This window comes from Somniosus microcephalus, chromosome 14, assembly GCF_052327205.1.
Source record: "Somniosus microcephalus isolate GS21.2 chromosome 14, FLI_Smic_1.0, whole genome shotgun sequence".
Taxonomy (NCBI): Eukaryota; Metazoa; Chordata; class Chondrichthyes; order Squaliformes; family Somniosidae; genus Somniosus; species Somniosus microcephalus.
Window position 1 is genome coordinate 78956895 of NC_141000.1, and position 144179 is coordinate 79101073.

The window sequence follows — 144179 nt, forward strand, 5'->3', positions numbered from 1 at the left end:
AACTCATCACCCGCCCACGCAAGCCCCTGCCCACGCTTCCGGTAGCACTAGCCCAGAAAGGAGGGTGCCCAACCACCACCAAGGGACCCGGGAACGGTTTAGTATTGGTACCCACCGGTCAGGTGCTGTACCAAGGGGTACACTACGCGGTGGCCTCAGTGATTTTAAATCTCACTGAGGTAAGATTGCCGGAGTGGTGTCCCAAAGAAACGGAACAATTATACCAGGTCCTGTTAACCCGTATGTTTAGACAATTTTACGAATTTGACTTTGCCGACATCGACAGAGACAAATTATACACCACACCGCCAGAAGTTTCGGATCGAGTCGGGAGGCAAAGAAGGGGTACTGTAAATGACATATTCACTGCTTTTAATACCGGGACATCTGTTGTCAACGCTCTAGATAACGTGGAGCTGCAGACACAGATCAACGGTTTAAAAGCCCAGTTAAGGAACATATTGACAGACGAAAATAAGGTAGTGGGTTCTGAGCTACATGAGGACCAGGCCATGACACTACACTTTAAGGACATAATTGCTGAGCTGGAGAAACACGCGAGAACGGTAAATGCACTCATTAAGGAGGATCGGAATGCGTCCGATCAAGCTGCGCAAAACGAGGCCTGTGTGCTGTACGGGGCGTGGTTACTGGGCGAGGGCCGCAGTAATCTTGAGGATTTAAAACAGGGTTTGGTCCCGTCCTGGATCAGCAACAAGCACTTGCAAGCGCTCCACCCTTTTGAGAATGCATTAAGCCCGTGCCAGCTCAGACTAGCCGCAGAAGCATACCCAGTCCCAGTGGACTGCGGACATTCAAATCACACTATTATGGGAATAGTAGTAAGAATGCCGGTGTTGGGTCCCGCAGCAAAGCCCGCCCCGGTGTACAGAGTAGAGAACATTGGAGTCATTCGGGGGGGCGCACACATCCGTTACGCAGCGGTCCCGCCTTACGTCATCAGATGGGAGCGTACGATGACAGGCACCGACCTCTCGGGATGTCGGAGCCGGGGAGCACACATCATCCTGTGTCCCCAGCACTTGAACGCCTTTCTGAAACCGCAGTGCGGGTTCAGGACTGCTAGCGCAAAGCCGGTGAATTGCACCATGGAGGCAATGGCAGAGGACCATGTGCCCCCACAGGTAGCATATATCGGGGGTGGGACATACTGCGTCACCACTGCAGCGCCTCAGTACCGATATGGACAACACGAGTGGTGTTCGGTCGGTGATAGCAGTTTCTGTTTCAAACCCAGGGCCGAGGTTCAAGTGGCACAACAACGAATTGTCCCCATTCCTGCGCCCTCCACCGTTCACATCACTATCAAAGAGAATTTCACAGACTTACAACGATTTGTCGCGCATTTTGGGTATGTCATTCCCCCTCTTCCCGAACACCTCACCAAGATTTTAAAAGCCGTTATAATTTCACAGAAACATTTCTACACACTGGAGCAGAAGACTTTAGAGATAGGAAAAGACATATTGGACATAACCATCCCACCATGGTGGGACTTGTTCACCAACATAGAGGTCCCCACCTGGATCAGAATAGCATCCCATATCCTAGTAGTATGTCAGGTTTTGATTGTGATATTTCTGCTCTTCGTGCATTGCAAAAGAGGCAAACGCCTCCAGAGGCACGAGAACACAGGAGAATGGAGAGAACGCTATGTGCGAATGGGGGAAGCAGATACCCCACTCTAAGCTGCTAGTCTAAGATTAAGCGTCCCTCCATTTTAAATTTTTTTGTGATTGTTTTGGGTTATAAGGAAATAAGTATTGTTATGTTATTAGTCGTTCTTAAGTTTTTTGGATTAATAAAAGATGCATGCAGATGGTGCCAGGAGGTATCAACCCCCGCACATCTGACAAGTGAATGTGTTATAGTTTAAAATACGCTGTCTATGATTGTCCAAATGTACAAAAGGTAATTTTCGTTTTCTGCGGAAATGGGAACTGCATGTGTCGTGAGGGTCATAGATAGCTAAGTGCCAGGAATGTTTGGATGTGGGGAATCAGGGAAAATTTGCTCATCAAGGATTATTGATACTTTAAGCAAGCTATCAGTATCACAGGGGGGCCTGTAAGATTCGCAATTTTCAGCAAAAATCACGCAAGAAAAAAACTGGATAAAATAAGACTGTTTATTGACCAAAGTAAGCTTGCACAGAAAAACCTTTGATAAAAGGGCATACAAAATGGCCGCCAGGCCCCGTGATCAGTTTCTGAACCATTTTATTTTCTGTTACTGCAAGCCAGACAGGCTTGTGGATTGAAGACAGTGAGCCCGCGAAAGCCAGTATCTGGGAACCGAAACTCAGAGGAACAGCATACATATTCAATGGATTACAAGTACAGGATGGGGCCCATCAAGATATGGGCGGACAATGCAAAATCACTCATACCCATTTATTGTACAAAGGAAAAGCCGTTTAGCAGCCATCAAGGAAAATCTCCGGACCGATCAATATGCGAACCGAGCCGCGGTGACAATGCAAAAGACATTAAAAGACATTATCGGCCAGGAAGGCCAGTTTAAGTTATCACCGGCTCCGTTACAAGACAAAGCGCCCCTGCAGAGATTTCTGCCCGCCAAAATTAACACAAAGACAGGACTATGATTTGGCGGGAGATAAGACTGTTCCAAAAGAGTATAACTATGGATTGAAAGTCCATATACGTTACTTCTTCAACTTCTTCGGACGGGGCCAGGATCGGCGCCCCTTCCACTTCGGCAGATGCAGAATCGATGAAAACGTTTTCGTTTTTTTAAAGACGGACGGTTTCGGTAAAAGGACAACGTGGTCGGTGTTCAGCCAAACAAGGCTCGGCCACGACGAGAAGACGACGAGGGTGGCCCGGGTGCTGGGGTCGGGAGATCATCGACGACCCAGGGCGACGGAGAAGAAACCCTCTGGAGAACCGACCAGGCCGGAGATAAAAAGGACAGTCCGGGCCTGACACTTCCATGTCTCAACATCCCATTGGGTTGTTGTTCTACTCCATGAACAAAAATCCACGACAGGCTTAGTGGATCTCAACCTTGACGAGCGCTCATCGAGGCTGTGTCTACCCCATCGCTTCGAGAGAGAGAGAGAGAGAATATCGACTGCGCCAGAAGTTTCCAAATCCACGTGACGACGGAAAGCGGTGCCAAAAGGGCTGCGAACCCCCCCCCCTTTCTCACGATTTCGAGAGTGGTGAGCATGATCCCAGGTTCCCCAGGTCGAAACTTAGTTTAGGTATAGGGGAGGGAGTTAAGGGAAAATCGTAATGTGTTTCCCCTTTTACGATGTGCCGTGTGTTCCCCATTTCCATAGAGTCAAGTTCATAAATTCGTGCATGATTGTAGTTGCTTTAATCTGTGCCTATGACATGTATTTTGTAATGCTTCAAACTGTTTAAAAATAAAAGCATCCATTTCGTGCTATTCAGCCTGGTCTATTGAGTCCTTTTCTCTGCACTACTGTTCTCTGCATCTAAGTCCAAGGTCTAGAACCGTAGGGGGAGTGGGTCGAACCACTCAAGGGTAATTCTTGCACGAAGCCTGGCAGGAGGCCAGAACGGGCAAGAGAGCAGGAAAAAAAACCCTACACACTACACATTCAAAGTGGCCAGAGGTAATAAAAATTTCCTCAACCACCACAGAAAAAACTATCACAGTCTTACGAACCATATTCGCCAGAAATGGGCTGCCTGAACAGATTTGCTCCGACAATGGACCACAGTTTGTGTCTGAAGAGTTCCGGAGGTTCTTAAAGAACAATGGTGTTAAGCATTACACATCCGCCCCATATCATCCAGCCACCAATGGATTGGCTGAGAGGTTCATTCAAACATTCAAGAAGGCTATCAAGGCAATGTGTAATGAAGACATACCCCTACAACACAAGGTGGATAACTTCTTGTTTGCCTACCGGAATGCGACACATGCGGTTACCAACCAAACTCCAGCCATGATGTTCTTCAATCGAAGACTACGATGCCGCTTGGATTTGGTTAAGCCAAACATCAGAAGAGATGTGGAGAACAGGCAGTTTCAGAATATGAATGAAAGGCCGACCAGGAGTTTTAAGATAGGTCAACCAGTTTTGGCCCGGGACTACCGCACAGGGAAATGGCAGCCAGGAACGATCTGTACACGGCAAGGACCTCTAATGTATACCGTGGACGTTGGAGAGAGCATTGTAAGACGCCATGCTGACCAGATTCTAGAGTAACTGGAAAACGTCAATTCCACACCACGGTCCGATACACCTGGTGATGAAACCGAAGTACCAATTGCATCTACCTCAGAATCGGTGATATTGGAAGCAGGCGAACCAAACAACGACGTTGATCCCAAATCAACTTTGCCAGAAGAACCTGATACACCAAAGAGGCGTTATCCAGACAGAATCAGGAAGCCTCCTCAAAGACTGAACTTATAATTGCTTAACTTCAACTAATGTATCTAGCAACTGTAATTGTAAATATGTTATTTAATTATTAATCGAATGTTATGTACTGTTTAGCTAAAAGGGGAGGAATTGTAGTGTATGTACTTTGCAGAAGGAACTATATTCTGCAGCCCCTGTATACTGCAGTACCAGTAGTGACCACCCCTGTATATAAGCCTGTGTAGTAACTTTTGCATAGTAGTTCCAGTTTGTCTCCACTCAGTAAAGACCTGTTATAACCAACTCCTGCAGTCCGTGTCTCAATTACACACGGACATAATAACCACATTAACTGCATTGCCCTCATCAGCCCTCTCAAAAGGCAAGTAAATTGTAGTGTATGTGCCTTTAAGAGCCCCATGTGTACTGTAATGCCGGTAATGGCCACTCGGGCTATATAAGCCTGTATATTGTGTTGTATCCGTTAGTTCCGCTCCAGACTTTGTTTAGTAAACACCTATCAAACCAACTCCTGTCTTCAGTGTCTCTATCAACACACAGACACAACAGTGGTGACGAAGTGGAAACGGACTTACCTGCAATTCGGCAGCACCTCAAGGACATCGATTCCTCTGGTGTCCAGAAGAATCAAGAAAGTGAAAGAAGCTGTGGTTTCACCAGCTGGCCAAGCTGGTGGCAGGTACTGCGCTAATCCTTCCTGGGCGTCAGGCTGGGGCTCCAGCGGCTGGCTCTAAAGCTGGGCCAAGCAGCGAAAGCGGAGGCAAGCAGTAACAGATGGGGAGGGAGCACTCGGGAGACGGCCGGCGCTGCAAGCAGGTCGGCGTTCAGACCTAGAGAGAAAAAGTCCGGCGGGAACGAGTCTCCAACTGTAAATAAATAAATAAATAAAAAAAGAACGGAAACCGCGGGAAACAGCGTTGTCATCGGCAGCAGCGGCGGGAAAGCGCGGGAAGCGCCATATCTTTTCTGCAGAAAAGAAAGAAAAGCGCGGGAAGCGCCATATCTTTTCTAAGATGCCTAAGTCTGGCAATATTCATTCTTTTGATAACGAGATAGAGGATTGGACCGCATATGTGGAAAGGGTGGAGGTATATTGCACTGCAAATGGAATAGAAGATGAAAAAAAAGCTTCAGTACTGCTAAATCTAATGGGTGCAAAGACATACGGGCTGTCATGAAATTTAATCATTCCAGCCAAACCAAAGGACAAGAATTTTAAAGAAATTGTTGATACCCTACAGGAGCACTTAAACCCAACACCGCTGCTGATAGCGGAACGATTCAAATTCTTCAAGAGAAATCAACACAAGAATGAAAGTAACGCTGATTACCTCACCGAATTAAGGAAGCTATCAAAACACTGCCAATTCGGGGCAGGACTGGCAGATTATCTTCGAGACAAATTCGTCTGCGGCCTCTTAAGTGAAGGAACACAGAAAAGGCTGCTTTCTGAAAAGGATTTAACACTGGACAAGGCTTTCAGTATGGCTGTATCATACGAAGCAGCCGCAAGAGGAGCTGCAGAGATACAACAAAAGACACAGGACTTCGGCACCCATGAAATGACACTGGGTTTCGAGAGATGTTATCGCTGCGGCAGAGCCACCCATGACCAGAGGGACTGCTGGTTCAAGGGCAAAGCATGCAGGCAATGCGGAAAGATTGGACACATTGCCCGGGTATGCCGATCTGGACAAAATAAATCCACAGACAGGAAAAAAAAAATCAATAAAGAAAAGTACAGAAAGGTACAAATGATGACGGACAGTAGCTCCGAAGACCAGAAGAGCGATAGCGACTCCGAAAACAAGAGACTAAGCTGTCTCAAATTACATAATATACTTGCCAAAGATGATTACCAGACCATTTGGGTTACCCTCACGATAGCAGGGTCCCCAGTTAAAATGGAGCTAGATACAGGATCAGCTCTGACTGTCATAAATCGACGGGATTACGAGCGGCTATTTCCGCATATACCTTTAAAAGACACATCCATTATCTTGAAAACATATACGGGGCAGAAAGTATACCCCAAAGGAAAAATAAGGGTGCCTGTTGTATACAACGGCAAGGAAATACAAAAGTTGTATTTATACATTCTACAAGATGGTGGCCCACCGCTGTTGGGATGTGAATGGATCAGGAAAATACATTTAGACTGGCACTCCATTCAGGCACTGACGGTGACCAGTAAGAAAAAAAACGATAATGACGTCATACCTGAACGATTAAAAGACATCTTGGCCAACGCCAAAGAAGTGTTTCAAGAGAAACTAGGAACCTTGAAAGGCATCACCGCCTCAATAAAAGTGGAAGATGCAGCAATTCCCAAGTTTTTTAAAGCAAGACCAGTGCCATACGCAATTCGTCCAGCAGTCGAGGCAGAGCTGGAGAATTTGGAAAATGCAGGCGTATTATCCAAAATAGATTGGAGCGAGTGGGCAAAACCCATCGTTCCAGTCATGAAGAAAGCATTGAATAATGATAAATCTGAAGAACAGAGAAAAATTCGCATCTGTGGAGACTTCAAGGTGACGGTAAACCCGGTCCTTCACACGGTACAGTATCCTCTTCCGAGGATAGAAGATATTTTCGCCTCACTATCCGGAGGGAAACGTTTCACCAAAATTGACTTGGCACAGGCATATCTACAGATGGAGGTTGAAGAGGCCTCTAAAAAATATCTCACGATAAATACACACAAAGGTCTGTACCAGTACAATCAACTGGTTTTCGGAGTAGCATCCACTCCAGCTATCTGGCAAAGAGCTATGGAGCAAGTCCTCCAAGGGATTCCGGGGACTCAATGCTACCTAGACGACATCCTTGTAACAGGAGAAAACGATAACGAGCACCTTGCCAATTTGGAGCAGGTGCTCACTAGGCTGAGAGAACGGGGCCTACGAGCAAATCGCCCCAAATGCGAATTTTTCCAAAATCAAATATCATATTGTGGCCACATAATTAATAAGGAAGGGTTGCATAAGTCACCTGAAAAAATTGAAGCAGTCATAAAAGTCCCAGCACCTGAAAATGTTTCACAATTAAGGTCGTTCCTGGGATTAATAAATTACTATCATAAATTTTTACCAAACCTATCAACTCTTCTACACCCTCTTAATGAACTGCTACAAACAGGAGTAATTTGGAAATGGAGCGAAGACTGTAAACGTGCCTTCCATAAATGCAAAAACTTAATCACGTCCAAAGAAGTTTTGGCTCATTACAACCCATCACTGCCAATCAGATTAGCATGCGATGCATCCCCTTACGGCATAGGAGCAGTATTATCGCATAAATTCCCTGATGGCTCGGAACGGCCGATAGCTTTTGCGTCACGCTCATTGAACTCAGCTGAGCGTAACTATGCCCAAATCGACAGGGAAGCACTCAGCCTGGTATGGGGAGTGAAGAAATTCAACCATTACCTACACAGACAAAAATTTATCTTGTTGACTGACCATCAACCCCTCATCTCCATATTCAACCCTAAAAAGGGTGTTCCCATTATGACAGCGCAAAGGCTACAGAGGTGGTCCCTTTTTCTAGGGGCACACCAATACAACATAGAATACAAAGGATCAAAACAGCATGGGAATGCTGACAGTTTATCGCGCTTACCGTTGCCAACGGTAGAAGAGGCACCTACAGTAGACCCAGTGGAGATTTTCCACTCAACCATAGTGGAATGTCTACCAGTAACAAATTCTGCCATTGAAAAGGAAACGAGAAATGACCCGACTCTCTCACGAGTCTACGACTTAACGGTGAAGGGATGGCCAGCACATGGCGAACCACTGTTGCCAGCATTCTCGCAAAGAAGAGAACAGCTGTCAGTATGCTGAGGAGCCTTGATGTGTGGATCCAGAGTGGTGATTCCACCCAAACTCCAGGATAAAGTGCTAAAGGAGCTTCACGAGGGGCATCTGGGTGGAGTGAAAATGAAGAACCTAGCCAGAGCGTTTGTATGGTGGCCAGGTATCGATGGAGACATAGAAGAAATGACCAAGAGCTGCCTAGGATGCCAGAAGATCCAAAACGCTCCACCCCAAGCCCCTCTACATCCGTGGGAGTAGCCCTCATCTCCCTGGCAAAGGGTACACATTGACTTTGCTGGTCCATTTATGGACTCAATGTTCTTAATCGCGGTTGATGCACACTCCAAGTGGCCGGAGGTAATAAAGATGTCCTCCACCACCACAGAAAAAACCATCACAGTATTAAGGACCATATTTGCCAGGAATGGGCTGCCGGAACAGATCTGTTCTGATAATGGACCGCAATTTGTGTCCGAAGAATTCAGGAAGTTCTTAAAAAACAATGGGGTTAAGCACTACACGTCCGCCCCATACCATCCCGCCACCAATGGATTGGCTGAAAGGTTTGTCCAGACCTTCAAGAAGGCCATAAAGGCCATGGGTAATGAAGACATAAAACTTCAGCACAAGGTGGATAACTTCTTGTTCGCATACAGGAATGCAACACATATGGTTACAAACCAAACTCCCGCCATGATGTTCTTCAATAGAAGCCTAAGATGCCGGCTGGATTTGATCAAGCCCAACATCAGAAGGGACGTGGAGAACCGGCAATTTCAAGGCATGAATGAAAGGCCAACTAGAACCTTCCAGATAGGTCAACAAGTTTTGGCCCGGGACTACCGTACCGAGAAATGGCAGCCTGGAACTATCTGCACACGACTAGGACCGCTGATGTATACCGTGGACATCGGAGAAAGCATAATAAGGCGCCATGCTGACCAAATCATAGAGTCATCCGAAAAGGGACAACCTACACCACAACTTTATACGCCTAACGATGAAGTAGAGATACCCATATCTACCTCCGATCCGGTGATACTGGAACCTGATGAACCCGACACTGGCATTCAAGCCGAATCAGCCTTGCCAAAAGAACCTACTACACCACCAGAAACTACTACACCACCGAGGCGTTATCCGGACCGAGTCAGGAAGCCTCCAGAGAGACTGACTTATAATTAATTAACTGCAGCAATGTGTATATTATTTTTCTTATAACATGTAATTAATAATTACTTAAAATATTATGTACTGGTTAGCTAAAAGGGGAGGAATTGTAGTGTATGTGCCTTTAAGAGCCCCATGTGTACTGTAATGCCGGTAATGGCCACTCGGGCTATATAAGCCTGTATATTGTGTTGTATCCGTTAGTTCCCCTCCAGACTTTGTTTAGTAAACACCTATCAAACCAACTCCTGTCTTCAGTGTCTCTATCAACACACAGACACAACATAAATGGAGTTGAGATACAGATGAGCCATGATCTAACTGAATGATAGAATACGCTTGAGAGGTTGAATGGTCTACTCCTGTTCTTATGTTCCTATAAGGTCAGGTGTTTTGAGTAGGATCAACACCTCTTGAATTCCTCCTAACAAAACACATCATGATTATTCATTATGCATTGTATTTGTGTCTAATCCACATTTGAGGATCTGTCAATCAAAGGCTCCTACGATATCAATACATGTTGCAACTTAGCAAGAGCAGTATTATGAAATGACAACCATTCACCATATTCATAGTGCCAGCTGTGGCTCAGTGGTAGCGCTCTTGCCTGTGAGTCAGAGGTTTGGGGTTCAAGTCCCACTCCAGAGACTTGTGCACAAAATCTAGCCCGACACTCTAGTGCATAATAAGTGAATGCTGCATTGTCGAAGGTGCTGTCTTTTATGTTAAACTGAGGCCCTCTCAGGTAGACATACAAGATCCCATGGAACTATTTCCAAGAAGAGCAGGGGAGTTCTCCCCAGTGTCCTGGCCAACATTTATCCTTCAACCACCGGCACTAAAAAGCAGATTATCTGGTCATTATCTCATTGCAGTTTGTGGGACCTTACTGTCAGCAAATTGACTGCTGCATTTCCTACATTACAACAGTGACTTGATTTCAAAAGTACTTCATTGGCTGCAAAGTGTTTTAAGACGTCTTGAGGTCATGAAAGTCGCTGTATAAGTGCAAGTCTTTCTTTCTTTTTATGTTGACTCTTTACAGTAGTATCAGTCTAGTGCAGTGCTATGCAGTACAGTACTATACTATGTATCACTGTACAATATCTTGCTGTGTGATATTGTGAGAAGCTGAATGGATGACCAGGCTGTTTCTGTGGATGGGAGTTATATCCATTACTACCTGTGCTATTTGCTGCAGCATGTTCCCTTTTAAACCTTTTGGCCCACCTTGTCCTACAGTAATACAATAAAGGGTGTAGGCCCAAATATTTTGAGGCCTATCCACAGGAGATAGACTTGATCAAGATTGATAGAACTGGCATTGCCTTTGCTAATGTGAGCCACTGAAAGGAATGAAGGCACGCAGCTTAAGGCACCAAGACAGGGGCAGGGTAATTGAATTATATTATTGAGCTATTCCAATAGTGTTACCCACCCACTTCAGAGACTGCTCCACTGACAGAAAGGTAAATGTTAATAATCAAATCATGTTTTCACTGACGCCAAATAAATGACAAACTTTTATAAAAAAACAAAAACAAAGAAATGAACTGCACACCTTTATTCTGTGTTAAATTGGTCACAGGAGTTTTCTCTTCTCCTCCATTTTTAAATTATTTTGTTCTCTTCCTATTCACTCCATGCCACGTACCATACCTCCTAAAGAATGGCTGTTGCTGGCTCTAACTATGGTGCTTTTGAACTGGCTTCTGGGAGATGCACATGAGCAGCCGGGGTGACTTGTCACTGGTTTGTATTTTCCCTCTGATCCCCAAAGAGGCATAAAACATGTTTGTCACCTCAGCTGGTGGTATTGCCAAAGTCATAGGTCACGCCATGTGGAGAGCGGAGGGTAAATACATCAACGTATCATGCAGTATTGCAGTATTTTGAACTGCCTTCAATTCATTTTTCGAGAATGTTTAAAGTAATATTCCTGTTTTAAAAAATCAGATGGTTGCCGAAACTGTGCTATTGAAGCCGCTTCTATAAAGAGTGATTCCTTTGACATCCATGCTGTGGCGGTCACTGCACTTCACTGCAATAGCAGAGGAAGCTCTACATCTTAGTAGTGTTAGCCCCACGGGCCGCCATTGATTCTTCATTCATCTTAATTTTCTTCACGTCAGAGGGCCATAATAATAGCACAACTAAGGCAATAGGTTGCACAGCCTCTGCACTCATTTGTATATGAGTTTTAAAAAGATCTTTGGGGATATATTGACAAATTGAGCTGTTCTTTTCCTTTATTCAGCCATTAACAGTACTCATCTGAATAGCACTCTGCGGTTAAGGGTCGTGTGAAACAAGTGCTATTCCACAAACACTTTAATAACAATGTATTGCCCTATTCTTCTGCCTTGTAAGCTTTAAAATTTCACACACTTTCTGATCCCTTGCAGTCATTTTTGAAAACGTGTCTGGTCCAGTGATTAGGGGTCAGGTTTTCAACTGGAGTCACTGGTTTGAATCATCTCTTCATCAAAAAGTTCTACACAAGTAATCCCCTTGAGCAAAGGAATCACCATAAGTCTTGCTGGGAAATCAGCAGTTGTGTGTGAAAATACTGGTATCTACTCACAGGAACTGCATGTTTCTGGCAAGCAGCCAAATCAAGAGATGGGCGCTCCTCCTATGGCTGCCTTTGATTAAGGGATGGCTGTGGGCAACCTTGATTTTGATTTCTTCGAGTTACTGGTTGTTGTTCGCATCCATTTCAGGCTGACTCAGTTGCTGTGCTTTTCTTAAACACACTGGGGATGATGTCATAAAGACAATGTTATGATGGAAACAACCTTGGTTACTCGCCCTGCCTGTTTTAGAAAATTAGTTAGATACAGTAATGTATAAAATCAAGTTTTACAACATAACTCCACAGCAGGTGGCAAAGCAACGTTCACCTAGGTGTTCCTGTAAATATAATGCAGTGGCATCCAGTCAGATGCTTGGAGGGACAATATAATTATGAAACATCCAAAACTGTCACCTTAGCAACAAAGTCGGCTTAACTAAAAAATGCAAAAATACGAGTCTGCCACCATTTTTTGCAATGCTTGTTATTTATTGTTTCTTATAAAAACGCTCTTCAGCAGGATAGTGTTTGCTGTCCCTGGTAAGAGGAAGTCACTAATTTGCTCAGCACTGCACTGAAATGATAAGCAAACTGTACACGATGTTCTGCTTGACCCTGAGCTGAGCTTTAAACTTCACTTCAGCGCCATTGCCAAAGCAGCTAACTTCCCGTCTGAAAGATCATCCACCTTCACCTCTGACGCTGCTGAACCCTTCAACTTCATAACCTCAAGGCTCAAATGGGGGAATTTTAACCCCCAAGAACATAGAAACATAGAAGATAGGAGCAGGAGTAGGCCATTCGGCCCCTCGAGCCTGCTCCGCCATTCGATGAGATCATGGCTGATCATCCAAACTCAGTACCCCTTACCTGCCTTCTCCCCATATCCCTTGATACCTTTAGCTCTAAGAAATATATCTAACTCCTTCTTGAATATATTTAAAGACTTGGCCTCAACCGCCTTCTGTGGTAGAGAATTCCACAGGTTCACCACTCTCTGGGTGAAGAAATTCTTCCTCATCTCTGTCCTAAGTGGCTTACCCCTTATCCTTAGACTATAACCCCTGGTTCTGGACTCTCCGACCATCGGGAACATTCTACCTGCATCTAGTCTGTCCAGTCCTGTCAGAATTTTATAAGTTTCAATGAGATCCCCTCTCATTCTTCTAAACTCCAGCGAGTGTAAGCCCAATCGACCCAATCTCTCCTCATACATCATTCCTGCCATCCCAGGGATCAGCCTTGTGAATCTTCGCTGAACTCCTTCCATGGCAAGAATGTCCTTCCTCAGATAAGGCGACCAAAACTGCACACAGTACTCAAGGTGTGGCTTGGGGCGGGTGGGGGTAAAAATGATTGATTTTTCAATCAAGACTGCAACCCAGGTTTGACGGAAGCTTGTTTGGATGCCGACAAGAAACCTACTCGCCAAAGTGCGGAATTTAATTATTGCGGGCGGGCGATGGAATTAATGTCCTTAGGAGACGTTAATGAAACGTTTGTAAATCATTTTACTTAGCTCAAATTTAACGTCGCCAGCATGGGTTTCCAGGGCTCAGGAAAGTGGCCAAGGAAACAGGCGAGATTGCGCTGCAGTTCAGGTGGGTATTTAAACTTGTGATTGCCCCATCTGAATAAAATCTCACTGATTACAGCTGGTGCCTCAGTTCCTCTGGCAAACATTTAGTAGAGTTCTTGTGTGGATACAGCTTTTTCTCAACTTTAGAGGCTTTCAAACTGGCAAGATATAGAAAGTTCAGAGGGGAAGTGAAAAAGGAAATAAGATGGGCAAAGACAGAGTGTGAGAATAGATTGGCCGCTAACATAAAAGGGAATCCAAAAGTCTTCTATAGCCATATAAATAGTAAACGGTTAGTAAGAGGAGGGGTGGGGCTGATTAGGGACCAAAATGGAGACCTATGCATGGAGGCAGAGGGTATGACTGAGGTACTATATGAGTACTTTGCATCTGTCTTCACCAAGGAAGAGGATGCTGCCAAAGTCATGGTGAAAGAGAAGGTAGTTGAGATACTGGATGGGATAAAAATTGATAAAGAGGATGTACTAGAAAGGCTGGCTGTATTTAAAGTGGATAAGTCACCAGGACTCAATAGGATGCTTCCTAAGATGCTGAGGGAAGTAAAGGTGGAAATTGCAGAGATACTGGCCATAATCTTCCAATCCTCCTTAGATATGGGGGTGGTGCCAGAGGGTTGGAGAATTGCAAATATTACACCCTTGTTCAAAAAAGGGTGTAAGGATAAACCCAGCAACTACAGGCCAGTCAGTTTAACCTCGGTAGTGGGGAAGCTTTTAGAAACGATAATCCGGGACAAAATTAACAGTGCTTTTAGAAATGATAATTGGGGACAAAATAAACAGTCACTTGGACAAGTATGGATTGATTAAGGAAAGCCAGCATGGATTTGTTAAAGGCAAATCGTGTTTAATTAACTTGATTGAGTTTTTTGATGAGGTAACAAAGAGGGTTGATGTGGTGTCCCTGGACTTCCAAAAGGTGTTTGATAAAGTGCACAAAGTTGAAGCCCATGGAATAAAACGAACAGTGGTAGCGTGGACAGGAAACAGAGAGTAGTGGTGAACGGTTGTTTATTAGACTGGAGGAAGGTACACAATGGTGTTCCCCAGGGGTCGGTACTAGAACCACTGCTTTTCTTGACATATATTAATGACTGAGACTTGGGTGTACACGGCACAATTTCAAAATTTGCAGATGACACAAATCTTGGAAGTATAGTGAACAGTGAGGAGGATAGTGATAGACTTCAGGAGGACATAGACAAGCTGGTGGAATGGACGGACACCTGACAGATGAAATTTAACACAGAAAAGTGCGAAGTGATACGTTTTGGTAGGAAGAACGAGGAGAGGCAATATAAACTAAAGGGTACAATTCTAAAGGGGGTGTAGGAACAGAGAGACCTGGGGGTATATGTGCATAAATCGTTGAAGGTGGCAGGGCAGGTTGAGAAAGCGGTTAAAAAAGCATACGGGATCCTGGGCTTCATAAATGGAGCCATTGGGCTGGATTTTCATTGAGGAGGCGGGACTACAACTTTTGGGGTTGTAGCCCCGCCTCTGAGTTGTAGCCAACCCACTCGATTTTGACTTGATTGACCTTGTTGAGCCCGCCCAGCTGGCTCAGCAGGACAATTAAGGGCCACCCGGCAACAGGTGATGTCACAGATTGATATTTCATCTGTCAAGACATGTTGACAGATGAAATATCAGCGTTTGACAGCTGTTTGAAGCTGTCAAACACTGACAATCTGTACTCTAAGTTAATTCCTTCCTCTCAGGATGATTTAGAGATCTCTCTGGAACAGAAAGCTGAATGCTGCAATTTTTGACAGATCGCGGCCATTCTGCTTTCTGTGCCGTTGAGATGAGGGACTCCCGAGATCTGAAGGAAGGAAGGCTGGAAAGATAAGTAAAACTTCTTTAAACACTTTACACACACCAAACACACTTACCTCTGCACTCATGCACCCATCACTCACCTGAACACCGGACTTCTCGACCCCTCCAAGCCCTTCAGCCCGACGGCCTGTCTCGCTAACTTGGCGTGGTTTGGAGCCGTCAGGAATCCCACACTTCAAGAATGAAAATAGGGATTAGGCTAAAAACTGCCTGTTAACTACCTGTTAACAGGCAGTTAATTGGCACTAATCCCCTTCCCGCCTCGGGGAGGCGGGTCCCAGTGCGAGTCGGGTACCCGCCTCCTTTGAAACTGGCATGGAGGCGGGTTGGGGGCGCGATGGGTCCGTGCCCCCCGATTTTGGGATTTTAACCCCCCACACGCCTCCAATCCCGCCTCCATGGCCCAATGAAAATCCTTCCCATACACTACAAAGCAAGGAAGCTATGATGAACCTTTATAAAACACTGGCTTGGCCTCAACTGGAGTACTGTCTCCAATTCTGGGCACCGCACTTTAGGAAAGATGTGATGGCCTTAGAGAGGGTGCAAAAAAGATTTACAAGAATGGTTCCAGGGATGAGGGACTTCAGTTACTTGGATAGGCTGGAGAAGCTGTAGTTCTCCTTAGAGCAGAGAAGGTTGAAGGGATGTTTGATAGAGATATTCAAAATCATGAGGGGTCTAGACAGAGTAGATAGAGAGAAACTGTTCCCATTGGTGGAAGGATCAAGAAGCAGAAGATGCAGATTTAAGGTGATTGGCAGAAGAACCAAAGGCAACATGAGAAAAAAAAAAATTACGCAGCGAGTGGTTAGGATCTGGAATGCACTGTCTGAAAGGGTGGTGGAGGCAGACTCAATCATGGCTTTTAAAAGGGAATTGGATAAGTACCTGAAGGGAAAAAAATTGCAGGGCTACAGGGAAAGGGCGGGTGAGTGGGACTAGCTGAAGTGCTCTTGTAGAGAGCCGGCACAGGCTCAGCGGGCCGAATGGCCTCCTTCTGTGCTGTAACCATTCTATGATTCTAAGATCACGCATTGGATGTGTTTGATGCACATCAGAAGAGGAAGACCATTACCATCCACAGCAGTGATAATGTGCAGTGGTGGGATCAGCCTAGAGGTGCACAGGAGGGAGGTGCACCGGAGAGGGGCCGAGGTCACAGGAGGCACTACCTACGTCACAGGGTTTCCAGACAGAGGCTCAGCTTCCTTGAACTCTTGGAATAGCAGTGCTTATGCAGGCTGAGGTTGTCACATCAGGTGGTGCCAGACAGCTGCAGCCTCCTGCCTGCTGGACCTGGTGAACATGCATTATCAGTAGCTGTGAAGTTCACCACTGCCCTCAATTTTCTGCCTCTGGTTCCTTCCGGGGCGCTACTGGAGACATCTCGAGGGTCTCACAGTCCACTGCACATAAATGCATAAGGCAGGTGACGGATGGATTGTTGCCAAAGCTCTGAGTTATGTAAATTTCCCTTGTGATGACAGTAGTCAGAATGAGTGGCCATTTGCCTCTCTAGCTGGATTTCTACAGGTAGAGGATGCCATCAACTGCACACACATGGCAATCTGAGCACCACCACAGCAACCAGGAGTTTTTATAAACAGCAAGGGATATTCATTCATCAATGTACAGCTGGTGTGCAACTGCAAGAAGAGGTTCATGCAAGTCTGTACTAGATTCCCTGGGAGTTGTCATGATGCATTCATACTGTGGCAGTCCAACATTCCAGACCTTTTCATTCCAGGAAGCAGACTTAAGGATTGGCTCGGAGGAGACAAGGGATACCCCCTTCAAACTTGGCTCATGCCACCTGTAAGGAACCCCACCAATGAGGCGCATGAGCGCTACAATGAGCGCCACATGACTACCAGGTGTGTTATAGAGCAAGCCATCGGAATGCTGAAGATGTGCTTCAGGTGCCTAGATAGGTCTGGAGGCGGTCTGGAGGCTGCCTTCAGTACTCGCCAGCGAGGGTGTCCAGAATCATAGTGGCATGCTGTATCCTGCACAACATTGCGCTGTAGAGAGGATTGCAGGTGGAGGAGGATGAAGGGGCTCATTACTCATCTTCAGATGAGGAGAATATAGGAGGAGGAGGAGGAGAAGGAATATGAAGATGGGGCACCCATCGCCAGACCAGCCGCTTACATTGCTGCCTGGAAAGCCCTAATATCGCAAAGGTTCACCTAGTGTAAAACATAAGAAATGAAATCCTGCAGTCCACTCCCACCAGGACCACCCCGCCTCCCCTTGTACTAAACAGTCCTTCAACCACTCATCCACCCCTTGCACATCTGCCCAATGCGTCCCGTCATGTAGTGACATTCATCATGAAACAAGTGAAAGGGCAAGTTGGCAATTGGGACGCAACAATAGGCAAGACATGGAAGTGGTGCTAATCAATAAAGTTTATGTGGCATTATAAAAAAAGGAAACTTAACATCATAACACTTTGTCAAACACCCATGAGCACACCCTTGGTGAATTACAATTTCTTGAACTTATGCTTCCTACCGCTTCTACGTGGTGCAACCCATGTAGCTTCAGCAGAGGTTGAGGCAGGCTGCTCAGATTCCTGCCCTGACTATTGAGATGCTTTGGGCCTATGCCCTCTTGGTTTTGGAGCCCCTGAGAGCCCCACCAAAGACTGCTCCAGCTGCACCTGTGCAGGGACAGACTCGGCCAATGGGAGACAAGGTAGCATGTGGGGTACTGACTGGGGCAGCGGGGGTAGTACTAGCGGATGCAACGGATGAGAAGAGAGAGCGCTTTGAATGGAGTTCCCACTTCCATGTCCCCTTTTGCCATCATCCCTCTCCTCAGTCAGCACCACATCATTCCTACCACGCTGCTGCAGACCAGCTTGGTGGAGATTACTGATACGTTGTAAGACCATGAATACAGTATCTACCATCCTGTTTATGGTGGCAGTCATCTCCTGCACGGTCGTGGTCATGGCCTGCATGGACTCATTTGAGAGTCCACTCTCTCGATGGCAGACATTCTTGCAATTCACTGTGCCACCAATCCACGAGTGACTGAATTGGACTCCTCCATTCTCTCCGCTATTGTGGAGAGTGCATGGCACATCTGTCAGTAACTGGCTAAGTTCCTGACCTACCTCTAGCATTCTCCTTCTCAACAATGGTCCCCGGGAGGTCAGCATCTGTGTCCAGCTGAACAGAGCTTGGAAAGGATTGCACCCCTGATGCAGACTCTCCACAGCTGTCCCTTATCCAGTATCTGCTCGTGCTCACTTGTGATGTGTGACTCACCAGATAAAAACCCAACTAACTGTCTAAGTGGACCCACCGAAGTGCAATTATTTGCGCTGGTGCATGGCTGTACATCCTGTGACAGTGCACCCTCTGAAGGAAGGAGGTCCTCTGAGGAATCATCCTCATCGATGTCCTGCGACACTTGCTGTACGCGTGAAGGCCCTGGAAGACAAAAGAAAGGGATATGATTTAGTCATGACAAAGTCAAAATCTTGACAATCACCATAATCAGTCTTCTCATAGTTCAGTCATTGGTGAAATAAAGTCAGCATATGCATGTCAGAAATATTTGTAATTCTGTCACCAGCTATCTACGAGTTCCCTGTCTCTCCATCTCCTACTGAAAGGGACACAGATGTGCCACTTATCTCCAGGGCCTCCTCCTCTGCATCTTTTAGCTGGACTATTTGTGGCAGGCCACCTCCAGTCATCTCCCTCTCTCTTGCGGTTTGCGCTCTCTTCTACTACAAGGAGTGAGAAAACAGACCTGTGAGTGACTGAAGGTCAGGTATTCACCCGATGGCTGCAGTGCAATCGGTGAGGGTGACTATGAGACAGATAATCACGTTGAATAAGGATTGGGGAGAGTGGCAATTGTAATGTATATACCTTTAAGTGGGGAACTATCTTTTACAGCTCATGTATACTGCAGTACCGGCAGTGACCACACCTGTATATAGCCCTGAGTAGTAATCTGTACAGATCAGTTCCACTATGAGCCACGTTGAGTAAACACCTGTTGTACCGTTCTCCGCAGTCTGTGTCTTATTATACACGGACACAACATTGACGACGAGGCAAGTTCGAACCTACCTGCAACTCTGCATCACCTCCCGGGGATTCGTTCCTGGAGATCAGTGGATTGGAGGTCAAGGCCAGAGACTCGGGTGTCGACCATGGGCAACCGCCCAGTCATCCAGCAGAGACTCGAGAATTGCGGGGGAGGCTGTCGAGAGCCAGGCTTGGCTTTCCAATCGAGGTGGTCCAGCGAAATGGGCTGGCAACAGGTAGTGCGCAGACCATTCCCGGACAGCGGCGGGCTAGAGCCCGACTGAGCGGCACAGCAAAGGGCCGAGCAGCGTCGACGGGGGAGAGAGAGAGAGGGCAGAGCGCACAGGGCGCAGCCGGTGTTCAGGGGCCGAGCAGCGTCGAAGAGAGGGAGAGAGAGAGAGTGCAGAGCGCACAGGGCGCAGCCGGTGTTCAGGGGCCGAGCAGCGTCGGAGAGAGGGAGAGAGAGACGCGCAGAAACCCGCGAGGCGCCGCCATTGCCATGAGGACCGCCGAGGGCGGCGTTGGCAGCAGCGCAGGAGAAGCGCGCAAAACCTACAGGGCGCCGCCATTGCCACGAGAACCGCCGGGAGCGGCGTTGGCAGCAGCGGGGGAGGAAGGAAAGCGCGGGAGATGCCATTTTAAGCCATTGGGAGACGCCATTTTAAACCACACCCAAAATGCCGAAGAGTGGCAGTATCACCGCATTTGACAATGAAGTGGAAGATTGGACTACATATGTCGAACGAATGGAGGTGTACTGCAAGGCAAATGAGGTGTCAGATGACAAGAAAGCGTCGGTATTGTTAAATTTAATGGGTGCAAAGCCGTATGGTTTATTACGAAATCTAGTAACCCCAACGAAGCCAATGGAAAAGAGTTTTGAAGACATAGTAACGATACTAAAGGAACATTTAAACCCCACATCGCTGCTGATAGCAGAAAGATTCAAGTTTCACAAACGGAACCAGCATAAGGATGAAAGCAATGCTGATTATTTAACAGAACTGCGCAAACTATCGAAACACTGCCAGTTTGGAGCGGGACTGGCAGATACCTTAAGGGACAAGTTTGTGTGTGGGCTTCAAAGTGAAGGAACCCTGAAACGGTTTTTATCTGAAAAGGACCTTACGCTGGAAAAGGCTTTCAGCATTGCGGTATCATATGAAGCAGCAGCATGGGGCGCTGCAGAGATACAACAGAGACCGCAAGAATATGGCACAAACGAAGGCCTAGAAATTGGGTTTTGGCTTAGCCAGGGCTTTAGCACCGGAAATTAGTGCCGGCGCTAAGTCCCCTGCGCGCGCCAAAAATTCAGTGGCGCCGCGCCCAAACGGCTGCCGGCGCTACTGAAGGGTCTTAGCGCCTGGAAAAGGGCGCTAACTGCCGTTTCGCGCCGCAATTCCGGCGCTGCGGCACCCGATGCGGTGCGGCAGGCTGGGGAAGTGCAGGCCTCCTCCTTCCGTTAAGGAGGAGCTGCCTGCACCCGGCCGCGGCCTGCGCAAATCTGCTTAAAAATGAGCCCGGCACCTCGGACAAGTGCCGGGCTTGCATCTGTTCCGGGGGGGGGGGGAGAGAAGTCCGGGGAGGGAGCTGCAGGCAGGCGGCCGGCGGGAAAGCGGCCGGCCGCCGCGGGGCCTTTAATGCGCCGGCGCTAACTGCAGTAAGGCACCTCTGACAAAACGCTGGTTGCGGCTGCCACGGGCGAGGCGGCCGCAACTCAATTTCGGAGTTCGGGCGGGTTACCACGGCAACCGGGACGCTGCGCACACCGATGACGTCATCGGTGCCGGCGCAGCGCTACCGGAGCAACGCCGATTTAGGGCCCCAGGGAATTTCACTACTGGCCATAACTCTGGCGCAAGGCCCTCTAGTGCCTCAAATGAGGCGCTAAGGCTACTGAATTTTCAGCCGGAAATGTCATATGGAACAGAGAAGTGCTATCGCTGCGGCAGAACAACACACAGCCAGAATGATTGCTGGTTCAAAGACAAAGTGTGCAGACAGTGTGGAAAAGTAGGACAAATAGCACGAGTCTGCAGGTCGGGAAAGAAAACCAGCAATAAGGAACCCATCAAAGAAAAGTACAAGAAGGTACATAAGATGACGGAGAATAGTTCAGACGAACAAAAGAGTGATAACGACTCCGAAAGCAGGGAACTGAGTTGTCTGAAACTACATAATGTGATCACAATGGAGGATCACCGAACCATTTGGGTCACTCTCAAGATAGCAGGAGTCCAGGTAAAGATGGAATTGGACACAAGATCAGCCCTAACAGTCATAAACCGACGGGACTACGAGCGGCTATTCTCACACATACCCTTGAGAGACACAAAAATTATTTTGAAGACGTACACAGGGCAAAAAGTCTACCCCAAAGGAAAAATAAGGGTGACCGTTATATATAACGGTAAGGAAACACCAAACCTAGACCTGTATGTATTGCAAGATGGAGGACCACCGTTACTGGGACGTGAATGGATCCGGAAAATACAACTGGATTGGCATTCCATACAGGCACTGACTGTGGCTGACAAAAAGAATGACGACGTCACACCTGGGCGACTGTCAAAGATCCTAACTGACGCGAAAGAAGTGTTCCAGCAAGGACTCGGAACACTAAAAGGCATGACAGCGACGATTAAAATTGAAGAAAACGCAAGCCCAAAATGTTTTAAGGCCTTATGCGATCCGCCCAGCCGTCGAAGCAGAGCTGGAGAGTCTGGAACGTTCAGGTGTACTGTCCAAGGTAGCCTGGAGCGAATGGGCTACACCCATCGTCCCTGTGATGAAAAAGTCGTTGAGCAGCATGCCTGGGGAACCAAGGAAGGTTCACATCTGTGGGAACTTTAAGGTAACAGTGAACCCGATCCTTCACACCGTACAATATCCACTTCCGCGGATTGAAGAAATTTTCGCCTCGCTATCTGGAGGGAAACGCTTCACTAAGATTGATCTGGCCCAGGCGTATCTGCAAATGGAGACAGAAGAAGCATCAAAAAAATACCTCACAATCAACACCCATAAAGGTCTCTACCAATACAACCGGCTGGTATTCGGGGTAGCATCAGCTCCGGCTATTTGGCAGAGGGCAATGGAACAAGTCCTGCAAGGGATCCCAGGGACCCAGTGTTATTTGGACGACATCCTGGTCACGGGCGAAAATGACAGTGATCACCTTGCCAACCTGGAGCAGGTGCTCATTAGATTGCAGGAATATGGGCTCCGAGCTAACCACCCCAAATGCGAGTTTTTAGAAAACAGATCTCGTATTGTGGCCATGTTATCGATAAAGAGGGGTTACATAAGTCCCCAGAGAAGATTGAGGCAGTAGTCAAGGCTCCAGCACCGGAAAATGTGTCACAACTGAGGTCGTTCCTCGGGCTGGTAAACTACTACCATAAGTTCTTGCCAAATTTGTCTACAATACTACACCCACTGAACACCCTACTGCAAACTGGGGTGCCATGGAAGTGGAGTGACGAATGTAGACGAGCTTTCCAGAAGAGCAAAACACTAATCACATCGAAAGAGGTATTGGCCCATTACAACCCAGCATTACCAATTCGGTTGGCATGTGATGCGTCACCCTACGGCATTGGAGCGGTGCTGTCGCACAAATTCTCGGACGGCTCAGAGAGGCCAATAGCCTTTGCGTCACTATCACTAACCTCAGCCGAGCGTAACTACGCCCAGATTGACAGGGAGGCCCTCAGCCTAGTGTGGGGAGTGAAAAAGTTCAATCACTATGTGCACGGGCAGAAATTCACCTTGCTGACTGATCACCAGCCTCTTGTCTCCATTTTTAATCCGAAGAAGGGTGTTCCGGTGGTGACTGCGCAACGACTACAAAGATGGTCACTTTTTCTAGGGGCGCACCACTATGAGATTGAATATAAGGGCACGAAACAGCATGGAAATGCTGATGGGCTATCACGCCTGCCACTGCCTACTGCGGAGGAAGCACCAGCAGTGGATCCTGTCGAAATATTCCATTCGACTATAGTTGAATAGCTACCGCTAACTAACACTTGTATCGAAAAGGAAACCGAAATGACCCGACACTGTCTCGGGTATATGATTTGATGGTGAAGGGATGGCCAGCACATGGCGACTCACTGTTGCCAGCATTCTCGACAAGGAGAGAACAGCTGTCAGTGTGCCGGGGAACCTTGATGTGTGGATCCCGAGTGGTAATTCCACCCAAGTTAAGGGATAGAGTGCTCAATGAGCTTCATGAGGGTCATCTGGGAGGGGTAAAAATGAAAAGCCTAGCCAGGGCTTATGTGTGGTGGCCGGGAATCGATAAACAAATCGAGGACCTGACCAAGAGCTGCTCAGGATGCCAGAAAGTCCAAAATGCACCACCACAGGCCCCTCTACACCCATGGGAGTGGCCCTCGTCTCCATGACAACGGGTGCATATTGATTTTGCTGGTCCATTCATGGACTCAATGTTTTTAATAGCCGTGGATGCTGTTGTGTATGTCCCTTTAAGGGAATAACTGGTCTTAGACTGCAGTACCGGCAGTGACCACCCCTGTATAAAAGGCCCTAGCAGGCTTCTGTAGTTTCAGTTTCAAGCTGCCTCTTGTTCAGTAAAGTACCTGTTAAACTGTTCTTCCGAAGTCGGTGTATTATTGAGGCGCGGACTTTACAGTGGCGACGAGTAAGTTCGAACTCACCTGCAGTGTGGCATCATCTCACGGGGATCTCGCCTGAAAGGAAGGTCCTGGAAGGTCGTAGTCTGAGCAACGGGCGTCGACCGAGGGCAACCGCCCAAAGAATCCATCGGTGTTTGGAGAATTGCGGGAGAGACTGTGGTTCCAGCGAATCGTGCTGGTAGCAGGTAGCGCGCTAACCCTTCCGGACTGCGGCGGGCTCAAGCTCGATCGAGCGGCTCTACAAATCGGGCCGCGCAGCGTCGCCGGGAAAAGAAAACAAGAGAGAGAGGGTGGAGTGCACAGGGCGCGGTCGGTGCTCGAGAACAGGACAGCGGAGAGAAACTAAACGGGGGGGGAAGGAAAGCGAGACGCGCCGAAGCTGCGGATCGCCGCCATTACCCCGTAGAATGCTAGGAGCAGCGTGGCAGTAAGGGGAAGAAGCAAATGCGCGGGAGGCGCCATTTTATTCCATTGGGGAAGAAGCAAAAGCGCGGGAGGCGCCATTTTAAATCGGCCAAGATGCCGAAAAGTGGCAGTATCACTGCTTTCGACAACGAGGTAGAAGACTGGACCACGTATGTGGAAAGAATTGAAGTGTACTGCAAGGCAAATGAGGTGGCTGATGGAAAGAGGGCATCGGTATTATTAAATCTGATGGGTGCGAGTACGTATGGCCTATTGCGGAATTTAATTACCCCAGCTAAACCAATGGAGAAAAGTTTTGAGGAGATTGTTCATATCTTACAGGAACATCTAAGCCCTACACCACTGCTGATAGCAGAAAGATTCAAGTTCCATAAAAGAAACCAGCACAAAGATGAGAGCAATGCTGACTATCTTACGGAACTACGCAAGTTATCGAAGCACTGCCAGTTCGGAGCAGGACTGGCAGACACCTTACGGGATAAGTTTGTCTGCGGGCTCCAGAGTGAAGGAACCCAGAAACGACTACTTTCAAAAAAGGACCTGACGCTAGAACAGGCTTTCAGCGTGGCAGTATCCTACAAAGCAGCAGCATGGGGAGCTGCGGAAATACAACAGAAACCACAAGAATACAGTGCTAACGAAATGGCGTATGGAGCCGAAAAGTGCTACCGCTGCGGCAGAACAACCCATGAGCAGAAGGACTGCTGGTTTAAAGACAAAATATGCAGGCAATGCGGGAAAATGGGACATCTAGCAAGAGTCTGCAGGTCGGGAAAGAAGACCAACACGACAAGAACTACTAAGGAACAGTACAGGAAAGTAAAGAAACTGACAGATAGTAGTTCAGAAGATCAGGAGAGTGATAAGGACTCCGGGAGCAGGCGACTAAGTTGTTTAAAGTTACACAACGTGATCGCAAAAGAAGATCACCGAACCATTTGGGTCACCCTCATGATAGCAGGGTCCCCAGTGAAGATGGAATTGGACACAGGATCAGCCCTAACTGTCATGAATCGACGAGACTATGAGCGGCTATTCTCACACGTACCCTTAAAGGACACGTCCATTGTATTGAAGACATACACGGGGCAAAAGGTCTACCCCAGAGGAAAAATAAGGGTGCCAGTTGAATATAACGGAAAGGAAACACAGAAACTATACATGTATATACTACGAGATGGAGGACCACCATTATTGGGACGTGAATGGATCCGAAAACTACAATTGGATTGGCATTCCATTCTGGCACTAACTGTGACTGACAAAAAAGATGATGACGTCGCACCTGGACGTCTGTCACAAATTCTATCTGACGCGGAAGAGGTGTTCCAACAAGGACTTGGGACTCTAAAAGGAGTAAAGGCAACCATAAAGATTGAGGATAACGCAACCCCAAAATTTTTCAAGGCCAGACCGGTGCCATACGCGATACGCCCAGCTGTGGAAGCTGAACTGGAGAGTCTGGACCATTCGGGGGTGCTGTCTAAGGTGGACTGGAGCGAGTGGGCCACACCCATCATTCCTGTAATGAAGAAAGCATTGAGCAGCACGCCTGGGGAGCCAAGGAAGGTTCGCATCTGTGGGGACTTCAAGGTGACTGTGAACCCAGTCCTGCACACAGTACAGTATCCGCTTCCGCGGATAGAAGATATTTTCGCCTCACTATCTGGAGGGAAACGTTTTACAAAGATTGACCTGGCTCAAGCGTATCTACAAATGGAGGTGGAAGAAGCATCTAGGAAATACCTCACGATAAACACTCACAAAGGCCTTTACCAGTACAATCGACTGGTATTTGGGGTAGCATCGGCCCCGGCTATGTGGCAGAGGGCAATGGAACAAGTCCTGCAAGGGATCCCGGGGACCCAGTGTTATTTGGACGACATCCTGGTTACGGGCGAAAATGACAATGAACACCTTGCCAACCTGAAACAGGTGCTCACGAGATTGCAGGAATATGGGCTACGAGCCAACCGTCCCAAATGCGAGTTCTTCAGGAGACAAATCTCGTATTGTGGCCACATGATTGATAAGGAAGGGTTGCATAAGTCGCTGGACAAGATTGAGGCTGTAGTCAAGGCTCCAGCACCAGAAAATGTGTCGCAACTGAGGTCGTTCCTCGGGTTGGTGAACTACTACCATAAGTTCTTGCCGAATTTATCTGCAATTCTGCACCCACTGAACGCCCTCCTTCAAACTGGTGTAACATGGAAATGGAGTGATGAGTGTAAGCGTGCCTTTCAGGAATGTAAATGCCAAATCACTTCAAAAGAAGTATTGGCCCACTACAACCCAACACTACCGATTCGGTTGGCATGTGATGCGTCACCCTACGGCATTGGAGCGGTGCTGTCACACAAATTCCGTGACGGTTCAGAGAGGCCAATAGCCTTTGCATCACGCTCGCTAACCTCAGCCGAGCGTAACTACGCCCAGATTGACAGGGAGGCCCTCAGCCTGGTGTGGGGGGTGAAGAAGTTCAATCACTATCTGCACGGGCAGAAATTCACCCTACTGACTGATCATCAACCCCTGGTCTCAATTTTTAACCCAAAGAAGGGCGTTCCGGTGATGACGGCGCAACGGCTGCAAAGATGGTCACTTTTTCTAGGGGCACATCAGTATGACATAGAGTACAAAGGTATGAAACAACATGGAAACGCTGATGGGCTGTCGCGCCTACCGTTGCCTACGGCGGAAGAAGCACCTGCAGTGGACCCGGTGGAGATATTCCATGCGACCATAGTCGAATGTTTGCCTGTTACAAACGCAAGTATTGAGAAGGAAACCCAAAATGACCCGACACTGTCTCGGGTCTATGATTTGACGGTGAAGGGATGGCCAGCATATGGCGACTCACTGTTGCCAGCATTCTTGCCAAGGAGGGAACAGCTGTCAGTGTGCCGGGGAACCTTGATGTGTGGATCCCGAGTGGTAATTCCACCCAAGTTGAGAGATAGAGCACTCAATGAGCTTCACGAGGGTCATCTGGGAGGGGTAAAAATGAAGAGCCTAGCCAGGGCATTTGTGTGGTGGCCGGGAATCGATAAAGAAATCGAGGATATGACCAAGAGATGCACAGGATGCCAGAAGGTCCAAAACGCTCCACCACAGGCCCCGCTACATCCATGGGAGTGGCCCTCATCTCCATGGCAACGGGTACACATTGATTTCGCTGGTCCATTTATGGACTCAATGTTTCTAATCGCTGTGGATGCCCATTCGAAATGGCCAGAGGTCATTAAAATGTCCTCCACCACCACGGAGAAAACTATTGCAGTCCTAAGGACCATCTTCGCCAGGAATGGGTTGCCAGAACAGATCTGTTCCGACAATGGCCCACAGTTTGTGTCTGAGGATTTCCGGAGGTTCCTGAAGGATAATGGGGTGAAACATTACACATCTGCCCCATATCATCCAGCCACAAATGGATTGGCTGAGAGGTTTGTTCAGACCTTTAAAAAGGCCATAAAGGCAATGTATAATGACGACATACCACTGCAACACAAGGTGGATAACTTCCTGTTTGCTTACCGGAATGCGACACATGCAGTAACCAACCAAACTCCAGCCGTACTGTTCTTCAACCGGAGACTAGGATGTCGCTTGGATTTGCTCAAACCAAACATAAGACGAGATGTTGATGATAAGCAATTCCAGCACATAAATGAGAAGCCAACCAGGAGCTTCAAGATAGGGCAACCAGTCTTGGCCCGCGACTACCGAACAGAAAAATGGCAGCCAGGCACGATATGCACACAGCAGGGACCACTAATGTACACAGTGGACGTTGGAGAGAGCATCGTGAGACGCCATGCTGACCAGATTCTAGAGTCACAGGAACAAGCCAAACCTGTACCACAAGCATGTGCACCTGGTAATGAGCCCGAAGTACAGATTGCGTCTACCTCAGAAGCAGGGGTATTGGAAGCTGACGAACCAACCAATGACAATGAGCCAGAATTGACTCCACCGCCAGAACAGGATACTCGAGAAAGGCGCTATCCAGTCCGGATCAGGAAGCCTCCTCAAAGACTGAACTTATAAATGACTATTCCAGTTGATGTATATATTACTGAGAAAATTGTAATTGTAATTAGTTATTATTTAGTTGTTAAATGAATGTTATGTACTGTTTATCTAAAAGGGGAGGAATTGTTGTGTATGTCCCTTTAAGGGAATAACTGGTCTTAGACTGCAGTACCGGCAGTGATCACCCCTGTATAAAAGGCCCTAGCAGGCTTCTGTAGTTTCAGTTTCAAGCTGCCTCTTGTTCAGTAAAGTACCTGTTAAACTGTTCTCCCGAAGTCCGTGTATTATTGAGGCGCGGACTTTACAGATGCGCACTCGAAATGGCCTGAGGTCATCAAAATGTCCTCCACCACCACGGATAAAACTATTGCAGTCCTACGGACCATTTTTGCCAGGAATGGCTTGCCAGAACAGATTTGCTCCGACAACGGACCACAGTTTGTGTCCGAAGAGTTCCGGAGGTTCTTGAAAAAGAATGGGGTAAGGCATTACACATCCGCCCCGTATCATCCAGCCACAAATGGATTGCTGAGAGGTTCGTACAAACCTTTAAGAAGGCAATAAAGGCTATGTACAATGACAACATTCCGCTGCAGCACAAGGTGGACAATTTCCTGTTCCCCTACCGGAATGCGACACATGCAGTCACCAACCAGGCCCCAGCCATGATGTTCTTTAACCGAAGGTTAAGATCTCGCCTGGATTTGCTCAGACCAAACGCACGAAGAGATGTTGAGAGTAAGTAATTCCAGCACATCCATGAGAAGCCAACAAGGAGCTTCAATGTAGGGCAACCAGTCTTGGCCTGCGACTACCGAACAGAAAAATGGCAGCCAGGAATGATATGCACACGGCAGGGCCCACTAATGTACACAGTGGACGTTGGGGAGAGCATCGTGAGACGCCATGCTGACCAGATCCTAGAGTCACAGGAACAAGTCAACCCCATGCCTCGCCCATACGTACCTGGTGATGAACCCGACGTACAGGTCGCATCTACCCCAGAAACAGTAGCATCGGAAGCTGATGAACCAACCGACGACAGGGGGCCAGAATCGCCTCCGCACCAAGAGCAAGACACTTGGGAAAGGCGCTATCCAGAAAGGATCAGGATGCCTCCCCAAAGACTGAATTTATAAATAGACTATTTTCAGCTAATGTTGCATGTTAAAAGTGTTAATTGTAATTAGTTTGATATTTAATTGTTAAATGAGTGTTATGGTACTGTTAATCTAAAAGGGGAGGAATTGTAATGTATATGCCTTTAAGTGGGGAACTATCTTTTACAGCTCATGTATACTGCAGTACCGGCAGTGACCACACCTGTATATAGCCCTGAGTAGTAATCTGTACAGATCAGTTCCACTGTGAGCCATGTTGAGTAAACACCTGTTGTACCGTTCTCCGCAGTCTGTGTCTTATTATACACGGACACAACAGCAATGGTGGATGGATAAATGCGGAGGTGATGAAGTGCAAAGAAAGTGAAGACTGGGTGCTGCTGAAAGTTGAGCGAGAGTGCGGAGTGATGTGATGGAGAACCCTTTGCAAGACAGAGTGAAAGGAGGAGAGGGCTTAAACCACAGGGTGCAGTTGATTGAGTAAATGTACTCACTTTTCCTGATCTGGTTAGGTCATTAAACCACTTCCTACATTACATCCAAGACCTGGGCACAACACTCCTGTTGGTTAGCACCTCAGCTACCTCCAACCACGCCTTCTTGGTGAGAGCCGCAGGTTTCTTTCTCCCATTGCTGGGGAAAAGTATGTCCATCCTGCTCCTGACCGCACACAGCAGTAATTCTAGTGATGCCTCATTGAATCTGGGTGCTGCTTTTGCTCTATGTGCACCATCCATCATGAACACCTCCAATCTCCATTTGTGCAATCTCCCTTTAAATACAGCTGAGATCACGTCATGCAGGTGCACATCACCCGCTGTGCAGCTTGGAGACGTGAAATCCGGAAGTCAAAACTAATTGGTTCAATTGAGTTGCAATCACAGATTCCAACCCGTTCAGTTGACCTCCGGGTTTTGCCCCCGCAACCCCCACCACTCAGAAGCCGCCTTCAGATTAATATCGGGGCCAAAATCTGCAATGTTCTCTCACTGACTTTCCCAGCTCAACCACAGAGAAACTTCAACTGATCTAGAACTGTGGAGCCCCATAAACTTTTCCATATTTAGTCCGACACAACCCCCCCCACCCCTATCCTCACTTGGCTCCCAGTCCCCGAGCATATTAATTTAAAAATCCTTGTTCCCATCTTCACATCCCTCCGTGCCCTTGCTGCACTTTGTTCTGTAATCTTCTCCAGTTCTATAGCCCAGCATACACTCTTTGCTCCTTCAACTTTAGACTTCTGCACGTCCCTATCTCCTCCTGCTTCACTATCAAGAGGAGAGTGTTCAGCCAGTATGCTACATGTTCTGGAACTCTCTCCATAAACCTCTTTGCCTTGCTACCTCTTTTGCTTTTTTTTAATATTCTCCTCAAAACTTAGCTCTGTGACCATGCTTTCAGTCATCTTCCCTGACTTTTTTACTTGATGCTAGATGTTCACTGCTTGTAAAGCACTTTGGGACATTTCACATGAAAGGCATTATATAAAAATAAGTTGTTATTGTCTTTGATTTTCTTCACTCCTTGGTGTAGGTGGTTATTTTAGCTTACTGCTGGCTTGTGCTGTATGAGATGACCAACGTATAAGTCATGATGCCAATTTCCCTGTTACTGTCTGACTTTTAAAATAAATTCTGCATGTTAGACTAATGGTCTGACTAAGAACTGACCAAACTAATCTTAACTGAGGCTGGCAGATTTGAATGGCCTGAGTTCTGAACTTCTGAGAAACAAAGTTAACATTCCAGGTTGATGACCTATCATCAGAACTGTTGACGAAGGGTCATCAACCTGAAACGCTAACTCTGTTTCTCTCTCTACAGGTGCTGCCTGACCTGCTGAGTGTTTCCAGCATTTTCTGTTTTATTTTCAGATTTCCAGCATCCGCAGTAGTTTACTTTTGTTCTGAACTTCTGATATCTGTATTGTTAAATCGGGTCTCACAAGCAAACTGTCTTGCACTAGTGCACAATACACAAATTATTTTTACAATTACAGAGCTGCAGTCAAGCTATTTTGTCCAAAGGCAATTGGAATTGCCAGTGTCCAAATGAGATAACTCGTCCAGCAAGAATGATTCCTGGTCTGAAGCTTTTAAGACACATCCAAAATTGGCTTGGTCACTTCAAGAACAACATCTTTGGTCTTTGGGATTTTGATTGGATGAAAAAATAGCAACCTTTTTTGATGTAGGTTCCATCTCCAAAATACATGATGGAACCTCAGAGGCAGAGGTAAACAGATAAGTAAAGTGTTTTAGGCTATAAAAAACTATAATAGTTAGAATAGTGTTTAGAAATAAAGTTAAAAACAAAGTTAAAATAAAATAGAGCAGAGCGAATGGCAAAGAAGAGAAAATGAATGTCAAGGGAAGTTAGGGCAAGCAAAATTGTTTCAAATGTTTAGATTGTGTATTTAAAATTATATTTAAGTGTTTACTTTAGTTTGATAATCACCGCCCCATTCTGTGTTGCCCTGCAGAATGTTTATGGATGCCTCTACAGATATCCTGGCACTGACAGAAACCTAGCTTATGACCAACGACTCCTTCCCCTCACTGAAATCTCCCCACCTGCCCGGCTTAAACCACCCTAAAAATAGCGTCGCTCTGATTGCCAGTCCCACCTCACTCCTCTACTTTTTCTTCCTTCGAGTATCCCACCCTCCTCCATCGCTCCCACTTCTTATTCAAAATTCTTATCATCGACTGCCCCAATCCTTACCAAAATCTCCACCTTCCACTTTTTCATTAGCTTCTGCACCAAGTGACTCCTTATCTTCAGTGACTTCCACCTACACCAACACTCCCCTAGTGTCCTCTCCTCTGACTCTATTATTCTCACTCAATCTCATCCTTCATATAAACCCCACTACTCACATCCATGGCCACTCCTTGACCTTGCCATCTCTCTGCACCCGAGGTCTCAATCATTGACAAGGTCATCTCTGACCATTTCCTCATCTCCCTTACTACCCACAGTCCCACTACCCTCACCATTCAGCCGTGGAAAAGTCTCTAGTTCTCCCATGAATTCTGTCTCTAATTCCCAACTTCCTTTCACCCATCATGACATCTCTACTACTGTAGTTGTACTAAACCACCATCTCGCTTCTACCTTTGACACCCTTGTTTCCAGCAAATCAATCACTGTCTAGCACCCCTGACACTCTCACTAGTACAGACCCCCTTCACACCTTCAAGTCAGTGGGGCATAAGCTCAAGAATACCTGGCACACAAGTGACCTGTACATTAATCGCCAGATTGGCTCAACTATGTTAAACTTCACCATGCCTTGCTCTCTTCAGTCAGAACTCTCTATCACCAAGATCATCCTAGAGGGCAAGGACAACGCTAGGCTCCTCTTCTCTGTGGCTAACCACATCTTCCTATGCTTTTCTCCTTACACCCTCACTTCTAAGTCCAAATGCGAGGAGCTCATGGATCTCTTTGTCTCGAAGATTGATTTAATTTGTGGAGCTGTCTCTGCTATTCCCTCTCCTTCCTCTTCCCCTCTGCGGCCAACATCACCTCAGTTTTCGAACGACTTCAGCCCTGAACCCTCAACAGTTTGCAGTTTCTCCCCATCTCCCCATTATGCTTTCCAAACTCATTACTTCTGTGAGACCCACTTCCTACAGCTTCGATCCTCTCCCCATGCCATTTCTTGTCAGTGAATTGCCCATCCTGGTCCTCATGGGCCTTGACATTGCAACCTTTTTCCAAAAGTTACCTTTTCCTGGCACTATCCTTGTCCCCTTGAAAATGTTGTCATCAACCCTCTAATCAAAAACTCACCATCACCTCTCTAACTATCACCCTGTTATGAATCTTATGATCCATGAAGAAAGACTCATGAAATAACACTGGACGGCCAGCTGGTGGCGCCGTCCAAGGAGTATAAATACTCGGGTATGGGCCCAGCTTTCCCAGGACATTTTGTAAACAGGAACTAGTGAACAATAACTAGACCTCCATGTTTTGAAACAAGTTGATTAAAGCCTTGCTTTATTCTCAAACCAAGTGTGTAGTGAGTTTTATTATGTCAATTTAATCAACTTGATATCGACTCCACGTTCTGGGTGATTTCGGGAACAGCCAGCTACGACTCAAACCATAGAAGGGAACTCAGACAAGTAATCGATCCATCATGGAGAAACTACTCAGACCCGCCCATCTCGACCTGGACCTGAATTCACTTACAGCTGCTAAGGTATGGAAACACTGGTATCGTACCTTTAGCAACTTCCTTGAGGAGTGTGGTGAGAATGTTCCTAATAAGTTACGAATGCTTGCTAATTATGTATCCCCTCATGTGTTTGACTATATCGAAGACTGTGTAGGCTATGACGCCGCTATCCAAATACTACAGCAACTATATGTGAAGCCCCCAAATGAAATTTTTGCTCGGCATCTACTGGCCACAACTCAACAACAACCCGGGGAATCACTTGATGAATTCCTTCAGAAACTTCACAGGCTCAGCAAGGATTGTAATCTTAAAGCTGTTACAGCTGAGCAGTACCAGGAGCAGTTAATTAATGATTTCTTTATTAATGGGATTGTGTCTCCCTTCATACGTCAGTGTCTGTTGGAGAATAAAACCCTCAAGTTACAGGCTGCCTATGACCAGGTATGTTCTCTGGACTTAGCAAAGAGGAATGCAGATACCTATCTTTCACCACGTGCACGGGCTGCCGTTATCACTTTTAGTGACTCCTTCGATAGGCCTCGGGCGGAAGCCCTCACGGATGATGACTCCAACCTGGCTGATGACAACCCTACCCTAGAAGCCTTCACTGATGATGACCCTGCCCTAGAGGCATCTTGGCAATCTGGAAGGAAGTGTTTCTTCTGTGGATGTGCATTCCATTATAGGAAATTTTGTCCTGCTCGTAACGCAACCTGCAATCGTTGCAGCAAGAAAGGTCACTTTTCTAAGGTATGCCAGTCAAGAGCCTCTGTTAGTAAGAAAGGCTACCTTTCTAAGGTATACCGGTCGAGAGCTCCTGTTAGTTTTACAGCTGCTCTCTATGAAACTGTTCCTCCCCCAAGAGCCACTACTAAGGTTACAGCTGTCAAGGGTAAAATTGCCCCTCGTCCCATCACAGCTGTTTTTCCCCAAAGTCTGTCCCATGCAGCCACGAACGTTTCGGTAAGTGGACACATTCTGAGCGCACTAATCGACTCATGCAGCTCTGACAGCTTCATTAGTAAGCGGGCTGTCAGTAAGTTAAAACTGCGTATTTACCCCTCGGACAGGGAAATTGCAATGTCTCTGAAGACACTGACCACCAATTCTTCCGGCTTTTGTCTTGTTGACCTTATTCTCAATGGCCGCACTTATTTCTCCACCCGGCTCAGGGTGCTCAAAAACCTATGCAGTGATGTGCCCCTGGGACAGGATTTCCAGAAACAACACAAAAGACTCACTTTCGAGTTTGGAGGGTCAAAGCCGGAGCTTACTATTTCCAAAGTACTGTTTTGTGCGCTTTCGGTGGTTTCACTTGATGAGCCCTCCTTGTTTGCCAATCTTTCCCCCTGATGTAAGCCCATAGCCACTAAATCATGACATTTCAGCCAAGATGATCGATCCTTTATCGAGGCAGAAATCTCTCGCCTTCTAGCTGATGGTATCATTGAGCCATGTTCATCTCCCTGGCGGGCTCAAGTCGTCATTGTTAAAAATCCTCTGAAGCAACACAAGAAACGTCTTTGCATTGATTACTCGCAAACTGTTAACCAGTATACCGACCTGGATGCCTACCCACTACCACGCATCGATGACATGGTCAATAACCTTGCCAACTACAAGGTATTTTCAACTTTTGATTTAAAGAGTGCATACCATCAAGTACCGCTAAAGGACTCTGACAAAAACTATATGGCCTTTGAGGCCAATGGTCGGCTTTAGCAGTTTTGTCGCCTTCCATTTGGGGTCACCAATGGGGTGGCCGTCTTTCAACGGGCAATGGATAGCCTAGTCAAACAGGAGAACTTAACGGACACTTTTCCATATCTAGATAATATCACCATTGCTGGTCATGACCAAAAGGAGCATGATGCCAACCTCCAGAAATTTTTTGACGTTCTCCGTCGTCGCAACTTAACCTTAAATGAGTCCAAATCTGTGAAATCAGTACCATCAGTCAACATCCTTGGCTATTGGGCGGGCAACGGTGCCATCAAACCAGACCCGGAGCGACTTTGTCCGCTTCAGGAGCTCCCTCCCCCTACGAATCTCAGCTCTCTTCGTCGGGCACTCGGCGTGTTCGCCTATTATGCGAAGTGGATACCCCACTTTTCCGACAAGATCCAGCCCCTGCTTCATGCAAAGTCATTTCCGTTGGAGGCAACGGCTATTTCAGCTTTCAACCTCCTCAAGCTATAACTGGAAAAAGCCACGCTTCGCTTCATTGATGAAAATCTCCCTTTCGTGGTTGAGTGCGATGCAGTGGAGGTGGCGATCTCGGCTACCTTGAATCAAGGGGGTTGACCCGTTGCATTTCTGTCCAGAACTTTGCAGGGTAGCGAGTTCCATTATCCTCCTGTCGAGAAAGAGGCTATGGCCATCATCGAAGCTGTACGTCAATGGAATAATTTTCTCGCTCGTCGCCATTTCACACTTATAACCGATCAGCGCTCCGTGGCCTTTATGCTGGATAACCGGAAACGCACTAAGATCAAGAATAACAAAATACAACTCTGGAGGATGGAATTGGCCACCTTTGGATACACCATACATTATCGACCCGGCAAAGAGAATGTGGCCCCAGATACCCTCACGCGAGCATTCTGCTCTTCTATGTCAACTTCAACTCTTGCGGATCTTCATACTGACTTATGCCATCCTGGCGTTACCCGTATGCTGCACTTTGTGCGATCTAAAAATCTCCCATTTTCTACAGAAGATGTGAAAAGAACATGCTCCTCGTGTAGAATTTGTGCAGAATTAAAACTGCAATTCTTCCGTCCATCGGATGGCTTGCTCATACACGCTATGCAGCCTATGCAGCGACTCAGCATTGACTTTAAAGGGCCATTGCCTTCTGCAATGCGAAACACCTATTTACTCACTATGGTGGACGAATATTCTCACTTTCCCTTTGCTTTCCCCGTCCCAATATGCTTACTTCCACAGTGATCAAATGCCTCGATCAAGTCTTTTCCCTTTGTGGTATGGCCAATTTCATCCACTCTGATCGGGGTCACTCCTTCATGTCAAGCGAACTCAAAAGTTATCTTTCCCAATGGGGAATCACCACAAGTGAAACAACACCGTATCATCCCATCGGTAATGGACAGGTTGAGAGATACAACGCTAACATTTGGAACGCTGTTCGTCTTGCACTGAGGTCACACAACCTACCAGACCAGCAGTGGGAAACTGTGCTCCCTGACGTGTTGCATTCCATCAGGTCTCTTCTTTCCACGTCCACCAATGTCACGCCTCATGAGCAATTCTTCAGGTTCCAGCGTCGCTCCACACATGGGACGTCCCTACCATCATGGTTGGCAGCTCCCGGCCCCGTGCTGCTCCGAAGATTCATCCGATCTGCCAAAAACGATCCCCTCGTCGACGAGGTGGAGTTAACGGATGTTAATCCCACTTACACGCACGTGCGGTACCCTGATGGCCGGGAGTCCGCAGTTTCACTCCGAGATCTGGCTCCCTGTCCAACCGGTCCCACGGACCCAAATGATAGAGGGTCCCACGGTAATGATGCCGACACTCTGCGCTCCTTTGAAGATGATGCCCTACCTGGGACATCAAGAGATCTGCCGGCTACTCCACCGGATCAACTCAGGGAGCCGAGCGCTCCCCATGGGATGGCCACCCGAAGCCAGAACGCCAGTCAATCCCTGGCTGCCAAACAAAATGAAGCCAGCTCTGCGCCTGTGGGGACCCACACCCAGAGTCACGATCTCCCCAGTCTCCCTCAGGTCGATCAAGGCGACACGGGCCCTGTCGACCTACCAGTACGGATCAAGCGACCCAGGGACCCAGACACAGTCTGGGGAGACTTGCCTTCCAGGCACAAGTGAAGAGCTAAAAGACTGCGGCTATTCGTGGTCCGGCTAATCCGTTAAAAGGAAGTCATCGGACTTCCAAATCTTTAGGGAGGAAGAATGTTATGAATCTTATGACCCATGAAGAAAGACTCATGAAATAACACTGGACGGCCAGATGGTGGTGCCATCCAAGGAGTATAAATACTCGGGCATGGGCCCAGCTATCCCAGGACATTTTGTAAACAGGAACTAGTGAAAGATAACTAGACCTCCATGTTTTGAAACAAGTTGATTAAAGCCTTGCTTTATACTCAAACCAAGTGCGTAGTGAGTTTTATTACGTCACACCCCATCTATCATTTCCCTGTGTTTTCTCTCATATTTGAAGCACCTTGAGACAAGTTATTACATTGCTGTTGTTTGTTTACCAAACTTGTATAAAGTCTCTCATCATTGTTCCAACACTATACTGGCTGGAAGACAACAGGAGCATGATAATGTTGATATCATTACGCACACCAATGATGAGGCTTTATTGATAGAAATGAGCAAGAAAGGACGATTGTGTCTGTGTTGGGTGTGGTTTGGGTTCATATAAACCTCAGACAAAATGCATAGTAAATGGATTCAACTGTCGTCTTCAGTGACCAATAGTGTGTACATGTGGAAAACAATTGCTCCATTCACCTCCTTCAAACCTTTGGGGATAAAGGTGCGTATGACATCCAGCTTATTGACTAGAATGAACCAGCTGATAAAAGTGGATCTAACACCTGTCCAGTACATTTGCATGTTTTGAATGAAATTTCAGTTGATAAATGTGTTGATAAGTGTTAAGTAATCATGGTTGAGGATCAAATTCTGACATTTTCTGACATTAATTATATACATGAAGCCCAGAATTAGTAGAAACTTATTCTGTGAGAAATAAGATAACTTGATAAGAGCTTTGAATGACAACCTGTAGGTTCCATGAATTACCAATGTATATGTTGGAATGTAATATTTTCTCAATTAATCCTGTTACTAGATTTGAATGTTATATTGTGATTACAGCCACAAATTACCAAATAAATCAGCATTATCATATTGCAAAATTGGATGGAGCAATTGTTTTTTTTAAAGGCACACACTACTGAATATTGAAAATGTTATTTACTATACAGCTTTTCTAAAGTTTGAATATTAAACAGAATTATCAACATTGGGCAAACTGTTGGCATAAGAGCTTCAGGCGTTGATTTACACCAAGGCATAAACATAGTTAAACAAGACAAGCGGTATGTCTTACATTGGCTGCAGGGTTGACCAAGTAACATTAATAAAGGTTACTTCTCTTCCATCTTTTTTTTCTTAATTTATCTTTTTCTCTCATTCATTCTCTCTCTCATTTTTTCTCTCTTTCTCTTCATTTTCTCATGATTAGTAAAAGTCTTATTAAAATGCTTTATTAAAACTACAGCCCATTATTGCCTTTATTTCATGTTTAACTTTAACAATTTTTAGTTCTTTAACAACTCCCAATCACCCATGTATATCCTTCATCTCTATATTAAGACATTGACAGCCTTGCTGTTATGTTCTTTCACAAGTTATGGAACTTCTTACAGATCTCCCCCTCTTAGTGGTTTCCCCAGTCTTTGTATCTAGTGCAAGTTTGTGGAAGTGATATCCGAAGTGGACTGTGGGGCCCCACAACATGATGTACCTTGATTTCCAAAAACCATTTGGCCAAATTCCACTTGAAAGGCTATTACTTAGGCTTAAAACAATGAGGAGTTCAAGGTAAAACTTGAGAATGGTTAAGAAATTGATGAAGGGTAGGGAAGAGCAGGTATTTGTTGCAGGAGTTATGTCTAGAGGGCGCTGGGGGAAGTAGTGCTGTGTAGGGTGCCCCAGGGATTTGTTTGGGGACCCATACTGTCTCTAGTGTATATTAGAAGAGGCTTGCTCAGGAGCTATAAAATTATTTGGACAAAATATGTAAGTGAATGGAACAATAGCTGATGACATTCCATACAGACAAATGTAAAGCACTGCACATAGGAAGAAAACAAAATGTAAAATATAAGTACGCCATAGAATTTGTTGAAATAGCGAAGGAGTGAGAGGTAAGGGATCTAGGAGTTTTTGTACACTTGATGCTATACGTGTCCAGTCACTGTGCAATAGCAATCAACAAAACAAATAGCATTATATAGCCAAAAATATTAGAGTACAAGTTGGAAGAAGTCACGCTTAACTGTACAGTGTTCTGGTTAGGCCACATTTTGTGTACTGTGCTCAATTCTGGCCACTCAAACTTAAGGGAGACATCACAACACTGATGACAGTTCAGAAAAGGGATACAAAACTGATTCCTTGGGGGTAATTATAACCTAACCCGTCCAGCGGAGACCTGATGGGATTGGGTTGAGCGCCTGTTTTACACCGTGCGTGATTTACCCTGCAGTGAAGTCAGTCGTGTAAAATGGGTGGTTGTTTCCTGCCAGGTAGATTCAATTAAAATTACCCCTCTAGTGTCAGAGGTCTGAGTTATGAGGAAAGACTGGAGAAGCTTGCATTTTTCAGCTTTGAAAGGAGGTAACTGAAAAATGACTTTTTATAGGTTTATAAGATAGTAAAGGATATAAGAAAGGTAAGTAGAGAACATTACTTCAAACTAAACAGTACTCATGCCAGGAGGTTGTTGTTCACACAAAAATTGAACAATGTCTGTGTGGAGTTTGCACATTCTCCCCGTGTCTGCGTGGGTTTCCTCCGGGTGCTCCGGTTTCGTCCCACAGTCCAAAGATGTGCAGGTTAGGTTGATTTGGCTATGATAAATTGACCCTTAGTGTTAGGGGATTAAATACATGGGGTTACAGGGATAGGGTGGGATATGTGTCGGTGCAGGCTCGATGGGCCGAAATGGCCTCTATCTGCACTGTAGATTCTGTAATTCTGTGACTTCCGGGTAGAGGCAGAAAACCTGCAATTATTTAAGAAGCAGTAGATGCTGTGATAAGGGAGACTGTCAAGTTTTTCTGGATGTTTGAGCTAAGGTGGATTTAATGGTCATCCTCCAATATATCTAAGTTGTGATGTTGTGGAAAGCTTCCAGACTGATGTCAGTCAAACAGTTCAGCACTATCTATATGGACCTCCATATCCTGCTCAGTAAAATGATTTTCCCTACAACTTCACAGTGCCACTTTAACCACTTTGCTCACTCTATAGCTCAATGATAAAAAAACATACGTTAAATGTAAATGTAGCCGTTTACAAACGTACATTTATATAGTGCCTTTCATGCCATCCCAAAGTGCTTTACAGCCAAAGAAGTATTTTTGAAATGTAGTCACTGTTGTATTGTAGGAAACACGGCAGTCAATTTGCATAGAGCGATAAAATAAATGACCAGATCATCTATTTTTGGTGTTGGTGGGATAAACTCCCCTGCTGTTCTTCAAATAGTGCCATGGGATCTTTTACATTCATCTCAGAGGGCAGATGGAGCCTCCGTTCATCTGAAGGACATCTCTGACAGTGCAGCACTCCTTCAGTACTGCACTGAAGGACATCTCTGACAGTGCAGCACTCCTTCAGTACTGCACTGAACTGCCAACCCAGAATATGTGCTGAAGTCTCTGGAATGCAGCTTGAACTCACGACCTGCTGACTCAGAGGCGAGGGTGCGGACACCTGAGGAGTGTGAATTGAATATTATTATAATTGTAGCATGATTAGCCGATTTCTTTTTATTCCTACGAGTTGATTTATGCTGCACAAATTCCTCCACAGCAAAATCATGCCCGCTTACCATTTTGACTTAGATGTGTTAAACTCTATTTGCAGAGGCAGTGAAACTAGCCCACAGCAACTTAGTGACAACACAGAATCTTAATACACACAGTGCCAGGATCCCATTGCTTTCAAAATATGTGCATATTATTATACAAGAAGAAAGGACCTGTCTTCCAGCTGCAAGAACACAAAAAAATAAAAAATCTCCGTGAGGCGGGATTGCAATCACTTGATTTGTTTTAATCGTCACAAGTCTCCGCCCGCTAAGCTGCGCCCTCCCCTTCAACAGTGCTAATTACCTGAAAGAGGGAAAGCCTTCCTTGGTGCTTCCGCCTGGTTTCTGCGGCCAGGGATTGAGGTCGATGGGAGCAGAAACTTCGAAAGTGCCTGACAACTGAAGCTCGGTTTGGGTTTTTTTCTCTCCCATGAGCGTGGCAGGAGGGTTCTAAACGGAGTTTACAAAGTTTTTTTTTGGCTTTTAAAAAAGTTTGAATCTACAGCCTGGAGTTTCTAACGTTGCAAGAAGTGGCACCTGGAGTCTAGAGTGTGAGGTGTTGGGAAACGTTCCAGGGAGTTAGCACCAAAGGGGATTTGTCCTTTGCTGCGAATTTGAAAAGTGTTTCTCAGAAAAGGCAGATTCTCGGAGAACATGGAGCGGCCGGTGTGGCTACTGCTGCTGGCGTTGTTGGGGAATTGGGGTAAGTTTTTGGGCGCTGGCTCCCCGGAGCCCTCCACGTGTCGCCTCGTATTGTGCTGTGTGCGGGGCCGGGCCGAGCCCATTCTCCCCTCGGAGGGACACGGGTGGTGGCCGCAGGCTGGAACAGGAGAGACAGCAGCCGCTTCAGCTCCGGGGGGCTGCCCATTATTGGCTGGGTGGGGGCAGTGTGGTGGCTGTTTGTTTGTGTGTTCACTAAACAAACTCTCAATACAAAAAGCAAATACTGCCGATGCAAACTCGCACTCCAGCTGTCCAGAGCAGAGAATTGTTCCAGAGGGGGTTTGCCCCGTTCCAATCTTGCTGCTGTTTTTGATCCGCCTTTTCAAGTGGAAGAATTCGGCTTTATTTCACAGTAAATTTAGGATCAGTCAACCTCTGTGTTGTCCGATAAACCGCGGAGTCTAAGGGATTAATCTTTCGGGACGGGAATTATTCTAAAGTGATTTTTTTAGAAAAGAGTTTACAGGTTGGTTGCGACTTGGCCTTATTTGCTGGAGCTGATCCTGTGATTTCAGTCTCCAGACTCACGAATGTTTTCAGGGAGATGATTTACCTTTGTGTTTTTGGCAGCGACATTTTAACTATTGCACGGACAGGGCTAATGTGCGACTAATTTAAACAGATGCACGATGTCAGTCCACACAACTACAAGTAGTTTATCGCCCTCTGTGTTCCCAATTTAAAATGTAACCCTCCATGTCAACCTTCGTATAGACAGAAAACGAGCCTGGGCAGCGATTGAATATAGTAGTTATTTACTTTGCAGACTGACTGTTCCAACACATTCGTAATCTCTGCTTGAGTGTTTACTCGGTCAGTTCTAACCATATGTACGGTGGCACTCTTAAGATGTATTTATTTCTGACCCTCCTTCCGGGAGGAGAGATCCCAGGACACAATGGCCCTCTTCACCTTCACCTCAAATCTGACATTGGTTTTTCTCTTCTTTCCACTCCTCTGCCGTGCTCAGAAATGTTCTGGCTTGTTCTTTTTTTCTGTGGTTGTTATTAGTGGGACCCTATCATTGTGTGTAAGTTGTATTTCAAAAGACATTTTTGATAAATATGTAAAGTTCAACAGTGTCCTGATAACACATGTCAACAGTTTGACCCCAATAACTCATTTCTGAAAAAATGATTTTAATTGTCACTTAGTTGAACCTACATTTGTTATTCTAGTCCTGTTTCTATTTTTTTAAATCCTGAGTTTAAAAGATGTCCTTTTATTACAGGGTACTCTTTTTGCCCTTTGAGCCCTGTACATAAGGGTAAAAATGCTGCCTTGGTGATTAATCTTTGAAGCAAACTCTGAGATCATTCTGTTTAATCCTTGCAATCTTAATCTCTGCAGATAGCTAAACTGACTCAAAATCTGTTAACATACTTCAAGCTTATTATCTACACAATTGCTACAGTATAAAACACGTTTTTCCATTTTAATAAGTGTACCAAATATGTTTTGCACCATTGTTGCCATAGCGATGGCCTAAACAGTTTTACAAGGAAATTTGCAGTCATGCCTTACTGTAAGAAATTTGTGTGGGATCATGGTAATGTGTTACCAATTCTACTTGTCTGGTTAGTTTTGATAGTGTTCTCACCTCTATTGAAGTACAATTTCACCACATTACTTTGTCCATAGTCATTGTTAATTTGTAAACAACAGCAACAGCTTGCATTTATATAGCGCCTTTAATGTAGGAAAAAAACCAACCAAGACACTTCAGAAGTTAATCAGACAAAAATTAATGCCAAAGAAAGAGAGAGATTAGGAGTGACTAAGGTCAATGAGGTGGGTTTTAAGGAGGGTCTTAAAGGAGGAGTGAAGTGGAGAGGTTTAAGGAAGGAATTCCAGAGCTTGGGGCCCAGGCGGCTGAAGGCACAGCTGCCAGTGGTTGGGTGAAGGGAGTGGGGGATGCACAGGAGGTCATAGTTGGAGGAATGCAGAGTTGTTGGAGAATTGTAGGGCTGGATATGGTTAGGGAGATGTGAGGCACTGAAGGGATTTGAGCACGTGGATGAAAATTTTAAACTTGAGGCATTGGTACTGGGAGCCAATGTAGGTTGACGAGTACAGGGATGATGGGTGAGTGGGACTTAGTTCAGGATAGCATATGGACAGCAGAGTTTTTAGATGCACTGAAGTTAATGAGGGGTGGAAGATGGGAGGTTGGCCAGGAGAGCATTGGAATAGTCTAGTCTGAAGGTGACCAAGGCATGGATGAGGGTTTTGGAAGCAGATGTGCTGATTTAGGGCTAGAGATGGGTGCTATTTTGGAGGTGGAAGTAGGCGGTCTTTGTGATGGAGAAGATATGGGGTCGGAAGCTCAGCACTGGATCAAATAGGACGCCGAGGTTGCATGCAGTCTGGTTCAACCTGAGACGGTGGCTGGGAGGGAATAGAATTGGTGGTGAGGGTACAGAGTTTGTGACCAGGGCCAAAGGTGATAGCTTTGTTTCCCCCAATGTTTAAGTCGAAGACATTGTGGCTCATCCAGGACTGGATGTCGGACAAGCAGTCTGATCGCAGGAAAGCAGTGATGAGCTCGAGATGTGCAAATTTTGACCTACAACTATTTTTGGGTGCTATTTACCAAAATTAGACTAGGAGGTCTTGAAGTCTTAAGTTAGTGTGGTATTAGAAGGTCTTACTGTGGCTATTCCAGGAGTGAGCTTGTACTTGGAGTCTTTACATTGTAAGTGTTTTAGTTTGGTGTAATTTGAGGCCATGGACAAGTAGAAGAGGGTGTCAGACGTATGGGTCTACTAGTCTGACTATGTTGTGATGTCATTTACTACACTTTTTATATTTTAATGTTTGCTAAATGTAGCTCCCCTCCCCTCGTATGGATATACTTTAGCAGGCTTTTACTTTCTGTTTTTGATTTACTCTGTCATACTGTTTCAGTTTCATTAAGCGTGGAACTTGGCTACTACTGTGTCAGTGTCAAATAATGAACAAAATCTGTTTGAACCCTGAAGGGAAGAAAAGGTTAAAATAAATCTGTCGTTACTGGGGCTGTAACACTGTTTTGAGGCTGTAAAAATTGTACAGTCCTCTTGAAGCTTATAGCTTCTGTTTTGTTAGGATGTTGCCACAGGGAAAATGCTAGGCAAAGTATCTGTTACCTAGCTGCTTCTCCCGAACAGTTTTGAATCATACAGCACCAGAACAAAAGAAAAGATGCAAATTGATAATTAGTCGTTTATATATTTTTTGATGTCTCTTATTAAAAATAGCCCATCCTGGGCTACTCCTAGACCTCTGCAGTTGTTGTTTTTGAGGCAATTGCTAAGGTGTGCATTCCACTGAGTTCTCTCTTCTTACTCTTGAGCATCCCTGATTATAATCCCTGCACCATTGGTGGTCGTGCCTGCAGCTGCCTAGGCCCTAAGCTCTGGAATTCCCACCCTTAAACCTCTCCGCCTCTCTACCTCTTTCCTCCTTTTAAGATGCTCCTTAAAACCTACCTCTTTGACCAAGCTTTTGGTCATTTGCCCCAATTTCTCCTTGTGTGGCTGTCAAATTTTATGTCTTATAATACTCCTGTGTAGTGCCTTGGGATGTTTTACTACATTAAAAGTATTATATAAATACAAGTTGTTGTTGTCCTGCCCCTGCTCTTTAGGAAATGTCTGGCTCCTGAGTGACACCTTCCCTCGGTGGTGTAGCTGAGTTCAAGAAGGCAATGGAATGGGATCAAACTTGTCCCATCTCTCCTTGGTGCTTTGCTGTGTTTCAGTGTGCTGTGCCAGCAATCAGACATCTTTTTAAAATGTTGAACAAATTGGATGAGCACTGTTTTCCTTTTAAAACTTTGATAGTATTCTGAATAGAAAGCTTCAAAGTTAAAATACTATCTTCATTACGGTCCCCATTTGTGCTTGGAGCTGCATTCAGAGGCATTAACCCCAATTAGTGAAACCAGAAAATTTATACTAATTTTAATTGGGGAGGAAGGGGGGAACCAAAACATGGCTACTACTGGATTTCTTCCTGCTTCTCATGATCATAAGACAATAATGAATGAGGGAGGTCAAATGGCTCATCTTGGTTCACCCATGGAGAAGGACCCTGAAGTCCCCCAATTGCAGAATCCAACTGGTCTTTTTCTAGATTTACCTTTTTCATACCATTTACATTATAGAAGTAATATCTCAAACATTTCCTTTCAAGGCAGAAATGTCCAAGTCTTCTACCACTATGGCTCTGTCTTGTGGCTCTTCTCTGCACTGCCTCCGATGCTTGACTGTTTCCGTTGTCTGTGATCAGAGCTGGACACAGTAGTTAAAGTGTGATCTGAGCAGAGCACTGTAAAATTCTACTGTTTGGGCTATAAAGCTCAACATTCTGTTGGCTTTGTTGATTGCTACTCTGCATTGGTTGGACATGTTAAGTATCAAATCTACTAAGACGTGGGTCTTTTTCAAATTTGTCATTAGCTTTAATCAACTCCATTCATGGAATATGTATGTTGCCAATTGTTCCTTTGTATGTGCAGTACCTTACTCTTGTCTACATCAAATTTTATCTGCTGCTGTTCTGATCATTTACATGTTTTGTCCAGCTCATATTTAATGTCTGAGCTTCTTGCTCTGATTCCACTGCCCTTCATAGTTTGGTATCACCTGAAAATTTGACCAATTTTCAGTGGATTATGGAGTTCAATTCATTGATGTAAATTAGAAACAGCAATGAGCCCTAGGATACCCCATTCAGTACTGCTCCTCACCCACTATGTAACTTCTCTAATAAGTACCTGTTGATTTCTACCCTTCAGCCAAATTTTCATCCATACCCAAGGTTTACCCTAAATTCCCACAGTTTTGAGCTTAACTGATAGCCTTTCATGTGGAACATTGTCAAATGCCTTCTAGAAATCCCGGTACAACACGTTCTAAGGTGTGCCCGCATTCAGCAAAACCTGGATGATATTCAAGCTTGAGCTGATAAGTGGCATGTAACATTCGCACCACACAAGTGCCAGGCAATGACTGTCTCCAACAAGAGAGCATCTAACCACCGTCCCATGACATTCAACAGCATTGCCATCGCCGAATCCCCCACCATCAACATCCTGGGGAGTCACCATTGACCAGAAACTTAACTGGACCAGCCACACATGCTGTGGCTACAAGAGCAGGTCAGAGGCTGGGTATTCTGCAGCGAGTGACTCTCAAGTCTTTTCACCATCTACAAGACACCTGCCTGGATGAGTGCAGCTCCAACAACACTCAAGAAGCTCATCACCATCTGGGACAAAGCAGCCTGCTTGATTGGCACCCCATCCAGCACATTAAACATTCACACCCTCCACCACTGGCACACCATGGCTGCTGTGTGTACCATCTACAAGATGCACTGCAGAAACTTGTCATGGTTTCTTTGGCAGCACCTCCCAAACCTGTGACCTCTACCACCTAGAAGGACAAGGGCAGCAGATGCATGGGAACACCATCACCTCCAAGTCACACACCATCCTGACTTGGAAATATATGGCTGTTCCTTCATCGTCACTGGGTCAAAATCCTGGCACTCCCTACCTAACAGCACCTTCACCACACGGACTGCAGCGGTTCAAGAAGGTGGCTCACCACCACGTTCTCGAGGGCAATTGGGGATGGGCAATAAATGCTGGCCTTGTCGGTGCTGCCCACATCCAGTGAATGAATACATTTAAAAAATCCACTGGCAGAACAATGTTCAAAGTACGTTGACGGGGAAAGATCATGAAAGTATCGGGCCAGCGACGGCCACATCCCATGAACGAATTTTAAGGGCTTGCCACAGTGCACTTGGGATGCAACTTCATAAGAAGTCAAGGAGCATGGTCAGGCAGGATCTTTCTCTTCTGAATCCATGTTAACTGGCATTTACTATGTTATTGTACAGAAAATCCAAGTTTACTAATGATTAACTCCATTATTTTACATGGGATTGAAGTGAGATGAATGGATCTTTAGTTTCCTGTGTCTGATTCATAGCTTTTCTAGAAAATAGGCACCACCTTGACCTGCTTCCAATATATTGGCCAGTGACTTATTCATAATTATTGTCAAAGCCTCACAAATCTCTTTCCTGGCTTTTTTTTTAAGCACTCGGATAAATATCCATGGGACTTTATTGTTTTTGTGTCTTCTACCCAGTCCAGGACTTCTGTTTAATTTATGTCAGCGTCATTAGTTTTGCCTGGGTTAACTCTGGGATGGGCATGTTGCTCTTATTTTCCCCTGTGAATACCTGGAATTAATCATTCAGCACATTTACTATCCTGTGCTTATCCTCTGTTGCATCTTTTGTGGTTCTCGCCTCTCCATTGACTGAGCGTTTATTGTGGTAGTACTGAAAGAACTTCTTGCTGTTAGTTTTGCATTTATGTTTTTTTTAAAGATTTTTTTTCCCCCCTCTGATTACCATTTAACATACTTCTGCAGTGTCCTGGCTGAGCATCCCGTACTTGTAACTTCTTGGTGTGAGTTACGCTTTCAGAACACACAAGTCCTGTTCACCAGTCACCCCTGTGTTCGCTGACCTACATTGGCTCCTGGTCCGGCAACGCCTTCATTTTAAAATTCTCCTCCTTGTTTTCAAATTCTTCTATTGTCTCGCCCATCCCTAGCTCTGTAACCTCCTACAACCCTCTGAGGTCTCTGCGCTCCTCCAATTCTGGCCTCTTGCGCATCCCTGAATTCTATCGCTCCGCCATTGGCGGCTGTGCCTTTGGCTAAGCTCTGGAATTCCCTCCTTCAATGTCGCCCTCCTCTCTACACCTCTCCTCCTAAAACACTTCTTCAATCCTACCTTTTTGATCAACCTTTTGGTCATCTGTCCTAATATCATCTTATGTTGGCTTGGTGTCAAATTTTGTTTGGTAACACTCCTGTGAAGCTTCTTAGAATGTTTTGCTACATTAAAGGTGCTATATAAATGCAAGTTGTTAAAAAAATTGTTGCCTTTTTTTCAGCTCTGTTTAACAACCATGTGATGGTGTGTTGTTGGGTCTGTTTATAGAGTGAGAGTTGGACAGCAGTCACATGTTGTTGATTTGCCTCCAATACTAGTTGGAGGTCTGTACTTTGGAAAATTTGGAATGAAACAAAATAACCAGAAAGATTACAAATGGTTTAAATTTGTCAAATAATGATAAACAGGAGCTGAGTTACATTCCTACTTCCATCCCTAACTTGGCAATTCTAATTTGACATTGACTAAAGGATATTGGTTAGAACAGCTGAGGTCATAGCAAAGTACAAGCCAGTCACAGATGAGCAGGTCAGATGTAGGACTGTACCGCTTATTAAAGTATATAAGTGGCATAAACATTGGATTGAGGCACCTGGTCGAAATCCTAATATGTGAAACACAGTGCCACATTGGTTGCCCCTGCCCACTGAACCCTGAGTGTGTGATGCTTTCCTGAATTCCCTGTGTTATTTGGTACTACATGCCCTCACTAAAACCCCTCCGAGAATGCTCACACTCTCTATGATGCGGCCGAATGATTTATATTCATTGAAATGATTGAAGAGCCAGGCATTTGGCATTTCAATAGACAATCAGGTGAATTCTGCATTAGGTAAAGTAAAAAACAATTCTGCACCATAAAACTGTATGTGGTTGCAGAAGATATTCATGCAATTTAATAGTAGATGTAAGCAAAAGTCATTTATTTTAAACTTTGTGATGTCGCTGATAGATTATAAAAGGACACAATACTATCTATTATTTTCTAGTGGGTTATCTTGACTCATTTAGTGGCACTCGTCTGAGTGAAGCTCCACTCCAGGATTTAAGCACATCATTTAGGCTGATACTTTAGTGCAATAGTTTGCATTTCCAGAGTTGTTGTCCTGCAGAGAGTTGTTGTCCTGCAGGTTAGACATTAAATCGAGGCACTGTCTGTTTGTTCATGTGGATGTAAAATATTCCATGGCATTATTTGAAGAGTAGCGAGTTCTCGTATCCTGGCCAACGTTCCTCCCCCTAACCAACACCATCAAAAGAACAAATTAACTTGTCATTTGTCCCATTTTCTGTTTATGGGACCTTGGTTGCCTACATAACTGTAATTATACTTCAAAAGAATTTAAGTGGATGATAAATGCTTTGTGATGTCCTGACCATGTGATTAGGTACTATAGAAATACAAGCTCTTTACTGGATTATACTATGTGATGTGACAGTCGCATTGGCTCAAAACACTACCTAAAATATTCCAGTTGATATTGCTTTTAATTTTGTTTTTGACTGGTGAATCTATTATGGAAGAACAGAAAATCCCCTTTCAATCTCAATCTTTCTCATCTATGAAATGGATCTAACTATTTATTAAAACATATCCTACCTCAAATGCTAAATAGACTCTGCATAAATGCTGAAAGAAAGGAAAATCTAACAGGATACAATTATGCTTCACTCATTAATTCTGCCAACCTTCCCTCCCACATGCAAAGACTAGGTCTCCTTCACCATTTCATATGTGCTTTCTTTCTACGTTTCCTGTACCTTGGTAGTGCTATTCCTGGGCTTGCTTTTCACATTGTGCTGGCTTCTCCTTCTGACCCTGTTGCGCTGATTTTCTATTGCACATTCTCCCATGTGCACACTGTCATGACAGCAAATTTATTCCACTAATCAGCCCAATGATAAAGTCCACTGTGTAAGGCTCAGACAAAGCTGGGTTCAGAAATATAGTTTCTATCCACGCTCCCTCCTTTTTAAATATGTTTTTTTTATAGCCCCTCTGTTGTCAGCCAGTAGATTGCCTCTCAGGAGATTATCTGGGATGTATGGGAGTGATGGGAACATAGGAGTAGGACATTAAGGGGAAGAAATTCGGTATTGCCCCGTTTGGGGCGCAAAGTTTAGCGCCTGGTGCTAATTATCATCTCCGGCTGCAAACTTGACTTCTATCGCCCCTGGAGCTGATTGTAGCGCTAAATCAGGCGCTATACACGTCTCTTAAGGTGCTAACGCTGAGGAGCGAGGCGCTACCTCAGAGCGCTGGCGAAGCTCATGTGATGTCAGTCAGCAATGGAACACAGACACACTGGCGCCGGCCAGTTCTTAAAGGGGAGGGTCGATCTTGCTCTCCATTCACACCCCTACTCATTGCAGCCTTGAATCTCGGCCTGGAGAGACCTGTATATCAAATCTGCTTGAAAGAACAATGGAGGGGCCCAGGGAAAGTGCTGAGTGCAGCCCCCATAGTCTCTTTTAAATCGATGCAAGGAAGGTCAAATCAAAGTAAACCTGCAAAGTGCTGCTCAGTACCCAAAACTCCTTCACACAGCGTTAAATCACTCCAGAAGAGAGTCTCTCTCGCTCGCGCTGTCTCTCTCGCTCGCGCTGTCTCTCTCGCTCGCGCTGTCTCTCTCGCTCGCGCTGTCTCTCTCGCTCGCGCTGTCTCTCTCGCTCGCGCTGTCTCTCTCGCTCGCGCTGTCTCTCTCGCTCGCGCTGTCTCTCTCGCTCGCGCTGTCTCTCTCGCTCGCGCTGTCTCTCTCGCTCGCGCTGTCTCTCTCGCTCGCGCTGTCTCTCTCGCTCGCGCTGTCTCTCTCGCTCGCGCTGTCTCTCTCGCTCGCGCTGTCTCTCTCGCTCGCGCTGTCTCTCTCGCTCGCGCTGTCTCTCTCGCTCGCGCTGTCTCTCTCGCTCGCGCTGTCTCTCTCGCTCGCGCTGTCTCTCTCGCTCGCGCTGTCTCTCTCGCTCGCGCTGTCTCTCTCGCTCGCGCTGTCTCTCTCGCTCGCGCTGTCTCTCTCGCTCGCGCTGTCTCTCTCGCTCGCGCTGTCTCTCTCGCTCGCGCTGTCTCTCTCGCTCGCGCTGTCTCTCTCGCTCGCGCTGTCTCTCTCGCTCGCGCTGTCTCTCTCGCTCGCGCTGTCTCTCTCGCTCGCGCTGTCTCTCTCGCTCGCGCTGTCTCTCTCGCTCGCGCTGTCTCTCTCGCTCGCGCTGTCTCTCTCGCTCGCGCTGTCTCTCTCGCTCGCGCTGTCTCTCTCGCTCGCGCTGTCTCTCTCGCTCGCGCTGTCTCTCTCGCTCGCGCTGTCTCTCTCGCTCGCGCTGTCTCTCTCGCTCGCGCTGTCTCTCTCGCTCGCGCTGTCTCTCTCGCTCGCGCTGTCTCTCTCGCTCGCGCTGTCTCTCTCGCTCGCGCTGTCTCTCTCGCTCGCGCTGTCTCTCTCGCTCGCGCTGTCTCTCTCGCTCGCGCTGTCTCTCTCGCTCGCGCTGTCTCTCTCGCTCGCGCTGTCTCTCTCGCTCGCGCTGTCTCTCTCGCTCGCGCTGTCTCTCTCGCTCGCGCTGTCTCTCTCGCTCGCGCTGTCTCTCTCGCTCGCGCTGTCTCTCTCGCTCGCGCTGTCTCTCTCGCTCGCGCTGTCTCTCTCGCTCGCGCTGTCTCTCTCGCTCGCGCTGTCTCTCTCGCTCGCGCTGTCTCTCTCGCTCGCGCTGTCTCTCTCGCTCGCGCTGTCTCTCTCGCTCGCGCTGTCTCTCTCGCTCGCGCTGTCTCTCTCGCTCGCGCTGTCTCTCTCGCTCGCGCTGTCTCTCTCGCTCGCGCTGTCTCTCTCGCTCGCGCTGTCTCTCTCGCTCGCGCTGTCTCTCTCGCTCGCGCTGTCTCTCTCGCTCGCGCTGTCTCTCTCGCTCGCGCTGTCTCTCTCGCTCGCGCTGTCTCTCTCGCTCGCGCTGTCTCTCTCGCTCGCGCTGTCTCTCTCGCTCGCGCTGTCTCTCTCGCTCGCGCTGTCTCTCTCGCTCGCGCTGTCTCTCTCGCTCGCGCTGTCTCTCTCGCTCGCGCTGTCTCTCTCGCTCGCGCTGTCTCTCTCGCTCGCGCTGTCTCTCTCGCTCGCGCTGTCTCTCTCGCTCGCGCTGTCTCTCTCGCTCGCGCTGTCTCTCTCGCTCGCGCTGTCTCTCTCGCTCGCGCTGTCTCTCTCGCTCGCGCTGTCTCTCTCGCTCGCGCTGTCTCTCTCGCTCGCGCTGTCTCTCTCGCTCGCGCTGTCTCTCTCGCTCGCGCTGTCTCTCTCGCTCGCGCTGTCTCTCTCGCTCGCGCTGTCTCTCTCGCTCGCGCTGTCTCTCTCGCTCGCGCTGTCTCTCTCGCTCGCGCTGTCTCTCTCTCGCTCGCGCTGTCTCTCTCTCGCTCGCGCTCTCTCTCTCGCTCGCGCTCTCTCTCTCGCTCGCGCTCTCTCTCTCGCTCGCGCTCTCTCTCTCGCTCGCGCTCTCTCTCTCGCTCGCGCTCTCTCTCTCGCTCGCGCTCTCTCTCTCGCTCGCGCTCTCTCTCTCGCTCGCGCTCTCTCTCTCGCTCGCGCTCTCTCTCTCGCTCGCGCTCTCTCTCTCGCTCGCGCTCTCTCTCTCGCTCGCGCTCTCTCTCTCGCTCGCGCTCTCTCTCTCGCTCGCGCTCTCTCTCTCGCTCGCGCTCTCTCTCTCGCTCGCGCTCTCTCTCTCGCTCGCGCTCTCTCTCTCGCTCGCGCTCTCTCTCTCGCTCGCGCTCTCTCTCTCGCTCGCGCTCTCTCTCTCGCTCGCGCTCTCTCTCTCGCTCGCGCTCTCTCTCTCGCTCGCGCTCTCTCTCTCGCTCGCGCTCTCTCTCTCGCTCGCGCTCTCTCTCTCGCTCGCGCTCTCTCTCTCGCTCGCGCTCTCTCTCTCGCTCGCGCTCTCTCTCTCGCTCGCGCTCTCTCTCTCGCTCGCGCTCTCTCTCTCGCTCGCGCTCTCTCTCTCGCTCGCGCTCTCTCTCTCGCTCGCGCTCTCTCTCTCGCTCGCGCTCTCTCTCTCGCTCGCGCTCTCTCTCTCGCTCGCGCTCTCTCTCTCGCTCGCGCTCTCTCTCTCGCTCGCGCTCTCTCTCTCGCTCGCGCTCTCTCTCTCGCTCGCGCTCTCTCTCTCGCTCGCGCTCTCTCTCTCGCTCGCGCTCTCTCTCTCGCTCGCGCTCTCTCTCTCGCTCGCGCTCTCTCTCTCGCTCGCGCTCTCTCTCTCGCTCGCGCTCTCTCTCTCGCTCGCGCTCTCTCTCTCGCTCGCGCTCTCTCTCTCGCTCGCGCTCTCTCTCTCGCTCGCGCTCTCTCTCTCGCTCGCGCTCTCTCTCTCGCTCGCGCTCTCTCTCTCGCTCGCGCTCTCTCTCTCGCTCGCGCTCTCTCTCTCGCTCGCGCTCTCTCTCTCGCTCGCGCTCTCTCTCTCGCTCGCGCTCTCTCTCTCGCTCGCGCTCTCTCTCTCGCTCGCGCTCTCTCTCTCGCTCGCGCTCTCTCTCTCGCTCGCGCTCTCTCTCTCGCTCGCGCTCTCTCTCTCGCTCGCGCTCTCTCTCTCGCTCGCGCTCTCTCTCTCGCTCGCGCTCTCTCGCTCGCGCTCTCTCGCTCGCGCTCTCTCTCTCGCTCGCGCTCTCTCTCTCGCTCGCGCTCTCTCTCTCGCTCGCGCTCTCTCTCTCGCTCGCGCTCTCTCTCTCGCTCGCGCTCTCTCTCTCGCTCGCGCTCTCTCTCTCGCTCGCGCTCTCTCTCTCGCTCGCGCTCTCTCTCTCGCTCGCGCTCTCTCTCTCGCTCGCGCTCTCTCTCTCGCTCGCGCTCTCTCTCTCAGAATGTGTGGTGCAAAAATGTCACCAACAAAAAAAGGCAGAAAGCGGTTGCCTTTAAATAGCGCTCCCCCAGTCCCTTCCCGACTGCAAAACGTTCCCCTCAACATGTCATTGCTATCGGCAGGTGGAAAGGCAGGGGGCACCACTCGATATCCAGTCCGGGGTGTGTCACGATCTGAGGGCACAGGGCACTAACTGGAGGTGCAAAGCAGCTGAATTTTTCCCCCTAAGGCTTTCTAGCCTATTCTGTCATTCAATTAGATCATGGCTGATCTGTACCTCAACTCCATTTACCCACCTTTGTTCAATATTCCTTGATACCTTTACCCAACAAAAATCTATTGATCTCTGTCTTCAAAATTTCAATTGGCCAAGCATTTACTGCCTTTTGAGGAAGCAAGTTCCAGATTGCCACGACACTTTTATGAGAAATGCTTCCTGATTTCACTCCTAAATGTCCCAACTCCAATTTTAAGATTGTGCCCTCTTGTTCTGGATTCCCCCACCAGAGGAAATAGTTGGTACATACCAACTATCAAATTCCTTATCATTTTTGACACCTCTCAACCTTCTAAACGCAAGAGAATACAAGTCAAATTTATGCAACCTGTCCTCATAATTTAATCCTTTAGGCTCTGGTATCATTCTGGTGAACATGTACTACACCCACTCAAATGCCAATATATCCTTTTGAGGTTTGGCACCCAGTGCTCCAGATGGGGTCTGACCAAGGCTCTACAACTGAAGCTTCACTTTTTTGAATTCCAATCTCCTTGTGATAAAGGCCAATATTACATTAGCTTTTTTGATAGTTTTGTACCTGTGCACTAGCTTTCAGTGATTTGTGTACTTGAAACACCTAAAACCCTTTGCTCCTCCTCAGCTCGTAATCTCTCAGCATCATTAAGAAAATATTCCCATTTGTCTTTCTAGGATCCAAAGTGGATGGCCAATATATCCCACAGCACAGATTGCTGGCGAACGCTACTTGCCCACATGCCAATAAGAGAACAAACCTTTTTTTCTCTACTCTGTCTCCTACTTCCCAACCAATTACTGAACCAACCAATTACTGAACCATGTCACAAGGTTACCTCCAGTCCGTGCACACTCATTTGTGGTATTAGTGTGGCTCAGTGGGTAGCACACTCGCCTCGGAGTCAGAAGGTTGTGGGTTCAGGTCCCAGCACATAAAGCTAGGCTGACACTCCCAGTGCAGTGCTGAGGGAGCACTGCACTGTCGGAGGTGCCGTCTTTCGGATGAGAAATTAAACCGAGGCCCCGTCTGTTCTCTCAGGTGGACGTAAAAGATCCCATGGCACTATTTCGAAGAAGAGCAGGGGAGTTATCCCCGATGTCCTGGCCAATATTTATCCCTCAACCAACATAACAAAAACACATTATCTGGTCATCTTCACATTGCTGTTTGTGGGAGTTTGCTGTGTGGAAATTGGCTGCCGTGTTTCCCACATTACAACAGTGACTCCACTTCAGAAGTACTTCATTGGTTGTAAAGTGCTTTGAGAGTGGTCGTGAAAGGTGCTATATAAATGCAAGTCTTTTCTTTTAATCTCTTCTGTGGAACCTTATCAAATGCATTCTGGAAGTCCATGTAGACAACATCCATAGACACTCCCCTATCCACCATGTTAGTGACCTCTTCAAAAAAAATTCAACCTGATTAGGTTTGTAGTTACAATAGCAAAATACTGCGGATGCTGGAAATTTGAAGTAACAACAGAAAATGCTGGAAATACTCAGCAGGCCAGGCAGCATCTGTGGAGAGAGAAACCTGTTCTGATGAAGGGTCCCAGACCTGAAACGTTAACTCTGTTTCTCTCTCCAGATGCTGCCTGGCCTGCTGAGTATTTCCAGCATTTTCTGTTATTTTAGGTTTGTAGTTATTTGGTTTCCACCTCTCTCCCTTCTTAAATAATGGAGTGATATTTTAAAATTTCCAATCCAAAGGCACAATTCCTAAATCTGAAGAGTGTTTGAAAAATTATGGCCCAGAAATTCGGGTCGGGGACTTCCCGCGGGTGCAAGCCCCCGACCTGCACTTACCTAGCGCGCTGGCCGTTGTGCTGTGGGCCCGTGTGGGATTCCGATCCTGGGCCTCCTCCAACTGCTGGCGTGCAGTGCTTGCGTATCCCAGGGGCGCAGTTAGCTCGATGTGGGCCATGGAGAGCCAATGGTAGCAGGGAATGCTTCATTCATAAGTTTGACAGGAAGAGCTGTCAAATCTATAAATACTATAAGCCCCAAAACATCACAAACTTCAAATAATTTTTTTTTTTAATCACATTTTTAAAATAACTATAAATTACATGAAAACTATTTTAAACAATAAGTTAAATTTTTGAAAAAATTAATTACATTTTCTAACGGGGCTAAAAATAAACTTGCCTTTCTTTAAAGTATTTAAAAATAATAAACCTGTGGGGAAAAATGTTTTAATTTTAATTAATTCACCACTTACCTTGTTAAAAGCAGGCCTTGCGCCTGCTTTTTAAAAGTGTAACTGCTGGAGACTTACCCTCCCGGAGAAACCTGCAAAAAAAAAAAAAAAAAGTAAGCTCGATGCGCACGCGCTGCCTCTCCGGCGCATGTGTTCCACCTGTCAACCCCTTCTTTCAGGGGAACGGAAGTGCCGGTTTCCCGTGCATGCACGAAACCAGCACTTTTGTTGGGCCTACGCATGAGTACCTTGTGCGTACGCACGCGTTGGGACCCGAATTTCTGGGCCACTGACTTAATGCATCTCCAATTTCCTCACCTATTTCTTTTAATACCCTGGGATGGAAACACCCTGGGACAGAAACCACCAGGTCGTGGAGACTTATCTATCTGACCTCCCATTATTTTCTCCATTGCAATTTATCTACTTGTGTTAAATCAAGCTCGTCCCCTTCCCTTATTTTTAGGTTCCTGTGTACAACTGGTATTTTGTCCTCTTTCTCCACTGAAGACGGATACAAAATACTAAAATCTGCCATTTTTCCATAAAACTGTCTCCTGCATCTGTCTTTAAAGGGCCCACATTCCCCATTACCACTCTTTAATGGGCCAGAAATTAGGATCGGGTGCTTGCCGCGCGTGCAAGGCCCCGATGTGCACTCACCTGGCGTGCCGACATCTGAAGCCTGGGCCTGCTTGGAATTCCTGTCACTGGCCCGGTTCAGATGTCGGCGCGATGTGCTTGCCTGATCCAGCGGCGTAGTTAGTGCGATGTGCCGGCTGGGATTAGGTGAGCACTGTGCAGCCAATCAGGGGAGGGGAAACTTCATTCATGAGTTTGATAGTAAGGACTGTCAAACTCATGAAAAGTACGGGCGCCCAAAAGACTAGTTTAACTTTAAATAAAATTTTAAAAAACATCCCAATAGTTAAATAAAGTATAACTTTAAAAAACTATTTTAAACAATTAATAAAATTTTTGAAAAAAATAATTTTTTAAGAAATCGGGTCTAAAAATAAACTTACCTTTACTGTAAAGTCCTTAAAAACAATGAAGCTGTGGAAAAAATGTAATAATTTTAAATAATAGACCACTTACCTTCAAGAATCCAGTCATTACACCTTTTTATGTGTAAAAAGTTCAGGCCCTTGCACACGGGCAAACCTGTCAAAAAGAAGGAAGTTCAACGCGTGCGCGCAGAGTCCTGCGCGCACGCGTTGGACCTCTGAAACCCTTGGAGGAAATGCCGGTTTCCCGCGCATGCGCTGTGCATGCTGAAATCCGGCACTTCCAACGGGCCCACGCGTGAGTACCCCGTCCGTACTCACACGTTGGGACTGGAATTACTGGCCCAATATATTTCAAAACTTTTGCAGTTTGCTTTGATATCCCTTTCAAGTTTTTTTTTTTCATATTTCCTTTTTGCCCCTCTTAATTACTTTTTTTGTATCCCTTTGGCCACTGGAAGTAACCCAGAGCTGACTACCATGGAGGTTCTGCTTAATCTAAAATTTAGCTCCTTGAAATCCCTTTACAGAACCTCTAATCTACTCCTGTCTATGTCATTGGACCGCAGTCTCTGGCTGCTTGCCCTCCCATTCCAGAACCCCTTTTATTTGCTTTGTGATGTTCTGAACCCTGGCACCAGGGAAGCAGCAAATTATTCAGGACTTTGGAACTACAAAAGAAACTGTTTACACCTCTGACTGCAGAATTCCACCCCTCCCCCCACCCCCATCTTGCAAATGCCACTCGCTTATTCTTGCTACCTTTACTGTTTCCCCTATGGGTGACCACTCACTCCCCCGGTGTCTTGTAGTTACTCATGGTTTTACCCCCCCCCCGTTTCCCTTTTTGACCGTCATTGGTACCTAAACGGGTATACTTATTGAGCAAATCCAGCTCCAAAGATGATCCCCTTTCTACCCTCGCCTGCTGCTTCCTGTTCTGTCTGCTGATGGTCACCCAGTCTTCCTTGCCAGCACTCCTAGCGACCTGTGGGGTGACCACCCTCTAACATCTGCTCCAGGAAACATTCTCCCTCCCAAATGTTGCGGAGTGTGTCCAGTTGACTGTCGAGCTGTGTAACTTTCTGTTCAAGGAGCACAATCTTTCTTTCTACAGTTAATACATATTCGCCTTGCGTGGTATGTGATGCCACGCACAAATCTCCAGACTCTGATCATGCCATGCCTATTCATATGTTTGTGTGATGGTGTGCAGAAGTTACAGCATGCCAAGACAAGACTGGTGCGATGGACAGCTGGTCTTCACCTTTTTTCATGTGTTTGTAATTCCTGACTCTGCAGACTCATGAATGTTGTGGCTGATCACATCGTTTCCAGTTTAAAAAAAAACTAACAGCATTATGTACCTCAAGGTTATCGTGCTCTGTCAGATATTGTCTACTCATCTCTGAAGATAGCTATTCATATGTACAATATGCATCCTGTAACCACTAGCTATATTGACAGATTTTGAGAGATGAAGGTCATGATTTGTTTTATAGAAATTCAGAAAATGAAGTTAAACAATATAAGAATATTGGGTAGCTCCTGACATGACTTTTTAGGCTTAAAGTTTGCCCAGTAGTATTGAAATTATTATTGAGAGTATATTGAATGCATCGCTAAACATCGTGCCATGTATAAGCACACCACTTGCAGCGGGTGTTTATACATTGCATAGGCTAGACTAACACACAGGTCAGCTAAGTCCATGCCGATACCACCAAAGAGAGGAGGAGGAGGAGTGAAAATCAACTGGGCAAAATATCATTTTACCTGCCAGATGTTTGTCACTGGGAGTACAACACCAAGCCATGGTGCCCAATGTTGTAGTTACTGGAGTACAGATGAGATGGTGCTGTTGGATGCTGAGATTGCTTGCCCAACCTGGCAGGTGAGCTCTGCTGTGCCTGCAAGAATACGAAGTGCAGGAAGTTATTCTCTGCTTAAAGCAAAATTTCCCAGCTGCTAGTTGTTTACAGTACGAAATTAGAGGCCATGGCAAACAGCGAGGAAGGGTCGAAGAAGTTGCACAAGGACACCAGTTAGCAAATTGGCACATAAATGTCAGATGCAATTTAATGCAGAAAATGTGAAGTTTTGCATTTTAGGAGAACCATGACAGGAAGTACATCCTAAAATGGTCAGCCCAGGGATAGCTAGGGGTGCAGATGCATCGATCTTTAAAGTAGATAGAAAAGGCCATAATAAACCAGGGCAATTCAGTGTTTTATACATTGGGGTATTGAATATAAAAGCAAGGCAATTATTTTGAATGTGTACAGAATATTGGTTAGATCACAGATGGAATATTTTGTGTAGTTCTGGGCACCCCTTTTATAGGAAGGATTTTGAAGTCATGGAAAAACAAAACCGCAGGATATTCAGTGAAATTATACCAGGAATGAGAGGTTATAGTTATGATGAAAGGCTTAAACATTGATGCTCTTTTCATTGGCGATGCCTTTTCTTAATTGGAGCAGAGGGATTTTAGGGGAGATCCTGTAGTGGTTTTCAGAATTATAAAAGATTTTGAGAAAATAAATGATGTATTGTTTCCACCAGTTGGTGGACTGGTAATAAGGGGCCCTAGGTTTAGGATTATTACTAGAAGCTAGATGAGGAAAGCTTTTTGGGGGGTGGGGAGGGGACAGAAAGGGATTTGAGGACTGGAATGCTTTACCGCAAGTGGTTGTTGAGGCAGAGATTATATAACATCATTTTAAAAGGGAATTGGATAAGTATTTCAACAGGAAGAATATTTTTTTTAAAATATACGGACAAAGGACAGGAAAATGAAATTGGAATGAAGAGCTGGCCAAGTGGCCTCCTCCCATGGTTTAAATTAATGCAGTAATTTATACCCAGCCACAATTGTTTCTCCTTTGAAATCTATATTGTGTTTGTTATGAAACAAAAGCAGCAGTGAACTCACTGGAAACATTGGATTGTGATTTGTGAATATTGAATTTCTTTGCCCAATTCTTGTTATACCAGTTAGATAAAACTTTGGCTAGGAATGCAAATTAGTCATGGCCTACTTGTTTTGAAATTGATGCAGTGTCTGCACATCCCTATTTGAGATAGTAAGCACATTCCTATATAAGCACTTGGTATTTCCAATTAACCACACAATTGGATCCCAATAACTGCATGGACTCTTATTGCTATTCTGACCCCATTGCCGGCGCTGGCAGAACAAACTACAGTGAAAGCTTTGAATGAGGCCAAGTCCTTACTCCACAGTAACATGAACCTGTGTTGGCTAGTGGACTAAACCCAGGATTGAGATGGCAAGCACAAAGCTGTATGGATCTACTTCACTACCTTTCATCACCACCACCATCATGTGGCTGTTTCCATATCCAACTGTCAAACCTCTATTTTTCAAAACAAGGAGTGTAATAGATTCTAAATGGGCTTGGGTTTTGAAAATAGTATAAATCAATCTGTCTGTCTGTCTGTGTCTCTCTCTCTCTCCTTACTTCAGTGGGATGATGGGAGTTCAAGGATATAATGGAAAAGAATAGCCATTTGTTCACACTTCCCACCAGACCTTTACCTAACTGAGTCAGAAGGTCATGGGTTCAAGTCCCACTCCAGAGACTTGAGCACATAATCTAGACTGACATTCCAGTACAGTACTGAGGGAGTGTTGTACGGTTGGAGGGACTGTCTTTTGGATGAGATGTTAAACCGATACCCCTCCAAAGATTCCATGGCATTTTTTGAAGAGGAGATGGGGAGTTCTTCCTGGTGTCCTGGCTAATATTTATCCTTCAATGAACATTGCAAAAAAAAAAAAAATGATCTGGTGGTCATTTTATTGCTGTTTGTGGGAGCTTGCTGTGTGCAAATAGGCTGCCGCTTTCAAATTTTTAGCCTTTGCATGTTTTTTCCTCTGATGAATTACACTACAGGATCCCAGTACTTGCACCTAAGGAGGCTTTTTAAGGCTATGCTCATACCATCCAGCTTCAAAGCAGAGTTTGACATAACTGCAGTCTCTGCATTAACGATCTTCAGGCAACAAGCTTCCCTCCAATCTCTGCACACTCAAACTAGATTGATTGATGTCTAGGATTAAGAATATCAGATAATACAAGACTGAATCGGAACTCTCACCAATGAACCCGTTTCCACATCAAGTGATAGTTTCTATTGTGTTTCACTGGGGTGGGAGTTTTGTGTTGGCAGTTTAAAGAAAAAATCTTCTAAAGCTACTGTTGTGGAAATTAAAGTAAATGATGTTAGTCAATCATCACTAACGTGGAACAATTTCTGGTTTGCAAGGCAGAAATTCCTAATGATTATACTCCACAGACATGTAGCATTTTATATTCAAATCTGATGTACTAGTTTTATAACTTTTTCCCCATCTTCCCATTTTGTTCCATTGATGTTGCCCAGCCTAGCGCTCACATATTTGAGGAAGTACTTTATTTTGATAGTTTTTGTTCCATAAGAATACAAAATTGGTTACTCATCTCCCAATGAGGAAGTGTTCACTGGGGGATTCCTAAATTTCATTCAAAATCTGGGGACTTTTCAGTTTGCACCAAATGATATAACTTTTTGACACAGATTGTATATTGAAGAGCTGCAATGGGTTTGCTAGGAAGGATGGTTGCGAAGTCATTAAGAAACAGCTAGTGCTGTAACAGGAACACGGGAGAATTCATATTCTAAAAGGATGCAATCAAATGAGCTGAAGGGCCTTTGTTCCAGTCTATCCTGTGAATTAGAATTTTCAGTATCGAGACGCCAGCACTTTATTCAAGCAGAGATCTGAGCCCCAACTAGGAAATATTCACATTTAAACCAGTCTACGTCGTCTGTAAATCTTGGGATCCTGTCCATGTATTGTGACGGGTGTTAAGTCTGTGTGTTATAGTGAGAATTACTACACAGACCACAAGAGTAAATTTTAACAGGTCTTTACTAGTCGAAGGTCAGGGCGGAACTGCCCAATAAATCATTACACAGCACTTATATACCGGTGTGGTCACCACCGGTATTACAGTATACAGCAGCCAAGATAAAGTAGTGCAACCCTTAAATAGTTCTCTTAAAGGTGGAACGGTTCATACACTACAATCCTCCCTTTTTAGCTTAACCGTATATATTCCCCATTAAACATAACATCATCATAACATATATACACAACTTCATGTAAAAACAGTTCACAGATTCAGTCTCTCTGGAGGCTTCCTGACTCGGTCCGGATAACGCCTCGGTGGTGTAGTAGTTTTCAGTGGTGTAGTAGGTTCTCGTTGCTGGGGTGACTCATCTAATAGTCCTTCACTGGACTTAACGGCTTGAACTTTCGTAACTTCAGAACCAGCATTGCTGACTTCTAAAGGCTCGAGTACCTTGAAGTTTTTCTACTTCCAGACTGATTTGGCTCAGTTCGGAGGGACCACGTGCGTGACCTGGTAGGGGTGATAATGGTTCAGATGAGTCATCATCTTCTGCTTCTTCTCTATTGTCTTCTATTTCCTCCATCACTTCAGCTTTTGCCTCTGCCACCAATTCCCTGAGTGGCTTATTACTGCTGACACTGCTCACAAAAGGGTGCTCTTTCTTCTTAGCTTTCAACTGATCGATGAATTTGACATATTCCCTTTCTTGCTCAGCTTTGATTCGTTTGGCCTCATCGCGCAGACAGTTTGTGTGTTCCTGATCCATTTTCTCAATCAGTTGCTTCTGCTGTCTTCCCAGATTCTCCAACTCCGTGTCAAATAACTTTTTCTTTGCATTCATCTCTTGCTCAAAACGGCGAATCATTTGTTCTAATTGCTGTTGTAGTTTGAAATTGAGTTGAGTTCGAGCCCGGTGTTCCTCAGAAATGTGCATGTCTGTAGACTGGACAGACTCAGAATTCTCTGTCAAACTATGTTGTTGTTCAGTGGCATTCTGTTCTGATACTTTGTTCTCTCCTGAAGCATTTATGCACTCCTTCGTTTTTCCATCGTTAGTCTGCAAGTCCATTTTAGACTTGTCTTTTGCACATGGGCTGGTCTTACCATCATCAGTTCCAGAGACTGAGCTGATTGTCTTCACCGAGTTCTCACTCTCTGCTTTGTCACTGTCACTGCTGCATATGCCCTCATCCAATATTCTGGACAATCGTGCAGGTTTGACATCATTTTTTTTTCCGGAATCTACCGTTATTGCTTTTAGGGAGTGCCAGTCCATATTTATTTTCCTGATCCACTCCCGTCCCAGAAGTGGTGGACCTCCCTCAGGTAGTACATATATGTCCATTCCTTGGTGTTCTTTGCCCTTGTGTACCACCTTGACTTTTATCTTTCCGATGGGGTATACTCTTTGCCCCGTGTATGTCTTTAATACTATCTCCGTATCCCATAGGGGAATATGTGTGAATAACCTTTTGTAATCTTGCTTATTCATGACCGTCAACGCCGATCCGGTGTCCAATTCCATCTTCACTTGGACTCCTGCTATCTGCAGTGTGACCCAGATAGTTTGTCGGTCAGCTTCCTTACTCACATTGTGAATTCTCAGACTACCCAGTTCCTTGCTGTTGGAGTCTGAATCCGAATTCTGTTCGTCCGAACTCTTCTCAGTCACCTTATGTACCTTTCTGTACTTTTCCTGCGGTGACTTTTTGTTGCTGGTCTTCTTTCCTGACCGGCATACTTTAGCTATGTGACCAAGCTTGCCACATTTTCTACATTCCTGGTTTTTAAACCAGCATTGGTCCTGATCGTGTGTTGTCTTCCCACAACGATAACATTTTGTTGTACCCAAAGCCATTTGATCTACGCTGAGTACCGCTGCCTTCAGCTGCATTTCCGCAGTGCCTCTCGCTGCGGCTTCGTGCGATGCTGCAATAGAGACAGCCTTATCCAGTGTAAGATCATTCTCTTCAAGCAGCCGCTTTTGTGTTCCTTCTTTCGACAATCCACACACGAATTTGTCTCTCAGTGCCTCTGTCAGACTTTCCCCAAACTGACAGTATTTCGCTAGCTTACGCAGTTCAATTAAATACTCCGCGTTGCTTTCCTCTTTCAGTTGCGTTCTCGCATAAAATTTAAATCGTTCCGCTAACATCAGCGGTGTGGGGTTCAAATGATTTTTCAGGACGGCAACAATTTTAGCGAAAGTCTGATCCGCCGGTTTAGCTGGTGATAGAAGATGCTTCAATAGCCCGTATGCCTTCGCACCCATTGAGTTTAGTAAGGTTAGTGCTTTATCTTCATCTGATATTTTATTTGCCTTACAATATATCTCTATGCGTTCTACATACGTGGCCCAATCTTCAACATCGGGATCGAAATCATTGATGTTACCACGCTTAGGCATCCTCGCAATCTTCTTGAGAAACAAAAAGAAATTTTTCTTTTATTTTTTTGTTTTTCAAAATGGCGGTTTCCCGCGCTTGTCTTCTTCCCCCGCCTACGAAAATGGCGGCTTCCCGCGTTTGCCTTTCTCCCCCGCTGGCTGTAATGGCGATTGCCGTATTGCTGCGTTCGCCCTCCCCAGCGGTTTTCAAATCGTGCCTCCCAGCCCCTCTTGCAGTCCGGTCCTTTCCCCCGGCTGCGGCTAAGTTCTCCACGGTTTTTAAAAAAATTTCTCCCGCGCCTTACGCTGACCCGGTCGCTGCGCCTCGCGGCCTCAGTAGCTGCCCGGCCTTTTTCACCGGTCGCGGTCGAGCTCTCTCTCGACGCTGTTGCATCTCCCAGCCTGCTTGCAGCCCGGTCTTTCGCACCGGCTGCGTTTGCATTCACCGTGGCTCCCGTGCCTTACGCTGCCCCAGTCTCAGCGCCTCTGGCCCCGACTTCTGTCCGGCTCTTTTCCCCGGCCGTGGTAGAGTTCTCCGCCCTTATATCCTCCGTTTCTCCCTCCCCTACTTCACATCCAACGTGGCCGACTTGCTGCTCGTCGCTGATCGGCTTACCCACCACCGTGATAGAAGGGATGATCACTGCCTGTTGCTGATGGAAGACCTCGTGTCAGGATTCTTCCTTTGCTCTTCAGACCTGCGTCTTTTCTCAGCTGGATGATGAGGGCGGATGCCTCTTCTCGATGCCCGTTAAACTGCCTTGGATGTATATCTGCCGCAGGGTAAGATCGTACTCGTCGCCGCTGTTAAGTCTGTGTGTTATAGTGAGAATTACTACACAGACCACAAGAGTAAATTTTAACAGGTCTTTACTAGTCGAAGGTCAGGGCGGAACTGCCCAATAAATCATTACACAGCACTTATATACCGGTGTGGTCACCACCGGTATTACAGTATACAGCAGCCAAGATAAAGTAGTGCAACCCTTAAATAGTTCTCTTAAAGGTGGAACGGTTACATACACGACAACGGGCTAAGCTCCTGAATGTCAATCGTTCAACTTGAAATCATACACAATTACCAGTGTACTGTTTGTGTGCAAAATAAAATGTTAATATAAACAAAATGCAAAGGGCCAGTATTTTATTTTTCTCTAGACCAGCTGCTTCAGTTGCCACTCTGGAGCAGCATACCCAGGATTTTAGAAAGCCACCTGACTTTTTTTAACGTAGCCATCTCGTGCTGCAAAGTTCTCCTGGGTACAGAATATTATTTATGTAAATGTTTTATTACTTATTGATCGAGCTCCACTTGAACACATGCTCTTTGGAGAATGGGGGAGGGTACGGTTACCACTGGCAGCATTGTAGAGTTCGACACTTCGTGTTAGTACTGTGCCGGCCATTAAAATCAGCAGAATCAAATTTCTTGTCCCTTGCTGAGTCGGCAGTGGTTGGTGCTGATATTTCCCTGAGCTCAGGAAATTTGAAACCAAACCACCAATTTTAACGTGCATGTGTGCTCCTAATGGTGCTTCTCTTTTCTGTGTATTGCTGATAATAGTGCCACTCTCCCCTGTGTATTGCGGATAATGGTGTTTCTCTCCACGGTGTGCTGCTAATAATGTTGCTGCTCTCCCCTGTGTATTGCTGATAATGACGTCCTTTAGTCTCTGTCTCTCCTTTGCCATTGCTGATTATGGTCCTGATTTTCCTGATTTATTCTACTCTCAAGGGTAGAATGACGACCAAAAACTCCCATACCTACTAGGGGAAGAGGGAAATTGCGTAACACTAGCGGCACACTATGTTACAGCTTGCCATAAACAGAGGGACAACCACTAAAGATAAGATAAGAGTATATATAAATTATATGAAAGTATATTTATACACTCAGGGATATATCTGTTTATACACTGTATGGATAGATCTGTATTTTTGTGAACAAACATGAATGTTTTCCGATGCTTTGGTAACATAAGATGTAACTTGTCATGCCAATAAAGCGATTTGAATTGAAGGTGTTAGGCGGAGTCGGGCTGCGGGGCAGCTGCAGCTAGCAGGGTTTTGATTATCGGGGGTAAACATCTATACAACAACAATCTAGTAAACAGCAGTCAGCATGTATTCAGAAGGGCAAGTTCCTATTTGACTTCTTCGGGGAAGTGGCAAGTCCCATGATGTGGCATCCCTCGACTTCTAAAAGGCTATTGACAAATTTCCACACAAAAGGTTATCAATGAAACTTAAAATTTTAAAGCTGTGGGGATTCGGGGTAAACCCAGGGAATGGATAAGAAACTTGTTGAAGGGTAGGAAATGACTGCTCCTGAGAGGAGTTACGTCCGAATGGGGGATGAGGAAGTACTGAGTGAGGTACCTTGGGGCTCAAGTGTTGGGAACAGTACTGTTTTTAATTTACATAAATTACTTAGATTTGGAAATTCAATGCAAAGTGGTCAAATTTGCAGATGATACCATTAGGAGGGGGCCGTGTAATTGGAAGAGGTGGCACGGAAATTACAGAATGAATTGGGCAAGAAGTGTAAATACAGAACAATTCGAGATGAAATTAAATGGTCAGGTGTGAAATGCTGCATATAGGAAGAAAAAGTAGGCAACGTGCAAAATCCATGAATGGTGTTGAAATAGCAAAGGATGAAGTTGAATGAGATCCAAGAGTTGTAGTAGACTCGTCACTAAACGTATCCAACCACTGCAAAGCAGCAATCAACAAAACCAATAGAGTGTTGAACTATACAGTGAAAACAAAGAGAATATATGTCATAGGAGGGGAGACCACATTTTATACTGCTCTGAGCAGACTGCACCTTGAATGCTACATCCAGTTCTGGTCGACAAAAAACGAGAGACATTCAGTTGCTGGAGGCATTACAGAAAAGAGCCACAAGGCTAATCTCCAATTTCAGGGGTCTGAAGTAATGAGGGAAAAGTTGGAGAGGTAATCTTAGAAGTATAGGAGATTCCTAAGGGTACCTTAACACGGAATATTACTTGAAATTAAACTGCGAGAATAGAACAAGGGGACATGGGTTCAAACGAGAGATGGGTACTTTTAAGACAGATATCAGGAAATTCTTCAAGAGTGATAAACATCTAGATAGACAAGAGGAGACCAAAACTCCTGGTATGATTTAAGTAACATTTGGACGCTACAGGGTGCAAGGGGTGATGTACGGATCTTCCTGAATGGATGAAGTGAAAAGTGCTGAATGGCCTCCCTCATCCATAATGATCTTGAGACAATTTTGCTTCCTAATAACATTCCCTTTCCTTCTTTTGGAGGAGAGCAATTAAAAAGTGGGAGCAGCACTGAATCTCACCTCTGCATTGCACAGTCAGGAAGACCATGAAAGGTGGACCAGAGCCACATTGAACAGCTAGGGCGATTAGATGAAAGCACCTTCAAGAGAGAGATGGAAAGGGGAGAGATGCTAATTCCCAGACCAATAATAATTAAGGAAATGTTTAAAAGCCATTGACCGCTCTTTGAGCAGCTCTTTGTGTGAGAATAGGAGTTTCTGTATGTAGAGGCTGCTCAATGTGTTTCTTGATTTCGAATGAGTGTGATGATCTCATTTATCTGGACAATTCAGGGCCAGCAATTGTCACTGATTCTTTTGTTCTAGGTGCTCACTTGTGCAAAATTACTCTCTCTGATGCTTCATGAAATAGAAGGTATGATTACTAGATATCACCTATTCAGGCAAATGTTTGGAGTCTTCTGTTTTCATGCTGTGGCATGTAAATGTGTGAGTAATGTAGTCTGGGTTATGGTCTATACAATGGCCCAGAAATTCGGGCCAGAGGCTTCCCGTGGGTGCAAGCCCCCGACCTGCACTTGCCTAGCGCGCCGGCCGTTGAGCTGTGAGTCCGCGTGGGATTCTGATCCTGGGCCTCCTCCAACTGCCGGCACACAGTGCTCGCGTATCCCAGGGACGCAGTTAGTTCGAAGCGTCCCCTGGGATCACCTGGGCCATGGAGAGCCAATGCTAGCAGGGAAATGCCCATTCATAAAATTGACAGGAAGAGCTGTCGAAACTATAAATACTATAAGCCCCAAAACATCAAATAATTTTTTTTAAATCACATTTTTAAAATAACTATAAATTACATAAAATAACTTTTAAACAGTAATTAAAATTTTTGAAAAAGTTAATTACATTTTCTAACGGGGCTAAAAATAAACTTACCTTTCTTTAAAGTATTTAAAAATAATAAACCTGTGGAAAAAAGTTTTAATTTTAATTAATTTACCACTTACCTTGTTACCTGCTTTTTACATGTGTAACTCCTGGAGACTTACCCTCCCTGAGAACCCTTCCCAAAAAAAACATAAGTTCCAGGCGCACGCGCTGCCTCTCCGGCGCACGCGTTCGACCTCTGAACCCCTTCCTTTAAGGGAACAGAAGTTCCGGTTTCCCGTGCATGCGCAGTGCATGTACGAAACCGGCACTTCCGTTGGGCCTACGGGTGAGTACCCCGTGCGTACTCACCCGTGGAGACCCAAATTTCTGGGCCATTATATGGTCAGAAGTGGGGATGTTCGCTGATGATTGCACACTGTTCAGCACCATTCGAGACTCGTCAGATACTGACGCAGTCCGTGTCCATATGCAGCAGGACCTGGACAACATTCAGACTTGGGCTGACAAGTGGCAAGTAACATTCGCACCACACAAGTGCCAGGCAATGACCATCTCCAACAAGCGAGACTCTAACCATCTCCCCTTGACATTCAATGGCATTACCATTGCTGAATCCCCCACTATCAACATCCTGGGGGTTACCATTGATCAGAAACTGAACTGGACCAGCCATATAAATACTGTGGCTACAAAAGCAGGCCAGAGGCTGGGGATTCTGTGGCGAGTGTCTCACCTCCTGACTCCCCAAAGCCTTTCCACCATCTACAAGGCACAAGTCAGGAGTGTGATGGAATACTCTCCACTTGCCTGGATGAGTGCAGCTCCAGCAACACTCAAGCTCGACACCATTCAGGATAAAGCAGCCCGCTTGATTGGCACTCCATCCACCACCTTCAACATTCATTCCCTCCACCACCGGCACACTGTGGCTGCAGTGTGTACCATCTACAAGATGCACTGCAGCAACTCGCCAAAGCTCCTTCAACAGCACCTTCCAAACCCGCAATCTCTACCACTTAGAAGGACATGGGCAGCAGACGCATGGGAACATCACCTACAAGTTCCCCTCCAAGCCACACACCATCCTGACTTGGACCTGTATTGCCGTTCCTTCACTGTCGCTGGGCCAAAATCCTGGAACTCCCTAACAGCATTGTGGGTGTACCTACACCATATGGACTGCAGCGGTTCAAGAAGGCGGCTCACCATCTTCTCAAGGGCAACTAGGGATGGGCACTAAATGCAGGCCTAGCCAGCGACGCCCACATCCCATCAATGAATTAAAAAAAAATCAATGTAAAAATTCTAGTTTAAATAACACATTGCTATACTTAGGTTTTTTAATTCTCTGTACTAAATGTTGAGTGTTAATTGCCAAAAGCATTTTATTTAAAGCACTGCATTGTTAACCTTTGCAGTGGCTGTTTTACTAATTCTAATGTATGCTTTTAATCATCATCTTCTTGGGCAGTCCCTCTGAACCGAGGTTGACTTGCTTCCACACTAAAAATGAGTTTGCAGGTGACTGATGAGTCCAATGCGGGACCTACAGTCTCTCACAGGTGGGGCAGACGGTGGTTGAAGGGGCGGGTGGGTGGGGTGCTTAGGTTGACGTGCGCTGCCTGTGCTTGGCTTCCGCTTGCTCCCGGCGAAGAGACTCGGTGTTCGGCACCTTCCCGGATGCTTCTCCTCCACTTTGTGCGGTCTTGGGCCAGGAATTCCCAGGTGTCAATGGGGATGTTGCAATTTTTCAAGGAGGCTTTGCGGGTGTCCTTGAAGCGTTTCCTCTGCCCACCTGGGGCTCTCTTGCTGTGCTGGAGCTCAGAGTAGAGCGCTTGTTTCGGGAGTCTCGTATCGGGCATGCGGACAATGTGACCCGTCCATCGGAGCTGATCGCGCGTGGTCGAAGCTTCGACGCTGGGGATGTTGGCCTGAGCAAGACCACTGACGGTGCGCCTATCCTGCCAATGGATTTGCAGGATCTTGCGGAGGCTGCGTTGATGGTACCTCACCAGTGCTTTGAGGTGCCTGCTGTACATGGTTCATGTCTCTGAGGCATACAGAAGGGCGGGTATCAGTGCTGCTCTGTAGACCATGAGCTTAGTGCCGGGTTTGAGGTCCTGGTCTTCAAACACACTCTTCCTCAGGCAACCGAAGGCTGCACTGGCACACTGAAGGCGGTGTTGGACTTCGTCGTCGACGTCTGCCCTTGTTGACAGTAGGCTCCCAAGGTATGGAAAGTGGTCCACGTTGTCCAAGGCCTTGTCGTGGATTTTGATAATCTGGGGGCAGTACTGTGTGGCGGGGGCAGGTTGGTAGAGGACCTTTGTCTTACGGATGTTTAGTGTAAGGCCCATGCTCTCGTACGCTTCGGTGAAGGTGTTGATGATGGTTTGAAGTTCGACCTCCGAGTGAGCGCAGACGCAAGCGTCGTCTGCATACTGTAATTCGATGACAGAGGGTGGGATGACCTTCAATCTGGACTGGAGGTGACGGAGGTTGAACAGTTTCCTGTTTGTTCTGTAAATTAGCTCCACTCCAGTGGGGCGCTTACTGAGGGTGAGATGGAGCATTGCAGCAAGGAAGATCGAGAAGAGTGTTGGTGCGATGACACCGCCTTGTTTGACCCTGGTTCGTACGTGAATTGGGTCTGTGGTGGAACCATTGTTCAGGATCACAGCTTGCATGTCGTCGTGAAGCAGACGGAGGATGGTGACAAACTTTTGAGGGCAGCCGAATTTGAGGAGGACACTCCATAATCCCTCACGGTTGACAGTGTTGAAGACCTTTGTGAGGTCAAAAAAGGCCATGTACAGCCGTTGGTGCTGTTCCCTGCATTTCTCTTGTAGTTGACGCGCGGTGAAGATCGTGTCCATTGTGCCCCTTAGTGGGCGGAATCCGCATTGCGACTCTGGGAGGAGCTCTTCGGCCACTGGGAGGAGGCGATTGAGGAGGATTCTTGCGATGACTTTCCCTGTGGCAGACAGCAGGGAAACTCCTCTGTAATTACTGCAATTGGACTTGTTACCTTTCTTGAAGATGGTCACAATTACGGCGTCTCTGAGATCCCCTGGCATGCTCTCCTCCTTCCAGATAAGAGAAATTAGTTCATGAATTTGCGCCAGTAGTGCTTCTCCGCCATGTTTTAGTGCCTCGGTGGGGATTCCATCTGTTCCTGAGGCCGCCTTGTTCTTTAGTTGTCGGATGGCCTTTTCAACCTCATGCCAGGCTGGGGTTGTGCTGAGATGGTGGCAGGTATCATGCTGTGGGATGGAGTTGAGGACACTCGCGTCGAAGACAGAGTCGCGGTTAAGGAGATCTTCGAAGTGCTTCTTCCAGCGGATACTGACTGCCTCTCTGTCCTTGATGAGTACCTCTCCATTCTTGGCCCGCAGTGGGGTATGGCCTTGGGTGCTTGGGCCGTAGATGGTCTTGACTGCGCTAAAGGATCCACGCATGTCGTGGTTGTCGGCTAGCTGCTGGATCTCCTGCGCTTTCTCCACCCACCATCTGTTCTTTGTCACGAGTTTTTTGTTGGACCTCAGCCTTCAGGCTTCTGTAGAGCTGCTTTTTTGCTCTCGAGTTCTGTTGTTGTTTCCAGATCAGGAATACCGTAAGCTTGCGGCTTATTAGCTCCTGGATCTTCTGGTCGTTCGCGTCGAACCAGCCTTGATGTTTCCTGGTTGTGACTGAGCGTCTCTTCACATGTGCTGATTATGGAGGCCTTGAGTGCAGACCAGGCGCTGTGGGCACTCTGCCTCTGCATCACTGGGAGTCGTCGGGTTGGTTGTGAGGCGCAGGCTGAATAGGGCTTTCTTAGCAGGGTCTTTGAGTGCTCCCGCGTTAATTTTCCTGCGGCATTGTTTCTGTTGCCGCCATTGTTTTGGGGCTACATTGATGGAGATGACCGAGAGCGGATTAGGCGATGGTCTGTCCAGCAGTCATCAGCTCCTGTCATGGCGCGGGTGATGCGGACGTCCTTGCGGTCCATCGCTCGGACGATGACGTAGTCCAGCAGATGCCAGTGCTTGGAGCGAGGGTGCTGCTATGAAGCCTTGTACTTGTGTCTCTGACGGAACAAGGTGTTGGTTATGACAAGGCCATGTTCTAAGCATTTCGACAGGAGGTTTTAATGTTAATGCTGTGAAATTGGCACTTGCTACAATTATTCTGACTTTTTACTTGAATAAAGGGATAACCTATAGTGGGTGCTTTTTGTTTAAGGCCAGTGGCCTCAATTTAGCTGTTTTGTCATTAATATGCTTCCTTTTTGGCTCATTAAACATAAAACTCGCTGGGCAGCAATGGATTTTTGACTAACTGTTACATGTGGCACATCATATATGGCCTGGCATAATTAGTTTGTTTAAATTTGACTCCTTAAATTTGCATTTGTTGGCAGTCCAGTTTTCGCAGGAAATTTTGTATAAAAAAAAATTCAAGTACTCGAGGCACAGAAGTGACTGGAGTTGGGGGGGTGGGGTGGGGAATCAAAATGGAATGTATTGAATTTCTATTTTAATTGTTGGCCACAAAATCTAGCTTGACTTCAGTAAGGCACTGACAGTTTGCGGTGGCTGAACAGCTTCAGTTGGATACCATTGTTTTTTTAATGTTTAAAAAAATCTTTGTTGCTACTGATGTGTAAATGTTCTCTTGAGTATGGGAATTTCATGGGAACACTGCTAGAATAACTGGGGAGTGATGGAACATGGGAAAATAACCAATGTCGTGATATTTGAAATGTGAAATGTCCATATTAGCTTATTTTAAGTATTCCACCACTCTTATTTATACCAGATGTTTTTAAGAATCAAATTTCACTAAGTAATGAAAATGGGCATGATCCAAGACCATGGAGTCAATTTTAACCTTGCCCATCCGGCAGAATAGGCAGTTTATAAAAAAAAAAAAAAGTATATTACTTACCTACTCTGATCCCGCCCATTTCCGATATTAACCTGCATGGTTTCGCAGAGATGCCCGTCTAAAATAAACGAGGGGCCTTGTAAATTTGAACTAATCGGAGTCCTGTTATGTCACCACTGCCTGAGTGGGGAAGTTGCTATGGTTTTCCTGCTAGGCAGAAGCAGTTTTGCAGTTGTTCTGAAGACCGAGGCCCTTTGGATAGGTGTATAACTTTCCTTTTGTAGGACGAAGAGGAGCAGGAGTGCTCCTCCGGTTCCCACCAGAAAAGTCGTGGCTGGAAATCTATTCGCTGGAGTAGTTTCCCAGCAGAAACTGGTTCCAAATTAAAATTTGCCCCGATATGACATTATGGTTACTTCTTGGTTGGAAAAAAAAAAATAATTGACTTGCCGCACGTGGTATAATTGGCTGATGGACCTAGTTATGACAGAACCTGGACTTCCTGTCCCACCAGGCTTAATGGAGTGCTGCACAGATTTGAATAAGTGCTGTTATCCTTTCAATGCTGTGACTGAAACTTCATCTGTTTAGCTGAAAGAAATCCCAACAGATTTATTACAAACATTTATCTGATTGAAAGTAAGAGCAAACCACCATGTCAGTCTTTAAGAGTGCCTTCATCATTTAAGTTACTGGGCCTTCCTTACTTGAGGAATACACTATTTAATTCATGATTCCCTTTTGGGACACTGAAGAAGGCAAAGCCGGAGTGGCTCAGGCTGGATTTGTGGAGTCAGGAGGAGTACTCCTCCACCCAGCCTCACAAAATTGCTGAGGCGCTCAACATCAGAATCGACGTGAGCATGGCTCGCGCTCTCTACCAGGCCAGTCCAAAAGTGACACACCGCATTTTAATGTATGCCATAGCATTTTAAAAGGGCCCACCGCCTGACTTGGGGCCGCTCCGCCCACTCGGTACTGGGCTGGCGGAAACATTGCCGCGGTCACAACAAAGCAGCAATGAAGCAGTAAGTCATTGCCCACCATTTTTCGGGTGCCACTGCACTGTTTCCCTCGGGTAGGAGGCCTAAAATCCCCCCCCCCCCCCCCCCCATAGAGCTTCTTGCACAAGTATCATCAAATGGATTGGACTGTCTTTAATTGGCTGAAGGCCTTAACGTCAGACTCCAGTCACTATAGTCTTGATTTTAACTCCCTGTGCTTGATGAGCAGGCATGGGGGAGGTTAAAATGGGGGCAGACTACTGACCTCTCCGGCCCTCCGCCAATTTAACTCCTGGATTTGGGAGGTTCACCACGGGCCTCATAAATATGGAAAAATCGAGGTCTTAAGGCCCAACAGGATTTTAACTTGCAGTCGAGCGACTCTTGCTGAGTGCCAGATCTGCCAGAGACAGCTGGCAGCAAGCAGGATCTGAGCCAGAAGTAGCCCGGGAAGGTAAGTTTAATAAAAAAAATTAAAAAAAATTGATTCCCTTGTGGGCCAGGAGGAGCAGGAATGTTCTCTTAGGCTCCACAAGGCAATCTTGGGCCTCCCCATGCCATGGACTTCCTCCTGCTTGCATCCAAACCATATCGGCCAAATCAGCACAGACCAAGAGTAGAATCTTGAACCTATCTGGCCTGTATGGCTCAGTCTCACACTGGATGGTACATGGGTTAAATACATTCAATACTCCAGTCTATGTGAGGGGATCCCCACCATCCTTGGCAACCAACCCTTCAACTTTCCTGCCTAATTATTTTGACTCTTGAGAGCCTTAACACTTTGAAATGGGGTGATGATCCTCCCAATTTAAATATTAATCTGAGGCAAAGATAAGAGGTGCATTTATACTGCAGATACCCATCCAGCATTGATTCCAGCTAGACAGTACCCTATTGTCTGGCTCCAATTAAAATTCCCCTGCCCAGGAGAGGAATTTGCATCCCCCTCCAATTGTTCAATTTTAGGTGTTTTGCGAGCATAGCCAAGAGCATTTGCCGCCTTAATACCTTTACATCAACTTTGAATAAGTTCAAAACAAACCACTTGAGTTCTTTATAAATTCAGATTGCCACTGCTCTTGCGTTCAACTGCATGTGGTCTCCAGCCCCCTAGCGTTGTAAAACTCTTCATCGGGCTCTCATAGACTACAATGATTTCACTGAGAAACTGAGACAAAGACACCTACCCAGATGAACGTTTGACTCTTCATCTCATCCACCCTCTCCTTGAGCAGGCTGTGGATACAAGAAACCTGATCTACTTACCATGCTATGGGTCGAAATAATTCATTATGCCATATTTTATGTACTTCTGTTCAATGAGTAGGAACACTGTTCGCCAGGCCTTATTGAAGCAGATCATCCTAGCACCATCCCCTTTTTGACGGCCCAATATTCAACAGTAACAACTTGCATTTACATGGCGCCTTGTCATAGAAAAATTTCCCAAAATGCTGATTCTGCCTTTTAACTGAAGTTGAGGCAAAAGATCCAAATAATTACTTTGCACCCCTAGTTACACCTCGTAGGACATCAGGTCGGGATTAAGGTCATTCCCTTTCGCAGGCTGGACTGTTTGACTGCTGTTATGTCTGGAATATTCAGGCATGCACTTTCTAGTTGTGTTTTGAGTATAAAGACCAGACTAAAAATGCGCTGAGGAAGCCAGCAGTTGTTGCCACTTTGTTTGCAAAAGATTTGGAGGAAGGGACCGAGTGTAACATATCAAAGTTTGCAGATGATACAAAGATGGGAGGGAAAGTAGTGAGTGAGGAGGACATAAAAAACCTTCAAGGGGACATAGATAGGCTAAGTAAGTGGGCAGAGATTTGGCAGATGGAATACAATACTGGAAAGTGTGAGGTTATGCACTTTGGCAGGAAAAATCATAGAGCAAGTTATTATCTTAATGGCAAGAAACTGGAAAGTACTGCAAAGGGATCTGGGGGTCCTAGTGCACGAAACACAAAGTTAGTATGCAGGTGCAGCAGGTGATCAAGAAGGCCAATGGAATGTTGGCTTTTATTGCTAAGGGGATGGAATATAAAAACAGGGAGGTATTGCTGCAGTTGTACAAGGTATTGGTGAGACCACACCTGGAATACTGCATACAGTTTTGGTGTCCATACTTAAGAAAAGACATACTTGCTCTCGAGGCATTACAAAGAAGGTTCACTCGGTTAATCCCAGGGATGAGGGGGTTGACATATGAGGAGAGGTTGAGTAGATTGGGACTCTACTCATTGGAGTTCAGAAGAATGAGAGGCGATCTTATTGAAACATATAAGATTGTGAAAGGGCTTGATCAGGTGGATGCGGTGAGGATGTTCCCAATGATGGGTGAAACTAGAACTAGGGGGCATAATCTTAGAATAAGGGGCTGCTCTTTCAAAACTGAGATGAGGAGAAACTTCTTCACTCAGAGGGTGGTAGGTCTGTGGAAATTGTTGCCCCAGAGAGCTGTGGAAGCTAATCATTAAATAAATTTAAAAACAGAAATAGACAGTTTCCTAGAAATAAGGGGAATTAGGGGTTATGGGGAGCGGGCAGGAAATTGGACATGAGTCTAGGTTCGGATCGGTCATGGCCCTGTGGGTGGCGGAGCAGGCCCAGGGGCCGTGTAGCCTGGTCCTGCTCCTACTTCTTGTGTTCTAATTCTGTTAGATTTCAGGAGATGGCTCTGTTCACAGGGATTAGTGGAGACCTTGGGAACAGGCTGCCAGCTAGGAGTCCTTCAAGAGTAAATTGGGCCTGTTCCTGGCTGGGGTGGAGATCATCTCTTACAGAAGGTAAGTACTGTAGGAAATACAGGGACAGAGTGATCTCCTGGATGAGTTTCGATCACCTAGATGGGTCGGAGAGGAATTTCCCAGATTTTTTTCTCCCAAATTGGCACATTGGGTTTTTTTATCTGGTTTTTCGCCTCTCCCGGGAGATCACATGGGTTCAGGTGGGATGGAGAGTGAAAGTAGATTGGAGGTTAGGATCAGATCAGCCATGATCTTATTGAATGGCGGAGCAGGCTCGAGGGGCCGATTGGCCTATTCCTGCTCCTATTTCTTATGTTCTTATGCAAGGTTGGTTAACATCTTGTTTGCTTGTCCAATTCAGAAGAAATGGCTTTACAGGGAAAGTTCTATAAGATAGATGTTGTAGTGAAAACATCTTTGCTACGTGAGTGTGTGTGACTCGCGTACTAAATTCCACCCCAACAGCAGACAAAGGAAAGATAATACAACTGTTTAGAAGTAACTTTCTGAAAAGGGGTATCTTAACCCTGTGTAGAATGGTTCAGATTCTTTCATATTATACCAAATTATATCTTGCTGATCTCTCTCCCCTTCTGTGTAATATTTATTGACATAAATCTGGAAAATTAGTTATAGCCTGTACTGAGTGATCGAGCATTTTTTCCCCCCCCCCCCAGAGGAGCCTCCAAATCTAATCCAGTTTTCCTGCTTGCTCCCCATGTTTTCTTTTTGATATTTCTCTTTTCAAGCAACTATTTAATTTTCATTTTTTCCTGTTTCCTGCAGATTAGTCTTTTATTAGGACTCCAGCAGTATAGAGATATTGGTTTATATTAATAGGTTGCTGTGGTGATGAGAAATATTTTTACACTGTTCAGACTCTACGGGCTCGATTTTCATTGGGCCGTTGAGGCGGGATTGGAGGCATATGGGGGGTTAAAATCGCGAAATCGGGGGGCACGAACCCATCACGCTCCATGCCAGTTTCAAAGAAGGCGGATACCCGACTTGTGCTAGGAACCGCCTCCCCGCCGCGGGAAGGGGATTAGTGCCAATTAAGTGCCCATTAACAGCCAGTTTTTAGCCTAATCCCTATTTTTATCCCTGAAGTGTGGGATTCCCGACGGCTCCAAACCACGCCAAGTTAGCGAGGCGGACCGTCGGGCTGAAGGGCTTGGAGGGTTCGAGATGTCCGGTGTTCAGGTGAGTGATGTGTGCATGAGTGCAGAGGTAAGTGTGTTTGGTGTGTGTATAGTGTTTAAATAAATTTTACTTACCTTTACAGCCTTTCTTCCTTCAGGTCTCTGGAGTCCCTCATCTCAACGGTACAGAAAGCAGAATGGCCGCGAGCTGTCAAAATCTGCAGCATTCAGCTTTCTGCTCTGGAGAGATCTCTAAATCAGCCTGAGAGGAAGGAATTAACTTAGTGTACAGATTGTCAGTGTTTGACAGCTTCAAAGAGCTGTCAAACACTGATATTTCATCTGTCAAAAGCTCTTGACAGATGAAATGTCAATCTGTGACGTCACCTGTTGCCGGGTGGACCTTAATTGGCCTGCTGAGCCTGCTAGGCGGGCTCAACAAGGTCAATCAAGTGAAAATCGCGTGGGTTGGCCACAACTCGATGGAGGTGGGACTACAACCCCGAAAGTTGTAGTCCCGCCTCCTACACGCCTCCAGTATCAAAATCCAGCCCTACAGGTTTTCTTGGTTTGTAGCTGTAGAAATCATGGTTTTGAATTTGTCTGGCATGGTGGGCCTGCTCACTCTTTGGTGGATATATCTTAAATCCATCTATGAGAGAACTCCTGAGAACAAACCTGCCAGCCACACTAAATCTGAGTATTGGCAGCGTAAAAATACCTCTGCAGACAGAAATGGGGTGTTGTCTGCAGAACTGGTCCCAACTCCTGTCCTGAGCGAGGCAAAGCTTAATCCCTAAGATCATTTAAAAGAAATAATAATAGGAAGTGCATTTACCTCGTATTAATATTAGGGGAGCCATCACTTTCTAGCTGTGTTTGTAAATACACAACGCAATGGCAGCTACATCAAAGTTATTATGCCACGTGCCAGCAAGGTTGCCATGATGCACCAATTATCAACGTTCGTTTCTTCCTGGTGCCTTTCTTCCCCCAGATATGTGGTTCCCCCTTGCATACTAATTTGCCCTCAGGATTACATAAGAAATTAAAAACATGAATGTGCTGTGGATTGATATCAAGTTATACAACAATAATTTCATAAATATTTCAGTGCACAAAGAATTTAAACCACTTCTATAAATCATGGAGCTGTGCAATTTATGAAGTAGTTGCCCATCCCCCTAACAAATGCCACTATAGCTATAAGACCTGTATCTGTTTGTTCATTTCTCTTTGTGCAAAACAGCTATACAGTTCCACCTGAGTAATCTAATCTTGCACAAGTTTGGTAACCTGGGAAACTAATTCTTAATTTACAATAAAGTTTGGCACGGAGGACGGTCCACAATTCATAAATTGTCTTTATTCACAGCTGCTCTTTTGTTCTTGGTTGGTTTCTTGGGAGGCACGACATCTTCCTTTGCCTTTCACCTGTACTATTTAAGCAACAGGCATTTTCTAAAGTTTTCCTGCCTCCACCTTGTTTTGTTCCTTGTTACTGGCACAATGATATCTCTGGAAAAATAGAAGCAAAACTGAAGTTGGAGTGATAATAGGAGATGGTTTGAAAATCTTGGGTTGTCTGTTATTTCAAGTCAGAAATTTGAGTTTAGGAGATGGTGAAGGGTATTGAAGATTACAGAATGGGAAGTGAGGGTGTTTTATTTTCAAAAGCACAAACTTTAAATGATCTGGCCATATGCTTTCAATTGAAGGCTTCACTTTGGGTGCTCGGAGGTGGAATTGTGGGTGCTCAAATTTTGGTTTGTACTCTGTGTAATACTATTGCTGTTAAGCGATTGGATTTCTCTCCATGGTGTTGACTCACCCATTCTTTCTGGACTGAACAATATGGTATTAATGAGTAGAGTCTGGAAATTCTCTCAGGAGGTGATAACTTTTACAACTGCTGTCCATAAAATTAATTCCATTGACCCTTGTGTCTGAACTGTTCAGAGTCCAAAAATACTTGCATGTTTATCACATTTTTTACAAATGAGCACAGTATTAAGTTTAATCTCTTGTCTGTTCTGAAGATATTGGCCCATAATTTGCTGGTAAAATAACGGGGAGGCTAATGGCGCTCGCCATTATTTATGCACAAATGCTACAGCAACTTCAGGCGAGGGCAGATGTGCGGCTAAATGCAGAAATCCAGACGTTTCTCCCCGAAATGCGCTTCTCCACTATTCGATTCACGAAAATGGCGCCTCGCTGTCTGGCTCCTCATTCAAATGCATTGAATGACGTGAAGTTGCTGCCTTTGTGCGGTAGATACCAACTAAACTAGCCACAGAAGGCTAAGTCTTATCTATTTCAGTTCCCTTTTAACAACGTGATGAGTCTTAGTTATTGCCAGTCAACCTCTGGCACTGAAAATGAACTATTACAAGTGTGGAGTCTCATTCCTTCAGGTTTTAATTGTTGTTGGATATCTTAATGTCAAATTTTAAATTACTTTTTTTTTTACTTTTCCCATTTGTCTCTCTTTGCTCTCTCTCAATCCAATCTTTTTCTCTTTCTGCACCTGATTTGACATTGAATTCACCCACTCTAATTTATACTTCCTTCTGAGTCCCTGTGCTGTTAACTTCACAATCCTTCAATCTGGTTAAGGAGATGCACAGTTGCTTGCCCTGTTTACTCGGGTCCCAGGTGCCTGGTTTCCCTCACCACATCATCAGTTCGCACTTTTGGCAACTTGTGGTGCAAAATAGCATCACGATTAAACGGGCAAGGCTAACTAACGGCAGATGCTGTTAGATGCCCTCTCGCAGCAAATTTCAGCCCATTGTATCTCTGTTTTTGGAATAGTTTCACTGGTGCCATGTTGCTCAAATGGCCATTATTCACGTGTAAGCCTAGATAATGCTCAGAAGGGATAAAGTACACATGCATACACCATATGAATGAGTATTGAGATCACATGCAGAACAAAAGTGCCTATTACTTAATTTCCCAGTTAGCCACATGTGACTAGTGGCTGATGTATTCGACAACACTGGTTTATTGCATCCACTTCTATCCTGAATTGTGCCTGGAGAAACCAATGGCTCAAAATTTAAAATGTTGGCCATGATGGGAAGTGATACTTTGTGAAATAAGTATATTGTGGTAATAGCAACTCCAGTGCCAGTAAATGCCTTTTTAAAATAAATTTCTCGTGCCTCTTAACAGCTATCTTGTCATTCACTAGATGAGCCACAGATTGCCTAAAGCAGTTCGATTTCAATCAATCGAAACCATATCCTAGTAAAGTATAGCTAGCTATGTTTGCTTGTTTGCAAGCATTTATAGACTTCATGTTGGCATGGATATGGGGAGTTCTCCTCTTACTCAATATTCTACATCTCGGTTGAAGTATATTGTGGTAATAGCATTTTTGTTTGTTTTTTCTCTTCTGTTTCTTGCAGGACTGAGTTCAGGACGTATTGTGAAAGTCCCAACAGGTCCTCTGTACCGTGTGGTAGGAACGCCAGTCAGCATTCCCTGTAACGTCAGTGATTATCAAGGGCCGCATGAACAAAACTTCGATTGGATTGTGACTCGTGCACTCCAACGGTCACAGATAACCAGCACACTGGAACCTGGATTTTCAAATGCTGAATACAAGGAGAAAATCCAGAAAAAAGAGATTTGGGTGGAGAGACTCAGTGACAGTTCTGTTGAGCTGCACTTCAAGAGTGCCCAACTTGAGGATGACGGGGAATATCAATGCCAGACACCTAGCACGGACGAAAATAGTTATGGAAATTATGAAGCCAGTGTGATTTTGAAGGGCAAGTTTTGCAAAGGATGCGTTAAATGCTGTTAAATTTAATTCATTTTAAGTGGGTGCTTGTGTTGCATGACATTGATAATCCTACTTGTATCTATTTTCATTATACTATATACTTTTTTTCCCAATTTTCTCCCTCCTCCCCTAAAAATTGTTGACTGATCGTGGGGTATGATTTCTGTGGGAGATGGCAGCTTACTGGTATCTTGCCCAAGTGGCTGTCTTTAATGTGAAAGTCTTGACCATAAGCGATAGTAGGCTGTTCAACTGTGGGGGCATCACAGCTGAGCCTACTGCTGTTTTTACTTGTCTTTCATGTGCAGACATCCTTTCCAATGTCAGTCCCTGGCTAGTGATCAGGAAGAGGAGCACTGGGGGCCTTATTTTCCCCTCTCTAGCCAAATGTACTGTTGTCAATTGTAGTGTCCCTACTACTGCCCTGGCTGGATCAGTTAAATTAGCATGGTCCAGAAATTGAACTTCATACCTTCCTGGCCTGCATGCACCCATATATTGAATTTACTTCATCCAAGTATAGTTTTTGTGTTATAAAAACAGAAAATGCTGTAAATACGCAGCAGATCAGGCAGCATCTGTGGAGAGAGAAACAGAGTTAATGTTTCAGGTCGATGACCCTTCGAAGGGTCATCGACCTGAAACGTTAACTCTGTTTCTCCCTCCACAGATGCTGCCTGACCACCTGCGTATTTACAGCATTTTTATTTCAGATTTCCAGCATCCACAGTATTTTGCTTTTGTAATAGTTTTTATGTTGCTCTTCTGGTGTTTTTGTTTTATATTTTAGTTAGACTTGGGAAATCTGACCATTAAATAAGCCAGTGTCACATGCCTTCACCCTGCCTCTGGGTTAAAAGGTTGTGACCAACGCCATATTCAGCACGTCATGCCTTTCACAGTGTCACTTGCTACTTATCAATTGAGGTTAGCCTCTGAATGGATCAGGTGAACATGCAGCCTGCTCATCTATTAAATAAATAAATCAATCAATCAATCTTTCTGGCTTTTGTGCAGAGGCCAGATTTTCGCAGCATTCTCATTTGGATATATATTGTCATTCCTCCTTCAGCACTGGGTCAAAATCCTGGAATTCCTTATCTACTCTTTGTGAGAGCGCCATCACCACAAGGACTGCAACAGTTTAAGGAGCAGGCCCACCACCACAACACTAGGGCAACTAGATGAGATAATAAATGCTGCCTTGCCCATGTTGCCCACCCCCACCTACCCCATCATTCTTCTATTTCCTGCCTTGTGCCTAAATCCTTACCTGCTTGAGACCTAGCTTTTTCTTAGGCCCCCTCATCACGTTGGAGGGAGTCACTGGGTACTATCTTGAGACACAGCAGCATCTTCAGTTATCACTCCTGGTAACCCATTAGTGTTGGGCATTGGCTTTATTGGCCTAATCGTCAATTGGAGAACAGATCGAATAGTCTTGGAAGACCTGAACTATGGTGCTGTTGAGGTTGTTTTGCAAGGAGTCAGTAGAAGTAATTCATGACTGTCAGTCCTCCTCCGGGGGTCTTATAGCTGCAAATCTCTTGGACAGCCACAAGCTTTTGGGTGGTCTGCATTGCTTCACATATTTCCTTCATTGGGTGTTGCTGATGTGGGTTGTGGACTTCTCTAACTTATCCACCATCTGAAGCACACTCATGGAAACCATTTCCACTGCTTGCATGAGTTCAATACTTTTATTAAAAAAAATTCATATGAATATTCAGCACTTGCGATTCAGGCCCTGAGATGCCTCAGCAGAGGGCAGTTGTTTCTTTGCCCTCAGGTCAGATGCAGCTGTCATCTCACCTTGTGCCTCCTGCTCACTGGTGCTCTGTGTACCACCCTGTGATGTTCATAGTTGCTTCATTGTCGCTGGGTCAAAATCCTGGAACTTCCTCCCTAACAGCACTCTGGGAGTACTTTCACCTCACAGACTGCAGCGGTTCAAGAAGGCAGCTCACTACCACCTTAAGTGCAATTAGGGATGGGCAATAAATGCTGGCTTGCCAGCGATGCCCACGTCCCAGGAACAAAAAAAAAAATTCCTCAGTCTCAGCTTAACATCTTATCTGAAAGACTGCACCTTTAACATTGCAATACTCCCTCAGTACTGCAGTCAAGTGTCAGCTCAGATTATCTGTCCTGGAGTGGGGTTTGAACCCACAACCTTCTGACTCCGGTGAGTACGTTACCACTGAACCAATGCTGATACTTCATCTTCCATCCCAAAACTTTAAAGCCAATCCCTGAGCTGAATATAAAATATTAATCTCAATCAGAATGCTGTCAAATTTTAATTGTATACTTCAATAATTATTTTGTCTTGTATGATTACACTTTCTATTTTGAAACTATTTGGAATAACTAGTTTGCATTTTCTCTTCCGCTTGCCTCTTATGCCATCAGACATATGATAGGGTTTTGATTCTTTAGGGTGTCAGTGTTGTAATTTGAATAGAATGGCAATTCATGGAAGTTGCAAAGAATCCAATAACAAGATGGTTCAAAAGAATGTCAGAATTTGTGATTAATCAGTAATGAGGGCTTCTGCCTGCATTGTCTGGGGAAATTAACTGTTGCTCTTCAATAGTGTGCACTATGAACAGGGGTGGGGATGATGCAACAACTTGGGTTAGTATCGTGCCTTTAAGGGACGGGTAAGAAGAAAGCCTCCTTCAGCAAGTGCATAGCTGAATTTTAGTTGTCAGAGGTTTCATTTTAATAACTGAATGAATTGTTAAGTATTTCTGTCTTGTAATGTTGTCTCACAGTTGCTGATGCCAGGCTTTGTTGACACATGTCAGTTTTGGAATTCTAAAGAATCTGTCTGATATCTTTCCAAATGCAGTCTAGGTCCCGGGAAGCTGCCAGTTCTTATAATCATTGTAGCTGTGTTGAATGGGTCATTGTAAGTGAGTTCAGAAGTGTGTAATCAATGAAGTTTGTAAAGTGTTGGTAGAAGCTTGGTGTTTCAGTCTCTACCTTCCAGGGTGTAAAGTACAAAAGTAAAGAGGTGGCGCTAAACTTGGAACAGATCAATGGTTAGGCCTCAAGTTAAAATATTCTGTCCTGTTTTAAGTACCTTACTTTAGGAGAGATGTAACAGCCGAGAGAGTGCAGAGATTCACACTAAGATGATGCCAGCTGTCGGACGTTTTAGCTATAAAGAGTGACTAGAGAAACGGAGCCTCTCTTTAGGCCAAGAAGCGATCTGACAGTGAAACTTGTGGGTGGGGTGGGGTTGATGAGATAAATAGAGAGAAACTATTTCCACTGGTCAGTGAATTGGGAACACGAAGACAAATTTAAGTGTTGCCAGAAAAAACAGGAGTGGCGAGGATTTTTCTTGTGCATTAACTTGATAGGGCATGAAATGCCTTATTAGAAACACTGGTTTTACATTTACACAGAAATAAAATTAGAACTGAAACTTGTGTCGCAGCTGACAGTTCAAGGGTATACAACAGAAGGTGTTACTGAAAGACTCCCAGTAAAAATGCTGATTCTACACTTTTATAACTATTCCTTGAAGCTTCCCCGTGTTCTGGTTTTGTTAGTAATCCTGTTCTATTCTTTCAAACAGTGATCCCAGATGGACTGACTGTGTTATCTGGAAAATCCAGAAGTGTGAAGTCTGCCAATTACACTGAAGGGAAGCCACTAGAACTTCAGTGTGTCGCAACGACCACATCGTCTGTATCCACCCATCTCTCTGTCACATGGCAGTTAAAACAAAATGGCGGTGTGACTAAGGAGGACATTCTGTCATTCACTGAAGATAACCGGTTTCAGCCCGGTGGATCATACAAAAATAGGTATCAGAGTGGTGATATTCGAATGGGCATGGAAAAAAATGGCATCTTCAAATTGATTATTGCCCACTTGCGGCCGGAGGATGACGGTGTTTACTCATGTGTAGCAGCAGTATGGGTCAAAGAAGATGGCTCCAACTGGAAAAAAATCCAAGAAAAAAATACAGACATTGCAACGATCAAAATACAGCAGTTAGGTATGTTCTATTCGCAGCAAATCAGAATAGGTTTAATCTTCATGCAAATATTGCTGAATAACCATTCCCCACTTTCCTGGGTAGACCGGTGGTTTGGATGGTGTTGCTAGCATAGGTGGTCAAATTTAATATTTAATCTCCGCAAGCTGCTCAACATTTGGAGAAGAATATTTTGGTGAATGCAAATTGTAAAATTGTGTTTTTATTATTTTTGTTTTTGTTCTCACTTTATTCACCCCCTGTATTAGCTAAGCAGCATCTCAAGTGCATCAGGTCAGAAATAAAACGAACAATACTAGGTTGTATGGCAAGTGGTGTAGAATATAAAATTCGAGATGTAATGAATCTATATAAAACCTTAGTAAGGTTACAGTTTGGGGCTCCACACCATAAGAAGAATGTTGAGGAAATAGAGTGTCCAGTGACGTTTAACTTGTGGTTAACAATGTGGTTGACTCTTGCTTAACTGCCCTCTGAAATGGCCTAACAAGCCACTAACAAACTGCTACGAAAAACAATAAAAAGAATGAAACCAGATAGGCCACTCTGCACCGGCTACGGATACGGCAACGGCACACCCAGCCCAGTCGACCCTGCAAAGTCCTCCTCACCAACATCTGGGGACTTGTGCCAAAATTGGGAGAGCTGTCCCACAGACTAGTCAAGCAACAGCCTGACATAGTCATACTCACAGAATCATACCTTTCAGTCAATGTCCCAGTCTCTTCCATTGCCATCCCTGGGTATTTCCTGTCCCACCGGCAGGACAGACCCACCAGGGGTGGCGGCACAGTGGTGTACAGTCGGAAAGGAATGGCCCTGGGAGTCCTCAACATTGACTCCGGACCCCTTCCACCTAGAAGGACAAGGGCAGCAGGCGCATGGGAACACCACCCCCTCCAAGTCACACACCATCCTGACTTAGAAATATATCGCCGATCCTTCATCGTCGCTGGGTCAAAATCCTGGAACTTCCTCCCTAACAGCACTGTGGGAGTAGCTTCACCACACAGACTGCAGCAGTTCAAGAAGGCGGCTCACCACCACCTTCTCGAGGGCAATTAGGGATGGGCAATAAATGCTGGCCTTGCCAGTGACGCCCACGTCCCATAAACTAATTTTTTTTTTAAAACTTGGATGCTGCCAGGTATGAGGAAATAGAAATACGAAGACATAGATGATTGGATGATTTGATGAGTGGGTTTAAAATTATGAAGATATGGGACAGAATCGGTAGAAATAGGCTGCTTCCAATGGTTAAAGGATCTAGAACAAGGGGATATAGACAAGATTAAATGTAAAAGAATTAGGTCAGTGAGCAGGAAAATGTTTCACGGAGGGCGGTGAGGCTGTGGCAGGTACCACTGGAGTTGGAGATTGAAGCAGAGACCGTGGTCGGGAAATTCCTCTGAGCTGCTCAGAGGTAATTCCTGGCCAATGTCAACATTTAAAAATAACTGATAGACGGTTGAAGGAGAGGGATATTGGAACAGGGTGGCCACATGGAATTACTGCTGATGTGGAGGATATGTAATGGTAATAGAATTCTAACTTAAATATACCATGTTTCCTTGAGACTGAGCTTAATAACATGATAAGGCACCTCCTGCATAATCTCATCCATCTGCTGCAACATTCTTGGGACAGAATGGGCAAGTTCAAATAACTGTTGAGGTTTGGAATATTCTTGGGAGAAACTTTAATAAAGAATATAATTTCTATATTACAGCCCAGACCCTAAAGGTCTCTACAATCGGAGGGAGCCTCACTTTGAACAAAGGTGACGAGATTGATCTCATCTGCAGTGTAACAGGAGTTGAAGACATGATCGCGGTTGAAGTCAGCTGGTATTTCAGCACATCTCCAGCAATTGATACTCCGAACGAGAAAGCTCTAGTGCACATGAATCATGCAGGAGTCGTGAACAATTCGGCTTTTGTCACGTTGAGCAGGATTAGTGGCAGCGACTACAGACTGAGAGTGCAACAAAGTGATGAAACAGACAGTGGCTATTACTACTGTGCAGCCTCAGTCTGGATTCAGTATACCAGTGAGATGTGGCACGAAGCAGCAGAGAGAAGGTCCAATCCGGTCGGTATCACTGTTAGTCTTCTAGGTAATTTGATTCTTCAGTAATTTGATTCTTCAGTGTTTTACAAGTGCTAGAGTAATGGGTGATTTATACCCAATGGTACATGTGAAGTGAGAGAGCATTTGCCTGGAATGTCTTTATGTTCCATTACATTTGCTAATGACACCTTGACACATGTATTGCTTTGTACAGTGTTAAAATGGAATTGATCCTAATTAATTATTTATAGAAAGCTAACTTAAATTAGCTGTCTTTTTGCAAAGAATGGTGGTTGCAAGCAGGTTTGCTCTACTACACAGTGTAATTTAACTTGAAGCTGGTGCAGAGAAAAGGGCATTCCAACAGTATCCTGAACTCTTGAAGGAAGAGACCCTTTGAATAATGGACATCCTACATACTAATGGACCTAAGGCTGTAGCTGGTCAGATGCCATGTTCATGTTGCTGGGTCACAGATTCCAGCTGCACAGTTGGTGGATATTCAAGTCAGCTGGCCTACATTGTGGTGGCTTCTGGAATTTGTTTGATACAGATATCAATCAGACTGAACTCTGGGTGTGGAAACATGCAATGATTATCAGCAACAACTTGCATCTATATAGCACTGTTGACTTGGAAAAACATCCCAAAATGCTTACTAGGCTTAAGAATGATGCTGCACCAAAGAGACGGGGAATGTATGAGGGTTTCAGTGACAGATGGGCTGAGATAGGGGCGGAGAGGTCACAGCAGTGGAAGTTGGCAGTGTTTGTGATGGAGAGGAAAAGGGGTCGGAAGCTCATCTTGGGGTCAAACAGGAGACACAGGTTCTAAGCGGACTGGTTCATCCTGAGACAACGGCCAGGGATCTCTGCCAACCATATGTTCTACTATGTACCCTTTGCTTCTCCACCTCTGACTTTGTGCTTTTTTTCTCCTCACTCTTTTTAATATAGGTGGTGATCCGTTAATCAGAATGCACCTACCCTCTCAAACCCTACCTAAACCACCTCACTTGGCCACTTTAATCGCTGTGTTCAAAAGCCTCTTTAAAAACCTAACTCTTCAACTGTACTTTGTTGTCCCTTTCCCCCACCACCCTCAATGTCTCCCATCCGCATTCAGTGTCCTCTTTCTCCTCATTAACTGCATTGAGACGTTCTCTTGGGCACTGTAGAAAAGCAAGTTTTTGATGTATCTGTTTTGTTTGAAAATGATCCGAGTCTGTTTTTAACAGATCATGAGATCTCTGTTTGAATGAAAGGTACAATAATGATTGGAAGATCTTGAGAGACTTCCTCTTGGGCTTTCAAAGTACAAGACACAAGGACGAGAAAGTCTTGAGGGCAACCCAATCTGAGAAACTGAAATCAAATCCATTGGAAAATCTCTAAATCTACCTCAGTTTTTTGGAGGAAGATTTTATATTAAATATACCTACTTCCAGGATTTGTTTACCTTGTATTCTTTCTGTGTACAGTAAAGACATGTTACAAATTGGTACTTTATTAGCAGCTTTTTACCACCCGATGTCTCTGTGTCCAATTGCTGCCACATTTGTAGAATGCCAGTGTTCAACAGCCTTTCCTTAACCTGACCATTTAATTAATTTCAAAGCGTCTCCCCCTTACCTTCTAATGGTCATATTGTGCCCTGCGGAATTGATCCAAAAAAAATTACCCTTTTGAGTGATCGCAAATCCTATATTTTAATGGGTTTCAACCAGTCGAAAGCAGCATATTATCATCTGGAAACACAAAACTGCCAACAATTTCTCCCAGTTAATGGCTGCTACAAAGTGAAGAGAAAATGTAAATGCTGAATTGTTTTCATTGTGTAGGTAGATGTGCTAAAAATGAATTGAGGAGTGGTCCAGAAATTAGTAATGTAACATCGTGATGAGTTACTGATGGATGTTTTTCTGGGGCAGCACGGTGGCATAGTGGTTAGCACTGTTGCCTCACAGCGCCAGGGACCTGGGTTCGAATCCGGCCTCGGGTGACTGTCTGTGTGGAGTTTGCACATTCTCCCCGTGTTTGCGTGGGTTTCCTCCGGGTGCTCCGGTTTCCTCCCACAGTCCAAAGATGTGCGGGTTAGGTTGATTGGCTATGATAAATTGACCCTTAGTGTTAGGGGGATTAAATACGTGGGGTTACGGGGATCGGGTGGGATATGTGTCGGTGCAGGCTCGATGGGCCGAAATGGCCTCTATCTGCATTGTGGGGTTTCTGTGATTGTGATTCTCAGAAGTTGTAATTATGGGTCTAGCACAACTTCTAACAACTTTTTAATGAACCAACCTTTTTGAGAGTTCATGCTTAATATTCCACATATAGTAGAACACTAATGCATTTTAACTGTTAATGTCTAAAGTAGTCCTCCAGCATAAAGCTCTAGAATCTGGGGGTGAATTTACATTGTGGCTTTGCAATTCTACCAGGTTTTTCCTAATCATCAAGGCCCTAGAGAAATGGCATGACTGGCTGAAAACACTCTCTTGGGGGGGGCCCACTAATCTCCCATTAAAATTACAGGAGGAGAGAGGGAGAACCCCTGCCGAATTTCCACACCTTTAAGTTCAGTATTGGTGCAGAGTACTTGTGACTTTGCTCTAGCGCTAAACTTTCAAGCCCCAATTTTTTTAATCCCCCATGCCCAATGAGAACGGGTGGTTAAAATGTTTGCAGAGGCGTATTAACCTGATCCGCGATGGCCTAGTGCTGCATGCCATTTTAACAGACTCGTTCTTGGCGAGCCAGCGAGGCACTCTCACCAGGCGGGTGTGAGCCACATTGAAATCGAAAAGTTGGGCTCTGATGACGTCATTCAGGTCTCGATTGTATTTTAATTCTTGGGAGCGATGTTCTGTGCCCGGTGCCAGGAGCACTGGGCGCAAAGTAGCAGGAAGCCCAGAAGGCAGCCAATGTGGCAAGTGCATTTAAAAAAAATTTGGTTTGGTTCTGGACCAGGAGGAATACAGGTGCTCCTCCGGGTCTCCCAAGGAAACCTATATCCCTGTGCCTACAACCCTGACCACAATCAAATGCCCGCCCCGCACTTACCTGACTGCTGGGGAAGGTTCCCACAGGTCCCCAGTCGAGGCCTACTACTGCGCTTGCCCGGCTCCCGCCTGGTGGGTTCGGCTGGCGGTTGGGCCTGCTATATTTAAATGAGCTTTGGGAGTTAAAATGGCTTAACCCTCACCCCCAGTTAAAGCCGGGGCTTTATAGTGTAAATCAGGTAACATGCTCTCCTCCAGGGAGATTCTCGTACCTTTTTACTGTGGTGCCTGATCAGGCATTGATTCCATTTCATGCAACTTCGCACTAACTGCAGTATCAGCAGGAGAGCTTAAAAGACAAAAGGGATGATGGTGCAAGGCAAAAAGAGATGGTAATGGGACAAGTTATGAAACAAAAGATGAATAGATGAGGTGTAACTGGCAATGGCAGAATCATCAACAGCTGCCATGAGAGAAAACAATAAATAAATAAATAGGGGCTGAGGTTACAGTCTGAAATTGTTGAACTCTATGTTGAGTCCAGAAGGCTGTAAAGTGCCTAATCCGTATGCATGACCCCGAGCTTCCGGTCACCTGTCGCTTTAATTCTCCGCTCCACTCCCACCCTGATCTCTCGTCCTCAGCCTCTTGCACTGTTCCAACGAAGCTCCATGTAAGCTCGAGGAACAGCACCTTATCTTTCGATTAGGCACTTTACAGCCTTCTGGACTCAACATCAAATTCAACAATTTCAGTCAATAACCTCGGCTCCTATTTTTTTTCCTTTTTCACTTTTTTCTTTCATGGCAGCGGTTGATCATTCTGCCATTGCCATTTACACCTCCATCCAGAGTCATGTTTTGTTTCTTAACTTGTCCTATTACCATCTCTTTTTGCCTTGCACCATCATCCTGTTTGTCTTTTGCCTTCCAGCCCATCACAGATCTTCCCTTTGTTGTTTCCTCCCCTTCTCCCTTTCCCTGCCCCTACACTTGCTTAAAAACCTGTTGCATCTCCAACTTTTTCCAATTCTGAGGAAGGGCCATCGACCTGAAACTTTATCTCTCCACATTGCTGCCTGACCTGCTGAGTGTTTCCAGCATTTTCTGTTATTATCTTTGAAACTCTTGACGGTTTATTTAGAGTTTTCTTGTGTAAGTGTCACTATATATGTAACTGCAAACAAGTCTGGAGACCCAGACCATGGTATAAAAATACTATTCTAAGTGAGATGTTCTTGTGACAGGATCTTTGTGTGCTTAACCTGTTTATGAAAATCCACAAACTTTTTAATTTTTTTTAAATAGTTACCTATACGATCACTTGCAAGTAAATTGAACTATATCAGTTAGTGTTCATTTTGAGGTCAGTGTTTGAGATAATCTTTGTTCTAATCAAATCTACAGATCCTACATACGCTGTTCAGCTAAACTCCATGAAGGTACCTAGTTCCTCGGGGGAGTCGGCAGAGCTCGAGTGCCGTGTGTTGGATTTACAAAATGCAGATGATGTGAAGCTGGCTGTGACCTGGTATTTCAACCCAAAAGGGCAGGATGGAGTTGCCAAAGTGAATGTCCCTATAGCAACAATGGATCAGGATTGGACACTAAAATTGGACGATAAGTATAATGGGCGAGCAGAAAAGGGAGAGATTATTTTTCTGAAGCCTGAGCTACATGCTTTCAAGTTTCAGATGCAGCATGCTCTTGTCTCTGACAGAGGAGAATATTTTTGCAATGTTTCTGCCTGGATTAAACAACGAGGTGATGCATGGTTGAAAAAACAAGAAATCTCTTCACTGGCCATTGATGTATTCTGGAAAACGGAAGGTAAAATGTTCCTACAGTTTCTGCAAGGTCTCTTTTTTTTTAAAATCCAGTGTTTTGCTGTTTTTTCTTTAAAAACGGAGAACAAAATTGAAATTCTTGGTCAACACTTGTAAATGCTGTTGCAGACAAGGTGGTACTGTTTGAGGAGCTTTTCTTGGTGTGAAAATTATTTTCATGATTTGTTGAAATGGGTTAACATGGGCCAGATTTTTTTTTTCCCCCCCTCCTTTTCCATGCCACCAATTCCTAGGGAGGTGCCTGGCCTCTACTCATTCTCCATGATCTCGTGGCTTAGATTGGGAGAACAAGGTGTGGGTTACTGTTGGCACTAATTCACATCCTACCTTTTCAGTGTACACTATGCCCTTCTCTCTCTCTCTCTCTCTCTCTCTCTCAATAATTTATGACTAAGGTTAGTGTGTAATATGCAACATGTATGATGCCTTTAGATCATAGCAGCTGCTGGTTTAGGATTGCGATGAACCTGTCTTTCATTGCATTTAATGGTGTTTCCTTCATTTCTTAGACCCAAGCCTAAGTATTACAGCGACAGAGGAGAAACCAGTATCTACAAGAGGCAACACTTTTGAGATGACCTGTAGTGTTTCTGCAGAGCATATTGAAGTTCCTCATTACTCTGTGGTTATAGCAATGAATGAGCCAGCCTTTACTGATGCAAAAGACAGCAAAAAGCTTATTTCATTGACTCGAGACTCCGTGGTCAAATTGGAGCGGTGGGACATCAAGGACCGATCAGAGGATGTTGTTCTAGAGAAAGTCGGTGATGAGGAATTCCGTTTCCGGATGTACAGGACCCAATTTTCCGATGAAGGATCGTATTACTGTATTGTCCAGGCATGGGTTCCAGATACAAATGGGGGCTGGTCTGAAGCCATTGCAAACTCGTCCAACTCTGTAGCTGTCGCCTTTAAAACAGCAGGTGGGTCCTGAATTTAATTAACCAATTGACAGCCATTAACAGATGAAATGGTGGTGCGCACATCTTAATCATTCAGATGTGATTCTACAGAAGACTGCTAACCTTGTAATAAAATTTAATTTGTTAATGAGTGGATGGTTTGATTGTAGTTTAGAATCTGGAAGTCTTGTAAACTCGGGTACAGTAGTATGGGTAGATTATAAAAGGAGGGAGGAAAATAATGAAGATTGACCTGGGCACTTTGCATCTCCACATAGCGGGCTCAATTGGTAAACTGGCAGTGGCTTAGGAGCAGCTTACCTGGTCTTCTTTTGATGAGGAAATCATGGGCAATGTAATATGGAAGACCTACACAGGGAGTGATAATATGAAAATAGTTTTGTTTTTTAATCAAAACTCATCATACTGAATGGATCTTAATTTAAAAGGAATGAGATTTTGCAAATATGAAGCAATTAAGTGTGTGTGTGTATATAGTAACTAAGGGAACATTTTTCCATAACTCATTAGCTGCTTAATCTTTTTGCAGTAGTGTCCCAGCTATTTAACTTTGTGCATATCATGGCACCCTACGGGGCCAAGTAAAGTTTAAACTCGTTCCAATTAATTTGCATACATTTCAAGTTACTGCAATAACCAACATCGATGTTCCAATTTCAGACTTGTGCCTCTTGGGTGTAAAAGATTCCATAGCTTTCTTCAAACAAGAGCATGGGATTTCGGCCAGTGTCCCGGCTAATATATATCCCTCCACCAACACCACTAAAACTGATTATTTGGTTATTTATCTCATTGCTGTTGTGGGAGCTTGTGGACAAATTGCTTGCTGTGTTTCCCTACATTACAACTGTGACTTCAGCCTATGACGTACTTTTGAGGTGCAAGTCCCGAAGACAGGATATAAATTAAAGTTTCTTCTTCCCTGCCTCAAAAATTCAACCGACAAAATTGAAAAATAAACTCAAATAGAACGGAGTTGCCAGGGCCATGCTGCATATGGCCCATGGACTATAAAGACATCAGTCTTTTATAGTGTGTGCATATATAGAATCTGGATTTTTATTTGAGTTATATGGAAATTGTAGCGTAGATTGGCTAATTGCGGCCCCCATTTATCCAAATTCCACCAGGGGTCCCAGTATTGCCACTTGGAAAATCTTTACCTCCCATGTTTAGTCCTTTTTGAGGAGTTGGAGAATTCCATATGTTATGGAAAACATCCTATTGTTGATTATCCATTGGCCCCTTTAAGGAGCTCCGTGTGGCTTTGGGGGTGTAGTGTTGACCTTTCTTTGGTGGGTTGAGAAAGATAGTAATGATGCACAGTAGAGATTTGATCTGAAGTGGCTTGCTATGGGTCTTCAACCCTAATGTGCAGATTCAATTCAATTTTATTTGCCATATGTAACCAGCACAAGTACAATTACAATGGAATGCTTACTCCCCGTAGGGACGCGTCGGCTATTCATACAGCGCTGCGTTCAGAAAGTCAGTACAATGGCTTCCAGTGGCAGTGGGAGCACGATGTCCCTCAGCCGCTCTGTCCTCCTAGTCACCGCGGCCTCCTCCTAACTGTTGCCGGCTCCAAGTGGTGGCCTGCTTTCCCACTCATGATCCGACCTCTGGCCACCATGCCCGGCTCCCCCCCCTCCCAGTCGGACTGCGAGCTGCCGGCCGACGTGCTGCAGCGGGAAGTCATTGCTGCTGCTGCTCGCTGCGCTGCCTCCGCCAGACTCGCCGAACACATCGTCTGGATGTGAATGCTCCGGTCGCCGCGGCCTCCTCCTCACCATCGCCGGCTCCACGGTCCGACGGCCCGGGGCCTGCTTCTCCCTCTCACGGTTCGGCCTCTGGCCGCCATGCTCTGCTCCCCTCCTCCCAGCCGGAATGCCTTCCCGCCGAGGAGCTGCTGGCCGACGTGCTCCAGCGGGTCGTTGTGGCTGCTGCTTGCCGCGCTGCCTCTGCCCGACTCGCCGAACACTTCGCTCCGGTTGCGGGAGCGAGCGGCGAGAGCTGACCGCCCGAAGCAGGGAGAGCGCGCTCAGCACCGGACCGTCTCGGCCGCCATCTTGCACAGATACTAGTTTACTTTTGTTGCAACTTTACAAGTAATTTTCATCTAAACTTTTGGCATTACCAGAATGTATTGCTCAATTCTGGAGCCTAATTATGGCTGTTATTGGTTTTTATGGTTTTTTCCCCCATTCTTCTTTTTTTTTTTTAAAAAGAAGCATTTTTCTGCCCACTCCCCCACACTTTTTTTTTCATTCTTCTCATTCCACGCCCCCCCCCCCCCCCCCCCGCCCTTTTATTTTGCCTGGATTTGAAATGCAAATGTTCCATTTGTATTTTCAGAAACCCATGCAATCTCTTCCCCTACATTCAGCTGTGTAAAATAACCATGTTTCTTTGATATGCATCAAACTTGACTCTTTCCTGATTAAAAATTTGAATTTAAAAAAAAAACTTTAAAATTAATTCCCAGAAAACATTTTCAAAAACAAAAATGTGGAACTCTTGCGTATAATCGAAAGTCCTAATGGGGCTTCTGTGTGAATAAAACTTGTGAAACAAACCGTAGTATTTTAATGAAATAATAATAATGAGATGGGTGAGGTGGTTCAGTTGAGAATGATTGGCATGTCAAGTGTTAAACGCAGTGCAGTTGACCTTTAACCTGCTTGTACACAAATTTTACTTGCATTTAAGAGTGCCCTAAAATAAACAGTCAAAAGATAACTAATAACCTGTAAATGATTAATCTAGTTCCACTTTACCAGGATTTTCAGTGTGCGGTGATGAAACCTATAATATAATCTATAAATTGGGATTTGATTTTGAAACTAACTGTTCCTGCAATAATTAATGGAAAGACTATAATTACTGGTGCTTGTCCTATTCGGTGTGCTTCAGGTTCCAAAGCCACCTGAGTTTTGGTTCATGTGACCATGCTCTATTCTGACATTTCAGCTCTACATTACTATTTTTAGGTTCTCTGCTCATCAATGCACATAGTTTCAGTTTTGGCAGTCCAACTAACTTTTTAATAGGTGAATATTCTGCCCAGTGAAATTCTTGTTAGCATGTCATTTAATACAGAGACTTAATGGATATGCTGTTTTAATCAGGCTGCAGCCACTACACCTGAAAGGGCACAAGTTGTGCTTTTTTCTAGAGCTGCATTAGGGCTGTATATGTGTGGTTTACCATGGTGCTATCAAGTTCAATTTGTCACTGATTCAAATGAGGTTGCTTTCACTTCACCACCTCTGGGAGCTTTTAATTTAGCCCAGATGGAGGAAATAAAAATCTTCTGATACAGGACTAGATAGATTTGTGTGTCAGAATACTGCTATGGCACCACCTGTGACACCAAGTTATACAGATCGGTTCCAGGTTCAATTTCCAGTCTGTTCTGAGTTAGCCACTGGATTGGGCTTAGCTGCAAGGCCCTCCATAGTTGAGTAGCTTTCTGACCAGCCCCATCCAAAATTATCAATGAAGAAAAGACACTTTAATGAAGTGTTGGAGGCCAGCCAGTGCCAACAGAACTGTATGCCAGCAAAAGTCCGTGCCTTCAGGGCAAGATGGGAGAAAAAATATTTTATTTTTAAAAATAAAAAATTAGCATTTCACTTCTGTGACCTGGGTTCAATGCTGCCCAGCCACAGGGAGTGAATGTTCCCTCTTATTTTCTGGCTGTTAAGCTCATAAGTTATATATGTAAAGCATTTTCTATCCGCCTTTTAATAAGTGCAGTTCCAAAGTTTAAAACTGCATTAAGTTTAATACGGAGTACAATAAAATAAGCCATTGCTTGTCTATTAACTTGTCTCCTCTTGCTCTGCAGCTCCCCGGTTTAATGTGACTTTGCAGTCTGAGAAGCCTCAAGTATACCAAGGCGAGACTGTGGAGATGAGCTGCATTGTTGACCTGTCTGAGATACCTAACAACTCAGGTAATTTAGAAAAGTTGTCGCAGGTCTATCATGGGTGCATACTATTTTCTCAAAAATGGGTTCTTCTACAGGGCTCTTGGCTTCAAACTGTCATCCTGCCCTCGCACCTTTCCCCTAGGTGCGTCTGTCATTGCAGTGCCAACCCGATCGACCGCAGCGGGCGACCCAATTGACATAATTATCAGGTAGTTTACAGGCACTTAAGAGCCTTTTTACACTTACTTTTTAAACTTCCCTGCATGGCCACAGGACTCGCACAGCTCGGGAACCACGTCTGTTGATGTGAGGCGGGAATTCTGTGGCCATTGCTTCAGTTGATTACTTGACCGCATCAGATATACAGTAAAAGCTCCAACCTGACAGATGATCACTTTCCTCAGGCAGAAGCTGTTGCTCAGTCCATTTCCAGCACAGATTCTGCAGGCTGCAAGTGTTTCTAGCAAAGTCTCCATCCAGTGTCACCTCATTGAAAGAAAACTCTCATCATTGACATAATGCTTCTGTCGTCTGTACGTCACCTGCCATCTATTCCATTAACATGGGTACCGTTTTATACTGTCTCGCCTTGGTCCTCAGAATCGGACCACGATCAGCCACACCAACAACACCAACCTTCTCCGCAATCACCTGATGCTGCACAGGACACAGGGCATTAGCACCCGACCACATTGCTGCTGGGAGGCCAGTGATGGCCTCATCATGGCCAGATTTAGTAAACTTTGCGCTGTACACCCATATGGCTGCCATAATGATGTGCCAGATTGGCACCACCCCACACCAGCACCATAAAGGATCCCTGCAATGACCAAGCCATTCCTTTCACACATCACCATTGTGGGAGGTACCGTTATGTCTCACCATTCACTGCAATTCTGTAAGCCACTTCCAAAGGTGCACACAAATCTGTCCAAGACCGGAAAGTGTAGAAAAATAAAGATTTTTATGTTTGACGCCACATTAACAGAAACTTTACATAAACATTGGATAAAACACCCAAGTGGCTACCCTTGTGTATTGTTAGTTGGTATGATTGCACTAGGATGAGGGTGAGTGTGAGGGCTGGCTAGTGAGATGGGGAAGTGATAATGTAGATAGAGAGGGATGGGTGGAGATGCAAGGTAAGTTGGTGCGAGTAAGGATGTGCAGGAGTAGGGTAGGGAAGGTAGAGTGATGAGAGGCACAGCAGGATACATTTGAGTGTGTCTAATGAGATCATTGACACGTTTGTGGCATTGCACCCTGGTCTTCCTGACGACAACCCTGCTTGTGACCACCTCTGCAATCTGCAGCCAGGCTGTCTTGGTGTCCTGGGGAGGTCTCTTCCACCCATTGGAAGGGAAGAGGACCTCCCTGCGTGCTGTGACACCCTCCATAAGCATATCGAGGGAGTCATCAGAGAACCTGGGTGCAACCCTCTGCCTCTGTGCAGTCATTCAGTGTTTGTAGCTCTCCAATGCTGCCGTGCACTGGCCGCACTGTTAGATTAAACTTCAAATGTAATGTGGCCATGGTCCCGGCTGAAAACTCATCATGAGTGACATCACCATCTAATTGGGCTGGGCAACACGCTGGGTGCACTTAATAGGCCCCATTAAGGTAAGTTCACTTTCAACAGCGAGATGGAGCCAGCAGCAGGGTCGTGACCCACCACCGACACCGCCCGCACCAGACCCACCCAGGTAGGCAAAATTCCGGCCAAGGAGTCTGTTTTGGAGCCATTTAAGGTCCACTCATTTATTTAAACCTGGATTAGCTATCAGAGATTCTTTATAACGTGCTAATTATTAATTACTGCCAATGCATCACTCTGGCACTGAAAATTAACTATTACAATTGTGGAGGTACTTTCAGGTTTTCATTGTTGGATATTTTGAAAATGTGAAATTTAAAATAACAAAACACATTTTTACTTTTCCTTTGCCTGCATGTCTCTTTCTACCTCTTTTTTTCCCTCTCTTTATTTCTCTTTCTGTACCTGATTGACATTGAGTTCACCCACTCTAATTTACACTTCTTCATCCTGCCTCCTGTTTATTTCTCAATCTTTCAGTCTGATTGGTTAAGGAGATATCCCGTTGCTTTCCCTGTTCACTCAGGTCCCAGATGCCCAGTTTCCCTCACTGCGACATTATCAGCTCACGCTTTCAGCAACTTGCAACGCAAAATATTGCCAAGATTAAACGGAGTTGGAGTCTCGCTAATGGCAGACGCCGTTCGATTCGGACCTACTGCAAATTGTGGCCCAATACATTGCAGTGCAAGACCCACCTTTCACCAGAAAGTTCTATTACTGTGACTCCTTATGCATTGGTGCTGTTCTAGTATTAAAATATGAAACTACACCCACCCTTAACCTAGTGTCCCTTGAAGCCAGTGCATTTTATCATGAAGTGTTGGTGAAAAGCATTTTATGCGCATGACTTAGTTTTCTTGGCCTCCTCCTCCTTGTAGGGAAGTACCACCTCTTCTTGACCTGTCTGCCAGCATAACAGACTAATCTCTATCTCCCTCTATCTTCCTCCCCCCCCTCCCCCACCCCAGTGTGGGCATAGATCTATCCTCCGCTACTCCCTAATTCCCTGAACTCCTGCACTGATTGTAAATCAAATGGGTTGGTTTAATCATTAAGGATTACTCTAATCCTTTGGGTACTGACAGCCTTTTTATCTTTCAAAATATACCCAAAACTTATTTGATACAACCTAAAAAATTAGTTTTCTAACATGAAATAAGCTGTACAATATTTCTCCAAATCCTGGTGCTTTTATGACAGATGAGGGGCAAGGTTTACATTTTGGTGCAGGGAAGGTACTGCGGCTCTTGACAGAGTTGAATTGAATTTAAATACATGCATGATTGTAATGGATTATTCATTAATCCAAATTTGACTTGCTGATCTGTCTAGATGTCTTGTATGAGGTAGAATGGTTCTTGATCCAACCGTTCGCCATTAACCCAACCCAAAGTCCTCTCGTGTCGGTAGATCAGAGGTCAGTGGTGACACATCAGAAAAACGTTAGCACCAGCAGCATCAGCGTTGAACGAGTCAGCATGCACGAATTCCGTCTACGAGCACACTGTTCTGAGAAGGATGTTGCCGGGAATTATTTCTGCAAAGTAACACCGTGGATAAAATCCGAGACTGGAATGTGGCAGAAAATGGCGCCCCAGCAATCCGATTTACTTTCTATATTCGTTGATATTTCAGGTTAGTTTTGATTTGCTCATAAAGGAGATTCCATTGAACAAAACAAGTGCATTGTTCTTGGATATGGTTAGGGCTTCTTTCCAGTTTTCCTGGGAATTTTTCATTTATTTTTTAAATGAAATCCAAGTTAAAACATTTATTTTGCTGGTTATGTTGATTTGTTAGAAAGTTATGCAATATTATTTGAAGCAAATTAAACAATTTTTTTTCTGACTTTCATTTGGGTACTGGAAATGAGAGATCCCATTCTATATAAGATTATATGTCCATGTTCACACTGACCAAGGTGCACAGCAACAAAGTGAGATTCTCAATTGGGGAAGTCAAACTGGCAAGTCGAAAAATGCATTGCAGTTGTGAATGTCAGAAAATTGATTTTAGAGGGTGAACAGCCAGAGGTCGTTGTCCATATCGGTACCAACGACATAGGCAGAAAGAGGGATGAGATCCTGCAGGCAGTTTTTTAGGGAGCTAGGAGAGAGATTAAAAAGCAGGACCTCAAAGGTAGTAATCTCTGGATTACTCCCGGTGCCACGTGCTAGTGAGTACAGGAATAGGAAGATAGGACAGATGAATGCATGGCTGGAGAGATGGTGCAGGAGGGAGGGCTTTAGATTCCTGAGGCATTGGGACCGTTTCTGGGGAAGGTGGGACCTGTACAAGCCGGACAAATTACACCTCAACAGAGCCGGGACCAATATTCCCGCGGAGAGGTTTGTTAGTGCTGTTGGGGAGGGTTTAAACTAGCTTGGCAGGGGGATGGGCACCAGCACATAAGAGTAGAAAAGAGGAATAAGGTGAATAAAAGTGAGTGTGTTGGATAGTACTAGAAAAGATAGTACTAGAGGTGGTAGTAGTACCATATTAGATAGGAGAAGACTACAAAAAATTCAAAAATGGGTTTAGAATGCATGTACGTAAACGCACAAAGTTTGGTGAATAAGATTGGTGAGCTACAAGCACAATTAGCCGTGTGGCAATATGATGTTGTGGCAGTAACAGAAATGTAGCTTAAAAACGGTGAGGACTGGGCACTTAATATTTAAGGGTACAAGGTGTTCAGAAAAGATAGGGAAGGAAAAAAGGGAAGTGGGGTGGCAGTGCTGATTAAGGAAGACATTGTAGTGTTGGAAAGGGAGGATGTTCTTGAGGGGACAAGGACAGAATCCATTTGGTTAGAGTTGAGGAGCAAAAAGGGTATGATCACACTATTGGGGGTATACTATAAGCCTCCAAATAGTGAGAGGGAGGTGGAGGAGCAAATTTGCAGGGATATGCAAGAGCTACAGAGTGGTGATGTTGGGGGACTTTAATTACCCAAATATCGATTGCGATAATGCTAGGGGAAAGGAGGGGGAGGAATTTCTGAAATGTGTTCAGGAGAATTTCCTTGACCAGTATGTTCTTGGCCCAACTAGGAAGGCGGCACTGCTGGTGCTGGGGAATGAGGTGGGCCAGGTCGACCAAGTGTCTGTGGGAGAACACTTGGGTACGAGTGATCATCGTATCATAAGATTTAGATTAGCAATGGAGAGGAGCAAGGAACAATCTAGGGAGGACCAGACCATGCTAGAAAATCAGGAATGCATGCTTATAAAGGAAACTGCAAAATTTTCCTCTAATTTAAATTTTGGAAAATTGAGTGGTTCTTTTACAGGAATGTGTTCCAACTTCCAACTTCCAACCCACCCAATGTTCTGGAAATCATTGTGCCCAGGCAATCCAGTGCATCAGGTGGATTCAGTCTATTGCGATGGTAACAGCCTGAAGGCTGTTGAGCAGTGTTGTCAGGAGATGGTTTCTATGACAACACAGTAATTGCTCATATCTCGTAAAAGTAAATGTGTAATAAAAGCTGGTTTGATACGTGGCTTAGATTCTCACCGCTGTGACACAACACTGATACTGAGCTGAGAAACAGAAGATAAGGGGACATTATCACATTATCCTCACATTTATAGCATATAACCAACAAAGTTTCTCAGTGATTTTGTATTAAAGAACAAGGGAATGTGAGTTAATCAGGCAGCTGAGAGGAGTGAATTAAAGGGCGGCTCAAAAAATACAATTCAGAAAATCAGGACAAATCAGGTGCTAGAATAGAAAATGAGTATTTGCGTAATGCAGTAAGGAATACAAGACCAGAAGAATATATACTAACTGAGCTTGTTTTTTTTTCTCTGCCTTCCTCTTTCTTTCCTCCCCTCTAGTGCTAGATTCCTTTAAGATGCCTTTGTTATACGGGATTGGCAGTGCCTTATTAATTGGAATTCTCGCCTGTGCAATCGGATACTGTGCTTCTCGATACTGTTCTGGGGAGAAACCTGCAACAAGATATGAGCAACATAGGTTAATCCCGATGAGCACGGACTAAGATGATCTCCTCTTGCGGTGTTGCAGGAGTGGCCATTGGATGAACTACAGAAACTACCTACACTCTGCAATTTGGAGAGGAAAGAAGCAGATGTTGAGGAGGTGTCTGATATCTTTAGAATTTTACCATGTGCAATGATGACTTTTTTTAAAAATTACAATGTTCAGATTTTTGAGCGGGGTAAAATCTCTTTGGGAATGACTAATTTTGTGAATTATTTTTTAAGTTCAGTAAGTGATACTGTGGCGATACTGCCAGTGTTTCTCAACATCTGCCCATTTCTGTTTGTAGAGTAGACCTGGCTCCAGCCACATTTCCTTGGTCTCTGCTGGTCAGTCACCATTATTGTGGTTTCCAATTATTGGTGGTGGGGTGGGGGGTATAAACTGTCACCATTCTCCTGGATGGTAATGTGGATGGGGGTTTGTTCTGCGAATGCGAGTTCAAAATTATAGTGAAATATTATAAAATTAGTTCGGGCAGAGTGCCAAGTTCCACCAGCTTGCTTTCAAAAGGCTGAAGCCAATAGAATGAACAGAATGTTTAACACTGTTCTGGAATAGATTTTCATTTGGACGAAAGGAGACGAGCGCTTTCACTGCCATGGATTAAAAGGGGCTGTAACGGAAGAGATATCTTTTTTGGGTGTTTGCAGGGAGGGGCAGAGGTTCCATTATAAATGTTGAATTCCCAGGACACTAATGAGAGAGAATAATAAATTGTGCAACTTTTTATTGCTGCCTTTGAGCATGCACGGATTGAAATCTACACTAGAGAATATCGCTCCTGACATAGCCCTCTCCGGTACAGTGCGTTTCAAGCCGATCTTGGTATGCAGCACCTGGTTTTACGTCAATACAGCTCGCTGTGTAAATTAAGCTGATTGCAATTAGATGCAGTTCTAAACAAAATGCAGTCGAAATTGGTGGCTGATTGCACAGATGCCAGGCCAGCAGCAGATACATTGGGGCAAGTAATTTAGTGTGGTGTGGCATCACGTGACAAATCACATGATTTTCTATGCTTCTTGCACGCGGCACAATTTGTTCTTTGAAGTATTAAATTTTTTTCCCTTTTAAAAGTCCAGAGGCAGTGGAAAGGCTGGTTTCTGAGCAATTCGGAATAATTTGCTGTGAAGGTGGTGTATCTGCCAGTCCTGGGCTTGTGCGTTAATACTCCTACTGGAGAGAGGAACCGAATGAGGAATCTGATTGACTACCTCTTCCTCCCATTTTGCACACCGAAAGGGCGATTGGAGAGGACCATGGTGCTCTTTCCCTCCTCTAACTGGCCTGAATTAGGCGACACTGCGGTGAAGAAATGAAATTGGGTGAGGAGCACCACCATGGATTTTCCTCCCACCCTAACTGGGAAGGCAACTGGCTGCCCCTTCACCACCTCGTCACATTAATGATGATGGAGAGGTGAAGTCCAGGAAACCCACTCAATTTCGCTGCCTTCTATCGCTACAGACGCTAATCCTAGGGACTGCCAGGAGAGGGGTGACTGATGGATTCTGGGGCAGCAGTGTAAGGCCTGTTGCAGCTGCTTTTTGGAGGGAGTGGCCCCAGTAGTGAAAACCTCTCCTCCTCTTTGGGCCCCGTAATGTTGCCGACTGCAGCGCTGCTGCATCATCATTGTCCTCCAGCAGTGGCAGGCTCCCTTTTGCTGGCAGGAATCCCTCCCCTGCATCGGTAAACAGCTCCATCCCGTTAAAATGGAAGTCCAGCCTCAGGCAGTTAACCCACCCTGGAGGAAAATCCAGGCCTGAATGTTTGGTTTGTGGAACAGTACAATGACCACACACTGCTGATCTCTCACTTGCAGGAGAAGTGATGCATGATGGCTAAAAACCTCGATGGGAGAAAGGCTAAAACAAACAATCTAGTACAACTCCTGTCTTCTATTTATCTCCAGCACATGCTAAGGAGCAGAGCATTTCTTTCTGATCGGGGTGTGTATGCTATTTTTTGTTCCGTACAGATTAGTGAACGAGCCAAGTGCCAACATCGCTTAGTGGGACTTATTACCATAGTACTACTAAAAGTTTTTTCAAGTTTTTAATCTGAATGACTGAAATACACTTTACTAAAAATTAGGATTTTTAAATTGATTTTGCTTAGAATTTTGTTTTAAAGTAGTGGCTTTTATATGATGGCACTTAAATGTATACATTGAATAACTCAAATCACAACCACTGACTGGGTTCCAGTTGTTCACTCAGTCAATTTCTCTTTTTAAATATTTTTTTTCACCAAGGGAATTGTAACTCTCTTCCTACAGGCCCTTGGAAGTGTGTACCAGACTTGCACTGGCAATACAGTTGTTGACTGACCTGTGTATTCAAGCATTTCCCATTGTTATTTCAGATTGCCAAATTGTGCAGTTTTTTTTTTAAATATTTTGTGTCAAATAATCAATTATTTAGGTGATGGAATGCACCAGCCAGCCATCTTGAATACACCACTGTTGGAATTAGCCCTGTGAGGGATGTTGCTGGTCCTGGAATATTGTATGTACCGGAACTGAATTCCAAGGCAGGTGTTTGATGAGACATTCAGATGTGCTTCCCCAAATTTCTTTTGTCTGGAACATGAGCCATTTTGCAGTGGCTTTGCTGCTGACACTCGAATGTGACACAAATATGATGCTTTCTGTCTTTAATGAGGAGGCAGCATTTTAAATCCTTCAAGATGACCAATCCATGAAACACAACCTGCTTAGGAAAGACCCAGGAGAACTGTGATTGCATCTTAGTGTGTATGATGAATGGATGGTGATTGGTGCACAGTGAGTGGAGTGGAACGTGTTCATCCAGCTTGAACCATCGCTACGCTCCTTATTTCGGATGCCACTTACAGAAGTTTACCCTGTGGTGGTTTAGATTTCACACTAGTTGTGGTAGGTAGTAGTGTTAGAAAAGATCCTGTGCCATGCCCACTAGTGCACACATTTCTGAGGGGGGTGGGGGGATTAAGCTTTTTACTTCACAATTGCTAAATTTTTAATTTTAAAATCTCTCTCTCTCTCTCTCTCTCTCTCTCTCTCTCTTATCTCTCTCTCTCTCTCTCATATCCCTATGCTTTGCTGTGTAATTTCCTGTCTGGGTACACAGCTTGGATCGTGGGTAGGAAACCCACTGATACCACATACTGGTGTTCGATTTCAAAAACCACTCATTTTCCTGTACCTGTATCAATTCTTGAAATACTATTTCTGCTCTTAAAAGGGTGTAACATATTCCCTTCAGGCTACTGATTTGCTGAGTGTTATTTTGGACTTTGAATATGTTTAGGAAATCTCGAAGTGAGAGATGTATATTCTTCTGCCTATTGCTTTGCACATTTGGATTAACCGAGACATGTCACTGAGTGTAAAATCAAAAAGACAAATTGTTAAACTAAAATGCATAAAACATGCAAACTCTTAAGAACAGTTCAAGTTTTTTTTTAATATGTTTAAATTCCCTTCTTCTGTATAAAGTTACTTAAGTGTTTCTTAACTGTAAGTTGCATTTTTTTCCCAAATGTATGTATACAACGCAAGCTTTGTGTTAAGTATTTTGTTAATTAAAGTTTGCTCATGGTTTGTATTCATATGATTGCTGAATGTTTCTAGAAAGTTTTCATTCCTTATTAGTTCATCTCTGTGGCATTGCTTTGAGACAAATGTGCCTATCTTCCAGTAACTGGCTCTCTGTCTTCCATTCTCTCTCATTATTTCTATTCTCTCTTTCTCATTGTTTCTCATGTGCAAAATGGGGGCGAAAAGGTTCAATTTGGCACGGCTATCTCCTGCTCCCCAAGGCTGCCTGAGATACGTCCGACACCATATTGACACTGGGCCTGCTCCACTTTCTTTGGTTCCTTCAGCAGCCCAGCCAGTGGTGCTTAAAGAGACTGCTGGAGGCCACCACGAAATACACAAGGACGTGGAGCCAGGAGAAGCAAGAATGCCCCCTTGGTTCCAAAGCAGTTTGCATGCTTGCCCGTCTCTTGATCTGCTCCTCCAGGATCTACCTGAGGGCCGCAGCTGGCATGGCAGACGACCCAAATTTCAGCTCTGGAGACCCAACCGGTACCTGCAGCTCGCCAGAAATATTCTGAGGCCCACTTTTCGATGAGCTTTGGGGTTCTGGCATGCACTCTGAGCGTGTTGCCTTGGGCCTATGTCTCCCACTCTATATGCCTCGGAAAGTATGTGCGTGCGCGTGCTCTCTCACCTTCCTTCATCTCTTTCTACTTCCTCTTGTATTTTTCTCCCTTTTATTATTTTACATTCTCCATTCTGTTACCTTACTATTTCAATCTTGTGTATTTTCTTCTCTTTTTTCTCATTTGTTTCTCTCTCCCCTTTTCCTCTTATCTCCTGTGAAGACCTGGTAGTAGACTTGCGACTCTAGCTCTACTAAGCCCACCTATAACTGTTTCCATGGGTATAAAGCCGCAGCTCTCCTTTCAAGTCTCCATGGTAATTCTGAATCTCCCTTTTGGAAATGTCCAACCACTATAGAAACACTTGATCAAATTATAGAGCTGGCAATGTCTCCCATCACCACCCAAACTCCAATATCACCTGGCTTTTTTTGCAGAATTGGTATTTGGAAGAAGCTGGGCAGATCTGGTACATAAGAATTGGAGCAGGAGTAGGCCATTCGGCACCTCGAGCCTGCTCCGCCATTCAATAAGATCATGGCTGATCTTCTACCTCGACTCCACCTTCCCGCACTATCCCCATATCCTTTGGTGTCCAAAAATCTATCGATCTTGGTCTTGCATTATACTCAATGACTGAGCCTTCACAGCCCTCTGAGATAGAGAATTCCAAAGATGTATTGCTCCAAGGATGTTTGCAGTGTTAAGTAGTTTTAAAAAGCAAATGTCTTTCATCAACCTGCTGCTATATGCACAGAGATTTGAGTCACAAGCAAGAAGCTCAGAATGGTGCCTGGAGTTGGAGGTGGATTAGGCAGACCTGGGAGCTTTGGATGCTGGGTCTTGGGTAGATGAATCTGGGTGTGGAGAGCCAGGCTGTGGGTCAAAATGGCAGTAAAAAAAAAAAAAAAAAAAAATTCCCATCTTGGATTGCATGCTGGTTGGATTGCTGCTAAGCACTAATCAGAAAAATTGTAAACGTGATGAATTGGAGCTCAAATGAGCTTGTGCAAAGTGGGGTGTATCTTTTTATAGCACGTGCCTGTATAATACATCCGGTCCCTCTGACTTAACAATCTTTAAACACTGCAACAAAAAAAAAGTGCACCAATAAAGGCCTATTTACTGCAGGATGTCATTATGTTTTTAGGTGTTGCTAAGATATTTCAGCTCGGCGCCAAAGTGAGCCCTTGTTCCTGACAAACTGGATTGTGATCTGATGTTATGCAATATCTGGCAATGTAAGTCTTGTTACTGTCAAACAAAGCAAAATACTGTCTGAAATAAAAACAAAATGCTGGAAACACTCAGCAGGTCAGGCAGCAGAGATCTGACGATATTGGCTCGGGCACTCTCCACTATATGTAAACTGCCCGAGTCTGGGAATTCCCACAGGGTGAACCAAGTAACTGTGGCACGGAAGATTTTCCACTCTGCTATTAGTGGCAGAGCAGGATTGCATTTTTTTTTATAGCTTCTACACCTATAGTGACTCATTTAAAATGGCCAGTCACGCTAATATAAAAAAAATGAACTTGCACTGTGATAAAATTCCTGTTGTTGCAGTACATCTACAGGAAACTTTCTTTTATCCGGCACGGACGGGACCGACGTGGTGCCGGTTCATCAAAAATTCCAGATAACCGAACGCTGTAGTAAAAGATACGGAGAGCTGACAGCTCTGTATAAAGCAACAAACCCTGTTGCTTAGCAACAACTGTAGAACAATGAACACAAGTTTCAAGCGTCTCTGTAGCTTAGCAACAGCTGCAGCCACACCCTTGCACAGCACAGATGGAAGAAGGCAAATAAATATGAAGTAAAACCTACTCCTGAATTTTGCCGGTTAACCGACATTTCCGGTTATTTAGGTGCCGGTAAATCGAAAGTTTCCTGTATTTCCCTGTCACCATCAGATGTGTGTTGAATATAGTTGATAGAATAGTGCCCTCTTTATACTGCTTTTAAGGAGTGATTACATTGTAACCCAAGGCTGCCAGTGCTGTGGAATCTACTCCTTTTATGGTGTGCTGGATTTCACAGCACCAGATCGACAAACAAATAACTGTGCATGTCTGAAAGTTGCTATTCACTTTGTTGCTGACCCTGGGACCTTCCATGATGACTGGGGATAGTCTGTAGAGCCCAGCAAGCAAAAAAACAACTGCATTACTGGAAGAGTGCCTCTTCCTCCAGTCAGGGTATTTACATTCGCCAGTCATGTGCTGCTGTCTCTAGTAGCTCTTGGAGAAACCACTTTTGTAGGTCGGCCGAGGTACTGCCTCATCTATTTTGCAGAGATGCCACCGAACTCTGGACTGCCATTAGTAACTGTGCTGTGAAGGAGGCAATAGTGAGATCAGTAATCCAGCTTGCTCTGCGTGGAACTGTTTTTGGTGTCTTCACAAGTTGATTAGTGGTGAAGGCTGATGAGTTTGGCAGCATCTGGTTGATGCATCAACTCCAATGCTGGCAACTAATATCTGCTGCAAACAGAATCTTCTCAATAATTTAACAACCAGAATCTTCTCAATAATTTAACAACTAGTATTCAGAATTATTTGAACATAGTGACATTAATGTCAACCAAATAATTAGTTCACAGACATGATGCTGACATTTATTTAAATAACCTCCTCTCTTCAATTTATCTCAAAATAATTGAATTTAAAACTTTTTTTTAAATTGTGCTCATGCAGATCAAGTCTGAATAGTTGATACATTTATGAAGATACTTTTTTTAAAGTGACATGTAGAGAAGCTAAACTAAATGAACGTCATTGAAAATAAGTGACAGTTTGCACATAACTCTCAATCCGAGTGCACTGTTTATCACTACTGCCCATCTATAACTGTAATATTCAGACTGCCATCTATTTTTAATCTAGAGGAATTGAATTCTTTAATGGCAGGTGTTGTAAGTTAGATAAAAATGGATAGTTTAAACACTACTTCAGATTAATGGGGATGTTCTGCAGTTTTTAACCATTGAACTTGTACTGTATTAAAATCTATTATTGAACCCACAATTAACTGGTAACGGCTCTTAGAGTCTCATCTTTTACTCTTGTTCTTGTCTGAATTGACGATACGGCACTAACTATTGCAAAGAATCTTCCGGGAAAGTGTATAATGGAAACCATTTTTTTGAAAATGTTATCCAACTTACACTCCTGACCTCCAAAGGGCTGTTGGCATCCAGTTCAACTCTTGTAAAAATTGGACTTTGATATTGGAATGATTGTGACCATTACAGCACAACAAAAGTTGCTGACACTAATCTGACCTCCATGTTTGTGCCAGGAATGTGAGCTGCTCAACATTCGACCCTAAAAAGCTTTTACATAATGTCAGCAGCTAAGCTTCATCCATATTTCTTCTGTTGTTGAACTTTCTCCCAGACAGTGTCATTGCCAAGACCTCTGTCACTTGTATGGAATACACATTAAACATTGATATTTTGGAACTCAGCCATTGATTCTCCAGTGTAACTTCTCCAAGTTTTCTGTGCTCCCAGCAATGCTAGATATTGTCGTCTTCAAAAGTTATTTTTGGCTGGCACCTTCTAGACTGAGAAGTTCGATTATCTGGAAAGAGATATGGGGTAGAACATGATGGATCTGCTTTGTTCATAACAAACTGACTATGTTCACTGCAGTCTATAGTGTTTATCTAATAACTGGACCCAGTCAAATAATAGGCTGAAAAAGCATCAGTATACTCTGCTGTTTAATCTGTTTTTGCATCAAAGTTTTATTCAATGAGCTCCCATTAGTATAGATAGGAGCTAAGGTTGTGTTCCATGCAACTTCATGATGACGGTAGCCTGGGAAACAACTGCACCTCTTTATGGCCAATTTACAAGCTGTGCTTTATTTCACTTTCTGTTGTGCTTGCCTTGAGCAAGGACTGTTTAATATTTGATGGACAGTTGTGAATAATCACGAGCTACATATGTCAGCATGAAATTCCCCAGGAAAATTTCTAAGTTTCCCTTGAAATTCAAGTGATCCATAATCCATTTAGCTGTCCGACTTTCTTTTGACTCCGCTAAGTGCTTAAAACTGCATTTCGCAACATGAAGTGGAGTGATTGATCTGTTATTTTGGCAGTTTAATAGAATTTATACTGAATTCACTGCTGCCAAATCGTCTTGGTGCCTGTAATCAGAGCAAATTTAGTTTAGTAATAGGGCAGAAAGTAGCAGTATCTGCCTGTATTTCCTCCTTTAATGAAATAAAAGTGGTTGGAAGTCAAAGATTATGATTTACATCAAGCTTTGCTACATTTAGCAATATACTAGAAATTACATGGAATCCCCTTTTCTTCCTCAAAAATAATCCCTAAATTCTTGTTCACCTTGTCCTGTTGGCCTTTCCGTGCGGACAGCTTCATTCATTGGTAGAAGACAGGTTATGGGAATATTGCCAATAATGAAGCAGATTTGATGTGTGGTGGGAGGGAATCCCTCACGCCGAGCTCAGTGTGTGGCCCTCTGATCTCATTTAAATAATCCAGGATAATCTCCTGGCCAAAACCAGCGGGAGTAACATTGGGGCTGGTGGGCAGGAGCAAAAATCAGGTCAACAGCCCTGAGGATGCTGGGTACACAAGGGAATGGTCCCTGGTATTAAATTAGCACTGGGTAGAGGCTTTGGCAGTTGATACCAGTGCTGGGAGGGAGGTGAGGCTAGGGAGGCCCAAGGATGCCTGCTCCTCCTGGCCCACAAGGATTACACAGAAAAGGGTGTTTTTTCTTTTGACTTGCCATAGCCTCTTCTGGCCACTGCACAACTCCCACCATGGTTCGGCTGTCCGGATTGAACCTGTGCAGGCCTCCTGAATCCAGTAGTTAAAAAGCCATTGTAGTGTTGATGATGTCATCGGGCCACAAATTTAGCCCCTCTCATTCCTGAATTAAGGCAAGTAAAAATGGCGAGGGGTGGGAAGGTGGTGCGATTTACAAACCCCCTCCCACCAAAAAAAAATCCATCACCTTAATCCCCTGCCCACAATGTTCTTGCCAGGCTGGGGGATTCAAATGTACCTCTTTTTTTCTAAAATGGTGATTACAGCTGATGATTGTAGATAAAAGCCTAATCGGTTTAGAAACACTTCTTCAAAGCTATTGCGTCTTTCATTATTTCTGTGAACACTTGGGAATGAGCTCAAACAAAACACTGAAGCTTTAATTCATGTGTTGGCACGAAACATAGGCACCAATGTCTCAAAAAAGTGACCCCTTCTGCTCCACATTTAAAAGGCTGATGATATGGTTCAAATGAGATGTTTATCAGGTTTACAGTTTTTCTGATATATGCTGGTTCAAAACCTCATTTTAAACACTTTTTTTTAATGATTCTAAATAATATTCAGCTAAAAATTTACGCTGCAACTAACCAGAACTAACTGTGCCTCTTGTAGGCATTGCTATGCTGGCTGGAAATGATTCTTCTGCCTGGTGAGTATATACATAAAATTTCCATAATATGACTTACAGCAACAGAATCCAATTAGAATGAATGATCAACTTTGTTTAGTAATGGAATGTATCTTTGTATTGGTTTTATAACTGATGCTTAAAGGACATCTCTGCATCCTCTAATCATTCCTCAAACAATCTGGGCAGTCTAACAGCAGAAAAAGGAGAAACAAACTTGTTTTTTTCTCACCTTACTTTATAACTGATGGTCTTTCCCACTTCTGTAATAAATTTCAGTGTTACTGTGATACTGTTTGTTTCAGGGAAAATGCAAGTAAAGAAAATTGGATCCTTTCAGCTAGTGAGCTTGAAGAAAATGTGGCCCAAGATTTTTAGAGATATTAGAATGCTACTATTGCTTCGTCAGGGCTCCCTACAAATTCAGTGGAGACAGAATTTAGCAACTTCAGATCTATTTGTTTCCACCTAAGTTCCCTTTCCTATTCTCCCATTTACATTCCACCATTTTACTTTCCATTTTCAAGCCATTTACCTACCTTTTTGGCTTTCTAATGTCACTCCACGCAGCTTGAGTAAGATGACCTTGTTACGCCATCTAGCATCACTTTTTTTTAAACAGTTTTTAAAATCTGTTTATAGGCAATTAAAACCACTACCTGTTTCTTTATAAAAGCAGTTAGTATTCTGTACTGTTGACCTTGATCTGTTTTTCTCACTTCCCCTCTGTTTTGGTCAATCCTATAAGAAGGTTGCTCTAGCCTTCCTGTACCAGTTCCAATGAAATGTCTACACCTGAAACATTAAGCTGTCCTTTCACTTTCAGATGCAGTTAGACATGCTATGTATACCCAGAATGGTGATGACATGTAATCTTGCTGATATTTCTTGCTTGGGTATAAACAACCTATTTATATGTCCTCACGGGAAGGTTAACTAGTGCTGTGGGGGAGGGTTTAAACTAATTTGGCAGCGGGGTTGGGCACCAGGATGAAACATTAGAGAGGAGGAACAAGGTGCAATGAGGACTGGGAGAGGTGAATAGTTCAGAAATAGGAGTGATCAGACGGGGCAAATGCGAATCGGTCTAGTTTGAGATGGAAGTGCATGTATGTAAATGCACAGAGCGTGGTAAATAAATTTGGTAAGCTGCAGGCGCAAGTTGTCGCAGAGGACTGATTATAGTGGCAATAACAGAGGCCTGGCTTAAAGAAGAGGTGGATTGGGAACTTAATATTCCTGACTACAAGGTATTCAGGAAAGATAGGGAAGGCAATAAAAAGAGGTGTGGCAGTATTAATCAAAGAAACTATTATAGCTCCGGAGAGGGATGATGTAGTTGAAGGGCTAAAAACCGAGTCTATTTGGTTAGAATTAATGAACGATAGAGGGGCTATTACGCTACTGGGTGTATACAGTAGGCTACCAAATTGTGGGAAGGAGATAGAGGAGCAAATTTGCAGACAAATTACAGAAAGATGCAAGTACTGCAGAGTAGTGATAATGGGGGACTTCAGTTATCCTAATCGACTGGGATAGTAGCAATATAAAGGGCAAAGGGGGAGGAATTCCTGAAATGTGTACAAGAAAATTTTCTTGATCAGTGTGTTTCCAGCCCAATGAGGAAAGAAGCAGTGTTGGATCTAGTTCTGGGGAATTAAATGGGGCAAGTGGACTATGTTTCAGTGGGAGAGCATTTGGGGAACAGTGATCATAATATCAGGTTTCAAATAGTTATGGAAAAGGATAAGATACAATCAAGTGTAAAAATACTTAACTGGAAGCGGGCTAACTTCAGTGATTTGAAAAGGGATCTGGCTCAGGTGGATTGGAATCAAAACTTTAGACAAAACAGTAATTTGAACAAAGAGAGGCCTTCAAAGAGGAGATGGTTCGGGTAAAGAGTAGACCCAGTCCTACGAGTGGAAAGAGAGGGCATCCAAACCTGAGCTCCCTGGATGACTAAAGATATAGAGGTTAAAATGAGACAGAAAAAGGAGGCTTATGACTATTTTAAGGTTCATAATACAGAAGAGAACCAAACTGAATATAGAAAGTACAAAGGAGATCTAATAAAGGGAATGAGGGGCAAAGAGTATGAGAATAGCTTAGCGGCTAACAAAATGGAACCCTAAAGGGACAGTAAGCTGTGAGGAGAACACAAGAGTCTGCAAAGGGATACAGATAGACTAAGTGAGTGGGCAGTAAGGTGGCAGATGGAGTATAATGTAGGGAAATGTGAGGTTATTCAGTTTGGTAGGAAGAATAGAAAAGCAGAATATTTTTTAAATGGTGAGAAACTTTCAAATGTTAGTGTTCAGAGAGATTTGGGTGCCCTCGTGCAAGAAACACAGAAAGCTAGCATGCAGGTACAGCAAGCAATAAGGAAGGCAAATGGCATGTTGGCCTTTATTGCAAGGGGGTTGGAGTATAAGAGTAAGGAAGTCTTGCTACAATTGTACTGGGCCTTGGTGAGACCACACCTGGAGTACTGTGCACAGTTTTGGTCTCCTTATCTAAGGAAGGATATACTTGCCTTGGAGGCAGTGCAACAAAGGTTCAATAGATTGATTCTTGGGATGAGAGGGCTGTCCTATGATGAGAGATTGTGTAGAATGGGCCTATACACTCGAGTTTAGAAGAGTGAGAGGTGATCTCATTGAAACATACAAGGGCCCAGAAATTCAGGTCGGGGGCTTCCCACGGGTGCAAGCCCCCGACCACATGCACTTACCTTGCGCGCCAGCCGTTGAGCTGTGGGCCCCCATGGAATTCCGATCCGGGGCCTGGTCCAGCTACCGGCGCGCAGTGCTTGCGTATCCCAGGGGTGCAGTTAGTTCGATGCATCCCCTGGGATCACGTGGGCCATGGGGAGCCAATCGGAGCAGGGAATGCTCCATTCATAAGTCTGACAGGAAGTGCTGTCAAGACTTATTAATACTACAGCCCCAAAATAGCACTAAATCTTCAAATAAATTTAAAGAAAACACATTTTTTAAATAAACTATAAATTACATGAAATAACTATTTTAAACAATTTAAATTTTTGAAAAAAAAAAATAATTTTATTTTTTAACGGGGCTAAAAATAAACTTACCTTGCTTTAAAGTATTTAAAAATAATAAACCTGTGGAAAAAATGTTTTAATTTTAATTAATTCACCACTTATCTTGTAAAAAGCAGGCCTTACGCCTGCTTTTTACATTTCTAAATTCTGCTGGCTTACGTTCCCGGGAAAACCTGTATTTAAAAAAAAAAAAAAAAAGACCGAAGTTCGATGCGCACGCTCAGCCCCTCCTGTGCACGCGTTCGACCTCTGAACCCCTTCGTTCAGAGGAACGGAAGTGCTGGTTTCCAGCGCATGCGCAGTGCATGCAGGAAACCGGCACTTCCGTTGGGCCTACGGGTGAGTACCCCGTGCGTACTCACCCGTGGAGACCGAATTTCTGGGCCAAGATTCTGAAGGGAATTAACAGGGTAGATGCTGAGAGGTTGTTTCCCCTGGCTGGAGTGTCTAGAACTAGGGGGCATAGTCTCAGGATAAGGGGTAGGCCATTTAAGACTGAGATGAGGAGGAATTTCTTCACTCAGGGTTGTGAATCTTTGGCATTCTCTGCCCCAGAGGGCTGTGAATGCTGAGTCTTTGAGTATATTCAAGGCTGAGATAGATAGATTTTTGGACTCTAGGGGAAATCAATGGATATGGGGATCGAGCGGGGAAAGTGGAGTTGAGGTCGATGATCAGCCATGATCTTATTAAATGGCGGAGCAGGCTCGAGTGGACGTATGGCCTACTCCTGCTATGTTCTTTTATAAAGGCATAAATAGTCAAAGGAAGGGTGGGGCTGATTAAGGACCAAAAATTAGATGATCTTGTGGAGGCAGAGGACATGGGTGAGGTACTAAATGAATACTTAACATCTGTCTTCACTAGAGGATGCTGCCAATGTAACAGTAAAGGAGGAGGCAGCAGCAATATTGGATAGGACAAAAATAAAGAGGATGTACTTAAAAGGTTGGCAGTCCTCAAAATAGAAAAGTCAACCAGTCCGGATGGGATGCATCCTAGGTTACAGAGGGATGTTAGGTTGGAAATTGTGGAGGCTCTGGCCAGAATCTTCCAATCCCACTTGGATATGGGGGTGGTGCCAGAGGATTGCAAATGCTCCACCCCTGTTTAAGAAGGGAGAGCGATAAAGCTGGCAACTACAAGCCAGTCAGCCTAACATCCGTGGTGGGGAAACTTTGAGACAATAATCCGGGACAAAATGAATTGACACTTGGAAAAGTATGGGCTAAGAAATGATAGTCAGCATAGATTTGTTAAAGGCAAATTGTGTTTGACTAACTTGATTGAGTTCTTTGATGAAGTAACGGAGATGGTTGATGAGGGTAGTGCGGTTGATGTGTATATGGACTTTCAGAAGGTGTTTGACAAAGTACTACATAATAGACCTGTTAGCAAAATTAAAGACCATGGGATTAAAGGGACAGTGGCAGCATGGATACAATATTGGCTAAGGGACAGAAAGCAGTGAGTAATGGTGAACAGTTGTTTTTCAGACTGGAGGGAAGTATATACAGTGGTGTTCCCCAGGGGTCGGTATTAAGACCACTGCTCTTTTTGATATATATTAATGACTTGGACCTTGGTATACAGGGCATAATTTCAAAGATTGCAGATGATTCAAAACTCAAATGCAGTAAACAATGAGGAGGATAGTAACAGACTTCAGGAGGACATAGACTGGTAAAATAGGCAGACACATGGCAGATGAAATTTAACTCGGAAAAGTGTAAAGTGATACATTTTGGTAGGAAGAATGAGGAGAGGCAATCTGAACTAAATGGTACATTTTTAAAGGGGGTGCAGAAACAGACCTAGGGCTGTATATATACAAATCTTTGAAGGTGGCAGGACAAGTTGAGAAGAAAGCATATGGATCCTTGGCTTTATTAATAGAGGAAGAGAGTACAAAAACAAGGAAGTTATGCTAAACCTTTATAAAACATTGGTTAGCCCTCAGCTGGAGTATTGTGTTCAATTCTGGGCACCACACTTTTTAGGAAGAATGTCAAGGCCTTGGAGAGGGTGCAGAAGAGATTTGCAGAATGAAATCCTTCATCCCTGGCCAGTTACATGGAGATACTGGAGAAGCTGGGGTTGCTCTCCTTTTGAGCAGAGAAGATTAAGAGATTTGATAGAGGTGTTCAAAAATCATGAATGGTTTTGATAGCATAAATAAAGAGAAACTGTTGAAAGTGGCAGAAGCGGCAGTAACAACAAGACACCCATTTAAGATGATTGGCAAAAGAACCAGAGGCGACATGAGGACATTTTTTTTAACATGGTGAATTGTTGTGATTTTGAGTGCACTTCCTGAAAGGGTGGTGGAAGCACATTCAGTAGTAACATTTGAAAGGGAATTGAATGAATACTTGATGAGAAAAAATTTACAGGACTCTGGGGAAAGAGCAGACAATGGGATTAATTGGATAACTCGACCAAAGAGCCAGCACAAGCACAATGGGCCAAATGGCCTCCTTCTGTGCTGTATCATTCTATGATAATAAATATCTTGTGCCTGTATCATTGTATGAACATGTCAGTACATCTCTAGCACTGCTGACTTGTCCATGCTAGGTATGTGATATACCACAAACTAATCAGATCCCCATGACAACATGACACCAGCCAACATTCTGTTTGCTCTTTGGCTCACAGTCTCCCGTCAAGACTTTTTTTTGTTTTGTCGCCATCTGTTCTTCCTCTTCCCAGTAGTAGGGAGCGTAAGCACCGGTGGTAACTGCGTATCTGCTGTGCGAATAGGTTGCACTTTAATTGCCAGCCTCCCTGATTTCACTGCCTGATCGTCCTCCAGGTGCTCCGCTCCCCAGCTACACCTGCCTCCCCACCTGTTTACTCCACTCTCAACCCTGTAACCTTGACTATCTGTGAAGATTACCACAGGAAATCTACTAGCATAGTTTAAAAATGATTTCTTGAGCCATTCTGCAGCCTTATTTACACATGTCACTTTCTACTGTTATGAAAGTAATACTGAGTACATGTCTAGTTGCCAGTGTAAATGCTAACATGCCCTGTTGAGACAATTTACCAGCTGATTAACAGCTTCGCCACATTTAGATACCATTTTTGTTTGGGTGCACGGTGTGGCAAGGTTTGAAACTGATATTTGACCTTTGCCATCCCAGAAAAATCTGCCCTTGTGAATTTTAAATATGTATACAACAGTTCTGAAGAACTGCACATGCCATAAACACGCACACAAGCCTAAGGATGAAGGCCAGAACTACAAGAGATGCAAAAAGTAAGTTCTTAAGATTAATGAAAACTGCTTCCAGGCATCATGCCTGTAGTGTATGTAACCTGTACCACCTTAAGAGGATACCTTAAAGTGATGGACTACTTTTTGATGGCTCCTGTACATTGTAGTACCGGTGGTGACCACACCGGTATATAAACCCTGTGGAGCAAAGTGTATTCCAGTTCAGCCCTGACCCTCAATTACTAAAGACCTGTTTAATTATTTCTGTAGTCTGTGTCCAGTTATTCAGCATAACTACATTTGAAAACACAGACTCAACAGTGGCGACGAGTCTGATCTTACCTAGCGGCAGTTGCATCAAAGGAAGCTTTGCCTCTGAAACGGGCGTCGAACAAGGACATCCACCCTCAACATCCTGCTGGGCACTGCATAGCACGGGAGGCAATCGGGAACCCGGGTTGGTTTCTGGCCACGAAGTCAAACATCAGTGAACATCCCTTCGACGACAGCGGCGGGTAAGCCCGATCGAGCGGCACGGGGGGGGGAAGTCGACCGAGTTGTCAGTAAGAGAAGGGGAGGGAAACGACGAAAAGGGCGGAGAACATGACCGCAGCCGGTGTCAGGGGCCGGACTGCAATCTGGGCAGAGACGCGCAGCAGCCAGAAAAGTGTTTATGTCCACGAGGACCGCGGGAGCGGCGGGGAGCAAGAGCAGCAGCGTAGGGGAAAATAAAGGACCGCTGGGAGGTGAGAACGGCAACAGCGCGGTAATCGCCATTTTGAGTCGGCAGGGGAAGAAGCCAAGCGCGGGAAAAGCCGCCATTTTGAAAAAAAAAAGTGAAAAATAATAATCGTATCCGAAGGAAAGGAAACTCAACAAGGATGCCAAAAACGGGTAACATCACTGCTTTTGATAGCGATGTGGAAGATTGGGCCACTTATGTGGAACGCGTTGAAGTTTACTGTACAACGAATGAGGTACCGGAGGATAAGAAAGCACTAACCCTATTAAACTCGATGGGTGCGAAGACGTACGGGTTATTAAGGAACCTTGTAACACCAGATAAACCGGTAGGAAAGAGTTTCGCGGATATTGTTACTATCCTGCAAGAGCATTTAAACCCCACGCCGCTGCTGATAGCGGAACGATTTAAATTCTACAGAAGAATTCAACTTAGGAATTCAGCATTGCTTTCTTCTTTAACAGAACTGCACAAGTTATCAAAGTACTGTCAGTTCGGTACAGGACTAGCAGACGCACTGAGAGATAAGTTTGTGTGTGGGCTCCTAAGGGAAGGAACCCAGAAGCGACTGCTAGAGGAAAAGGATCTTGCGCTGGACAAAGCTTTCAGCATTGCAGCATCACACGAGGCAGCAGCACGAGGCGCTGCAGAGATACAGCAAAGGCCACTGGAATTCAGCACCAATGAAATGGCATTGGGTGCAGTAAAGTGCTATCGTTGCAGAAGGACAACGCATGACCAGAACCAGTGCTGGTTCAAAGATAAAGAATGCAGGCAATGTGGCAAACTTGGTCACAGCGAGAGTATGCCGGTCAGGAAAGAAGACCAGCAGCAAAAAGTCGCCGCAGGAGAAGTACAAAAAAGTACACAAGGTGACCGAGAACAGTTCGGATGAACAGAAGATGGATTCAGACTCCAGCAGTAAGGAACTGGGTTGTCTAAAAATACATAATGTGGGTAACACAGCAGACCACCAAACTATCTGGGTCATGCTTCGGATAGCAGGAGTCCACGTGAAGATGGAATTGGACACTGGATCGGCATTGACGGTCATGAATAAGCAAAATTACAAAAGGTTATTCTCGTACATTCCCCTGAGGGATACGGAGATTGTATTGAAAACATACACGGGGCAAATAGTATACCCCATCGGAAAGATAAAAGTAAATGTGGTCTACAATTGTAAAGAAAGTCAGGAAATGGACTTGTATGTGTTACCTGATGGAGGTCCGCCACTACTGGGACGGGAATGGATCCGGAGAATAAATGTGGACTGGCATTCCATACAAGCACTAACTGTAGATTCCTGTAAAGAGGACGACGTCAAACCTAAATGACTGTCCAAAATATTGGACGATGCTAAGGAGGTGTTCCAACAGGGACTAGGAACACTGAAAGGAATTACGGCAAACATCAAGGTTGAAGAACATGCAAACCCAAAATTTTTCAAAGCCAGACCGGTACCTTATGCGATACGACCTGCTGTGGAAGCAGAGCTGGAAGGGCTAGAACGTTCAGGAGTACTGTCTAAGGTGGACTGGAGCGAATGGGCCACACCCATTGTTCGCATCTGTGACGATTTCAAGATCACTGTTAATCCGGTTCTTCACACGGTGCAATATCCACTTCCGCGGATTGAAGATCGCTTCGCTGTCTGGCGGGAAACACTTCACCAAGATAGACCTGGCGCAGGCGTACCTACAGATGAAGTTGATGAAGCATCACGCCAGTATCTCACGATCAACACACATAAGGGCTTATATCGGTATAATAGACTGGTTTTTGGAGTGACATCGGCTCCAGCGATTTTGGCAAAGGGCCATGGAGCAGGTATTGCAGGGAATTCCAGGCACACAATGCTACCTGGACGACATCCTGATTACAGGAGATGATGATAAGGATCACCTCGCGAATTTGGAGCAGGTGCTCACCAGATTGAAAGAATATAGGCTCAGAGTTAATCGCCAGAAATGTGAGTTCTTTCAAAAGCGAATCTCGTACTGCAGCCACGTCATTGACCAGGAGGGGCTCCATAAGTCACCTGACAAGATCGAAGCTGTTGTGAAAGCTCCCGCTCTGGAAAATGTATCCCAGTTGAGGTCGTTCCTTGGGTTGGTTAACTATTACCACAAGTTTCTTCCAAATTTATCCATGGTGTTACACCCGCTGAACACGCTTTTGCAAATGGGAATACCATGGAAGTGGAGCGATGATTGTAAGCGGGCTTTTCAAAAAAGCAAGGCACTGGTCACCTCTAAGGAAGTGTTGGCTCACTTTAACCCAACGCTGCCTATTCGCTTAGCTTGTGATGCTTCTCCATATGGTATCGGGGCAGTGCTCTCAAGTTTCCAAATGGCTTGGAAAGGCCAGTCGCGTTCGCATCCAGATCATTGACCTCCGCAGAGCGCAACTATGCTCAGATAGATAGGGAGGCCCTCGGCCTCGTGTGGGGAGTTAAGAAATTTAACCATTACCTGCAAGGCCAAAAGTTTACGCTGCTGACAGATCACCAGCCGTTGGTTTCCATTTTTAACCCTAAGAAGGGTGTTCCGGTTATGACGGCGCAGAGGCTTCAGAGATGGTCCCTTTTCCTAGGGGCACATCAATATGATATTGAATTCAAAGGTACAAAGCAACATGGTAATGCTGATGGGCTGTCGCGCCTGCCACTACCTACAGCGGAAGAGGCACCGGCAGTTGACCCTGTCGAGATATTTCACTCGACCATCATCGAATGCTTACCAGTCACCAATGCGGGTATTGAGAGAGAGACCCGAAACGACCCGACACTGTCTCGGGTCTACGATTTGACAGTGAAGGGATGGCCAGCACATGGCGACCCACTGTTACCAGCATTCTCAGCCAGACGAGAACAGCTGTCCGTATGTCAAGGAACATTGATGTATGGAACAAGGGTAATTATTCCTCCTAAATTAAGGGAGAGAGTTCTGAAGGAATTGCATGAAGGTCATCTGGGGGACTAGGGACAGGGTCACTGGCAAGGCTTGGAAGCTAAGCAGGGCCAGGCCTGGTTAGCACCTGGAGGGGTGACCATCAGGGTAAGACCAGGTGCAGAAGGTCACGGAAGGAGCCCCGAGGAGGGGCGGTTGGTGAGAAGGTCACGGAAGGAGGAGTGGCTGGTGAGCAGGCCCGGGCGTTGGGCTGAAGATTGTCGGACAGGAGGAATGGTGGAAATGGAATGGCGGCGCGCACCGACGCCGCGGCTTTGCTTCTCCCAGTCATGGGAGCTTGCAAGATCACATTTCGTTGTTCATGTACTTGTGCAATGACAATGTTGAATTATTATTATAAGCCTTGCTAGGGCTTATGTGTGGTGGCCAGGTATCGACAAACAAATAGAGGATCTGACTAAAAGCTGCTCAGGGTGCCAAAAAGTTCAAAACGCACCTCCAATTGCACCGCTGCATCCGTGGGAATGGCCTTCAACCCCATGGCAACGTGTGCATATCGACTTTGCAGGTCCATTCATGGATTCCATGCTTTTGATAGCAGTAGACGCACATTCTAAATGGCCAGAAGTGATTAAGATGTCGACCACTACCTCAGAGAAGACGATCACAGTTCTAAGAACCATATTTGCAAGGAATGGGTTGCCGGAACAAATATGTTCAGACAACGGACCACAGTTCGTGTCAGAAGAATTCCAGAAATTCATGAAAAAGAATGGGGTGAAACACTATACATCTGCCCCATATCATCCGGCTACAAATGGGTTGGCCGAGAGATTTGTACAAACGTTCAAAAAGGCGATAAAGGCCATGAGCGAAGACCATATTCCACTACAACACAAGGTGGACAATTTCCTGATGGCATATCGAAACGCCACGCATGCAGTGACAAATCAAAGCCCTGCCCTAATGTTCTATAACAGGAGGTTGCGGTCCCGGTTGGATTTGTTAAAACCCAATGTGCGTAGGGAAGTCGAAAACAAGCAATTCCAGCACGTAAATAACAAGGTCACTCGGAGTTTTGAAATAGAACAACCAGTGTTGGCCAGGGACTATAGGAATGATAAATGGCAATCCGGAACAATTCGTGCCCGACAAGGACCCTTGATGTACACGGTAGACGTTGGAGAGAACGTAATACGACGTCATGCTGACCAACTTGTGGAATCGAGAACAAGGGTCGACCCCATGTCTACGGCAGAGACACCAGTTGAAGAAGTTATTGAGCCTGTAGCATCTACCTCAGACTCGAACGTACATGATGATGTTCAATCCATAGGAGATCAAATGGATGAGTCACCCCAGCAACGAGAACCAGTGACCCCTGAAAGGCATTATGCGGCCCGGATCAGGAGGCCTCCTCAGAGACTGAATCTTTGAACAGTTTTGTGTGAAAGTTGTATATATGTTATCCATGTAATGTTTAAATTGGGGTGTACACTGTTAAGCTAAAAGGGGAGGAATTGTAGTGTATGTAACCTGTACCACCTTAAGAGGATACCTTAAAGTGATGGACTACTTTTTGATGGCTCCTGTACATTGTAGTACCGGTGGTGACCACACCGGTATATTAACCCTGTGGAGCAAAGTGTATTCCAGTTTAGCCCTGACCCTCAATTACTAAAGACCTGCTTAATTATTTCTGTAGTCTGTGTCCAGTTATTCAGCATAACTACATTTGAAAACACAGACTCAACAATGCCAGCATAAGTGATCTAACTCTGGAGTCAAATACAGTTTAAAAATGACCAAAGAGGAGGAGAGACTTGGCTTTTAATTTGTCAACACTATTGCTACAATAGGTTAGAATTCATGGTAGAAATTAAACTAATGGTCCTTTTATTCTTTGTAATTTTTGTTACTGCCTATTTTGGTCTCTTTTTTAAGGGTCATTTAAAGGGAGAAATTCAACTCATGGCCACCTATTTTTCCAACATAAAATCAGCGTTAGTCCTTCAAATTTCATGTTATAATTTGGCATGCCCGAATTGTGCCGGAAGCACACTAGTCCTGATATTGGCTCAATCGACTTTTAGTCGTCCAGGGCACACGCAGGCTATAGGCTCCTAAATATGCGAATCGGGGTTGTTGTAGCAGCCCAAATGCAAAATTCAGGTATAAATGGGGGATCTTGCGCCTCGCAAGCTCCATCTAGTTGTACCAGGCGTTGAGAAGCCTAACCAGTGATCCTTATGGGCCTGGTGCTCCTCCCAGGCCCACAAACAATCTCCGACCCAGTGCTGGTGTATTCAAGCCGCCCCCACGACCTGATCTGCTGGCTCGTTGTGGAAGCCAGCCGATTGCCCGCTCACCCCGACTAATGAGCTGCAGCAAGGCTCCTGCAGCTCGCCAGCTACATTAAAATGAGGCCTGGAGCCTAACTTGGCTCGGGCCTCGGGCCAGCGCATGAAGCTGTTGCTTTGCCAACACTGCACCCATTTTAGGCGCAAGTAGAATTTCTCTGCAATTCAAGTTAATTTTTACGGGCAATTTAAAAACTTGTGTTTTTTGCATGGTCTTCAGCTAACCCCTGTCTTTGCAGTACTGTATGACCACCTAACTGAGCTGTTGACCATCTCTGAGAACACAGCCACTATATGGTCCTCAATAGTAGACCCCTCTCCCAGCCCCACCCCTGGGCCAAGGTTCAAACATAGTTTCTATCACACATTTTCTGAGTGGATTCTAGAGACATTAGGCTCAATCTACAGCAGTTAAAATAGATTCACCATGTTGTGGAATCAGTTTAAGACGATCATAAAACAGTCTGCTCATGCATGGATCTCCAGACATACCAATGGAGTGCCCAGCAGAATAGGATTGGCAAAAGCAAGCATAGATGTTGATCCTTCACGGCAGTGCGCATCCATACCATGCAGTTCCCCAGCCCAAATGTGTCAGAGTTTTTAGAACCAGGTAGCAACCACAGTAATACCCATATCGCCTATATTGGCAAAGCCATTAACTGATCCAACAAGAGGAGGTAGTGAAAACACCTTCATTACTAGAGGCAGATACTAATCATCTAATGCACTTCCTCCTCCCACTGGGGAACCATGGAAGGAGCATCTAGTTAGAAAAGACGTTTTCACATTTAGGAATTTCTGACCATTTTGCTACCGAAAGATCTTGCTATTATTTATATTAAAATGTTACTTTTTAAGTTAAATTTTACTCTCAAGTTAAATTCTCTGAACAGGTGGGCTCAAGGATGTGTATTTAAAGCCAGTTTGTGGAGTGGTTCTTCTTGTGTTTGTACCGCTATACACAACTACATAAAATAATAAAGCAGCAGAGACTGAGAGTAACTTCAAGTGATCTTTACTGGTTAACTGGAACTTCGGCATTGACTATACAAATCGATACGCGTCTGTTATATACGCTCGCAACTAAGGATGTACATCTGTAAAACAATGTAGTCCCTTCAATGTTGTATACATTACACTTCCTCCCCCTTTAGTTTATAATAGTATATTAATGCAAAATTTCTATAATTAACATACAGAGCCTGTCTTTACAGTAACTTTTTTGTTTTCTTAAAAGTAACAAAATTCAAATTCCAACATAACATTTTATTTTGTCAACAGCCCTTTTACAAGTCAAATCTCTGGGGAGGCCTCCTCTGCCTCTGGGTAACGTCTCTTCCGACGCTTTTGCTTTGGGGAATGAGACTGTGCAAGTACAGGTGCATCAGGTGAGCTATCAGCACAGGTAGAGCTCTCAGCTGTGGATGAAGCTGGTGCTGATGCTGATGAATCAGGAGTGTCTGTTTCCATGTCAGGTGAGTCTGGGCGAGGTATAAGGGTGTTTTCCACCTGAACATCCAGAATTTGGTCCACATGACGTCTCAAAACGTTCTCTCCCACATCCACAGTATACATCAGTGGTCCCTCTCTTGTGGATATTGTCCCTGGTTGCCACTTTTCCGTCTGGAAATCACGAGCAAGAACTGACTGTCCCACACTGAAGCTTCTTGTTGGCTTAGCATTCAAATGTTTGAACTGTTTGTTCTCTACATCATGACGTACATTCGGTTTAAGAAGGTCCATGCGAGACCTCGGGTTCCTGTTCAGAAACATCATCGCTGGAGTCTGATTAGTGGCTGCGTGTACTGCGTTCCGATAAGCAAAGAGGAAATTGTCTATCTTGTGTTGTAGTGGTAGATTCTCGCTGTACATTGCTTTGATGGCCTTCTTGGAAAGTCTGTACGAATCTTTCTGCCAAGCCATTTGTAGCTGGTTGGTACGGGGCAGATGTGTAGTGCTTGATTCCATTTTTCCTCATGAAACCTTGGAATTCGTCAGACAAACTGTCGTCCATTGTCTGTGCAGATTTGTTCTGGTAGGCCATTTCTAGTGAACATGGTCCTCAGAACTGAAATGGTCTTTTCAGATGTGGTTAATTTCATTTTAATGACCTCGGGCCATTTGGAATGTGCATCGACTGCAATCAAGAACATGGAGTCCATGAACGGTCCAGCAAAGTCGATGTGCACACGTTGCCATGGTGATGAGGGCCATTCCCATGGATGGAGAGGGGCTTGTGGTGGTGCATTCTGGACCTTTTGACATCCTGAGCAGCTTTGCCAGGTCCTCGATCTGTTTGTCAATTCCCAGCCACCACACGTATCCACGGGCAAGGCTTTTCATCTTTACCGTACCTAAGTGGCCTTCATGCAGTTCATCTAGCACTCGGTTACGAAGCTTGGGAGGAATCACAACTCGTGAGCTGCACATCAGTGTTCCCCGACACACTGATAACTGCTCCCTCCTAGCTGAGAATGCTGGAAACAATACGTCACCAAGCACTGGCCATCCTTTCACAGTGATGTCATAAACTTTTGACAATGTAGGGTCATTGCGTGTTTCTCTTTCAATGAGGGAGTTTGTCACTGGTAGCTGCTCAACTATTGTGTGAAATACCTCTGCTGAGTCAACTGTTGTAGTTCTCTCTGAGGTCGGCAGTGGTAAACGTGACAAACCATCGGCGTTGCCATGTTGCTTGGTCCCCTTGTATTCAATGTCATACAGGTGAGCCCCGAGGAAGAGTGACCATCGCTGTAGCCGTTGTGCCATCATCACTGGAACGCCCTTCCTTGGGTTGAAGATTGAAACGAGAGGCTGGTGGTCAGTTAACAGTGTAAACTGTTGACCATCAAATCAAATCAAATCAACTTTTATTGTCATGGTTAGTGCACAAGTGCAGTACAACGAAATGTAGGCTTGCGGCTCCCGAGAGTGTACATTTAGATTAAGACATTTAAACATTCAACATACATTTGGCTTGTAATACATTAACATAAACATAACCATAATAAAGTGCATTGGCAGATGTGCAGGCTTTAGAGTTTATTTGTGGAGTTCAGTAGGATGACAGCCCTGGGAAAGAAGCTGTTCCTAAATCTGGTCGTACGGGTGCGAATGCATCTGTAGCGTCTCCCAGATGGCAGGAGGGCGAACAGACTGTGGCTGGGGTGGGTAGGGTCTTTGATGATGGACCGTGACCTCCGTAAACAGCGTTTCTGGTATATGTGCTCTATGGTCGGTAGCCGGGTGCCGGTAATGCGTTGGGCAGTTTTGACTACCCGCTACAAGTAGTGGTTGAATTTCTTGACTCCCCACACAAGGCTGAGGGCCTCTCGGTTAATCTGTGCATAATTGCGTTCAGCTGTAGTCAATGATCTTGAGGCAAAGGCTATTGGTCTTTCTGAGCCGTCTGGGAACTTGTGACAACACGGCACCAATGCCATGGGGTGAAGCATCACATGCCCGTCGAATAGGTAAGGATGGGTCAAAGTGAGCTAGTACCTCTTCTGAAGTAATGAGTCTTTTACTCTCTTGAAAAGCTTGTTCACAGCTGTCACTCTACTTCCATTGTGACCCTGTCTGTAGCAGTGCATTTAGTGGGTGTAACACTGGATAGGTTGGGCAAGAACTTGTGATAGTAGTTCACCAGATATGATCTCAACTGAGACACATTTTCAGGTGTTGGTGCATTAATCACAGCTTCAATCTTGTCTGGAGACTTGTGTAAACCGTCCTTGTCAATCACATGTCCACAGTATGAGATTTCCTTTTTGAAAAACTCACACTTGTCTCAGTTCGCTCGGAGCCCATACTCCTGTAACCTGATGAGCACCTGTTCAAGGTTGGAAAGGTGGTCGTTGTCATTCTTGCCAGTAATGATGATGTCATCAAGATAACACTGAGTACCTGGGATCCCCTGCAGGACTTGGTCCATTACCCTTTGCCAGATTGCAGGAGCTGATGCTATTCCGAATACCAGCCAATTGTACTGGTAAAGGCCTTTGTGTGTATTTATTGTCAGGTACTTCTTTGATGCATCATCAATTTCCATTTGGAGATAGGCCTGGGCCAAGTCAATCTTTGTGAAGCGTTCCCCTCTTGACAGGGAAGTGAAGATGTCCTCAATGCGAGGCAATGAGTACTGTACTGTGTGGAGGACTGGGTTAACAGTCACTTTAAAGTCTCCGCAGATGCGCACTTTTCTTGGCTTTCCTGGTTTTGTGCTGGAGGTTTTCTTCATCACTGGAACTATAGGTGTGGCCCATTCACTCCAATCCACCTTGGACAGGACCCCTAACTGCTCCAAGTTCTCCAGCTCTGCTTCTACTGAAGGGCGAATTGCATAAGGCACTGGTCTGGCCTTGTGGAACTTTGGATTTGCGTTCTCCTCAATCTTAATTTTTGCTTTCATGCCCTTAAGTGTTCCTATTCCCTTCTTGAACACTTCCTGAGAGTCAGAGAGTATTTGTGACAGTCTCTCAGGAGTGGCGTTGCTGTCCTCCTTTGCTAACACAAACAGTGCTTGGATGGTGTGCCAATCCAACTGTATTTTCCTGAGCCATTCGCATCCCAGCAATGGCGGTCCTCCATTTTTCAGTACATAGAGGTTCAATTGCGGTATTTTTTTTCCTTTATGTCACTGTCACTTTTATTTTACCTTTGGGGCACACTCGTCGTCCTGTGTATGTCTTTAACAGTACTTTAGTTGGCCTTAGCGGTATGTGTGAAAACAGTCGTTTGTAGTCATGTACAGAGATCACTGTTAAAGCTGAGCCTGTGTCCAACTCCATTTTCAGCCTAACTCCTGCCACTTCTGGAGTAATCCATATTATTCTGTGATCCTCTGTCTCTTTCACACTGTGTAGTTTCAGACAAGCCAAATCCTCTTCCTCTGAGTCTGTGTCACTTTTTTTTATATCTGAACTGTTTCCAGTCACGTGGTGTACCTTCTTGTATCTTCCTTTGAAAGGTTTCTTGTTTTCAGTCACTTGATGTACCTTGTTACTCTGTATTGTATCAGTTTTCTGCTTCTTATTTGCTTTGCAGACTCTTTCAATGTGCCCTTGCCTGCCACATTGTCTGCAGTCTTTGTCTTTAAACCAACAGTCATTGTGGTCATGACATTTTGCCACAGCAATAACACTTTTCTTGTTTCAGTGACATTTTATTAGTTGAATATTCCAGGGATTTTTGTTGAATTTCTAAAGCGCCACGTGCTGCTGCTTCCATTGATATTGCGATACTCCGAGCCTTCTCCAATGTGAGGTCTTTTTCACACAGGAGCTTCTTTTGTGTGCTTTCATTTTGCATGCCACACACAAATCTGTTCCTCAATGCGTCAGATAAGCCCACTCCAAATTGGCAATGTTCTGATAATTTGCGCAACTTTGCCAAATATTCAGAAATGCTTTCATTTTTGCTCTGGTTCCGTTTATGGAATTTAAATCGTTCAGCTATGAGCAGTGGTTTGGGGCTTAAATGGTCTTGGAGTGTGTCCACTTTGTTTGAATGCTTTGTTTGCTGGCTTTTCAGGGGTGGTTAAACTACGTAGCAGCCCATATGTCTTTGCGCCCATAACACTCAGCAAAACAGTGGCTTTCTTTTCTACCTCCACTCCGTTAGCCTCACAGTACAACTCCACTCTTTCAGTGTAAGTTGCCCAGTCTTCAATGCTGCTATCAAATGCTGCAATAGTGCCAATCATCGCCATTTTTTTCCCCAAACCCGTTTTTCTTTCTTTACTAGTTAGCTAGTGTCATGCAAGTCACTGTGCACTTTTCACTTTGACTTACGTATCCCCTGCCTAGCTTAGCAAGCGTACACCATTTTCTCTGCCTTCTCGCTCCTTTCTTCCAAGTTTTGGTGTCCTCTGGATGCGATGCCAGAATAGGAAGACGTAGGTTCCTAATTCTCGTCGCCAATTTGTTGTGTTTGTACCGCTATACACAACTACATAAAATAATAAAGCAGCAGAGAATGAGAGTAACTTCAAGTGATCTTTACTGGTTAACTGGAACTTCGGCACTGACTATACAAATCGATACGCGTCTGTTATATACGCTCGCAACTAAGGATGTACATCCGTAAAACAAAGTAGTCCCTTCAATGTTGTATACATTACAGTTCTACTTGCACAAAGAGTTAATAACTCATCTTTGACGAGACATCGGTTAATTATGCTGATAGGTCTTCCTTCCTGTGAGGCCCATTACCTCCTACTGGAGAAACAGGAGCCCCACCCAGGATACTGGTTTAATCACACAGAATTTACAGCACAGAAACAGGCCATTCGGTCCAACTGGGATGTGCCGGTGTTTATGCTCCATGAGTCTCCTCCCACCCTACTCCATCTAACCCAATAAGAATATCCTTTCATTCCTTTCTCCCTCATGTATTTATCTAGCTTCCCTTAATTACTCCATGTGGTAGCAAGTTCTACTTTCTAACCACTCTCTGGGTAAAGAAGTTTCTTCTGAATTCCCTATTGAATTTATTAGTGACTATCACCTAGTTTTGAATTCCCCACAAGTGGAAACATCTCTACACCTACTCTATCAAAGTCCTTCATAGTTTGAAAGACCTCTACCAGGTCACCCCTGAGCCTGTCTTTTCTAGAAAAAAGAGCCTCAGTCTTTCTGCAGTCTTTCCTGATGGTATAACCTCTCAGTTCCGGTATCATAGTTGGAAATCTTTTTTTGCCCCTGCTCCAGTGCCTCTATATCCTTTTTGTAATAGGGAGACCAGGACTGCACACAGTACCCTAAGTGTGGTCTAACCAAGGTTTTATACATGTTTAACATAACCTCTCTGCTTTTCAATTCTATTCCTCTCGAAATGAGAGAGAGAGAGAGAGAATGGGGAGAGAGAGAGAAACTGGGACTTGTTATTTCAGATTGCTGCCTCAGACCCACCTGAACTGCTTCATATTCAACAGACTGTTTTCTGCAAGTATCCCCAGTCAAAAATAAACTGGGGAGTGTCATAACCAGTCGGAAGTGGGGAAAGATTCAATCAAATCAACTTCAGATATGGATTTTCTGGACAATGAGATGTGACTAATGGTTGGGAATATTCAGCTTTGAACAACTATCTGACACATCCTCCAGGGCTTGCTTACCATATATGGTAAGCAACATTGACGGTATCTGCTCACAGCTCAATGTGAATGATGTAATACCACATTACTACAGCAGTGACTTATCAAAAACAATCTCCCAGCATGTCACGGGTATATCGCAATGACAACATGAAGTAGTTGCCCTATAGCACATTCAACACCTTAATTGGCAATCCTACCAACCAACCCTCAACCAGGGAGAGCTGGGACAGAGTCAGAGGTCCAGCTGCTGACTCTGTCCAGCCCAGGAACAAAAGGACAGTTGAATACATTGTCAGGACTTGTAGAAAACATGCTGAGGGATGATAGCCGGGAAGCATGCCTTCCTTAAGAGTAGAGCTGGCCAGGCCTTGGGCAGAAAATTTAAATTTAGCCTGCTAAGAGGAACACTGTGGCATATTTTATTATTTTCTTCGTTACAAGGAGTGATACAAAAGCAAGTTGAAGCGCAGTGAGATTTATTACAAATGTCTCCCTGTTCGTTCCCTTAACAATCGCAAAATAAATCAAATTGTTGATTTGCATTCAACCTCACCTTTCATCATGTGAATCCAGCTGCCCTTTAGAACATTGTGAAATGCCCATGAAGGGATGTGAAATGCCCATGAAGGGATGTGGGAGATATAACATGGGGGCCTTTGTTGTTACCCCCAAGGTGATGCTATTGTATGGCTAGATATTGGGCAATAAATGTAAATTCCTGATTGTAAGGGACGCACAATCCACTTACAGGAGAGCCTGGTGATGCACAACATAGAGTTTCACAAAGGTATAATACAATTAACACATCTGCACTCTCAAGCTTAATAAACTGTGGGTTAACTGGCAGCCCAATGTGTTGTGAGAGTTCATTTGGGATGAGGCAAAATAAGATTATTGTGGAGCAATGCAGTGGTATTCATGGGTGCTGAAGTAACTTTGAAGGCAATGTCAGAGATTTTGTGGTGTTTTTGGTAGAGTTTTGGACACATACACATGATGACTGTTGTGCATTGGGTGGTGCAGACGCTTGGTGAAAGGTGCCACCTATTAAAGTTCGAGACTCTTCCTGATTATGGCATTGATTCTGCAGACCCTGGTTTCTAGTCAGGGTCTTCTGCCACTGTTTGAAGTTGGCTCTCTTATATGCATCCTGAGCAGCTCTTGGTCAGGTCCTCGATTTGTTTATCGATTCCCGGCCAGCACACAAAAGCCCTGGCTAGGCTTTACATTTTTACCCCTCCCAGATGACCCTCATGAAGCTCATTGAGCACTCTATCCTTAACTTGGGTGGAATTTGTGGTGTATGTAACCTGTTCCACCTTAAGAGAACTTAAGCCTGTTCCACCTTAAGAGATGTACTACTTTCTCTGGCTGCTGTATACGTAATACCAGTGGTGACCACACCGGTATATAAGCACTGTGTAGTAATATTGTATTCAGTATAGTCCCTACCTCCAACCAGTAAAGACCTGTTGAATTTACTCTTGTAGTCTGTGTAGTAATTATCACTATAACACACAGACGTAACAGTGGCGACGAGTCCGATTCTTACCCTGCGGCAGTTATTTCCACGGCGGCTTCGTCCACAGACAGGACGTCGAAGAGAGGTTTCCACCCTCATCACCCGACTGGAAGACACGTCGAGCGGCAGGCATCGAGAAACTGGAGTGCAGAAGACATCCTGACCTGGAAGCCTCCATCAGCGACTGTCAGCTTCTTCTTTCTACCTCGGTGGTGGGTAAGCCGGGCAGCGACGCGACAAAGTCAACCGTATTGGCTGTACAGACTGGGCTGGGAAGACTGAGGAATAAGGGCGGTGAGATCGATCGCGACCGGAGATAAGGGCTGGGCCGCTTTCGAGCGAGAGGCGCAGCGCAGGGACATCGATCACGACTGGAGATAAGGGCCGCATTCGGGCTAAAAGGCGCAGCGTCTGGGGAAACTGAAGGCGCGAGAGCCGCGGTGAAGCGGAGACAGCGGCGGGGGACGGTTGAAGACCGCCAAGCGCGGGAAAACCGCCATTTTGTGGGCGGAGGACGACGACAAGAGCGGGAAGCCGCCATCTTGGATAACACAAAAATACAATAAATTGCAACGATGCCTAAACATGGGAACATTAATACCTTTGATAGTGACATCGAAGATTGGGCCATGTATGTAGAACGCATACAAAATTATTGTAAGGCAAATAAAATGCCTGATGCAGATAAAGCACTAACATTATTAAATTTAATGGGTGCGAAGACATACGGGCAATTGAAACACCTTGCATCACCAGATGAACCGGCGGATAAGACGTTCGAGGAGATTGTTACTGTCCTGAAAAATCATCTAAACCCCACGCCGCTGATGCTAGCGGAACGATTTAAATTTTACGACAGAAGGCAGCTGCCGAATGAAAGCAATGCTGAATATTTGATGGAATTACGTAAGCTAGCAAAATATTGTCAGTTTGGAACGGGACTGACAGAGGCACTACGAGATAAATTTGTGTGTGGTTTATTTAAACAGGATACACAAAAGCGACTGCTCGAGGAGAATGAGCTGACGCTTGAGAAGGCGGTCACTATGGCAGCAGCACAGGAAGCCGCAGCGAGAGGCACGGCAGTAATGCAGCTACGGTCACCGGAACTCGGTATAAACAAATTGGGTTTGAGTTCTGTCAAATGTTATCGTTGTGGAAAGACAACGCACGATCAGAACCAGTGTTGGTTTAAAAACCAAGAATGCAGAACGTGTGGCAGGCTTGGCCACATAGCTAAAGTATGCCGGTCAGGAAAGAAGACCAGCAACAAAAAGTCACCGCAAGGAAAATACGCAAAGGTACACAAGGTGACAAAGAACAGTTTGACCGAACAGAAGTCCGATTCAGACGCTAGCAATAATGAACTGGATAGCTTAAGAGTACACAACGTTGGTAAGGATGCAGATCTCCAGACAATTTGGGTCACTCTTCAGATAGCAGGAGTCCAAGTAAAAATGGAATTGGACACTGGATCGGCATTGACGGTCATGAATAAGAAAGATTACAGAAGGTTATTCCAACATATTCCCCTACAGGATACGGAGATTATATTGAAAACATACACGGGGCAAAGAGTGTACCCCATTGGAAAAATAGAGGTAGAAGTGGTCCACAAGGGCGAAGAAAGCCAAGTAATGGACTTATATGTGCTACCTGAAGGAGGTCCACCACTACTAGGACGGGAGTGGATTAGGAAAATGAATATGGACTGGCACTCCTTGAAGGCACTAACGGTAGATTCCGGGGAAACAGATGTCAAACCTAAACGATTGTCCCGAATATTGGATGAGGCTAAAGAGGTGTTCCAGCAGGGACTGGGAACACCGAGAGGAATTACGGCAAACATCAAGATTGATGAACATGCACAACCAAAAAATTTTAAAGCCAGGTACCCTATGCAATACGACCTACTGTTGAAGCAGAACTGGAAGCACTAGAACGTTCAGGTGTACTGTCTAAGGTAGATTGGAGTGAGTGGGCTATGCCCATTGTTCCCGTTATGAAACGTCCTGTGAGCAACAAGCCAGGAGATCCAGGGAAGGTTCGCATCTGTGGAGATTTCAAAATCACCGTTAATCCGGTGCTTCACACGGTGCAGTATCCGCTTCCACGGATTGAGGATATTTTCGCTTCATTGTCTGGCGGGAAACACTTCACCAAGATAGACCTGGCGCAGGCGTACTTGCAGATGGAGTTTGAGGAAGAGTCCCGCCAATACCTCACGATCAACACGCATCAAGGGTTGTACAGGTACAATAGGCTGGTTTTTGGAGTGGCATCGGCTCCAGCAATTTGGCAGAGGGCCATGGAGCAGGTATTACAGGGAATTCCAGGCACACAATGTTACCTGGATGATATTCTGATCACAGGTGATGGTGATGAACAACATCTCGCAAACTTGGAACTGGTGCTCAACAGACTGAAAGAGTATGGACTTAGAGTAAATCGGCAGAAATGTGAGTTCTTCCAGAAGCGGATCTCGTACTGTGGCCATGTCATTGACCGGGAGGGGCTTCATAAGTCTCCTGACAGGATTGAGGCAGTTGTAAAGGCTCCCGCTCCGGAGAATGTCTCTCAGTTGAGGTCGTTTCTAGGATTAATTAACTATTACCATAAATTTCTGCCAAATCTATCCACGGTACTGCACCCGTTAAACGCTCTTTTACAGAAAGGGGTACCATGGGAATGGGGCGAAAACTGTAAGAAGGCATTTCGCAAAAGCAAAGAATTGATCACCTCAGGAAGTGTTGGCTCACTTCAACCCGACACTGCCTATTCGGTTGGCTTGTGATGCTTCTCCATATGGTATTGGGGCAGTACTCTCGCACAAGTTGCCAAATGGCACGGAAAGGCCAGTCGCGTTTGCATCCAGATCATTGACCTCCGCTGAGTGCAACTATGCGCAGATCGATAGGGAGGCTCTTAGCCTTGTATGGGGAGTGAAGAAGTTTAATCATTACCTGCAGGGCCAAAAATTCACACTTCTGACAGACCATCAACCGTTGGTATCCATTTTTAACCCTAAGAAGGGTGTTTCGGTGATGACAGCGCAGCGTCTCCAGAGATGGTCTGTTTTCCTAGGGGCACATCAATATCAAATAGAATTCAAAGGTACGAAACAGCATGGCAATGCTGATGGGCTGTCGCGCCTGCCACTACCTGAAGAAGAAGACACGACGAAAGTTGACCCTGTTGAGTTATTTCATTCGACCATCATCGAGTGTTTACCAGTCACCAATGCAAGTATTGAAAGAGAAACCAGGAACGACCCGACACTGTCCAGAGTCTACGAGGTGACAGTGAAAGGATGGCCAACACGGGGTGATCCTCTGTTACCGGCATTTTCGGCAAGGCGAGACCAGCTGTCCGTCTGCCATGGTACCTTGATGTACGGGACAAGAGTGATTATTCCTCCCAAGTTAAGGGAAAGAGTTTTAAACGAACTGCATGAAGGTCATCTGGGGGTAGTTAAAATGAAAAGTCTTGCTAGGGCTTATGTATAGTGGCCGGGTATTGACCAACAGATTGAGGAGTTAACAAAAAGCTGCGCTGGGTGCCAAAAAGTGCAAAATGCACCTCCGATAGCACCGCTACACCCATGGGAATGGCCTTCAGCCCCATGGCAACGTGTACACATTGACTTTGCTGGTCCATTCATGGAGTCCATGTTCCTAATCGCGGTGGACGCACATTCCAAATGGCCAGAAGTCATCAAGATGAATACCACTACTTCAGAAAAGACAATTGCGGTGTTAAGAACAATATTCGCAAGGAACGGATTGCCAGAACAGATCTGTTCGGACAACGGACCACAGTTTGTATCGCAAGAATTCCGACAATTCTTAAAGAAGAATGGAGTAAAACATTATACCTCTGCCCCATATCATCCGGCGACAAACGGGTTGGCTGAAAGATTTGTCCAGACATTCAAAAAGGCAATTAAGGCCATGAACAACGATCAGATTCCGCTACAACACAAGGTCGACAAGTTCCTGATGTCATATCGAAACGCCGATCATGCAGTGACTAACCAAAGTCCTGCCATGATGTTTTATAACAGGAGGTTGCGGTCCAAGTTGGACTTGTTAAAACCAAATGTGCGGAGGGAAGTGGAAAACAAACAGTTTCGGCATATTAACAACAAGACCACTCGAACTTTCGACGTACGACAACCAGTGTTGGCAAGGGGCTATGGAAACGAAAAATGGCAGTCTGGAACAATTCGGGCCAGACAAGGACCTCTGATGTACACAGTAGATATTGGTCATAATGTGATAAGGCGTCATGCGGATCAACTGGTAGAGTCGAGAGCAAGGGTCGAACCCATGGTTGTGACAGAGACAACTGTGGAAGACGTTAATGAACCTGAAGCATCTACCTCGGCAGGGAATGTACTTGATGATGATGACACCCAATACATTGGAAACCAAATAGAGGAGGCACCTCAACAAGAATAATCAGAGACTACTGAGAGGCGTTATCCAAGCCGCATCAGAAAGCCTCCTGAGAGACTGAACCTTTGAACTGTTATACCTGAAGTTATATATGTTATGTTAAATGGGGATATGACTGTTAAGCTAAAAAGGGAGGATTGTGGTGTATGTAACCTGTTCCACCTTAAGAGAACTTAAGCCTGTTCCACCTTAAGAGATGTACTACTTTCTCTGGCTGCTGTATATGTAATACCGGTGGTGACCACACCGGTAAATAAGCACTGTGTAGTAATATTGTATTCAGTATAGTCCCTACCTCCAACCAGTAAAGACCTGTTGAATTTACTCTTGTAGTCTGTGTAGTAATTATCACTATAACACACAGACTTAACAGAATTACCACTCGGGATCCACACATCAAGGTCCCCAGGCACACTGACAGCTGTTCTCTCCTTGTCGAGAATGCTGGCAACAGTGAGTCGCCATGTGCTGGCCATCCCTTCACCGTCAAATCATATACCCGAGACAGTGTCGGGTCATTTCGGGTTTCCTTTTCGATACAAGCGTTAGTTACCGGTAGGTATTCAACTATAGTCGAATGGAATATTTCGACAGGATCCACTGCTGGTGCTTCCTCCGCAGTAGGCAGTGGCAGGCGTAATAGCCCATCAGCATTTCCATGCTGTTTCGTGCCCTTATATTCAATCTCATAGTGGTGTGCCCCTAGAAAAAGTGACCATCTTTGTAGTCGTTGCGCAGTCATCACCGGAACGCCCTTCTTCGGATTAAAAATGGAAACAAGAGGCTGGTGATCAGTCAGCAAGGTGAATTTCTGCCCGTGCAGATAGTGATTGAACTTTTTCACTCCCCACACTAGGCTGAGGGCCTCCCTGTCAATCTGGGCGTAGTTACGCTCGACTGAGGTTAGTGATCGTGACGCAAAGGCTATTGGCCTCTCTGAGCCGTCCGAGAATTTGTGCGAGAGCACTGCTCCAATGCCGTTGGGTGACGCATCACATGCCAACCGAATTGGTACTGCCGGGTTGTAATGGGCCAATACCTCTTTCGATGTGATTAGTGTTTTGCTCTTCTGGAAAGCTCATCTACATTCGTCACTCCACTTCCATGGCACCCCAGTTTGCAGTAGGGTGTTCAGTGGGTGTAGTATTGTAGACAAATTTGGCAAGAACTTATGGTAGTAGTTCACCAGCCCGAGGAACAACCTCAGTTGTGACACATTTTCCGGTGCTGGAGCCTTGACGACTGCCTCAATCTTTTCAGGGGACTTATGTAACCCCTCTTTATCGATAACGTGGCCACAATACGAGATCTGTTTTCTAAAAAACTCGCATTTGGGGCGGTTAGCTCGGAGCCCATATTCCTGCAATCTAGTGAGCACCTGCTCCAGGTTGGCAGGGTGATCACTGTCATTTTCGCCCGTGACCAGGATGTCGTCCAAATAACACTGGGTCCCTGGGATCCCTTGCAGGACTTGTTCCATTGCCCTCTGCCAAATAGCCGGAGCTGAGGCTACCCCGAATACCAGCCGGTTGTATTGGTAGAGACCTTTATGGGTGTTGATTGTGAGGTATTTTTTTGATGCTTCTTCTACCTCCATTTGCAGATACGCCTGGGCCAGATCAATCTTAGTGAAGCGTTTCCCTCCAGATAGCGAGGCGAAAATATCTTCAATCCGTGGAAGTGGATATTGTACGGTGTGAAGGACCGGGTTCACTGTTACCTTAAAGTCCCCACAGATGCGAACCTTCCTTGGTTCCCCAGGCGTGCTGCTCAACGACTTTCTCATCACAGGGACGATGGGTGTAGCCCACTCGCTCCAGTCTACCTTGGACAGTACACCTGAACGTTCCAGACTCTCCAGCTCTGCTTCGACGGCTGGGCGGATCGCATAAGGTACCGGTCTGGCCTTAAATAATTTTGGGCTTGTGTTTTCTTCAATTTTAATCGTCGCTGTCATGCCTTTTCGTGTTCCGAGTCCCTGCTGGAACACTTCTTTCGCGTCAGTTAGGATCTTTGACAGTCGCCCAGGTGTGACATCGTCATCCTTTTTGTCAGCCACAGCCAGTGCCTGTATGGAATGCCAATCCAGTTGTATTTTCCGGATCCATTCACGTCCCAGTAATGGTGGTCCTCCATCTTGCAATACATACAGGTCTAGTTTTGGTGTTTCCTTACCGTTATATATAACGGTTACCCTTATTTTTCCTTTGGGGTAGACTTTTTGCCCCGTGTACGTCTTCAAAATAATTTTTGTGTCTCTCAAGGGTATGTGTGGGAATAGCCGCCCATAGTCCCGTCGGTTTATGACTGTTAGAGCTGATCCTGTGTCCAATTCCATCTTTACCTGGACTCCTGCTATCTTGAGAGTGACCCAAATGGTTTGGTGATCCTCCGTTGTGATCACATTATGTAGTTTCAGACAACTCAGTTCCCTGCTTTCGGAGTCGTTATCACTCTTTTGTTCGTCTGAACTATTCTCCGTCATCTTATGTACCTTCTTGTACTTTTCTTTGATGGGTTTCTTATTGCTGGTTTTCTTTCCCGACCTGCAGACTCTTGCTATGTGTCCTACTTTTCCACACTGTCTGCACACTTTGTCCTTGAACCAGCAATCATTATGGTCGTGTGTTGTTCTGCCGCAGCGATAGCACTTCACTGTTCCGTATGACATTTCATTTGTGCCATATTCTTGCAGTCTCCGTTGTATCTCTGCAGTGCCCCGTGCTGCTGCTTTGTGTGATACTGCAATGCTGAAAGCCTTGTCCAGCGTAAGATCCTTTTCTGATAGAAGCCGTTTCTGGGTTCCTTCACTTTGAAGCCCACACACAAACTTGTCCCTTAAAGTATCTGCTAGTCCCGTTCCAAACTGGCAGTGTTTCGATAGCTTGCGCAGTTCCGTTAAATACTCAGCATTACTTTCATCTTTATGCTGGTTCCTTTTGTGAAACTTAAATCTTTCTGCTATCAGCAGCAGTGTGGGGTTTAAGTGGTCCTGTAGGATTGACACTATGTTTTCAAAATCCTTTTCTACTGGCTTCTCTGGGGTTACTAGGTTTCGTAGTAAGCCATACGTTTTTGCACCCATTGAATTCAACAATACCAGCGCTTTCTTGTCATCTGGCACTTCATTCGCCTTGCAGTATACTTCTATGCATTCTACACATGTCGTCCAATCTTCGACTTCATTGTCGAACGCTGTGATACTGCCACTCTTCGGCATTTTTGGGTGTGGTTAGACTGGCTTAAAATGGCGTCTCCCGCGCTTTCCTTTCTTCCCCGCTGCGGCTTAAAATGGCGTCTCCCGCGCTGCTGCCAACGCCGCTCTCGGTCCTCGTGGCAAATGGCGACACCCTGTGGGTTTCGTGCGCTGCTGCCAATGCCGCTCTCTGCGGTCCTCGTGGCAATGGCAGCGCCTCACATTTTCCTGTGCGCCTCTCTTCCCCCGTTGACGCTGCTCGGCCCTTGAACACCGGCTGCGCTCTGCTCTCTCTCGTCTCTCTCCCCGTTGATGCCGCTCGGTCCTGAACACCGGCTGCGCCCTGTGCATTCTGCCCTCTCTCTCTCTCCCCCGTTGACGCTGCTCGGCCTTTTTCTGTGCCGCTCGGTCGGCTCTAGCCGCCGCTGTCCGGGAAGGGTCTGCACAGTACCTGTTGCCAGCCCGTTTCGCTGGACCACCGTGACTGGAAAGCCAAGCCTGGCTCTCGACAGCCTCCCCTGTGATGCTCAAATCTCCGCTGGATGACTGGGTGGTTGCCCGTGGTCGACGCCCGTGCTTCTGGACTCGACCTCCTTCCACTGTTCTCCAGGAGCGAATCCCTGGGAGGTGATGCAGAGTTGCAGGTAGGTTCGAATCTGCTCGTCGCCAATGTTGTGTCTGTGTATAATAAGACAGACTGCAGGAGAAACGGTACAACAGGTGTTTACTGAATGAGGGTTACTCTAGAACTAACTGTACAGATCACTACTCAGGGTTTATATACAGGTGTGGTCACTGCCGGTACTACAGTATACAGGAGCTGTAAAAAGTAGTTCTCTCCCTTAAAGGTACATCCATTACAGACAATTAAACCACTAACGGGAGGAGGAGGCTACATGAATATCCCCAAGCTCCATGATGGCGGAGCCCAGCAAAAAGGCAAGGCTGAAGTGTTTGCAACCATCTTCAGCCAGAAGTGCCGAGTGAATGATCCATATTGGCCTCCTCCTGAGGTCCCTACCTTCACAGAAGCCAGTCTTCAGCCAATTCAATTCACTCCACGTGATATTAAGAAACGGCTGAGCGCACTGGATACAGCAAAGGCTATGGGCCCCGACAACATCCCGGCTGTTGTACTGAAGGCTTGTGCTCCAGAATTAGCTGCACCTCTAGCCAAGCTGTTCCAGTACAGCTACAACACTGGCATATACCCAACATTGTAAAACTGCCCAGGTATGTGCTGTCCACAAAAAGCAGGACAAATCCCAATATAGCCAATTACCGCCCCATCAGTCTACTCTCAATCAGCAGCAAAGTGACGGAAGGTGTCATCGACAATGCTATCAAGCAGC

At 45.2% G+C, this 144179-nt stretch overlaps 1 protein-coding gene across 1 annotated transcript; it reads left to right on the forward strand.

Moving 5' to 3' along the window:
• The first annotated feature begins 41777 nt into the window (after positions 1–41777).
• Positions 41778–108248, forward strand: LOC147107599 (prostaglandin F2 receptor negative regulator-like). The gene is made up of 9 exons (XM_086006759.1): positions 41778–42209; positions 82878–83243; positions 86847–87272; positions 89002–89388; positions 93750–94172; positions 94699–95112; positions 98963–99070; positions 101976–102278; positions 104489–108248. The coding sequence occupies exons 1-9, from the start codon at positions 42161–42163 to the stop codon at positions 104650–104652; spliced, it is 2640 nt and encodes an 879-aa protein (XP_085862885.1). The 5' UTR covers positions 41778–42160; the 3' UTR covers positions 104653–108248.
• Positions 108249–144179: the final 35931 nt, after the last annotated feature.

Excerpts from the sequence above, each read along its gene's own strand:
- LOC147107599 (XM_086006759.1), top strand. The coding sequence starts at position 42,161 with ATGGAGCGGCCGGTGTGGCTACTGCTGCTGGCGTTGTTGGGGAATTGG. Across the intron at positions 42,210-82,877 it reads GGCGTTGTTGGGGAATTGGG|GACTGAGTTCAGGACGTATT; the intron begins GTAAGTTTTTGG and ends TGTTTCTTGCAG. Across the intron at positions 95,113-98,962 it reads TGTCGCCTTTAAAACAGCAG|CTCCCCGGTTTAATGTGACT; the intron begins GTGGGTCCTGAA and ends CTTGCTCTGCAG.